This window comes from Rhineura floridana, chromosome 16 (genome assembly GCF_030035675.1).
Source record: "Rhineura floridana isolate rRhiFlo1 chromosome 16, rRhiFlo1.hap2, whole genome shotgun sequence".
NCBI lineage: Eukaryota > Metazoa > Chordata > Lepidosauria > Squamata > Rhineuridae > Rhineura > Rhineura floridana.
The window spans coordinates 12679018-12784558 of record NC_084495.1 but is presented as its reverse complement, the minus strand read 5'-3'; the positions used below and the strand labels follow the sequence as shown (position 1 = coordinate 12784558).

The following is a 105541-nucleotide window of genomic DNA, read 5'->3' as shown; positions in this document are numbered from 1 at the left end:
GGCTTCTCCTAATAGAATGCATTTTTGTATGTTATTTTCACCCAGATATTCATCTTTATGCACACTTTCCCCTTTTATATGCATTTCTGTAAACATTGGTTGGAGAACTGCACTGAAAATTTGGATAACTCTGAATTTCAAACGATTCCTGCCTTTTGGTTCCCATACTGTTTTCGAAAGGGCAAATATAATATATTAAGCTTTAAATGCAAACTGAATCCATTTTCTCCCCCATCTCTACTCTTGAGGTATGTTATTCACTTGTTTCCTCCTAAAACTCATTTCTTTTCCAAAGTGCTGAGCACACAGTGGTGCATATCTGGCATTCCAAGCAGATTCAGTCTAGACAAGAATGCAACAGAGCAGCCATTTAGAAATCCAGTTAGAGTGCGCAAGAGAAATGTCAAAGCATTCAGAATTGAGGAAGTCAGCCAAAATGTATGATATCATCAAAAGCGCACACAATGACTGAACAAAAGGGGTTTTAACATTATTTTGTAAATCAGGGATGGCGGACCTTCAAGCGTGCAGGACCTATGTTGAGGTGTGTGTGGTTTTTGGAGGACCCTGAGGTCCACCAGCTGGAGCCAAGTGCAAAACAGTAGCTGAGGGATCATCCAGACTGTGGCTATTTCCAGGTGAAATTCAAGCACATCTCGGCAAATTAAGGCGGCGCGTTTCATAGAATCATAGAGTTGGAAGGGGCCTCTAAGGCCATTGAGCCCAACCCCCTGCTCAATGCAGTTTGGGAAGTTGTGTTCAACTAACCCGCTGTTTCCCCTAAAAGATTGGGGTTTTTTGCGATAAGGAAAGCAATGGGGACATGCACTGGAAAGTGTGGGATAACCCTTGCTTTGATGCAGCGTCATCTAACCTCCCCACAAACAAATCAGAATGAATGCTTATGAAGTAGCCTTTGTATTATTTCTCTGCAAACAAATCAAAACTATTGCTCGAAAAATATCATTTGGAAGCACCCTTAGAAAGAGAGATGGACATACACTGTGAATAATGGAAGAGGGCGTCTCTGGACATAGGAAGCTTTCTTATACTGATTCAGGCCATTGGTCCATCTGTCTTGGTATTGTCTACACTGACTAGCAGCAGCTCTCCAGGATTTCAGAGAAAAGTCTTGCCCAGCTCAACCTGAAGATGCCAGGGATTGAACCTGGGACCTTCTGTATGCAAAGCAGGTGCTCTCGACTGGGCCTTAGATCTTCTCCAATATTACACAAGACAAAACGAATTCCCCAAAGGAACATCAAAAGCAGCACCAATTTGCTGTGAAACTTTCCGTGCAGACATCAGTCCATCCACAGCAGTGTCTCGCCTGTGAGCCTAGCACGATTAAGGCAAACAAGTGGCCATGGTCTACATTTGCAAGACAGCCAGAATAGCATAGATGAGGAATGGGGAGACTCAGGTTCAAACCCCCACTCAACCATCAAGCTGGGTGACCTTGGGTCAGTTACATAGGCTGCTTTCACACTGCACTTTATTGCATTTTTCCAACGATTTCTTACCTGGTAATTTGCACATTATATTTGACCTTTCACACAACATAAAAGCTAGTTCTGGAAATCTAGTGGAATATTGGAGAGGTTTAGTGCTACTTTTTGTGATAAATTATACCAGAAATAATCCGTTTGCAAGCCTGGGAACACAGAAGATTGCAAGAGATTTGTGCTAACTGCCACCGCTCACGTGACAGGCATCCCAGCATTCCCACCCTTTAGCTGCACAGCAATTTTTTTGCCAGATGAAAATTGTACTTATATTCCTGCATAGGCACAGGTAACACCATTCCCTTCCTCCTATTCCCACACACACACCCTGTGTCCAGACACTTCAAGCAGTGAAATATGGGGGAACAACAGTGCGCACATGTATAATGGATGAGGAACGAAAACAAGGCATTGTTTGTTGCAGCCGTGTGAAAGACAGCTGCACAAAATGCTGGCCCAAAAAGCCACGGTTCCTTAATGCAACAGGTAGTGTAGTATGAAAGGAATTTTAGAAATCAGGACAGAAGCACTACCATTTTAATCTGTTAAACTAATGAAATAAGCCCCATGTCTGAATGCAGCGATATCTGAGTCTCAGCCCAACCTGAAGGGCCACAGCTTAGTGGTAGCGCATCTGCTTTGCGTACAGAAGGCCCCAGAATCAATTCCGGGCATATCCAAGCCCCTTGTCTGAAACTCTGCCAGTCAGTGTAGATAATACTGAGCTAGATGGGCCCCGTGGTCTTACTTCCTGACAAGGCAGCTTCATGTGTAGGAGCAACTGCAGGGGAAGGGCTGTAGCTCTGGGCTGGGAGAGAACCCTGTCTGAAACCCCAAAGACTTGCTGCCAGTCAGTGTAGACATTACTGAGTTAGATGGACCAATGGTCTGACTTGGCATATGGCAGCTTCCTGTGTTCCTTTGTAACCTACCTTGCAGGGTTGTTGTGAGGACAGAATCGGGAAGGGGACCATCATGTCTGTAGGTTTGAACTTTGTGGAGGAAAGGTGAGATATAAATATAATGAAGGACTCTTTCCTGGTGGCTTTCATGAAGGTATGTGTGAAATCCAGGAGAGCCACTGCTAGTCAGTGTAGCGAGACCATACTGAGCCGCATGGTGCAGTGGTCTGTCTCCACATAAGGCAAATGTCATGTTCCTATGAATTAAAAGCAAAACAATATCAGATATAACAATTATGACAAATTACACCCAAGTGTTAGTAACTGGTTACCACCACTGGTCACACTGGAGGGGAGGAATATTGGGGTGAAAGAAACACAGAAGAGCTAAAGAGCATTTGGGGTGAGGAGTCTGCAAAAAGTGTATTTCCTTCAAATAAGCACCAGGGTGCAGCAATGAGGACAGTTCCTCGGATTCTTTGGAGGAAAAGTGTGCTTTCAATGTATTCAGTGCTACTCCTGTTCAGAGTAGACACATTGAAGTTAATATACATAACTAAGGACCATTCGTTTCATGGGTCTACTCTGAGTAGGACCTAGCTGCATGCAACCCATGGTGCGTAAGCAGCAAAAGTGAGCCAATTGTTGGCTTGTGTGCGTTCCCCCTCCGATGCCACCAATGCCTCTTCCCCCAATGAGAATCCCCCCCTTTTTGCGGTTTTATAAACTGCTTCAACAGACCAAAAGTTAAGGAAGTGGGGTGCACCATACAATGCAAGAAGACAAACTGCAAAAGATTATAAACTCAGGAAACGAAAAGCATTGTAGGCAACTGAGTCCTACTCAAAGTAGACCTACTGAAATGAATGAACACCCTGTCTTTCCCCAGAGACTTTGAAGAGTTGCTGCCCAAATAGATAATACTGGGCTAAAAGAAATGTATGGGCTCTATTCAACTAAGTCCTGCTCAGAGTAGACCCACGGAAATGAATGAACCAAAGTTAGTCATGCCCATTGACTTCAACGGGTCCGCTCTCTGAGTAGGACTAGCATTGAATGCCACCCAGTGCGATCTAAATCTCACAAGAAGAAATCCATCCCAACAGGGAAAGCGGGCGCCATCCCCTCGCACCTCTCTGGCCCTCGACCTCCCGTTCGTCCTGTGCAGGCAGGACCACTTCTCCGGGTTTTTTTTCTTGCCCCGACTGTTGCACAGGTCGGTCGCAACAACTCCAGCCCTCCCTGGCGGGAGTGTCCGCGGTGTCGTCCAGTCCAGGTTTTTCCGCCTGTTGCTCGCTCCTTGGGACCGACACACACACAGAGCTCGGGAAGGGGGGGGGCTGCTAGGATCCAGGCCGGGTTTTGACGCCTGTGCAGCCGGGCGGCACTCGGTTTGGTCTGCTGGAAGAAGCCGCGAGAGCAAGAACCGCCTGGAGGGCGAGCGACGACGCGGAAGGAGGCTGGCCACCGACGGGAAGCGCTGGGGGCTCTGCAGCGCCTGGCCCGCAGGGAGAGCGCTGCCTCCGCTTCAGTCAACCGACCAGACTGCCTGCCTGGCCACGGTGAGGTCTGGCCGGCGGCAGCAGTCAGGTAAGGGAGCTGCGAAGGGGAGCCCTCAGCTCAGCCTGGCATGGGCAAGCAGCCGTCCCCGGAACTTGCCAGGCAAGTTTGTGGCCAGCTGGCGTAGCCAACTGGGGTGCCACCGCCGCCGCCTGCCTGCCTCTTTCTTTCTTGGTCATCTGCCCTACTTTGCAGAGGGCAGCCCTTTGTCTGAACGGCAGACTGCTCCGAATCCGGGTTGAAGCCCGAGGGAGGTTCCGGACTAAGTGGCTTCCAGACGATCCTTTTGTTGATCCTGATTTCTTTGCGGGGGATCCAAGCAAACGTGCTTCCGCGCGCGCACACCCCAGACGCCTTTATCCGTGCATTTCCCCGTCACTTTCCTTCTGGCAACAATACTGAGGGGGGTGGGTTCGTTGCGCAAGAGCTCCAAATCCACTCGAATTAGAAAACCTGGGTTTTTGCACAGGTGAGATTGGATCCAAGCCGAAAGCAGCGACAGCCCGGAAGCAGGCAAAGCTCAAGGGGGCTTCCAGGCAGAGGCGTCCTAGGCTGGTCCCAGAAGACCTGTTGGCTGAGCATTCATTCCGATTTGTTTGCATACAGTTTGCAGGGCTGTTTCTTCGAGCTTTCACTTGGATTTCTTTGCAGGGAAGTTAGAGGACGCTTCCTCAAGAAATTGTGGCCCTAACTCTTCCCAGTGTATTTTCCCATCACTTCCCTTATAGTGAAAAGTCTGATTTTTGAGAAGCAGGCATATTGTAAAGAGTTGTCTAGATATCGCAAGCAGGCTCCGCCATGTGCGGAGTCAGAGCAATGGTCAATCTAGCTCAGTATTGTCTCCACTGGCTGGCAGTGGCTCTCAGTGGTTGAGGCAGTAGGTCTTTCCAGGCCCTACCTGGAGACGCCAGGCATTGAACCGGGGACCTTCTGCATGCCAAGCGGCCGCTCTGCCACTGAGATAGGGCCCTTCCCCAACAGGTGTTTAAGTTGTTTCTTCACTGGATTTTTCACAGAAAGAGTATATTTGGATTTAATGGGGTTGGTGGAATATGTCTTGGTATTTTCATGCCAACGGTGTTAAGTAGATGCTTCAAAAAAAAATTGCATGCATGAGGAGCATCCTTCCCACAATAACCACCCATTTGGAACCACCCCAGAAGAAAAACCCAAAGAAAAGAGAGGAGGCAGGGGACTTGAAGTTGCCCATCAACTGTGAGCACCTGCACAGCAGACAGAAACAGAGGTACCCAGGATCACCTGGACATAGTCTTCCCAACTACGCCGAGATCTAGTATATTTCAATTTAAAATTAGTATATTACCATGTTATTTATTTATTCATTTCAAGCATTTTTATCCCACTCTTCAGCCAAAAAGCAAAAGGCTCCCAGAGCAATTTACGCATATCAGTAATAAGACCCTCCCTGCTCCCAAGCTTACACTCTGAAATATACACAACCCAAGGAAAAGGGATTGGGAAGGAGGAGGGGAAAAAGAAAACACAGGCACAGGTTCTTAGTTAGAAATATGTCTTTAGTTTTTTATGCAAATTGTTGTCCTCTTTTGCCCTTTTTTGGGGGGGTGAGGCATTTCCCTTTTTTTGGCAATGCCTAATTTTTGGCAAAGCTGGTATAGCACAGTGGGGAGGAGAGCCTGGCTGGGGGTCCAGAGTCTGTGAGTTCAAATCCCCGCTCGTGTCTCCTGGGTGTCGAGGGCCAGGTAAAGATCACCCCCACAGTGAGTGGCTCGGGTGATGTGCCCTGCCACCTGTGCAGCTGTGGGCAAGCTGCATAGTCCCAAGGAGCCCAGTTGCCCCCCAGCTGACAGTTGCAGACAAGGAAGGGGCTGGCTTGTGCAGCTGTGGCAAGCTGAGCAGGCCCTAGCCAGCTGGGGGGGACTAGCCTCAGAGGGAGGCAATGGGAAACCCCCTCTGAATACTGCTGACCATGAAAACCCCTTTCATAGGGTCGCCATAAGTCGGGATCGACTTGAAGGCAGTCCATTTCCATTTTCAATTTTTGGCAATGCCTGACTGGTGACCTTTCTTTCTTTCTTTGATTGCTTTGCATGCCTCACATGTCTCTGACTCGGGGGACTCAGACATTTCCTGGGTTCAGACAGATGCGCAGTCAGCATGGGGAGATGTCTTGTGTGTGCAATTGTTGCACCTTACAGCTTTGTCTGAAGGGAAGACTATCTGGTGTGCTTTACATATAGGCCCCAAACCATCTGACTCTGCTTTTGAATGTAGCAGACATATGTTTGCAAATGTGCAAGGATCAAACTAGCGCATGTGACATTGCTTGCCTGATTGCAATGGACTGGTCAGTTTTTTTAAAAAAAATTAAAGAATAGCCATGGGATGGGATGTGATTAGGAGCAAGATTGTGAACCACAGGGAGGAATGTTTAATGCTATCCCCTCCAGTCCCGGTTGTGATGAAAATCTCCTCCCAAGCTAAACCCCAGGTAGGAAGCTTCAGTGTGCCTCTGAATTAGGAATGGAGAGTTTTGTCAGTGTTGGTTCTCTGTTTCTCATTTTTCCAATCTTAAATCCAGTTCTCCACATTTCTGCAGCAGTTTGCAATTTTTTTAACAAAAAATCCTCATGAAAATTCTCCAGCATTTTAGTACTGATTTCTCCTAATAAACACATTTTTGTGGGCAGTTTAGACTAATATATGCAGTTTTGCAAGCCGTTTCTCATCATATAACGCATTTTTGTATGCTATTTTCACTCATGTGTTTTTATGGACATGTTTCCGCAGCACATGCATGTTTGTAAACATTGGTCAGCGAACTGCATTGGAAAGTTCTGATAAGTGCACATTTCAAAGGATGGCTGTGTTTCAATTCTCATTGTTTTGGAAAATTCACATTTCATAGATTTGGCTTCAGATGCGAATTGAATCAAATTTCTCACCGTTCTCTACTCTGAGTTCCAGAATCACAAAGGGAGAGAGTGCTGTTGCCCTCATGTCCTGCTTTTGGGTTTCCCATTTGGGCATCTATTTGGCCATTGTGAGAACAAGATGCTGAGTTGGACTGGCCTTTGTTCTGATCTAGCAGGGCTCTTCTTTTGTCCTCATGTTCTTCCATCATGGAGGTGCAGTCCCTGGGGGGAGCTGGGATTGGACTAGGGCTGTAAATCCTCTAGTTGTCTTCTGCAAAGCATTTCCATCAGCCACACCTGGAGGGGGAATGGATTGATCTGTCGATCAGTTTTGAAATTTCTTTGAAGCTGAATTTTTTTTAAAAAAAACACAGCATGCTCAAGCTGCTCCCACCAGGTTTTACAGTAAAAAGGGTCAGGGTTTGACTAGCGTCGTGTGCCCCTGTTTTCTGAAAAAGAGATGGAACAAGCAGATGATTGTGTGTGTTTCTACCCTAGTTCTCGGGGCCAAATCAGAGACCGGAGGCAGAAGAGTAGTGAATACACTTTCCTGCCTTGCGTTTTTTCAAGTTTAAAAGCGGTGGGGGGGGAACAATTTGAATAACAGGCATGGCACTAAGGGAGGGAGGGTGAGCCCCATACCTGTTACCCTGTAGCCATGTCCCTAAATGATATGTTGACCAGTGCAGACATTTTGGTTTGAATATCAAGCAAGCCTATTTTCTCCTCCTGCTCCCCCCCCCACACACGTTGCTTAACGTTCTTCTTGATGCTTACTGTTTTGTGGCATTTTGGCTGATCATAACAAAGGGATTTTGGAATTTTTCAAAATAAAACTGGCTACTATTATTATTGTTATGTTATTGTGTTATTGTTATGTTATTGTTATATTGATATGTTATTATGTTATTGGTATTATGTTACTTTATGGGTTTATGTAGTAAACAAAAATATTAAAAATGTGCATCACTACAAATGATCACACTAAATATCCTCCCAAGTACACATAATAATTTAATATTATCACCTTAGCTAAAAAACCTTTTCATCTAGCTGGAAACATTTGCTGAAACAAAAATATATTTAATTGTTTCTGGAAAGTACAGATAGTGAGCACCTGTCATAAGAACATAAGAACATAAGAAGAGCCTGCTGGATCAGGCCAGTGGCCCATCTAGTCCAGCATCCTGTTCTCACAGTGGCCAACCAGGGGCCTGGGGGAAGCCCGCAAGCAGGACCCGAGTGCAAGAACACTCTCCCCTCCTGAGGCTTCCCGCAACTGGTTTTCAGAAGCATGCTGCCTCTGACTAGGGTGGCAGAGCACAGCCATCATGGCTAGTAGCCATTGATAGCCCTGTCCTCCATGAATTTGTCTAATCTTCTTTTAAAGCCGTCCAAGCTGGTGGCCATTACTGCATCTTGTGGGAGCAAATTCCATAGTTTAACTATGCGCTGAGTAAAGAAGTACTTCCTTGTGTCTGTCCTGAATCTTCCAACATTCAGCTTCTTTGAATGTCCACGAGTTCTAGCATTATGAGAGAGGGAGAAGAACTTTTCTCTATCCACTTTCTCAATGCCATGCATAATTTTATACACTTCTATCATGTCTCCTCTGACCCGCCTTTTCTCTAAACTAAAAAGCCCCAAATGCTGCAACCTTTCCTCGTAAGGGAGTCGCTCCATCCCCTTGATCATTCTGGTTGCCCTCTTCTGAACCTTTTCCAACTCTATAATATCCTTTTTGAGATGAGGCGACCAGAACTGTACACAGTATTCCAAATGCGGCCGCACCATAGATTTATACAATGGCATTATGATATCGGCTGTTTTATTTTCAATACCTTTCCTAATTATCGCTAGCATGGAATTTGCCTTTTTCACAGCTGCCGCACACTGGGTCGACATTTTCATCGTGCTGTCCACTACAACCCCGAGGTCTCTCTCCTGGTCGGTCACCGCCAGTTCAGACCCCATGAGCGTATATGTGAAATTATGATTTTTTGCTCCAATATGCATAATTTTACACTTGTTTATATTGAATTGCATTTGCCATTTTTCTGCCCATTCACTCAGTTTGGAGTGTCTTATCTGAATAGGAATACTGTTCCATAGAACAGGGGTAGCCTTGTTTTTAATGTTCGTTTTTATTGGCATTTTTAATGAATATTTTAGATTGTCATTTGTAAAGTTCTTGGAGGTGCTTTTTTTTATCAAGTGAGCGGTATACAAATTTTGTTGAGAAAATAAACAACAAACAAGTTTACATAAGAGAATTCACGACAACAAGGCATAACAAAATTTAAATGTCATATAAACAATAGGCTAATGAGAACATCTCATATTAAAATCTCATATACAATCTCATGTACAAGCAACATTTCATACAATATGATTAATCGATGGATAATTTGTAATCTTGTATTTAAATAAACAATAACACAAGATTATGAATTATCCGTGGATTGTTTAATTTTATTGTATGAGATGTTGCTTATACATGAGATTGTATATGAGATATTAATTTGAGATGTTCTTATTAGCCTATTATATATAAATATATACCGCTTTTTGGCCCAGAGGCCTCCAAAGTGGCAAACAGTATATTAGCACTAAAGAAATTTACAATGAAAGTACAGTAAATACCATCAAAGAATTTAAAATAGCAAAATCACAAAATACTCATCAATCACACTGGATATGTGTTAGGAACACCGGTTAACCCTTTAGCAAAGAAACAGGAAAACCATCTATCAAGCCACCCCTGTCTCTTGTCTAACAATAAAAATACAGGAACATCATCCAGATAATAGCAAAACAAATCCATCTCCAAAATTAAATTGTGTGCCCAGCAACAGCCCCTAAATCATAATGTCCCACCCCAGTGGTCCCACTTCATTGTTTGACTCTTATGGCTTCCTGTAGTTACTATAGGGATGGAAAGATATTTCAATTTCAGTTCTCTCAGGTTCTCATCTTTCCAACCTTAAATCCAGTTCTCTACATTTCTGCAGCAATCTGCAATTTTTTAAAAAAAATATCCTCATGAAAATTCTCCATTTAGTGTGAATTTCTCCTAAAAAACACATTTTTGCAGGCAGTTGTGACAAAGGTTCACATTTTTTCAAGCCGTTTCTCATTGTATAATGCATTTTTGCACGTTATTTTTACTCATATATTTATTTTATACACACTTTCCTCTAATATGTTTTTGTTAATATTGTGTAATTGGAGAACTGCATCACAAAATTCTAATAAATGCAAATTTCTAAGCATGGCCGTGTTTCAGTTCTCATATTGTTTCAGAAAGTGCAGATTTGATACATTCTGCTTGAAATGCAAACTGAATCGAAAATCTCATCCATCCCTAGGTTACTGGAGAGGAACTTTGTTCACATATGTAGGGCTGACCTTGCCATTAGGCAAAGTGAGGCGGCAGCTTCTGGGTGTCGTGAAAAGGCAGCAAACGCTCATGTATTTTCCCCCCCCTATTTTTACTGCTGGAGAAGGGGAGAAGCACTGGTAGGATTTTCTGCTTCAGGTGCCAACGTAACTTAGCTAGCCAGCCCAGTGCTAGAACATTTGCTTTACTTTGCAACTTAGATGGCTTTAAAATGGGTTTAGACAAATTCATAGAGGATATCAGTGGCTACTAACACTGATGACTGTGTTGTACCTCCATTGCTGGAGGCAGTGAGCCTCTGAATACCAGTCACTGGAAACCAGGGCTGTGGAGTCGGTACACCAAACCTTCGACTCCGACTCCTCTATTTTTCTACTCTCCAACTCCACCCAAAATTGCTTCCAACTCCACAGCCCTGGAAAGGGCTGTAAATGTCTTTTTAAATTGGAAGCTCTCATAGGAGCATTTTTATCTCTGCCTGAATATGCACTGATCTTGGCATCGCAGCATTTGTCTTCATCTGGGTCCTGTGTCATACACTGACACACAAAATGTTTTCCGTCTTGAGTTATAGTGAAATGCTCAACTACAGCTGACTTCATGGGAAGCTTCTTTGACATTTTGAATTTATATTTTAAAAAATTTGTCAATCAAAATTTATTTTGAAGTCAGAGTCGGTACATTTCTACCGACACCGACTCCACCCAAAATTGCTTCCGACTCCACGACTCAGACTCCACAGCCCTGCTGGAAACCACAGGAGGGGAGAGTGCTCTTGCACTCAGGTTTGCTTGCAGGCTTCCCATGGGCATCTGGCTGGCCACTGTGAGAACAGGATGGTGGACTAGATGGGCCACTGGCCTGATCCAGCAAGGCTCTTCTTAGGTTCTTATGTGTGAATAAGGTCCCAGGTTCACTCCCTGTCATCTCCAGGTAGAGCTGGTAAAGAGTCGTGCCTGAAACCCCTGGAGAGCTCTGCCAGTCAGCGCAGAAAATACTGAGCTTGATGGGCCAATGGTATAAGGCAGCTTCCTACATTCCTAGGCACTTTGACTTGGGGAGCTGGGGGTGCCATTTGCAAAATCTCCTGTGCTGGCACTTCTACAAATTATAACTGAATCAAGACCTGGAAGTTAAAATAAGGCTGCAAGCCTAAGCACTCTTACTTAGGACTCACATTGGGCAAATATGTTCAAGGTGGGAGTTTTCATCTGAAATACATAGTTATTTCTCTTCCAGAAATCTAATGTTGCAATGGCCGGGGGAGTAAGGACATAGTTATCGTGCTTTGGGAGAGCTTTAAGACGGGAAAGACCAGACTAGACAAAGCAGCGGAGCTTTCATTCAGAACGAGTATTGGATGCATTCCCAAGCGTTTCTTGAGGGTCTGTTCTGTTCTGTGGAGGCAAGAGGCTTTGCAATGATGGACTTGGTCTGAAGGTACCTAATGCAGCAAGCTTGCCAAAGGTCAGTGTTTTGGGGTCTGGTCAGTGCCTGGATGGGAGACTGCCTAGAACTTCGTGTGTGCTACTTTGAGTTTGTTTCAAGTTACACAAAAGAGTAAAGGCAGCTGTGTTGGCTCATAAGAAAAGTGTGCAAGCTTTGGAGTTCTCCAGAACTCCTTGCTTTGTTTACCATCTATCTTGATGAAGCGTTCTGGAAAACTCAAAAGCTTGCACGCTATTTTGTGACGTGGATTGACCTAATAAAAGTGTTGCCCTAATATGAATTTTGGCATTGATTTACTTTTTTGCCTCAACTTCTTTTCTCTTACCATCACCACATAAATTAGGGGGGGGCAAACATGCTCTGCCTATTGTGACCTCCAGCTCTGCCTACCCCTAGTTTCACCTGCTTGTTGCTGCCCTGTCCCACCAACTTCAGTGGAGAGCCTTCACCACTGCACTCAAGCATAAACATTTCTGGTACAGCTTGATAGCAAAGGATTTCAGATATTGCAAGGAGGACTGTTTGATTTTCCCCCACCCCTTGCTTCTATGAAAGTTGAGCTTCACAATCCAAATAACGGATTCCAAAGATGTGGAAGGCTAACAGTCTTCTTCTCAGGATCTTTCAGTGCCCTTGGAGGGATCTAATGTTTCAACCACTAGGGAACCTGTGGCCCTCCAGATGTTTGTGGACTCCAAGGGCCCACTCCAGACATCCCTTTTAGGGCGCATTCATGATGATCTGTGCTCATGATGCAGTCACAAGTATTGATCCTACTTGCAAAAGTTCTGACATGGTCACACTGCTTCATTTCCAGTCAGTGCATATCCTGTAACTTCATGATAAAATCTCATAATGTTTTTTACCGCAACACGTTCTGGCTTATTTTTATCCCACTTTCATTGCACTATAGCCCCTCCAGATAACAATGATGTGGTGGCATAGAGGCAGCATCACAGAACAAATGAAATCAGAATAAATCCACCACTAATGCACTGTTATTGTGTCAAGAACTTGTTGCCGAATACACCTGCATCAAAACACCAGTCTGAGGGGCCAGTTCCATCAACCCCGGCCAGCGTAGCCAATCATCAGAGATGGCAAATCTAGAAGACCACAGCTTCTTTCTCTGAATGAGGTGACTTTGCAGTTTCAGACTCAGCCTGTATGTGTCTCTCTCTCCCCCCTCAATCCCATTGTTCATTGCAAGGCTCATTTCATGATCCTGCCTTCTTAAGTGTAGGTAACCACGGATATAAAGCATTTTCTCCCCTCCCCTTGAAAATAAAGCCCAGCAAGGACAACATGCTCATTGTGTTGCTGTCGACTCTCACTTTGATTGCATTATAAATCAATAGTGTTATCTGCAACTTGGAAAGATTGTAGCGCAACTGAACCAGCCGCAAATTTCCTTTCCAATAAAGTTTCACGAGTGAATAAAAGCCAATTGTGACCGTTGTCAGCAGCATGCTGCAAATCCACCTTTGGAGTGACATACTGGTCTCCTTGAACTGAAAAAGAAAATCAGAGGTGTTTAGAAGTGATGCCAAATGGAGACATTTGTCTTTCGAATAGCGTGTTGAGATGCTACAGATTGGCTCAGCAGTTTACTGAAGCTGCCATTTGGCAGCTCTCCTGTTGTGTTGACTGATGGGCTGCTGGTGCAATTGAATAATCTGGCCTGTTTCACCCTGAGCAATTGCAGATTCTCCTACACCTGTGCAAGCATTGTGGGCTTTGATTTAATGCTATGCAGATCGCTATTTCAGCACTAGTTACAGCTGCAGTTTGTTCTCTCTTGCTTGCCAAAGGTCAGCTCCTTTGAGCCCATGAGGTGGAGGGGCTGAGCAGCTCAGAGGCGGAGCCAGTGTTGTCACAAACATGCCTCTTCAACCACTTCGAGATGCGGAACTTGCACTTTGAAAGTGCCATATAATGTTCATTACCCATTTGCAAGGAGCTGATCTTTTACTGTGGCAGCACCTATGCGTTGGTACTCCCTGCCTAGTGATATTAAGGATGTGCCCTTGCTACTTTGTTTCAGACACTGGCTGAAAACTGTGTTTATTTCAGCAAGCCTTCCCCAATGTATAATTTAGTCATGTATGTTTGTTTGTTTTAAGTTTGTTGATTTTATCTGTGTTTTATTTATAATTATTTTATTATGTACACTGCTGAGAGTTTTTTCTGATTAAGACCTATCTAAATTTCTGTAAATAAAACAAAACAAATGTGGATTTTCCAGAAAATTTTGAAGTGGAGAAAATTATGGGGCAAGGGGCATTTGCATTGGAAAAATGTACGATGCCCTTAGAGAGTGATCTAAGCCAGCATGTTTATTTTACAATGTGTAGCAACAAAAGCTAAAAACTTTGAAAACTGCCACGCTTGCCTAACACTTATTTACATTTGGCATCTATTTAGGGTTACTAATGAACTTATGAAATGGAAAATTTTCTGCGAAAAATAAAGCTCTGGCGAGCACGTACTTTGCATGTAATGGTTCTCGGGTTCAATCCCCATTATCTCCAGGTGGAGCTGGAAAGTCTTGTGTTAGGTAATTTTAGACTCTGGACTTAATGGTTTTACAGGGGCCATCCTCTTTGATGGCAGTGAGTATTATTTCATGCTCTTCAAAATGTGGTAAGCCACCACTGTTGTGTTTTTTAGGACCCTCTTGGCAGCAATGGAGACTGGTGGCTCTGATGTCAGTGGGGCAGTGCATGCACTCTGGGTTTTAGTTCAAACTTTCAAGGAACAGCTCCTTGAAAATTTAGACTAAAACCCAGAGCAGATTCACTGCCCCACTGACATCGGAGCCAAACCTGTCTCCACTGCTTGGTTGTATTGCTGAGTAAAGCGCTGCGTGTTAATGGCACCAATTTCTGGAGACCGGCTAGCAGTCAATGTAGACGATTGGTTTATAAACCTTGGTTTGTTTCAACTATGGCTTGGCTTTATGTGCAAAGCCAGCAGCCTTCTTTACGCATGTGTTTGTTTAACAACTTCACCCCCCATAATTGTTAAGTTGCAAAGGCATGAGGCCAGAGCATCTGGGGAACAAAACAAACTGTCACGAAACAACCCATGGTTTGTTTGGGCATCTGTGGCACAACTCATGGTTAACTCATTGTGTGTTAAACAAACTGTGGCTTAGTGTTTCCAGGCCAGGATCAGCCAGTGAGCTCCCTGGCCAAGTGTGGATTTGAATTTGGGTCTCCTCAGTCCTAATTCAACACTCTTACCACACTACATTGGCTGTGTTTATGAAATTTACAACTCCCATCCAATGACTTGCAGCTTTAGTCAAATTATGGCCTTATCCTGCCCTGTACCCTTCTGAAAGCAATAGTTAACGAGTCTGGGGCTTCCCTAATTTCCCTGTCATTCGAGCACTGAGAAAGACTATTTAAATATTCCAGGCAGTGCATGTTTTATATGCAAACATCTGTTCAGTGTCACATTGGTGCATTTGTTTGTGATCTAAACAATACAGAAATTACCAGAAGCTACATCCTGTAACCTAGGCTAGTTAAACATACTACACCTATAGAATCAACACTATTCCCAAATATTTAAACTACAGCAGTTAAATATCTTACTGTCCCACTATCGTTATGGACAATGAGTAGCGTTTTGCATTCATTCCATGTAGTAATGGTGAGGAATCTTTTTCACCCCAAGGGCTACAAGATTAAAAAAACCAAACCAGATGGCCAAGGACTTAAGACCTTCCTCTGGAATGTTGATGTGTCATTTTTGAGGGAAGGGAACTAGAGGTGATGGGGTGCAAGAAGGCATTGGGATGCTCAAGTCTCCAGGGCTGTGGAGTCGGTACGCCAAACCTCTGACTCCGACTCCTCTATTTTTCTACTCTCCAACTCCGACTCCACCCAAAATTGCTTCCAACTCCACAGCCCTGGAAAGGGCTGTAAATGTCTTTTTAAATTGGAAGCTCTCATAGGAGCATTTTTATCGCTGCCTGAATATGCGCTGATCTTGGCATCACAGCATTTGTCTTCATCTGGGTCCTGTGTCATACACTGACACACAAAATGTTTTCCGTCTTGAGTTATGGTGAAATGCTCAACTACAGCTGACTTCATGGGAAGCTTCTTTGACATTTTGAATTTATATTTTTAAAAATTTGTCAATCAAAATTTATTTTGAAGTCGGAGTCGGTACATTTCTACCAACTCCGACTCCACCCAACATTGCTTCCGACTCCACGACTCCGACTCCACAGCCCTGCACGTCTCTAACATTTTACAGAAATCCTCTGAGAGGATGCAGGATTAGTCTGTGTACACACTAACCTGTTTGTAACACAAAAATGTAGTTTTTTCTCAACCCAGAATTGTTCATGCTCATCCTCAAATTGCTGCTTTTAATCTAGATTGATTCTACATCCTGCCATCCACAAGAGTGGGTGTGGTTACTTGATGCGCATTTGAAAACCCTCCCCTTGATTAGGTTATTCCTCGCCGCACATGCCCCAGGTAAACAAAAAAGGAAGTGGTAGTTGCGATCTCGGTATGCGCCCACCCGCAATGAGTAATGGGTAGGTGTGGATACCCCACCCTGCCCCCAATTGCCAGGATGCACCTACATCTTTTTTTCAAATGGGCACACAGTGGGGTAAACCAGAGTCAATCTGCATTGAGCTTTTATTTTCAAAATGAAACCCGTTTCTCAAGAAGCGCTTTTCAGGGGCAAAAATATATTCAGTAGATCTAAATTGTGTGTGGACTATGTAGGGGGGGGAAAGGTAGTCTTCATCGATTCTAAAATAAAATGTTGTATGTATGCAGCCTTAGGAGGATGCATGGCTGTGCACTGGTGTCCTTTGCTGCTGTTGCTTATTCTGATATTTTTCGTTTTTGTGGTTTTAGTTTATTATTTTAATGGATATTGTATAACGTATATTGTCCTTATTTTAATTGGGATATTTTTGTAAGCCACCCTGGGGACCACTGGTGAAGGGTGGGCTATAAGCACAAAGAATGAACAAATAAATAAATGCTGCAGAGTTTCAAAACTGCTCTCGCAGCACTAAACCCGGATGTTTCAGGAGGAAAGAAAGGAAAAGAACAAGGAACCTTTTCTTTTTCCCAGTCTCCAGAACCACCACCCGCCCTTCCCTGTGTAGCTATAAAATGCTCAGGTTTGGGTCAGGTTATTTATTTATTTAACATTTATTTATTTATGCATTCATTCATTCAGTTGACAAGATCTATTTATTTCTTTACTAAATGATCAAGGTTGATTTATTTAACAGGATTTATATACCTCTTTTTAAAAATAACAAAAAAGCACCTCTAAGCACTCTACATAAAAGAATATAAGCAACAGTGGCTAATGCCCACTGGGACTGGTAGGGGGAAAGGTAGGGAGCCCAAACAGTAGGTGGAGCCAGTGATATGCGGAGCCAACTAATTCTAGTTTTCCCCAACCATTCCCTGGACTGATGTAAGTCAGAAGGGAAGGCAGGCGGGGGCTGGCTGGAGGCAAGCTGAGTTTGTGGGGCACTGTCCCATTTGCCCTAATGGACGAAAATCTGCTCATTGTGCTACAATCTTCCCGAGTTGCAGGTAACACTCTTAATTTATAATGCAATCAGAAATATTCATAAGAAAACACCAGTTGAAATCAGACATTTAAAAACAAGTAGCCATGACAAAATTATTAAAATCCTTCTACCTCCACCCAGCACAGCAGGGAAAGGCCTTGGAAGAACGATTAAAAAAAAATGTCCTTTCCCCTCACTCCTGAATCTGCCAAGCAAAGTTTCTAGATATTCTAAATGACTATTCCCTAGATCAGTTGGTCATGGAACCGACCAGAGGGACGGCAACCCTGGACTTAATCCTCAGTGGGGACCGGGACCTGGTGCGAGATGTAAGTGTTGTTGAACCGATTGGGAGCAGTGACCACAGTGCTATTAAATTAAACATACATGTAACTGGCCAATTGCCAAGAAAATCCAACACGGTCACATTTGACTTCAAAAGAGGAAACTTCACAAAAATGAGGGGACTGGTAAAAAGAAAGCTGAAAAACAAAGTCCAGAGGGTCACATCACTCGAAAATGCTTGGAAGTTGTTTAAAAACACTATATTAGAAGCTCAACTGGAGTGCATACCGCAGATCAGAAAAGGTACCGCCAGGGCCAAGAAGATGCCAGCATGGTTAACGAGCAAAGTCAAGGAAGCTCTTAGAGGCAAAAAGTCTTCCTTCAGAAAATGGAAGTCTTGTCCGAATGAAGAAAATAAAAAAGAACACAAACTCTGGCAAAAGAAATGCAAGAAGACAATAAGGGATGCTAAAAAAGAATTTGAGGAGCACATTGCTAAGAACATAAAAACCAACAACAAAAAATTCTTTTTTTTTTTTTTCAATAATTTTTATTCAGATTTTCATAAAACATACAAGACGAAATCATAAAACATTCAAAGACAAAAAACAAAATCAAAAATAGTTAAACAAAAAAGAAAAAAAAGAAAAAAAAAAGAAAAAAAAATAAAGAGTAAAATATTGACTTCCCATTTGTCAAAGATCAAATCAGTTATAAGTCTATAATATATAACAATCCTGTCTCTTAAGTCATATTATAAAATCACTTTCCTCCAGTAGTTATCTTACTTAATCATCAAATCTCATAAACATTACTTTATTCTTTCCACAAAAAGTCAAAGAGAGGTTTCAATTCTTTAAGAAATATATCTATCAATTTTTTTTTTCCAGATAAGCATATCGATTAATCCATCTCATTACTAATTATGATAATCTTATTGTCATAACCATAGTCAAAATAAACATTTCAATTAATCCATCACATCAGAATCTGTTAGGTTCAGTAATTTCAGTAGCCATTGTTCTATTATCCCTATTAGTTCCATTTTCCATCTTCCATCTTCAGTAGTCTTGTTAAGTCCAGTAATTTCAGTATCCAATCTTCCATTATCAGTATTCCATAATAATCTTGCTGTCAAAGCCATAGTCATATAGTAAGAGTCTGATGGGAATTACCTCTATCCCAAATATTTTCTTGCCATCCATTCTGAATAGGTTGCTGAAATACTGCTGTAAAATCATATCTCTGTTCTTTTTTTCAAAATACACTGGGTCATCTCTTGAAAGTTTTTCCATTGTCACATGGCTGCAATTAATTCCATAGATTTTCTCTATATTGGGCTCCATCACATCATTCCAGTCCAGAAGATTATCCATGCCATTGATAACTTTATCTCTAGAATCTTCATTAATTTCTTCAGAGATAACATTGAGTTCCAAACAATAGATTTTATTTCTAAAGTCCATAGACTCCAAATCTTGTTCCTGTTCCACGTTTGTTCCAATCTCCGGGATCTCCTCTCTCACAGGGACCCCTGTTCCAGTCTCCAGGGTCTCCTCTCTCACAGGGACCCCTGTTCCAGTCTCCAGGGTCTCCTCTCTCACAAGGACCCCTATGTCTTTAATCTCCTGTGTCTCCAAACAATAGATTTTGTTTCTAAAGTCCATAGACTCCAAATCTTTTTCCTGTTCCACGTTTGTTCCAATCTCCGGGGTCTCCTCTCTCACAGGGACCCCTTCCAGGGTCACCTCTCTCACAGGGACCCCTATATCTTTAATCTCCTGCTTCATTTTACTCAATTCAATTTTCAGCTCCTTACAACCCTGTCGCAGGTTTTGTTTCGTTATCTCAATCTCATCCATTATTTTCTGAAACATAGTTATTTCCAGATTCTCAGCCACTTTCTTAATTGCCATTTTAAAAGAAAAATATAGGAAAACCACTTCTTATTTCAGCAACAATTGGGTTAATACTCCAAACTTGGTGACATCACAGTATAAACAGAGCAGACAGCCTTATCTCTCCATGCTTAAGTAAACAAAATGCAGTTCCCAGGATCGAAACAATTAATGGCGGTCGTCAGGAAACAGATTCGTCAAAATAAAATAGACCAAAAAGAGAGTAGTCTCAGACAATATAATATTCTTCAAAATAAAAATCTGGAATAGAAATCCCTCTTCTGTGTATATCTTTAGAATGCAAATCCAGGACAGCTTTTTGCAACAAAAACAGAGATAAGCTATTAATTAGTGAGTAGCAGAGAGAAGTTATGGCTCCCCAGTGAGATGTCAAAAACCGATCAATCTGGCAAATCTCTTTTAAACAGCAACAATTTAAATCAAGTAAAAGAAAAATATAGAAAGAAGGGTGCTTGCCTGTTAGTGCGTTCTCTCTTAGAAGATAAGATGAACGTTCGCTTTATCAGATAGAGCTTGTTGTTGAAAATCCGTCCCACCTTCGTCGGCTGGACCTCGTCCCATAAATTAATGAGATCTGGTCGTCCCAACAAAAATAGGCTTTGAGGTTAATCTCTTCGTTTCTCCCTACCCGGGAGAAGTTTAATCAGTCAAAAAAAAAAAAATCTGACTGATATATCTGAATAAGCTTCTTTTGAGGCAGGAGCCCGTCTCAAAAGCAGGCACAGGCTAAGTCACCCTTCCCGGAAGTGAACAACAAAAAATTCTATAAATACATTCAAAGCAGGAGACCATCTAGGGAGACAATTGGACCCTTGGATGATAAGGGAGTCAAAGGTGTACTAAAGAACGATAAGGAGATTGCAGAGAAGCTAAATGAATTCTTTGCATCTGTCTTCACAGTGGAAGATATAGGGCAGATCCCTGAACCTGAACTAACATTTGCAGGAAGGGATTCTGAGGAACTAAGACAAATAGTGGTAACGAGAGAGGAAGTTCTAAGCTTAATGGACAATATAAAAACTGACAAATCACCGGGCCCGGATGGCATCCACCCGAGAGTTCTCAAAGAACTCAAAGGTGAAATTGCTGATCTGCTAACTAAAATATGTAACTTGTCCCTCGGGTCCTCCTCCGTGCCTGAGGACTGGAAAGTGGCAAATGTAACACCAATCTTCAAAAAGGGATCCAGAGGGGATCCCGGAAATTACAGGCCAGTTAGCTTAACTTCTGTCCCTGGAAAACTGGTAGAAAGTATTATTAAAGCTAGATTAACCAAGCACATAGAAGAACAAGCCTTGCTGAAGCAGAGCCAGCATGGCTTCTGCAAGGGAAAGTCCTGTCTCAGTAACCTATTAGAATTCTTTGAGAGTGTCAACAAGCATATAGATAGAGGTGATCCAGTGGACATAGTGTACTTAGACTTTCAAAAAGCGTTTGACAAGGTACCTCACCAAAGGCTTCTGAGGGAGCTTAGCAGTCATGGAATAAGAGGAGAGGTCCTCTTGTGGATAAGAAATTGGTTAAGAAGCAGAAAGCAGAGAGTAGGAATAAACGGACAGTTCTCCCAATGGAGGGCTGTAGAAAGTGGAGTCCCTCAAGGATCGGTATTGGGACCTGTACTTTTCAACTTGTTCATTAATGACCTAGAATTAGGAGTGAGCAGTGAAGTGGCCAAGTTTGCTGACGACACTAAATTGTTCAGGGTTGTTAAAACAAAAAGGGATTGCGAAGAGCTCCAAAAAGACCTCTCCAAACTGAGTGAATGGGCGGAAAAATGGCAAATGCAATTCAATATAAACAAGTGTAAAATTATGCATATTGGAGCAAAAAATCTTAATTTCACATATACGCTCATGGGGTCTGAACTGGCGGTGACCGACCAGGAGAGAGACCTCGGGGTTGTAGTGGACAACACGATGAAAATGTCGACCCAGTGTGCGGCAGCTGTGAAAAAGGCAAATTCCATGCTAGCAATAATTAGGAAAGGTATTGAAAATAAAACAGCCGATATCATAATGCCGTTGTATAAATCTATGGTGCGGCCGCATTTGGAATACTGTGTACAGTTCTGGTCGCCTCATCTCAAAAAGGATATTATAGAGTTGGAAAAGGTTCAGAAGAGGGCAACCAGAATGATCAAGGGGATGGAGCGACTCCCTTACGAGGAAAGGTTGCAGCATTTGGGGCATTTTAGTTTAGAGAAAAGGCGGGTCAGAGGAGACATGATAGAAGTGTATAAAATTATGCATGGCATTGAGAAAGTGGATAGAGAAAAGTTCTTCTCCCTCTCTCATAATACTAGAACTCATGGACATTCAAAGAAGCTGAATGTTGGAAGATTCAGGACAGACACAAGGAAGTACTTCTTTACTCAGCGCATAGTTAAACTATGGAATTTGCTCCCACAAGATGCAGTAATGGCCACCAGCTTGGACGGCTTTAAAAGAAGATTAGACAAATTCATGGAGGACAGGGCTATCAATGGCTACTAGCCATGATGGCTGTGCTCTGCCACCCTAGTCAGAGGCAGCATGCTTCTGAAAACCAGTTGCCGGAAGCCTCAGGAGGGGAGAGTGTTCTTGCACTCGGGTCCTGCTTGCGGGCTTCCCCCAGGCACCTGGTTGGCCACTGTGAGAACAGGATGCTGGACTAGATGGGCCACTGGCCTGATCCAGCAGGCTCTTCTTATGTTCTTATGTTCTTAAGGGAAGGCCTGAACAAGGACTACAACACTCCTGTTTCGGGCAGAAAGTCTTTTGGGAAATAGGGAATGCACTCCGTAAGAGAAACAGGTACATTCACCTTAGGGAGTAGGGATATACTGCAACATTTTTTTGCAGGTCCCACATGTCGTAGCTGGGGGGGTGGGAAGCCATGACAAGTTGGAGGTAGCAGATGACTTTGCTTGCAAGGGTTCCGTTTTGAGGCTGGCAAACTGAAACAATGAAAGCTTTCAGGGGAGCATTTCTGAAGGGTGAGATTATTTCTGGATATTGACAGAGTCAGGTCTTGACCCTCAGGGGGAAAAACACAGGTGGAATGGGAAGAGAGCTCTGCTCGGTGGCTGTTTTGCGATAAACCACACAGCGCTCTTTGTTTTCCAGTGAGGCTGTTGCCAGCTCAGCAATTCCTTCTTCACAGAGCTGGATTTTTTAGGCATTTCGAGGGCACCTCATGTGTCTTTCCCAGTAAGGGGCCATACTTTTTCACCTTTGGTTGGAGCTGACTTGCACAACTCACTTTTCACAATTTGGCCTGGGATGCAATTTACTAAATGGGTGTTTTTTCAAACTCTGCTGATAATGTTTGCTTCAACATGAAGGCTTTTGGAGGCATGGTGTAAAAGAAAAGTGAACCGCCTATCCTGTAAACTTTCAGGAGTGGGAGAAAATATTCTGAGAGGGAGTGTGGAACTCAGTGCCTACCAGCCACTATTTTTTAAGCATGTTGACTTTGGCCACGTCTGCACTAGACATTTAAAGAGCTACAATTCCCGGAATTGCCCGAGAAGAGTGATTAATTGTGAAGCTCTGGGAACTGTAGTTCTGTGAGGGGAACAGGAGTCTCCTAACAACCCTCAGCACCCTTAGCAAGCTCCAGTTCCCAGGATATTGGGGGGAAAGCCATGACTGGTAAAATGGCATAACAGTGCATTAAATGTATAGTGCAGAAGCTTGTGACTCATGATCTGTTCTGTTTCGCTTGCACCCAACTGCCGCCCTCAGATGCGTTGAAGGACGGCATCCCATCACCAGATCCATCTGCCAGTCCAGTCATTTTCTGTAGATTGGATTGTATCCAACGCGGCAGCTCTGCTGGTGCAACACATGTCCGTCTGTGTAGTAGAACTTCTTTTCCTCTCCTGTCCATTCCAACTCCCCCACCTCACGTGCCCTCAAAATCAACTCCGGGGGGTTGGGGACCCTCCGGAGCATAGTTAGGGGTGTGCAGGTGGGGCAGGAAATGAAAGTCCTCTTGCGCATGGAGGTGGGGGCACCATGTCGTTCTATGCCTCAGGCAGGGAAATGTCTTGGGCCTGCTCTGTTCAAGACACCCAGGCAGATGACAGTTTCCCATGCAGTTGATTTGTGTGCTAAACTGAGAGGGCAAAAAAGCAAGCATAGGAGAGACCTTAATATATCAAGTATCTTTTCTTACCTCTCTCTTTCTCTTTTCAGGTGCATAGCACAACATCTAACTACGCAATTTAGGTTAGGTTAGGTTTACCGGATTTATGTTTCGCTTCCCGCAAGCGATTTAAAGAATAAAATATAAGAATGCACAGTCAAGGTTAAAACATCCTATCATTGACGGTGTCCAAGTGCCTGTGAAAACAAAAAATGTCTTTGCAGTCATGGCTGGTGCCCACTGGAACTGGTAGGGCGGAAGGCAGGGAGCCCAACAGTAGGTGGAGCCAGAGCCAATGGCAGGCGGAGCCAACTCATTGTAGGCTTGCCCCATCCTTCTCTCTGAGGAGTTCCACAAAGGCAGCACTGAGACTAAGGCCACATGGGAAAGGCCATAGCTCAGTGGCAGAACGTCTGCCTTGCACGCAGAAGGTCCAGGTTCAATCCCTGGTAAGGCTGGGAGAGGATCCTGTCTGAAACCCTAGAGAGTCTCTGCCAGTCAGTGTAGACAATACTGGGCTAGATGGACCAATGGTCTGACTCAGGAGAAGGCAGCTTCCTACATTCCTTCCTATCGACATCTTACATTAAAAGCAGTATTATGCCACTTTGAACCGTCATGGCTTCCCCCAAAGAATCCTGGAAAGAGTCGTTTTTTAAGAGTGCTGAGAGTTTTTAGGAGACCCCACCCATTCCCAACACAGAACAACAATTCCCAGAGTTCCCTGGGGAGAGTGAGTGATTGTTAAGATATTCTGAGAATTGCAACTCTGTGAGGGAAGTAGGGATCTCCTAACGTCTCTGAGCACCCTTCACAAATGATAGTTCCCAGGATTCTTTTAGGTGGAAGCCAGGACTGTTAAACTGGTATAATACTGCTTTAAATGTGAAGTGCAGATGTGGCCTGTGCAAGAGAAAGCCAACAGATGGTACCACGCCCTGGACTCGTTGTGCCTTTGCCTAGTGTCAAAGTGGTAACAAAGTTGGCACCAGGTAGGTCTGCCTGGAGAGAGCATTTCATAGACGGGAAGCTATGCCCATTTAGAGAAGCAGCACTCAACTTAGGCCACATTCACACCAGACATTTATTCCACTTTTATTCCAGTTTAAACAGTCATGGCTTCCCCCAAAGAATCATGGGAAGTGTAGTTTGTGAAGGGTGCTGAAAGTTGTTAGGAGACGCCAATTCTCCTCACAGAGCTAGTTTGTCAGGGTGGTTTAACAGCGATTTCCTCTTCCCAGAAAAATCAGACCTGTAGCTCTGTGAGTGGAACATTAGTCTCCTAAAAGCTTTCAGTACCCTTCACAAACTACACTTCCCAGGATTCTTTGAGGGAAGCCATGACTGTCTAAAGTGGAATAAATCTCTGGTGTGAATGTGGCCTTAGGGATCTAAACTGTCCAAGGTGGCTTTTGGTTTTGTGCATGTCAGCAGGGCCAGCCCAAAACATTTCACTGCTTGAGATGGAGCAGCACCAGCATCCCCTTTCCGAGTCAAGGTGCATGTAACCAAAAAGGGCACATTTGCACATATATGAGGGGAATGTAGTACAATTAATATTGGGCTGGGGTTGGGGATTTACAATATTATTAGATATGTGACCTGCAAGTGGACCCTATTACAGTGCTTCTCAGCCATGTGAAATATCAGTCCAGGAGAGAGATGATTGTTTTGTTGCCTCATATGTTAATAGCAGCTTGGGTTATGATTGCCAAAATTTGGGAAAGTGTTATGGTTTCAACAATTGATCAATGGCTGAGGAAGACCAGGGACATTGTGGTAATGAGCAAAATGACCAGTTATAAACAACAAAAGGAGGGATGAATTCAGACAACTAAGACCTTTCAAAAGAACTGAATGCTTATCTATTTTCCATTGGAATCAAAACAAAACTGAAGAAATTATTATTGTGGATATATTAAAAGGTTTTGATGCAGTGTTGTAGATAGCACTAAGTAATATTAAAAAAAAATTAAAGGTGCATAGCGCCCAAGACCAGTCAAATTATTTTGGCACCTGAGGCAGAACATCCCAAAAAGTGTCTCCCTGGCAGTAACAATGTAATAATAATAATAATAATAATAATAATAATAATAATAATAATAATAATAATAATAATTTGTTCCCCTTTCATGATATCCAAAATCAGCTAAATCACTCTACCTATTGTTAGGGCCAGCCTTATGCATATAGAGGGGCACTGATGTGAGCCTGGCAATAATAATACAATAGCAATAATTAATAATAATAATTTCAACACTAAAAGAACCATAAAATTATAATGTTGTTGTTATAGAAGTAGAACTATCACAGAAGTTTCAGGATCTGTTTATGCCCCAGTTTTGCTCAACCCTTCCTGGGAACAGCTCGATGTTTCAGTGCAGAATAGATTGTCCTATGTTTGCAAGTCATTCCATTGTTTTGCCGTTGGTACTGCCTATACCAATGGCAAGCCAAACTGTCAAGTCACACAAGGACACGGGGAGGAAAATAAGGAGCTGCTTAGCAGCGTCCTAGATCAAAATGTATCTCAGCATGGCATGCAAGATTAAAAATGTCTTCTCTTTTGAATAACCATTATTTATGAACTCTGCTACAATGGGCTTTAGAACAAAGGTGGTAGTTACTGGTTTGAAGGTCTATTTAAAGTGAGATGTTAGGGTGGCAAGTTAACTGTGCCAATGTTGTGTTGTGAAGTTTAGCTTGGGGCCTTCTACATGCAAGGCAGATGCTCTGCCGCTGAGCTACAGCCCTCCACTACTTTTTCTGTGCTCCCCACAGGGCAAGATGGTCTTTCAGAAGCTCCTGTGGTGACAGTTGGAGGAGGAAGAGGATGGTAGGAGCTCACCAGGCTGCTTCTCTTTCTTCTCCCCTCGGGCGGGGGATAGTCCCTTAGAAGCCACTGTGGTGGCAGATGAGGGAGGGAGGAGCCACCGATGAGTTGTGGCAGCAGCTCACCAGGCTGTTTCTTCTCCACTCCTCTCAGGGCGCAGCAGCTCACCAGGCTGTTTTCTTTCTTCTCCACTCCCCTCAATGCAACATTTTCCCTTTTGATGTTAGAAAGATGTTAGACTGGCTTGCACACAGGAGAGAGCCTTTTCAGCCATGGCCTCAAGGCTTTGGAATACCCTACCCCAAGAAGCCCGCTCTGCTCCCTCCCTGATTTGGAGACTTCTGAAAAACATCTTGTTCCGGAGAGCCTCAGAGAGGGACTGAAGGTTTAGCCTGAAACTGGTTTTGTTTTTCCCCCTTTCTAGTTTTACCTCTTTAGTCCCCTTTTAGTATCACTCCCCTTGCATTGTTAACTTGTATTTGATGTATTTTTATTTATTTTAAGTTTTTTTGTGTTGTTACATATTGTGTATGATGGCATTGTGAGCCACCCTGAGTGCCCCATTGTGGGATAGAAGTATGTTAAATGAATAAATAAATAAATCCTGCAAATCAGTCCATTTTGCAGCGTGGCAGCAATAGAATGAGCGTATACTAGTTTGGGTTGCTGCCATCTTCTCTACCTGCCCATGCATTCCACCCAGTCATGGCCACTCCAGTATATATGCTTTGATGCAGCCTTTCCCAAACTGGTGAGCTCCAGGTGTTTTGGACTACAATCTTACTGTTTTAAGTTAATTCCATCTTAAAATGCATGGAGATTGCAAGTTCCAGAGCTTTCCACCTGGTGTCAGCATTCATATGGAAGTGGGACAAAGCCAGTATCTGGAAAGAACAAGCACCTTTACCCAGCCAAGCTCCCACCATTACTGCTAGTCTCCGAGACAGAGATCTCCAAGCTTTGCACTTTCGTTAAGAAACAGTAACAGAGGCAAAGATCTGTTTTATGCAATTCAATTGTCCTTTGCCAGTTGATTTTACCCTGTAGGTGCCATTAAATCAACAGCATGTGAACAGGAGATTCCAATGAAAACTTTTATGGCTCCTTTTATTTATTTTTTTCCTGAGGCTACTGGAGGCTCAGAAGCGTGTAGAACAAATATGACCAACGAAATGCACAGGGTGTACAAAAGCGTCTTCTTTGTGGCTGAAGGCACGATACGTACACAAGAGAGGCAAATAGTTGCAAATTCTATTTAATTCTCCCAGCTGGGTACTGTGAGTTTAGCAGCACTGAAAGAAAACAGGAGTGCACATTTCTTAAGGACCAGTTTCTTACAAGCCTGGCCTTTTCAACGTGATGAGTTTTCTTTTGGGGAAAAAATGCACATGGGCCTTTTTTCTTTTTGCATGCACAGTTCAGGCTGTTAACTCCTCCTCACGTTATTCTAATTGCCTGAGGGGAGGAAGAGTAAAGGGGGATTATCGTCACATCCACACTAGGCATTTAAAGTGCTATTTGTACCGGTTTAAACAGTCATGGCTTCCCCCAAAGAATCCTGGAAACTGTAGTTTGTGAAAAATGCTGAGAATTGTTAGGGGACCCCTATTTCCCTCACAGACCTACAGTCCCTGGAGTTCTCTGGAAAGAGGGACTGACTGTGAAACTACTCTGCGAACTGTAGGCTAAAATGTCACTGAATGTGAAAGGAAAGTTGGTGCAGGGTTTTGGAGGGCTCTGAGCAAGAACAGGATTGCTGTGGTGGCAGGGAATCACATCAGATGTCAGGAACTGAGAGTCTAGCCCAGGTGTGGGGATCTTTTAGCCCTACAGATGTTGCTGAACTACAGCTTTCATAATCCTTGGCCATGGCCCATGCTTGCTGGTGCTGATGGGAGTTGTAGTTCAGCAACATCTGGAGAGCCAAAGGTTCCCCACACCTGGCCAATCCCTCTCTTAGAGACAAATCTTAAAACTGTGTTGCTCAGCAAGGCAGCTTTCAAGAGCACCTATTTCTCAAGGTCAAACTAGAGGAGATGCTGAGAGATCTGTGATCAGAATTCCTGTGATTATTTCTTGCCCATCCCCTTTTCATTTTAAAGTAGCACAGAGGGAGGGAAGATGCTTAATCATTTGCTGTTTTCCTGATATTAATGGCCTCCACTTGAAGCTGCTCTTTGCTGCATGGGGAAAATATACCGGTAGCGTGGATCATAAATTCCTGTAATTTAAAACACACACACACATTCTAAGATGGTACCAATCTTAAGTTAAGTTCCTCACATTTCCACATCAGTTTGTGATTTTGTTTTTAAATCCTCATCAGCGTTTTAGTGTGAATTTCTCCTAACTTACACATATTTATATGCAGTTTTGCATAACATACACATTTTTTGCAAAGCAATTTCCCCTAATGTAATACATTTTCCTGTTACTGATATGTGTGTCTTTATGCACAATTTACCCTAGTATATGCATTCAGAGAAGTGTGAATGTTAAAGGATGGCTGTGTTTCAGTCTGTGCATTGTTTCATGCAAATTGGGTAGGTATGCCTTTCAGTGTGAACAGAATTGAATTTTTCCCCTAATCCAGTGGTTCCCAAACCTTTCTCCCCACAGACCCCTTGAATATTAGTGAGGGTACTGGTGGACCACTTAATGATGTTTCTGCCTGTGGTAGCAATTACAATGCTCTGTGGTAGATGCTGTGTGATTTTTAATCATATTCTTATTGCTTCTTTGATTTCTTGTATTGTATTTTATTGTATTTCCGTTTGTATTCCATAGAATTCCACAGAATTCAACTTGTAAGTGTTTTTTCAAAGATATGCTGTGGACCACCTGAATGAATGTCATGGACCACTGGTGGCCAGTGGACCACAGTTTGAGAACTCCCGCCATAATCAATATGTTAGCCCTTTAACTACAAGGCTTTTTTGTTGTAACCCTCAAAGTGAGCAGATGCCCTTTCCATCTGCTTACAGGTTGGAATGATCAAGCTGAAGCAAACAGATCTTTCCTTTACAAAACAAAAAAAAACAGGAACTTTAAGACAGTTTGTGAATCCTGTCTACTTTGTTTTCTTATGCAACTTGCTTAGACTAAGATTCTTGCTGTCACTACGTCTCAGAAAGAGAGAGCGCTTACAGTTAGACACAAACACAGACACTGTGTTGCTTGCTCGAATGTCATGTGCTCAGGCGGAAATAAACATCCTCAGTGTTCACATGCGATCGCCGCATGTCGCCTTTATCTAAAAACATATCTCAGTGCTTGCTTTTTTCCCCCTCTCCTCTTTGCAGGAGTGACGGAACCAGACTGGCAGACTTCTTGGTTAAAGGAGGCAGATGCTGGAACAATGGATCCTTCTGTCCTCTAGTTCTCTCTTGCACCCAACAGTCAGCCCATCTTTTCAGTTAGGTGCTTTGAGAAGTTGTTTCATTTACACTTCCCCCCGTGCATGGACAAAGTGAAAAGGGCCAAACTCAACTGGAAACCGAGACTGTTTTGATTTACTCAGGCATGCCGTGTAGAGGACCAAAGCACAGAAGAACAGATCTGTCCTTTGAAGTGGCCGCCTGGATCCTAGAGGGTCCTCTCCCAAGGCATGCTGGTGTGAAGCGCCCCCTGCGGCTCCCTGTGCATTCTGACTCAAGACTTTAAATAAAATAACCCTTCGGGCTGTCTGTTCAAGGCTTTTCATGGCCTCTTTGCTGCTGTAGCTGCTGCTTCAAAAGTGCTGATGCTCTGATTGGCTGGACAACGCTGAGGGAAAGATGCTAGACCTCAGCTTTCTGACGGAAGACGAGTATGGGAAGCTGATGAAAGTGCTGCAGAGGGATGCAGAGCTCAAGAGAAAGGATGGTGATCGTATCAGGTAGGAAGCCAGGAGGGTCGTAACGTGTCCATAAATTGTGAGAGCTGAGATTTCTTAGCCATAATGTAGGAGTCGCCAACATGTGCCCACGGGTGCAGTGGTACCCTTGTGATCTGTCCATGATACCTGCAAAGCCTTCGAGCCCTCGCACTCACTGCCCCTGTGGTCATGAGGTGGTGAGGGTGGCTACCTTTTTCCCCTTGAAAAGTACATACAGCTGAAGGAGGAACTTGGCAAAATGGCACTCTTTCCCATTTCCTCATTCAGCTCTATGTGCTTTTCAAGGCTCAGATTAATTTGCTGGATCTGACTTTTACCCAGATCCATTGGAAAAAGCAGTGTGTGTGTGCGTGTGCACATACACATTCTTTCTGCGTTGGGGGGGGTTGATCTCGGGGAGAATCCATGGTACTTGCTCAGAAATCCAGCCTAGAAGCTGTGACACCTCTGATGATGGATTTTTCTCTCCCAAATGTGATTGTGGTTGCATACAAGCGCTGTCAGAAAATGAGAAATAATTTCCCTAAATCATGCTGAAGAAGCCTCCCATTTTTTTTTTACAAAAAGTTATGCTGCTTTTTTATGCTGCCCAGCTTTCCAAAGAGCTGGAGGTAGTGTAGATGTCCCTTGCTTCTATCACAACAATCCTGTGCGGCAGGTTGGGCTGAGAAAGAGAGAGAGAACCTAGCCCCAGATCACTCAGTGAACTTAAGTAGGAAGTTGAACCCAGAACATCCCAGCCTTTGTCCAGCCATCTATCCATTATAGGGGTAGGAAAGAGATTTGATTCAGTTTGCATTTCAAGCTGAATCTATCAAATTCACACTTTCCGAAACAATGTAAGAATTGAAACACAGCCATCCTTTGAAATTTGCACTTATCTGAATTTTGCAGTGCAGTTTGCCAGCCAACCAATGTTGACAAAAATGCATATGTAAGGGGAATGTGTGCATAAAAATGACTATGTATAAGAATCTGCTAGCAAAAATGTGTACATTAGTCAAAACTGTACAAAAATGTATTTATTAGGATAAATTCACACTAACATGCTGGAAAAGTTTCATGAGGATTAAAAAAAAAGCAAATTGCTACAGAAGTGTGGAGAGAACTGAATGTAAGACTGGAAAAATGAAAAACTGCAAGAACTGAAATTGTCAGACCTTTCCATCCCTAATCCATTATATCACACTGTGGCCCCATCTTCACTATACATTTAAAGCAACATTACTTCCCCCAAAGAAACATGGGAACTGTAGTTTGCTAGTTTGGTTAAACAATCAACCCCTCTTTCCAGGGGGAAGCTCTATGTGGGTCTCCTAACAGTTCTCAGCACCCTTAACAAACTACAGTTCCCAGGATTCTTTGGAGGAAGCCATGGCTGTTTAAAGTAGTCATTCATTGGCGATCATTCGTGGCTGAGTAAGATTGTCTTCCAAGATAAGGTCTTTAACGGTGGGTCCGTAAGTGACTGTGGAGGCCAATTCTGGATCCACACAGGCTCCCATAGTGAGGACATAGGTTTCCACATGGAAGATGGTCGTGATGAGGATTTGCTTGATGTGCTTTCCACTTAGCTCGTTTGTCCCTTTCTCCCTGTACTCGTGCTTCTTCAAAGTCCATAGCACCTTTGATAATGGCCGACCTCCAATTGGGATGCTCATGGGCTAAGGCTTCCCAGTTCACGATGCTTATGTTACTTTTTTTATATTAGCTTTGAGAACATCTTTAAACATCTTTTGCTGTCCACCAATATTAAAGTAGTATGATACTACTTTAAATGTATAATGCTGATGGGCCCATTTTACCACACTATATAATAGTATGACCTGGTCTAAGGCAGCTCCTGCTGGTGCCTGTGCTTATGGCTGCTGTTTCATGGATTTGTGCTTGTCAGGGATGCAACAGCAGTAGTCTTCCAGATGTTTCTTGGATTCCAACTCCCATCAGCCCCAACCAGCATAGCCAATGGCCAAGGATGATTGAAGTTGTAGTCCAGCAATAGCTAGAGCAGCCTGGCTGGGGCTGATGGGAGTTGTAGTCCAAAACAGCTGGAAGGCTCCAAGCTGGCGAAAGCTTATCTAGTTTGCCAAACGTCCCCTGTTCCTGACACAGATGACACCTCCCCTGTCTGTTTGTTTCTCTTCAAAATTTGAATGCTGCTCTTCTGCTGAAAATCAGCTCCCAGAGGGGCAAACAATCTTGCACTAAAGTCCAATATTTACACGCAGGTATAAAACAATAAAATGCAAAATAGTCAAGGTGCAGTGACACAATAAAAAGTCAGTAAACCAATAAAAGCAACAGAAGTGGGGTGCAAGGGGGAGATCTAATTAAAACCAGCCAACTGTCATGCTGAAAGTCCTGGGCAAATAAAAAATGTTTTCTGTCTGGTGCCAAAAAAAAAGCAAAACAAAACAAAAACATTTGGTGTTAGGCAAGTCTCTCTGTGAAGGATTTTACAGCAGCTGTAGTGCTCAGCTCGTGCTGTGTTGAAAGTTTCTCCTGCGCTTTTTCCCCAGCCGTAGTCCTTCACTTAGGCCACATCCACACCAGACATTTAAAGCAGTTATGATGCCACTTTATCAGTCAAAGAATCCTGGGAGCTGTAGTTTGTTAAGAGCACTGAGAGTTGTTTGGAGATTCCTGTTCCTCTCACAGAGCTACAATTCTCAGAGTTCCCTGAGAGCAGGGATTGACTGTTAAACTGCTCTGGGACTAGTAACTCTGCATAATTGGAGACGGGGTCTGGAATATCCCCCAAAACGCAAAGTCCTCTTGAAGCTATGATCCAGCTGTTCATAGCGACTTGGCCAACTCCATTCTTGGTTTAGACCACAAGATACAATTCCCTGGCAGAAGTTCTCTTCATGTAGAATGAATGGGTGTACAGGAGGGAGGGGAAGTGGCTTCACCCCAACCAGCATCCTTAATTTTTTATTCATTTTGTTTATTGCTTAATTGAAAAATACCTTGAGCGGGTTATGTATGTAAAATGTTGTAAAATATTCATTAAAAATATCAATAAAAGCAGACTTTAAAACCAGTAGATGTAATAAAAGCATCAGAATGTTTTTAAAACAAATATACACAATAAAATTAGATGTCTAGGTAGGCTTGCCTCCACAATAAAACTGGTTTTTAGCAGACATGGAAAACAGTACAATGAAAGCACCTGCCTCGTATCAGTAAGTAGGTGCTGCTATGCTAGGAACGTAGGAAGCTGCCTTATACTAAGTCAGACTGTGGTTTATCTAGCTCAATATTGTCTACACTGACTGGCAGCAGCTCTCTAGGGTTTCTGGCAGGATTCTCTCCCAGCCCTACCTGGGGATGCTGAGGATTGAAACTGGGACCTACTTCATGCAAGGCAGATGCTCTGCCACTGAGCTATGGCCTTTGCCTGTAGAAGATAGATTTCTTGCAAGTGCAAAATGAACACTATGTGGCACTTGTAAAAATGCCAGTTCCGCAGATGGAAGCAGTTGAGTGGGGACGTATGGGATAAGGTGGTCCTTCAAATAAATTGGTCCCAAGCTATGGTAGAGCACCTGCTTTGCACACAGAAGGTCCCAGGATCAATCCTTGGCACTTCAGCTAGGAGGAACTCCTTTCTGAAGCCCTGGAGAGTCTCTGCCAGTCAGTGTAGACAATACTAAGCTAGATGGACCGCTTATAGCAACACTTTGAATTTGGCCCAGTAACAAATCGCCATCTTAGTAAAAATGTTATCATTCAGCCCAAAGACCTGAACATAACTGCAACACATCAGTACAACAATACAAAGTTGAAGGTCCAAGCTCTGCGTCATAACATGAATAGCTTGCAGGAGTTGAAAGAAGCAGGCTTTAATACAGATTAAATCTCTGTACCTCCACAGCAATTTACAGTCCTCTTTTCCCCAGCAAACATGTCTTTGTTTGAATGTCAGAAGAGAGTTGGGATGGAAGGATCTGTTAATCTTGGTTCTCTCAGTTTCTTACTTTTCAAATCTTAAATTCAGTTCTCTACATTTCTGCAGAAAAAATTTTTTCTAAAATTTCTCATGAAAATTCTTCAGCATTTTAGTGTGAATTTCTATGAATAAACACAGTTTTGTTTGCAGTTTTCAGTAGTGTACACATTTTTGCAAGCAATTTCTCATAATGTAATGCATTTGTGTAAGTTATTTTCATGAATTTATTCATTATGTACATTTACCCCAAATATATGCAGTTTTGTAAACATTGGTTGGAGAACTGCATCATAAAATTCAGATAAGCGCGAATTTTGAAAGATGGCTTTGTTTCAGTTCTCATATTGTTTCGGAAAGTGCAAATTTGATAAATTCAGCTTTAAACGCAAATTAAATTGAATTTCTCCCCCATGCCTAGAAGAGATTTTGCACTCATTCAGCTGTGCATGTATAGGAAATTCTTCTGATGATTGGGTATTCTGGCATTGCAGAGTTCCTGAAAGCATGGAGAGGGCCCTGTATTGATAGAAAACTATCAAGATTAAAGATTCTAGAGCTGAAATTTCTCAGAATTCATTTCTGAACAAAATGTTTCTGAATTTTACTTTTCACACATATACACACACACATGAAAAAAGGCCACTATGCAAAATTTTCTCCAAACATTCACCAACAATTTTTTATTTGAAATGAAATGAATCTTTATTGCTCAGAGCCTTAGACTACCACAGTTATGTAAAAGGAAAATACGAAATACGTATTAAAATACATATTTCAACAAAACATAGTTCAACAACATATAGTAAAAGAACAATACATTTTAAATAAAATTTCCTCTCCCAACCGAAAGATACCCTGACCTACCCCATGACTTAGTGTATAAATACTACAGTCATAATAGCGCTGGGCACATCCCACTCACCCCACAAGGTGTTTTTGGTATCTAACTCTTACTTTTCCAGCAGCTAGAGCAAACCAGGGCTGTGGAGTCGGTACGCCAAACCTTCGACTCCGACTCCTCTATTTTTCTACTCTCTGACTCCGACTCCACCCAAAATTGCTTCCAACTCCACAGCCCTGGAAAGGTCTGTAAATGTCTTTTTAAACTGGAAGCCCTCATAGGAGCATTTTTATCGCTGCCTGAATATGCACTGATCTTGGCATCACAGCATTTGTCTTCATCTGGGTCCTGTGTCACACACTGACACACAATATGTTTTCCATCTTGAGTTATGGTGAAATGCTCAACTACAGCTGACTTCATGGGAAGCTTCTTTGACATTTTGAATTTATATCTTAAAAATTTGTCAATCAAACTTTATTTTGAAGCCGGAGTCCACCCAAAATTGCTTCTGACTCCACGACTCCGACTCCACAGCCCTGGAGCAAACTATGCCATCTGAGTTATAAATATATCATTGCCTACTAGCAGAACACATATCTGCTCCAGGGGAGGTCTGTTTCACAAGGAGCGAAGGATGTAGGAAATAAATTTTAACCTTGGGGACTTAGATAGGGGGCAGCTTAGTAAATAATATGTAATGTCCTCAACTTCACCCGATTGACAGATAGAAACTCTTTGTTGCATTGGAATGTTAGAAAACCTCCCATCCAGAAAAGCAAAGAGCATAGTCTGAAGTCATAAAGCTGTGAATGATTTTCTCAGGGGTGCCACTGTTAGAAATGTGAAGTATTGCTCCATGTCAAGTGTTGTTTTATATGGAAAATGGAAATGGACTGCCTTCAAGTCAATCCCAACTTATGGTGACCCTATGAACAGGATTTTCATGATAAGCAGTATTCAGAGGTGGTTTTACCATTGCCTTCCTCTGAGATTGAGAGGCAGTGATTGGCCCAAGGTCACCCAGTGAGCTTCCTGGCTGTGTGGGGATTCGAACCCTAGTCTCCCAGGTCATAGTGTGGATACCAAATAGAATATGACTTTTGGGTAACTAAATAGAAGTCCCACTGTTTAGAATAAAGATGGATTATTTCTTTGAACAGCTGTTTAACTCTAGCAGAAGAGAAGGTAGGTAAAACTTCCGTGTTGATCCCATAAGCAGACAGAGTAGATTTAACAGAATTTACCCAGGAGCTTTGGGCTGGAGTTTGCAGTTGTTCTAGAAAGCATTTCTTTGGCAGCCACAAATCATTCATACAAGCCAACTTCAGCCAATACAAGGCAAGTGAAGCATGAGCACAACATTCTATTATACAGCAACAAGAGTGGCTGTATACTATAGCCAGCATGGATTTTTCACATTCCACAATGTTAAATTGAAAATACCCCCCATGCCATTCTGATGCTTCCCATAAGTTCATTTCAGAACAAAACGTTACAAAACTGATAGTCCTGAACTTAGAAACGCTTGCTTAACAACCCTCTAAATTTTCATGGTGATACACAAAACAGTCAGAAAGAATCATGAATTCAAAATCTAAAGAGAGAGGGGGGAAAAACCCAGACCCCTTTTGGACCTTTTTCTCTCTGAGTTCTCATAATCCGTTGAAATTCATTAAAAATCAGCCATGTTCACATAGTACCTGTAATCCTGTTACTGACCTTGCCCCATACTCTGACCTTCATCTTCTGCAGTTTAAAAGTTTGAAAAATGCCTGGCTGGTTTTTAATTAATTTAAGAAATGTTGCATTGAACTGAATGATAATGTTGGGCATGCTCAGTAAGAACCAACTGTCAGTTTTCTAAAAGCCAGACTTACAGCTGCTTGGCTTGGCTAATCTTTGACTTTGATTTCACGTGAGACAGTCATAGCTTCCTTCAGAGAATCCTGGGAAGTGTAGTTTGTGAAGGGTGCTTAGAGGAGACTCCTCTTCCCCTGACAGAGCTCCAGTGGCCAAAGTGGTTTAACAGTCAGCTGCTGTGACTGAAGCTCTGTGAGGGGAAAAGGGCATCTCCTAGCAACTCTCAGCACCCTTCACTAACTACACTTCCCAGGATTCTTTGAGAGAAGCCATGACTGCCTAAAGTGAAATAGCAGTCTGGTGTGGATATGGCCAGGGACAGCTTTGGTTTAAATTTGGGTGGGAGGCTACATGTGCCTGCTGTAGAATAAAAAGGTGGGAGAAATGCTGAAAAGCAATGATACTGTTCACAAAGTTTTCCTTTGGGAAAGGAAAGGGGCTTCCCCTCTGCCCAGTGCCCACCCACTCAATCTCCTCTCCTCCCCCTCCTCTTACCCTCCCTGCCCCTCCCCCAGGTCATTGTTGGACTACAACCTGGGAGACCAGGGTTTGAATCCCCACACAGCCATGCAGCTCACTGGGTGACCTTGGGCCAGTCACTGGCTCTCAGCCTCAGAGGAAAGCAATGGTAGAAATGTCCCTCCCTCCCCCCCCCGGTCAGTTTCACCTATCCTAAGCATGATTGCACGGGAGTAAATCCCACTGAACTCAATAAACATGCCAATGGTCAAACCTGTCCTTCTCCCCTCCCTGTCCTTCCTGCTGTCATCCCCCCTCCCCTCTGCCCTTCCAGGAATGCACCAGGGGAGCAGGAGACCTGACCTCCTCTCTGAGAGATTGTACTGCCCTACAAATTTGTCAAAATGCAAACACAATTTGGGTTGGTCTTTCACAGTCCAATCCACTTCCTGCGTAGCTTGGATGAATTTGGTAATGTGAGCCTCAGAGAGGAGGTCAGGTCTCCTGCTCCCCTGGTGCATTCACTATAGCTGCCCAATTTCCTTGCTTTTTAAAATTTTATAGAAATATCTGTTGGCTATAGGTACATTCTTAAACCGCAATGTTTTTTGCCTATTAGTGAATAGAATATAGCCCTGTTTCTGCCCTCAAAAGAAATGCAGGTGTACTTTGAGGGACAGTTAACAGGGATCTCATGAAGGAATTCTGCACTATGTCGAGAGAAGAGACATCTGTATACCCCCAGAGCTCTGCACCGTACAGCAGTTGTGGGACTATCTTCTTCCAAAATGCCTCAACTGCAGGTACAACCAAGCTCCCTCCTTGGAACTTAGAGAAACGCATAAAAGATTGTGTAGAATGGGAGGATTTCAACTTAACTGTATCCAGATGTGACTTCCATGAAAGTTCGGCATTAAACCCAAGTATCTGCAATTATGTTGTTGTTCAATGGGTTTATCATCCAACTTCCAAACATGAGTTTTTTTCTTCCTCACCAAAACCACCACTTTTGTTTTGGCATGATTGATAAATAGATGCTCCTTTGAACAAAATGTACTCAGACTTCTTTGCATCCCAATTAATGTAGTGGAAATCACAGCTATGTCATCGGCATACAAGAGGACAGAGAGCTTGGCATCTAAAACGGAAACTGGAAAATATTCTGAACTACTCAAATCACGAACAAATGCCATTGATATAAAAATTAAAAAGGAAGGGAGCCAAGAGGCATCCCTGGCGTACTCTTCTGCTGGTTGGTATATTTTCTGATAGTAATCTATTTGCCCCAAGCCTTACCCTGAGAGAAGTATTAGAGTGCTACATTTATATTAAATACAATAACCGTCTGTCAATACTGGTGCCAGATAGCTTTTGCCACAACCAGCCTCTGGCAATAAGATCAAAGGCAGAAGTAAAATTCATAAAGGCAACAAAAAGCTCTTTTCTGCCACCTTGGGAGTATTTCCAAATCAGGTGATGAAGAATAAAGCACTAATCTATTGTGGACTTTCCCTTTATAAACCCTGCCTGCTCTTTGGCAATGACCGAGTTCTCAGCAGCCCAAGATTCCAATTTGCATAGCAAGTATTTAGAATACAATTTAGCAACAACACTGAGCAAGCTAATCGGTCTAAAAAATTTTGGATCCGCCTTAGAACCTCTTGTATGAATGGGCACAACTATACTTATTCCCCAACCCTGAGGTGTTTTCCCATAGGTGAACATTTTAGCAAAAACCACCAGGCAGGATTTGATCTAAACAATTCTGCAGGAAGCATATCCTCTCCTGCAGCTTTTTTTTGCAGGCAGAGAGTTAATCAAATTATATATTTCGTCAGAGGTTACAGGGTCCCATTCAGGGCAGGAGGAGAGCAGTAAAGAGCCTATATTTTGGGGAATATCTGAAGTTAGCCTGGTGATAGACTGACTAAAAAGGGACGAAAAATATATGTACCATTGTGATGAAGTAATTTGATTATCAATGGAGCCCGCTTTTGTCACCAAGGTCCAAATCTAGCTGAGTTTTTTTTCAAGGTTGCCAAACCTAACTCCATCCTCAACTGGCGTATGTGCTTATCCTTTTTAAAATGCAGCAAATTTTTATACTCTCTACGGAGAGGTATGTAGGAGTTGAAAATTTCTAAAGAGTCCACTTTCTTTAATTTCCTTGTAACTCTTGATAAGATATCTTTGTGAGCCACACACTGCTCATCAAACCAACCTTGATTTGGCTGTCTAACTGACTGGGAGCTAACCACAAGAGGCATGGTTTCTTTCACTATTTTATTAAAACTTTTCCCAGGGCTCTGAGGAGGACAAAAGTCGATCCGTTAAAATTAATATCCTAGGTGATGTTAAAAATAGATTTATTCCTTCTTGAACCTTCCCATTCCAGCGAATCTTTTTGTCACCTTGAACTGTCAGGTTCTCTGGAAGGACTGGAATGGAGAAAAGAGATGGAATTGGCATATGGTCACTCTCTGGCAAGAACTTAAAAGGTCTCAAAGTAAGAAACAAGTGGTTGAGAAAGGATCATAAAATCTATAACGCTCTTACCCCTTGATCCAATATACGTATATAACTCCGATTCTGGGCTTCTATCTGTCCTATTACATATATATAAATGGAACTTGAAGACAAGAGCAAAAAGAGATTGGCCAGCTGTGTTGATAGCTAGGTCTTTTGAGTTCTTAATAGGAAAAGGAGTCAGATCTTCCAGTGTCAGCCCCAGTTTCTCCCCTATTTTAAATTTATTTGGTCCTATCTTGGCATCCATGTCGCCTGACGTTAAAATGAAAGGATCGAGATTTGACTGATATAAAGAGGAAAGAACCTGATCTAGATCATTCCAAACTGAAATACCCTAATACTTTGAATACTGAGGAGGACAAGACACATTTATCAGGAAAACTTTTAAATCTGAAGGCCAGACAATTTGGATACTTAAGATATTACTACTAGAACCCAGATCAATCTGTGTGATATTTGGATTATAATCGACTGAAATTATAGTTGCCAGACCACCTCCAGACTGTCCTCTCCTGTCTGATTTTATTGCTGGGAGGGTGTAAACAGCATGCCCAGGGAGAGAGGAAAAGGTTGTTGAAGCAACCCAAGTTTCTTGAATAAAAAGAAATTGAAATTGGGCACAAAAGTCTTTGACGTTTTAATCGGCTAGTTTAGAGAGCCATTCTGCTACATTCCATGACAGGACCTTAATAGGTATGACACTATTGGAATGTGGAACAGTGGATAGGCAACCCTGGCCTTCCTCTTTAACTGGGCCACAAAAAGATCTGGGAACCAAAGTTCCTTGATAACAAATTCTTTTGCCCTTGTTTCTGTGATTCCCATAATTTAAAGGGCCCCAATCATGTGGAAATAGGAGGTGTTCACCTGAAGGGTCTAGTTCTGTCAGAAGTTCCTCTGCAACTATACAATTTGAGGCCACGTGTGCTTCTGACTGGGGAGTAACCTTATCCCTCAAGGCTGGTACAGAAGGTGAGGGTAATAAACTGATTTCTGCTGTGACGTTTTGAACCTTGTTTTGAAAGTAGCCCAGCTGGATTAAATCCAGTTCTTTTACACAAGAGGAAATTGGGGGATCCAAAAGGTGTAAGGAGGGGAATGACTCAAAGGATTTCTCCTGAATAGATGATGTAATTACTGAGTGTTTGTTGACAATGTTTTCCTTAGAAGGATTAGAAGTAAAAGGTCTCCGATGGTCTTTTAGATTTGGGATTAGAATGTTAGTAGATTCTGGGTGCAGGTCCTGACAAGTATCGTTATAGACTAACCTATTTAACAGTTTTTGTAGCCTAGCAATAATAAACTGTTGCTTCTCAACTGGAAGTGAATAAAATGTAGTAATTAGTGCTTCTTCTTCTGGTATTGAGGTCAGAACTTGTTCAGAGGAAGAGTGTTTTCCACTCCTCACTGGGGAGCAGTCTCTCTCATTTAGGTTTCTTGGCTGGGATTCTTCTACTATCACAGGCAAAAAGTCATTACAAGGGGGTTTGCTAGCTTTAGATTTCATATGATGGATAGAGGTTAGGCCCATAGTTGTTACAACGTCATCTCCACTTCTCAGATCTATAAATATGTTTTTATTTTGATTGATTGATTGATTGATTGTTTGATTGTGGTGGCTTCCTCTTCCACGCACACTCCAGTGATCTGGAACCATGCCAAGTCCAGGGCATTGTGGAGGATGCAGAATGGTGAAATGGTGGCCAAACACCCAACACAGTCACTGAGGTCCCAGGGCGGGTTACATACAGCTCAGTACAACATGTAATAAGCCATGGTAAACTGTGCAGGGCATGAACATGACTGGACTATAAATGTAAACCAAATTAACAGCAGTCACAAAGAGCAACGGCATTGCACGGCACTGCAAAAAGAAGATGAACCTTATGAAAAAAAGGAAAGCTATACTAATGCCACTGCTAATGATGAGCCCCACCCCTGAAAAATAGTTGTAGAATGTATCTTCACACACCCCCCACCACTTCCGTTTCTCTGCCCACAGACCAGGTCACAGCATTTGTTCATGCACTCAAGGAGCCAATCGCCAGGATCTCTAGCAAAAATTCTTTTCTACTACCTGATCCTTTTGTAACTGGAGATACTAAGGATTGAATTTAGGACCTTCTGCATAATAAAAAGAAACTTGTGCCCTGACCACTAAGCCACAGTCCTGCCAACAATTTAAAAAGAGCAGGAGGGAAGAGGGGAAAAGCAAGTTCAAGCACACAGTCTTAAATTTGCAGCCGATGTCAGTTGATGGAGAGCAGTCACCCATGCGCTCGCACTAGATCCAGTGGCAGAGCGTTGGATGTTAGGAGAAATCTGTTGACAGTAGGAGCAGTTTAACAATAGAACGGGTGGTGGTGTCTCTCTCTTGCTAGAGATCTTCAAGCAATGGCTAGACAGCCATCTGCTGAGGATGCGATGGCTCGGGGTTAAACAGGGAGTGGGACTTCATAGCCTATGATGCCCCCCTCCAGCTCTTTGATTCCATGACTTGAGTCTATGAACTCAATTAATGAGCATTCAGAGTCAATGCTTCTGTTCTGTGACTCTGTTAAAGCACATTCAGCCACATTTGGGCATGATTGTTCACATTCTGTTACGTGTAAAATATAAACTGGAATATGTGTGTGCCTCTTGTCTATTGCATAAGTGCATGACTCTGGCGTTTGTTTGCCTTTCATTTCTCCGTAGGCGATTGCAAGGCTCTCTGAAAGATGAGAAGAAGAAGAAATTTGTGACCGGCGAATGGTTCCATGAGGTGAAGGCCCAGCGCTTCCAAGAGACATTAGAAGGGACAGATCTGCTTCGAGCGTCAATTAAAAAGAAAAAGAGCAGCTCTGACTGTAAGTAAGCAGTCTTAAGCCAAATGCACAGTTCAGACGATCCTCCAAACCATGGTTTGGATGGTCAGAAAGACACCACAGAAGCTCACGGTCTCCCTTTTCACATGTGTCTTCCAGAAACCAACTTCAAACCATGGTTTATCGTTCTTGTTGGGAGGGTGGATACCAACCATAGTTTGCCAATATGGACATCATAGCAAACTATGGTTAGGATAAAGCTTGTTAGGTGTGTTACAGATGGTATGTTACCTGTAAGTCACCTTGGGGTCATTTTCAAGAAAGGCGACTAAGAATCATAGTAACAATAAGGATAATAATATTTTTTTAAATGATAATAGGAAACTACCTTATGCCAAGTCAGATCATTGGTTCATGTAGCTCAGTATTATCTACACTTGACTGGCAGCAGCTCTCCAGGATTTCTGATGGGGAATCTTTCCCAGATGCCACGGGTTGAACCTGGGACCTTATGCATCCATAGTAGATGCTCTGTCGCTGAGCTACAGCCCTTCACTGAATGTGCTGCTAATGATAATAAATAATGTTATTATTGCTATGATGATGATTTATGTATGTGTGTATTTTTATTGCCAAAGAACCTCAACAGAAACAGATGGTTAAAAACACAAATTAAAACGATGTCCTGAATGCAAAATTTGAGGCCTTACACCCTCCAGGTGGCTCTTCTTTCCTACCTTCTAGATAGTGAAACTTATCTACCAACTAGTAAAGTACATCCGCTGAGGAGCTTTGCATGCACTGCACAGGCATAGGAAAGATTTGAGTGAATGGCTATAATTTAGGGGGGAAGGAGGGGAAGTGAGCAGGCGTGAGTGGCTGCACCCCCCACATCTGTTACCACCATATTGCCAACCTGTGCAGCGCGCCATTCTCAGATTGCACAATTTTGCTTCATTTGCACTTCTAGAAAAACTGACTCCCCTTCCAGCCTCTTGGGTAAGGTTTTGCTTTGTTTTGTTTGCAGTTCAACTGGCAGGCCCCAAAAGTCGGAAAGGGTCTAGTATGTACAGTGTCGAGGTAGAAGCAACTACAGCTGCTTCTACAACCCCTTCTAGCTAAAATTCCTTCTAGTTAAAATTCCTACAGATCTTCTTTCATTCTCACCATCTGGCCATGCTTCACCAGATCTACGGGTTTTTGTGGGGGATTTGGAATTTAGTCGCTTGTATTTTCCTGTCTTTTAGTGGAGGAGTGGGGACATAGAGGAGCACAGCTCCAGGACTTATTTCAGAGCAGGTGCAATGACATCATCTGCCAGAGCACCAGGGTAATTGATAGACTATTCCTACTCTGGCAAGGGAATAAGGAGATAACGAGGCTTTCAAGTTTGTATGTGACAGATTAGCACAGAGAAAGTCAGAGTGAGAAAAACAATCACGCAGTGGCTGAATTTTTGTATGCATAATAGAAGAAAAAGTGCCTTGAATAAAATAGTAATGGAATGATAATGACATCATGGGAAAGCATGCAGAAAAACAAAAATGAACAGCAGCTATAGTGCTACAAATGGTAGGTCTGGAAAGGCCCAGTGACTGGCCTAAATGAGCTTCATGGCTTGGTGGAGATTTGAACCCGGGTCTCCTACGTTCCAGTCTAACACTGTAACCACTGCAGCAAGCTGGTTCTCCTGATAGCAAAAGAAATACAAACGAGCATTGTACTCATCAGTGGTGTGACTGGACCCTTGCCTTTTTTCCCAGCCAAAATATGGTTATCGCCTTGTGCTTTGCTTAAAAATGCACAGCACTTTATGAAACAGAACAAATTTGGCCTGGCGGTGCTTTTGAGAGGTGGCTTGATACGGTTGGGCTTGCATCCCAATCCTGCCAGCCTGAATTTGGCACCTTGAGATCAGGGTATTCTGGTGAGTAATAATAACCCTGTGGGGTGATTCACAAGATCACAGAGGCAGTCCACGTAAGCCTTGGCCAAAATGTTACAGGACTGCTGAGCAGCATTGCTCAGCCTCCAGGCTAATGCTTTTTCTTTTTGAAGAGGTAGGAAAAACTGAAGAATCTGAAAAAAGTCAGGTGCTGAGTTCAGTTGATTTCAAGGAACTAGAGACCTAGAGAGCCAGGATGGTTTAGTGGTTAAGGTGTTGGACTACGACCTGGGAGACCAGGGTTCGAATCCGCACACAGCCATGAAGCTCACTGGGTGACCTCAGGCATGTCGCTGCCTCTCAGCCTCAGAGGGAGGCAATGGGAAACCCCCTCTGAATCCCGCTTACCATGAAAAGCCTATTCATGGGGTCGCCATAAGTCGGGATCGACTTGAAGGCAGTCCATTTCCAGAAACCTGCTAAGTAGTAATTATGAGGGTGGGGTGGGGGTGGGAGGAATATCAGGCTTAGGGGCTGAACGTGGTCCTCGAGGCCTCTCTATCTGGCCCTCAGGTCTTTCCCCAGGCTACACCCTTCACTGGCTTGCTTCACACCCCAGTGGTTATGCCTGGCCAGCATGGTCCTTCAACTCTGACCATGCCTCTTGCCTGCCTGCATGGAGGATAGAGGGGTGTGTAGAAAATTGCCTATTGTACAAAGATAAAATTGACATTTATTGCTCCGTCCACTTTTGCCTCTGGCTTCACCCACCACTAGCATGTGGCCCCCAAAAGGTTGCCCAGAAGGGAGTGCGGCCCTCAGGCTGAAAAAGGTTCCCCTGGTTTAGGGGCTACCACTTTTTATCCCATTCTCCCATAGCATCTGTTGTTCTCTGATTAAATGCACATGCATGGACTTCTGTTTGTCAGTATCTGCCTTTTCCATTTTCCCAAGGAGGAAATTTATTTTATTCTTACCCCACCTTTCCCCTAGGAACTCCGTTATTAGAGCATTTGCTTTGCATGCAGAAGGTCCCAGGGTCAATCCCTGGCATCTTCTCCTCCCTGGCAATAAAAATACAGTGATAATAATTTTTTTAAAACTAACCATTTGTTGTCCTTTCATGATGCTTGAAATCATATCAAAAATAATAATCATAATGGGCTGTATACAATATTAGTTCTACTTAGAGTAGAGCCATTGAAATTAATGGGCATGGCCTACTTAGGTCTGTTTATTCTGTGGGTCTGCTCTGAGTAGGATTTAGTTGGTTACACCCCAAAAATAATAGCAAACAACTAAGAACAAGCACAAAACAGAAGGGAAAAAAAAACAATTGAAAAGCTAGAGAAAAACCATCAATAGGGCTAAAAAAGAAGGTCTGGGAAAATAAAAAGATCTTTTAAGTGGTGCCAAAGGCCACCAAAATATACCAGCAGGCTTTTCTGGGGAAACCATTCCATCATTAGGGTACCACCATCAAAAAGGCCCCTCTTCCTGGTAACCCTGGGTGGGCCACAGAAGGCCCTCAGCACAATGTATCCTATCCTGTGCATAGAAAATGTTGGGAGAGGTATTCTAATTTAGCCTTCACCCTAATATGCTAGATTTCAATGTGCAGGGGGTTTTGAATGATTTTTTTTTAAAGCTTGTATAGAGGAACATTCTGTCAAATGAACCTTTTTCATACTGAGCCAGATCGTTGGGTGATATGTAACGTTAGTCCTACTCAGAGAGTAGACCCATTGAAGTCAATGGGCATGTCTAACTTAGGTTCATTCATTTCAGTGGGTCTATTCTGAGCAGGACTTAGTTGAATACAACCCATGTTTTCTTGTATTCATTTTGGCAGCAACTGTTCAAAGTTTCTGGATAGAGATGGGGGGGTGTTCTAGCCATTACCTGATATCAGGGGTGATGCTACGGACTTAAAAGATGTGAGGCACAGAGCCATGACACAAACTTGCACAATATTTGCACAGGCTGCTGCTTCCACTGCCCCACTGACATGGAAATAACAGCCACTACTGATGTATACATGCAAATGTAGACCAACTCCTGGGAGTGGGGGGGAAACATATTTTGGCTCTTGCTGTCAGGGTTGCCAACAGGATTTTCTGGACATACACTTTATGGAAATTGGGCCCTCCACCCTACTCGCAATCTAGTGGCAAGAACAACTGCTTATCATAGAAGTATAAGAGTTGGAAGGGGCCTATAAGGCCATCAAGTCCAACCCCTGCTTAATGCAGGAATCCAAATTAAAGCATACCCGACAGGTGGCTGTCTAGCTTACGTACATATTAAAACTGAAAGGAGTCCTGTCCAACATCTCACAGGACTATCTGTCTCTCTCTTACACAAGCACACATACACACTACAGCTGCACTATATATTTAAAGCAGTCTCATGCCACTTTAAACAGCTGTGGCTTCCACCAAAGGATCCTGGGAGCTGTAGTTCGTGAAGGGTGCTAAGAGCTGTTGGGAAGACCCCCTATTCCCTTCACAGAGCTACAGTTCCCAGAGTTCCAGGGAAGAGGGATTGATTCTTAAACCACTGTGGGAATTGTCACTCTATGCGGGGAAACTTTGTTAACCCTAACAAAGGAATGGGTGAGAAATTTAATTCAGTTCCCATTTCAAGCCGACTCTTATCAAATTCGCACTTTCCGTAACAATATGAGAACTGAAACACAGCTGTCCTTTGAAATTTGCACTGATTTGAATTTTGTGATGCAGGTCTCCAACCAAACAATGTTTTAAAAAAGGTATACGTTAGGGGAAAGTATGAATAAAAATGAATCTGTGAGTGAAAATATCATACAAAAATGCATTATATGATGTGAAATTGCTTACAAAAATGAGTACATTAGTCAAACTGCCTACTAAAACTTTTTTACTAGGAGAAATTCACACTAAAATACTGGAGAATTTTCATGAGGATTTTTTAGTTAAAAATTCGCAAATTGCTGCAGAAATGTGGAGAACTGAATTTAAGATGAAAAAATGAGAAACTGAGAGGACGGAAACTGACAGATCTTTACATCATCCTAATCTCAACACACGGGCAAGTTGATGTGGGAACAGGCATTCCTTCAGTTATTCAGGTCCCAAGCCATGTAAAGGTCAGCATCCCAACCTTGTTGTGCTCAGAAATTGACTGGTCATCTGTGCGAAACTCGTCATTCAGACATTTACCGACATGTGAAATGAAGTCATCCTCAACCTGTCTTCATTTAAATAGGTCAGCAGAAAGGAATGTTACTTTCATGAAGATCAGGAGCACTTTCTTTGCCAGATCACTGATAACAGCCCAAAGGTCACTTGAAAGTATTTTACTGTCAAACTGAGCTACGGCAAACATTACATTTTAATCCCCGGGCCAGTGCAATGGCATAAACAAGCTAGCAGTCACGGGAAAAGGCTAGGCAACGACAAGATGGGATTGTAAGCCAGTTTACAAGTTTATAGATTTTTTAAAAGAAACCTGGTTGGTGCAACACTCTAAGCCAAACTTTGGGTTACCAAGCCCATGCAAGCCCATGGGCTCCTAGAGAGAAGCTCACAGCCACACTGATCCTCCCTCCTCCTTTTTGCTGCCATATTGCACTGGGCTAAGCCAAGCTTTACCTTAGCTTGTCATCCAAACAGGACTCATGGTGAAGCTCTTGCCTCACTATCCACAAACTGTGACCAAGAACAAACTTTGGATTGTTCCACCCATGTATAAAAATAACATGAGTCATAGATTAAAATAATCCACGCTAGTTTAACTGGGAGCTCCTCCCTGGGAGCCCACACACTTGGGCAGTCCCGGCTGGGGCAGGACGTGTCGGCAGGGCCAGCTCACGACATTTTGCTGCCCAAGGCAAAGCACAAGATGGTGGCCCCTCCCATTCCATGTAGAAAAGGTGTCCAGGCTGCTGGTTGAATCCTACTTCATCATTGGCAATGGGACTGTGTGTCCCCCCCATGCCTGAGGAACACAGGCTTGATTAGGGGTTTCAGGGCAGACCACGTAGAACACCGGCTTTATCCTCTAGTATTTTATTTATGTATTTATTTATTTATTTATTTATATTAATTAAATTTATATCCCCTCCTTCCACCCAGTGGGAGCCCACCTTATACCCCACCTTTCTTTCATCAAGGAACCCAAGACAGCATACAGGTGGTTCTCAGATGGTTTCCCTTCTGAGCGCTGACCCAGACCCAAACCTGCTTAGCTTCAGCTAGGCGATGGCCTCATGTGCCTTCAGACCATACTCTGGGACCATCGCTGTTCCATGACCCCCCAAATACACTGCCCAAGGTAGTGGTTCCCAAATGTTTTTCCCCACGGACCACTTGAAAATTGCTGAGGGTCTTGGCAGACCACTTAATGATTTGTCTGTCTGCTGTAACACTTCGTAATGCACGGTGCTAGCTGCTCTGGGATTTTTAATTCCATTTTTATTGCTTCTTTTATTTCTTATATTTTATTGTATTACAATTTGCATTCCATAGAACTCAAATTGTAGTGCAAGAAAATATAAGCGATAAAAATACAATTAAAATTTGATCTGAATATTTAATGTGGACACGCTGCAGATGAACTGAATGAAGCTTGTGGACCACTGGTGGTCCACTGACCAGTTTGGAAACTCTGGTACAAGACAACCGCCTCACCCTGTCTTCTGGAGTCATTTGTCTGCAGTTTGGCAGATTTCTTAGTCAGGGGCACCTCTTGTGTGTCTGCACATTTTGGACCAATTGCCCACAAAGGACCAGGAGAGATTAAGTGGCTTGCATCCAGCTGAGTTATACTCAGAGTAGAGCCATTCAAGTTAATGAGCCTAAGTGAGTCATATCCATTATCTTCAATGGATACTGTGAATAGGACTAGCATTGGATGCAGCCCAGTAATTACTTTTTTATTCTTAGACTGCCCTTCTAAGAAAACTGCTGCAGCTGCCCTTCTGATATTTCACAGGATTCATGCCCTCATAGGGGGTAAATTTGCCTGCAAATTTCATCTAATTCTGTCCCCCCAAAAAAGTTGTAGATGTTTCATTTTTTAAAAATAATAAAACTTTAGAGGTGCCAACCACAACAGCTCCTGGACTTATTTGTCTGTAATTTGGCATGCTTTATCTACTCTAGAGGGGCTAATATGCCTACCAATTTCATCCACTTCTGTCAAAAGGCATAGACATTTTTAAATTCCCAATAGTGAATTTTTTTTTGGAGGGGGGAATGAAGCAGACTCTGATGGACCCCAGTCCTTATTGCACAACCTATGAAGCATCTCAGACCAAGATAGGCTATTTTGTTAGCTATGCTTTAACTTGGATTCCTGCATTGAGCATAGGCCCCTTTCAACTCTACTCTTCTGTGATTCTGTGATTTTCCAAAGCACAAAAACGGGGTCCAAACCAAATCTTGTGATCAGTGCACACCCGTAGGTTTTGCTTATTATGTATCAACTTTCAATCGGTGGCATACTTTTGGAATTGGAACTCTTTCACAGAGTATAGCAAAAAATAATAAATACAACATGAATTATTTGGAGTGATATATCTGTGAAGCTCTGCTGTTCACCAGGCCTCTGTTTCAACAAGATAGTAAACTGCTGAAGAGGTTATAATTTTCAAAGAGCCGGACCTTTAACACAACCAACTACTAAGCAAGTTGAACTGGTTGGACAACTGTGAACCAGAGTGTCATTTGTCATTTAATTCTAGCTGTCCTCCTTCTAAGCCATTGTTTTTAAGGCAAGCTTAATATACTGAAAGCACCTTCTTTAAAGAAACAAAGAAACAAATCTAATGGAAATGCATTTAAATACAAAACCTACCAAAAAAGGAAACTCTGCTCATCTCCAACCAGATTTGCTTTAAAGTTAAGTTCTTCCAATGTTGCAGATCAGGTGAGTTGAAGGCATTTTAATTTTGAAATGTCCCTGAGGGGGAAAGTTACAGTAAAGGTTAAATATTATGCAATGCAAGGTTAGCAGCACCCTTTTGATTGGCATGGTGTGTAAATAAGTCAAGGTGTGTTATGTACAGACCAGGACAGGACTTTGTGATTGACTTTATTATTATTTATTACCATTATTATTAGAATCACTCAGGACCACCCATGTGTCTTAAAAAGGATGCAGAATAAATATTATTATCATCATGATCATCAGTGTGCTGGTTTTGACCTATAAAGCTCTTTATGGCTCAGAACCCCAGTATCTTCTAGAATGCCTCTCCCAATATGAACCTACCCTGGACCCTTAGATCTTCTTCTGAGGCCCTTCTCCACCCCCACCCCCCGGGAGGCTCAGAGTGTGGTGAGAAGGGAGAGGGCCTTTTCAGTTGTGGCTCCCCATCTGTGGAATATACTCCCCAGTGAGGTCCACCTGGTACCTTCATTGACATCATTTCAGTGCCAGGTAAAGACTTACCTTTTCCCCCAGGCATTTGATAGACTGAGATGATGTTGTCTGTTATTAGTATGCTGCCATAGCTTCCTGTAGCTATATGGGGGTGTTGTTGTTTTACTGTCTTGTTTTTATGGCATTATACATTTCTTTTTGTTTTTAACAAAGTCGTAAGTTGCTTGGAGACCTTCAGGTATCAAGCGACCAACAGCTCTATATTATTGTTGTTGTTGTTGTTGTTGGCAAGTCAAGTTTGGCTATTTGGGATCATAGAATCAGAGAACAGTAGAGTTGGAAGGGGCCTATAGGCCATTGAGTCCAACCCCCTGCTCAGTGCAGGAATCCAAGTTAAAGCATTTCCCACAGGTGGCTGTCTGATCTCTTAACAAGTAAGACATAACTGACCTCAGTAAAGTGCTTTTGCTGAAGAACATAGCAAGTGCATTGCAGGATCAGACCCTACCTACCCCGGAAGTTTTTAGAGCTTCGATTAGCAGGCATTAAGTAGTTGACCAAAAAAGTGGCCAGAGGTCTACTGCAGTGTGCCTTCTGCTCACTTTCTGATATCAGTGGTGGACTCAAGGCTGGACTTTGGGGCAGCTGTTGGTGGTAGGGTTGCCAGGTTCAGGGCCTGAGACTGATCCTGTATCTTTAGGAGAAGAGAAAGTCAGCCAAGTGCAGGTGTTCTTGCAACATTGTAATGGGAAAAACCACAAGGTGGAATTCTCCCTTCCCCTGCACAACTTTTAAAGATACAGAAGACCTCTTCGTTGCCAGGTCCAGCCTCCAAGAAGTCTTCTGTATCTTTAAAAGTTGTGGGGGGGGGGAAGGGAGAATTCCGCCTTGTGGTTTTTCACATTACAGTGTTGCAAGAACACCTGCACTTGGCTGACTTTCTCTTCTCCTAAAGATACAGAATCAGTCTCAAGCCCTGAACCTGGCAACCCACTCAGCCAAATGAACAGGAGGCCCCAAATATAGCAAAACTGGAAGTAAGCAAAATGTTCCACATTTTTCACCCTCCAACCAGGCAAACAAGAGGCATTATCAGAGTTCAAGGGCCCAGTCCATCCAGGCAAAAGCACTCAAGGAGGATGCAAAGGAAGACCATTGAGGGGCATGGCCTGGGGAGACACGGTGTGGCTGAGGAAAGTCCCAAGGGCCAGACAGAGAGGCTTGGAGGGCCACATTCAACCCCTGGGCTTGAGGTTTCACCACCCCTGGTCTACTGCCATAATGTCTAGCTGGCCTTTAACTAGACGGTTTTGCTGCCTACATGCTCTTAAATATTTGTGGGGGCTGCATTGTTTTCCTTTCAGCCCATTAGTATGAGAGAACTGCTTCTGCCCATGCCAGGACAAACAAGAGGGGGATCTCCTTTTATAAGCTCTCTTTGCCTCCTCCTGTTTGCCAAGTTCAGATGACTTTGACTCAAAACAGGAAGTAGCTCCTTTAAAATCCTGGAATGGATTAACATCGTTGACAGCTCCCTGCCACGTCCTGTTTAGTTTTTGAGCTGGATTTGTTAGCTGCCCATCCTGAAGAAGAGGGTGAGGTGCGTCTCCGGTTACGGATGAGCCTGGAAAGGCAGCCTCTTTTCACAGAGCTGATTTTCAGGGGTCATATCCAATCCGTTCCTCACTTTGTTTTTTATCTGTTCATTTTTTTCCCCTCTCCTCCTCCTCATGATGGTGAGAGTGCCGTAAACTACAGACTAAAATAATGAGAAACAACGAAGTTGTGGGCAATAGGTCAGTCAGTGGCTACTAGCTGTGAGGGCAATGCTCTGTCAGAGACAGTGGTCACATCCACACCATACATTTAAAGCACATGGCATCCCCCAGAGATTACTAGGAAGCGTAGTTTGTTAAGGGTGCTGGGAATTAGAGCTCTGTGAGGGGTAAACTACAGTTCCCAGGATTCTTTGGGGGAAGTATGCCATTGATTCTCAGTTGCTGGGAATCACAAGCGGGGAGAGTGCTGTTGCATGTAGGCCTCTGGGCTCATCCAAACGACTGTTTAATCAGCGATATGATCCCTTTGTGTCTTCATTAATTTTCTATGGTCCATACGACGTTGCCCATTTTCGCAGATGTTATAGCATTTAAATCCGCATCTGCAGTATCGCAAAAAAATGCGATTTCCTTTTTTTAAACTGGGAATCACCCGCTTCAACATAATGCTAGGATGCAATTCCCCGGACCTTAGCGATGTAGGCGGTTCATGGGCGGTCCTTGGCCATTTCCCCACACCCCTTCTGTCATTCCTGGCCAATCACTTTTGCGCATGTGCGCAAATGTCCGGGGGAAGAAGGCTGGGAAAAGTGAACCAATCAGGAGCGGAGCTGGGAAAAAGCGAGAAGAAGTACAGGTCCTCCCCGCTGCATGTGCAGGTGCAAAAAAAGTGTTTTTATATCAGCAAAGAGCGAACAAACAGGCTAGTGGGGACTGTCGGATGACAAAGCGCATATGGAAAACATGGATTATCAAGGTCAGTTTGGACGAGCCCTCTGTCTGACCACTGTGAGAATAGGATGCTGGACTAGATGGGCCCTTGGCCTGATCCAGCCACCAGGCTCTTCTTCTTAACATTCACAGTAGCCAAAATATTGAGGTGGTCTCAAAAGCCTGATTCAAAAGGAAACATTTTAACTGCCCTCCTGAACACAAGCCGTGAAGGAACCATATGAATCTCCCATGAGAGGCAGTTCCAGAGGTTGGGGTAGGGGTACACCACAGAAAAGCCCATCACTTCCAATGTCACTATATGCTTTCCTGAAACAACAGAAAGGCCCATTTGATCAGGAATCCTTGAAAAGCAAGGTTCCTGAGCATGAAAAGAGATCCCTCTGGATGTACAGCTGTGTACACAGATAGGTCTAGTCTCTCAATGAGTACCAATAGGTTGGAAGAGAGAGACCGCTGCCGTGATGCCACTCTACCCACACACACACACACACACACACGTTCATTGAATGCGCAAAGAATATTTGCCAGGAGCTCGTCTGTCCTCAGTTCCCCACCCCTAAAACAGGCATAGCAATTGCCTTGCGATCTCATGGGGATGTTACAAGGAGAAAGAAACATTGCCATGCACTTTGCGTATTCAAATTGCGTATTATATGCTTATAATCATTTGAAATATTTCCTCACCCAAACCAATTTGCCACTTTGAAAGGGAAAGTGTTACCAGGGTGGTAGTGTGTGTGCTTTCATTGATTTACTTGCTTACAGTTTTTAAGGCTTCATGATTCTTTGGGGAAAGCCATGTGCTTTAAATGCTTTTTAAATATGTGTAGAGACACTTTTGCTGTTGTGCGTCTCCACCTCCCTTTTTTGAAAACGGGGACAAACAGCGCTGGTCAAACTCCACCCCTTTTTACTCTAGAACCCTGGTCGGATCAACTTGAGTACATTTTTTTTTATTCAGCTTCAGGCAGATTTCACAACTGATTGGTAGATCAACCCATTTGACTTCCAGGTGTGGCCAAATGGAAACACTTTGCTGCAGAGACAGTGATTGGCCCAACACTTTGCTGTGGGCGGTCCTGAAAGGTCTGAAGTCAACAGCGGGGAAGGGAGGTGTGGCCGGCAGAGGCAGAGTTGCTTCAAAACGCAGCTAGAAAAACCATTCTGGCTGCTTTTCAAGCGACTGGTGTGCCCACAGCCTATATGGTGTGTGTGCAGCCCAAATAAACATTTCCCCTGCACTGTCTCTGGCTGCCCACGCTTTCTAATCAGAGAAAGCACCATGGGAGGAGTTACCTCATTGTATTGTCCCCTGGACCATCATTGAAGTGCTGGCACCCAGGAAGGCTGCAGGAGGCAGAACACCGGTGAGAAGATTTGTAGAATGAAACGGGACATTCACAAACATCTCAAAACCACCTCAAAAGTAAGGTATTCATGACACAGACCTTGCAACTCCAACCATGAGAATTTCACCAGCGTTACTTCCCCCGTTTCATTGTTTTCAAATGCAATTTCCATTCTCATTAATTGATGGAGAATGGTCCAAACAAAAAAGCTGGAGAAATTTCCACTGTGGAACTAGTTTTAGCCTTGTATTTATCATACAGTAAGCAATTTCTTGTGCAAATCAACAACTAGAAACCACAACAGCCATCAGCATTTTTTTAAAAAATTCATCCAACATTGCTGACTCTTTTTAACAGGTGAGAACAATGAGCATGCCCCAGCCCGTCTGGAAGACAGAAAAGCATCATTACCGTCAGAAGCAACAGTCTCGTGCTCCCCTAAATCAGAAGAAGAAAGGTAATTATTAACAGAGGAGAACAACAGACGTGGAATGCATTTGCAAATGGAAAAGGTCTAGGTCAAAGAATTGATGTGGTATCGCTTATTGAGATTCTTATTTGTGCCGTCCCATCTGTCCCAGGACATTTGACTGACTAAGGCCCCAGCTACACTATATTTAAAGCACCGTTACACCACTTCAAACAGTCATGACTTCACCCCAAGAATCTTAGGAGCTGTAGTTTGTTAAGGGTGCTGAGAGTTGTTAGGAGGCCCCTCTTCCCCTCACAGAGCTACAGTACCCAGAGTTCCCTGGGGGAAAGGATTGATTGTTAAACTACTCTGGGTTTCACTGTAGGTCTGTGAGGGGAAAAGGGGTCTCCTAACCACTCTTTGCACCCTTAAGAAAGTACAGCTCCCAAGGTTTTTTGGGGGAATCCATTGACTGTTTAAAGTGACAGAACACCTTGTTAAATATAAGATGCAGATGTGAGCTGACAAGCAAAAGACAGGTCTCTGCCTCAAGGAGCTTGCAGTACAAATTTAGACTGTGGCAGTGTGGTGAAGTGGAAGACCACACAGAAAGATTTAAAAACAACCAGGAAATGTATGCTGGTCAGTGAGGTTATACATACTTAGGTTTGAAGGAGAGAGAGAAGTGATATCTCTGAGAAGTTCTGGAACGGAGACAGCATGAATGGGAATGTTAAGAGGTGGGGCTAGCATTCATGCTCCCTCCTCACTTTTAGCTCTCACCAGAGGTCCCAAACACTGAAATCCAGAGGCCAGCACAGTGGCCAACCAGATGCCCATGGGAAGCCCACAAGCAGGACCTGAGCGCAAGAGCACTGTCCCCTCCTGTGGTTTCAGCAACTGGTATTCAGAAGCATCCTGCATCCAACTGTGCTTTTCCTGGCTGTTCCCAATGAGATTGTTCAAAATGCCTCCTTAATCCATGCTCCGAAATTAGGTTTGAAGCTTGCAGATTGTGTATGCTCCTGCTTGCAGGCTTCTCCATAGGCATCTGGTTGGCCACTGTCAAAACACAATACTGAACAAGGAAGACCTTTTGCCTGCACCAAGCTACAGGGCTCCTCTTACGTTCTGAAGACAACTACCCAATTAAAGTCAATGGGGGGAGGCGGAGAATAGTCATGGCTGCTTTCAGCTGTTTAAAAGCTACTAGTAAGCCATAAAAGGAATCTTCTGTTGATTGCTTCCCAATGTTGTTGACTCCAAATGAAATGATTCTGTGCAAGAGACCAAAACATTAATCATTAAGCAGGAAGCAACAGCTGAGATGCTGAAACAGTTGGATGCCTTTTTGCCAAATTATTTGCTTAAGGCCCCATCGGCACTACGCATTTAAAGCAGTATCATGCCACGTTGAACAGTCATGGCATCTCACAAAGCATCCTGGGAAATGTAGTTTGTGGAGGGTCCTGAGAGTTGTTAGGAGACCCCTATTTCCCTCACAGTGCTCCATTTCTCAGAGTGGTTTTAACAATCAGTCCCTCTTCCCAAGGAACTCTGGGAATTGTCACTCTGTGAGGGGAATAGGGAGATCTTCCTAACAACTCTCAGCACCCTTAACAATCCCCAGGATTTCTTGGGGGGAAGCCTTGACTGTTAAAGTGGCATAATACTGCTTTAAATGCAGAGCTTGGAAAAGTTACTTTTTTTGAATTACAACTCCCATCAGCCCAATCCAGTGGCCATGCTGGCTGGGCTGATGGGAGTTGTAGTTCAAAAAAGTAACTTTTCCAAGCTCTGTTTAAATGTATAGTGCAAATGGGGCCTAAGACTGTAACCACCTCCCTTTTGCCAATTAGCTCCATTCTGAAAATAAAAGGGAGCATTTTGCAATTCATTAGACTGATGGAGAGACTTTTCGGGCCAGTCCTGGTCTGACTATGGCTGGCCTCAACCATCTAACCCAGACTGTTCCTCACAGAGGAGTGGGCTCCTCTCCAACTGGACACTGCTGAGCTAGAAAGACCCATTGCCTAACCCAGAATAAGGCAACTTCCTACGTTCCTGCAGCCCTGTGGCCTCTGGGTGGGTGAATTCTTGTAAGGAGGATGTATATTTCCTAGCTCCCAGTGCTGGCCGGCACATGAGAGGGATGTTCCCTCTTACAGGTTGGTTGTGGTCCCATCATTACACCAAGATCCTGGTTATTCCCTCTGCTCAGTATCTTTTGTCCCATTCACTGTTAGCCACAAAAATGCCCTCCAGGGCCAGCACCAGGCATGACTGGGCCCCTGGACACCAGCCTGCCCGGGCCTGTGGTGCTGTTCACCCTAACACCCCATCCCGATACAGGCAGCACTGGGCTTATATTGGCCCGTCCACCTTACCTACATCTGGTGTCAGTTTGCACACCTCGCGTGCTGTGCGCCCATGCCTACCATCACCCAAGATGGCAGCAGGGGCATCAACCCCTTAGAGATGTCCCCGCTGCCATCTTGGGTGATAGCAGGCATGCATGCACTAACATAGCAGATAGGTGAAGGAGATGGGCTTATTTAAACCTGTGCCGCCTGTATTGGGGGTGTGTGCCTGGGACCTTCCACTCCACAATCTGCAGCAGTGTTGGGTCACACGGTGTGCCCAGGGGCCCTCAGCCAGGACTCAACCTGGCCGCGCATTGGCACCAGACCTGATGCCCTCCTCCATTTTTGCCACCTGCAAATGGGTTGGTGAAAGACAAGAAGCAAAGCCTTTCTACCCCAGCTCTATGAAAAACACCTGTTGTTGGGCTCCAAGCCTTCCGCTCCATCAGTTCCAGTCAGCACCGGTCACCACCGTGTTTGAGATACATGTATTTTAGGACCCACCCTAAATTGTTTAAACTGATTTTAATCTTACATGTTTACGTTGTTGTAAGCAGCCCTGGGATCTTACGGCAGAGGGGAGGTAAGAAATCCAATAAATCATCATTATCATCATCATCTCAGGATCTGTGCCTTTCTGATAAAGCACCGTGCTGTCTCTGCAGATGGCATGAACCTGCTCTGGATTCTGCAAAAGGACACAGATCCAAGCCGAAGCCAAGACTGAGGGTGTCTACCTTCCCATCCTCTGCAGAAAAGGTAGTCTGTCCAGGGAAAGTGGGGTTGACATTGACTGGCAGCGGTGGATCCAGGACAGACAAACGGAAGTCCTCCTTCACATAAAGGATATGGAACATATGGAATCTGCTACTGCAAGTTGTGGTGATGGCCAGCACCTTTGGTGGAGGTGGGGACAGTGGACACATGTGGCTCTGATGTCAGTGGGGCAGTAAATCAAATCACCTTTCAAGGAGCTGTCCAAGGTGCTGAAAGTTCAGACTAAAACCCAGAGTGAATACATTGCCCCGCTGACATTGGAGCCACCAGTCTCCACTGGGGGGCAGGGAATAGTCAAATTTGTGGAGGACAGGTGTCCTGTTCTGATTCCGAGGAGGAGCCCATGAGGAACAGTGGGGCAAGACATTAAAGAGAGCTCTTACTGAGCAATCTCCCGTGGCAATGTCTGGGGCCAGAGTAGGGATGGGGGAGAAATCCAATTCAGTTCACATTTAAAGGCAAATCTTCCTAAGTTGCACTTTCCAAAACAATACGAGAACCGAAACATAGGCGTCCTTCTAAATTCACAGTTTTCCCGAATTTTGCAATGCAATTCCCCAGCCACGTAATCTGTGAAAAATGCATATACTGGGGTAGAATGTGCGTAAAGATGCATATATTGGTGAAAACAACAAGCAAACATGCATTATATTAGGGGGAATTAGTTTGCAAAAATGTATGTATTAGGCAAAATACACATGCAAAAATGGGTATATTAGGAGAAAATTGCACTAAAGTGCTGGCGAATTTTCATCCTCCTCCTTTATTTGTATGCCGCCTTTCTACAGTAATCCTCGCTCAAGGTGGCTCACAGCATGAAAAACGTTTCACAATTCAATCTGTCACAAAACAAAATTCAAATAGTCAAACAATAAGTTAAAGAAAACATCTCTTTTAAGAAAAATACAAGAAAAACTGAAACAAGACTCGTATCATTCATAATAAGCTCCAACAATGGAATACAAAAACATAATCCCAATAACAGCAAAAATAACTGACCTCCAGAATTAACTTTTGGCCCAAACACAAGCCCCTAAACTATACCCCACAGTCAAAATTGTCTCTGGCATCTTCAGATAGTAGCAGCTTTTCTAGCTGCCACCAGTCAGGGCCCCACACTCCCAGGCCTGCTGGAAAGAGGCCAGCATGCAAAATTGTCATGAGGAAGGACTTTAAAAAGAAAATCACAAACCAGTGTGGAAATGTAGAGAAATGAATTTCAGACTGAAAAAATTAGAACCGGAGAGAAACGAAGATTGACAGATTCACCCATCCCTAAGCCAGGCTGAAGCCTTTTTTCACTTTTTCACCCTTGAAAAGTGGAAGGCCTTAAAAGGGCAGGCCTCTGGCCTGGAGACCTGCAGTCTGTCGCCTCTCCAGGAGCTCATGCCAGGCAAGCTGACTGTGTCAGTGCACCAGCTCTGAGGATTAGGCTGAGAGCTTTCTGGTCCTGGGATCAGGCCCTGCCACCCCTAATCCAGGCCTCAGGCCGTGGGGTCTCTCGCACCTCAGTCTGGAAGGTTTCTGGCATCTGAGGCTCACGGTTTCTAGTTCAGTGGTAGCAGAACCAGTGGGCATGTTCCCACCCCCCTTCCACTCATTCAGTATGAATGAGGATGGAAGATCTGAAGAGGCCTTTCTACTTCCCTGCCTTCCATCTTCCCCCATCCAAAATTTAAGAACCGTGCTTGGAACTTGGCAGCCATATTGAAACCTAACAAAGCAACACCCTTTACATTTTTGCGAAGAAATCAAGCTGTTTTTTCCCCCCGTCAGAGATCGAGTCTAGAAGATGTCTCTCCAGCAGACAGCGGCGTTGGCATAAGTCCATTCCTGGTTACAAGAAGCAACTCACAAGGGTATGGAAAAGGTATGCTTCACTTGTGGAAGTGGCCTCTTAGCCAACCTGTTCTTCCACATGAATGCCTTCCCGTGGAAGAACTCACAAAACGAACGCTGTGGGTGCAGACTGAGGGATATATCTAATGTGAACCCGACTCAGAGTAGACCCATTGAAAGTGATGGCCGTGACTGACTTAGGCTCATTAGTTTCAAAGGGTCTACTCTGAGTACAACTTAATTGGAGACAATCCTGTATGCACCCTCCTGTTTGGCCAAGCACACCCAGTTTCTTTGTGAGTTCTGTTTCACTGGATCAGCTCCTCACACCACGAACAGACGAGCCGGACTTTAAAATACGTGGCCATTTCATAGTGTTCCTCGATACAAGCGTGCATTTTCTTTCTGTCCCATTTCCAACATGGATAAAACTGGATCTGCAGGTTTTCAGCACACTTCAAGCCGAATCAAGGAAATTCTGATTTCTCCTCCCGGAAGGGAGACAAAAGGCTCCATTCAGATGTAACGATGTTGGTCTCATAAATCCTGATTTATCAGACCATGAACAAGCGTTACACCTGCATACGCCCTCCTTTCTGTTGCGTATCGTAATAGAACACTTCTGGGATTTGTTAAACCACAGCTTCCTGTTGCATCCACCCTGGGAAACTGTGGTTCGATCTCTTGACTACTAGCCATAATATGAAACAAGTGTTTGTTTGTTTGTTTAGTTACTTACATAAAAATTATCAAGCTGTTCAGCAAAAAAAGAAAAGGGCTCCCAAAGTGCTTACAGATCACTACAGGAATACCCCGATTTACGTACCTTCGTTTAACGGACCCTCGCGATAACGGACATGCTCCATACGCCACCATACCCCGCTTAACGTACGCGCGCTTCGCAATTATGGGCACTTAATGGCATGATGCCACTGCCATCTAGTGGCGATTGCAGTGCAGTACATGCATAGATAATTGCTTCACTTTAAGTACATTTTCACTTTACATACACGCTCCGGTCCCATTGCGTATGTTAATGCGGGGTATTCCTGTACAAAAAAAAGACAGCTCTTACCTTTGGCTTACAATCCAAAAAGACACAACACAAAAGGAAAATGGATTGGGAGGAGAGAAGAAATAGGCAAACTCCGTTACAAGTTCTTAGTCACAAGTTCTTCCAATGACCAGCTGGGGTGGAAAAGTTCAAGAAGAAGAGGAGCCAAATGGTGCTTTTCTCTCATCTGTGCCTATGGAGTGGCCCTTCATCCCATTTCTTCCAGCTCTGCTACAGCTTCATGATGACAGATTACAGTTGCTGGAGGGAGGATCCCAACTTCTCAGCAGAGATGATGGTGGCCCTGAATCTCTTCCCTCCTCTATTACAGCCTCTGATCCTCGCAGTTTGTAGTTGGAAATTAAACCACAGTTTCCCCATCTGGATGAAATGGGAAACTGTGTTTTAACAAACCCCAGAAGTGTTATATTATGGTCCAGGGCAGATGGGAGTGGGAAGTATGTTGGCACAACACACATTCTTGGTATAATATACCGTAAATGATTTGTTAGACTGAGATCGCTGCATCTGAAGAGGACCAAATCTGATTCCCCAGATGTGTGTACAGTTGTCGCACATGCCTGTTGGCTAGCACTTGTGACAACTTCTGGCCCCAATCCAGAAGAAGTTTTTAAAAAATTCTTTTTCAAGTAAGGTGAACTACTATTACCTACGTGCATGCATAGATTGTTATTTAATTAATTTATTATTACATTTATATCCCACCTTTCCTCCAAGGAGCTCAAGGTGGTGTAGCAACATTCTCAGAGTGGTTTAACAGCCACTCCCTCCTCCCGGGGAACTCTGGCAATTGTAGCTTTGTGAGAGGGAGTAAGGGTCTCTTCAGGATCCTTCACAAACTACACGTCCCAGGATTCTTTGGGGAAAACCCGGATGATTTAAAGTGGGAGAAGAGTGCTTTGAATGTATTATGCAGACGGGGCCTGAGCCTCCTTTTTGTAGGCCAGCTGGGTTAGAAAAGAGGGCAGTACAGCCTAAATATATATATTGTTTGGAGGTACATTTGCAGGTGAGAATCAGCACGTGAAGGAAGGGTGAAACACTCTCATCTTCCCAGTCCATGTCCCATCCCTGCATTGACATTCCAAGGAAAACGTGGGGTCAGGCAGTAGCTGTGCATGTGTGGTGGGACAGAGCCCCCTTCCCAACACTGGGGTCATGGCTGCTTACCTGGACAAAGTGGGGCAGCAGGAGTGCTGGGATCCCACAAATACAACAGGCTAAGTACAGGGATTGGCAGGGCTGGCTCTTCTGGTGCACCCCCGCAGCCCCAGTATCACCCCCATGGCCCCAATGTCACTCCCACTCCAGGCCCATCCAGGTAAGCAATAGTAATGCTGGTGCTAGAAGGGCAGAGCTGAGACCTGCCCTCCCGACCATACATGCTTTGTATTGTGTAGTTACACTCTATGGCCGGGGCAGAACTTACTGCTTTCTCCAGAGCAAAACAAGAAAAAAGAACCATAGGATAGCACAGAATGGGGCTGTCCACGTATCTGAGCTGGATGGTATGCACCTTTTTATAATGTAATCTGCTGTCCATATTAGACAAAGGATACTGTATTTTCCGAATAGGTTTTTCCCAACTTGGTGCCATCCAGATGAACTACAGCTACCATCATGTGTGATGATTGGCCATGCTTGTTGGGGCTGATGGGAGCTGTATGCCAAGACATCTGGAGGGCACCAGGTTGGGGAAGGCTATATTAAACAATTTTGGAATGCCTTGGAAATTGCAAAGCATGTGAGCAGCATTCAGTCAACAGGCACTGGAGATTCTGGTTTCGTTGCAGGTCATGACATACCCTCAGCAATATCTGCAAAGCTTTCCGAAAGGGATCTTGATTTTCCTTACTCAACCGGCGGGGATATTCCCGATACTGCAACAGAAAACCGTGCGATTTCAGTAGTTACGCAGGAAGAATCCAGCACTTCCAGCAAGATACTGGTGAAGAGGGCGTCTAGCAAAGGGTTGTTTTGCCCCAACACAGTTGTAGGGAATGGAGCTGAGAAACCAGAGTTTGGCCTGGCAAAAAAGGAATCACTGAAGAGCTCAAAACTGCCAACTCTAGAATGGGAAAATGGTCGTTCTGTAAAACAAGGAGCCAATTACACTATCTCATCTAGCAGCAACAAAGACGAGGACGTTGTCCTAGACCGGGAACATTTCAAGAACTTGAAGAGTTTTTGGGAGAAGGGAGGTGAGCCTGCCTTGGCTAATGATGTATCTGAAATCTTGATAGAAAAGGCCAACACCACAGACGTCGGCCTAAGGCCATCAAGATTGAACCGGTCTCTCTCAACCCAGTCCAATAACAGCCAAAATGGCGATGGCAAGTCCGCTGCTAATATACATCCCAAAGCCAGAATCCCCTACAGAAAACCAGCCACCTTGTCTTCCAGCGAAGATGAGCCTACTTACACAGTGCCACCAAGGAAAGGATCAGGATCGTCTATCCCCAGGTCCACATACGGCAGAAGCAAAGGGGGAACAGCTAACAGAAATAGCCTAAGTGATGGAAATGGGAAGCAGTCTCCAGTGGTGGAGGAGGAGGAGAAGGTGCAGCGTTGCACCAGGAGATCAAAATTGCCAGTTCGAGTGCCTTCAGTCAAAATAGAGGCACCAACTAAAGAGCAGGCTGGCATCACTTTTGAGCCGGAGACACCCGCTGACGAGTTTGTCATGGCCGAAGAAAGCAAACGCAAGATGAATTCATTGGCAGGTAGGGTTCAGATATTGATAGAGTCCGTACCTTCAGAGGACATTGATAAACTTGCTAGTGCTGTGGAAGGAAGTTCTGACTTGGGCTCTCGGGACAACCTAGAAACTGAAAAGATGTTGCTTAAGGATGAACCTTGTAGTCTTGCAAAGGACCCGCTGCAAAACGAAGCTGTTGACCAAAGAGGAGTCGCTCAAGAAATGGATTCTTCTACACTTTCAGGTACTGATGCTTTGTTAGCTAAGCATGATCTTGTGTTGGTCAGTACTAGGGATGTGCTAGAATTCTGCCCAATTCAGATTTGGTACTGAATTTGCTTATTCTCTATAGTTGCGGATCAAATTTTTATGTAGCGATTTTCCACAGCTGTTTTCAAAAACTGGTGTTTTTTATAAAAAAAAATCTGCCTCTAAAATATTGATATTAAGAACAGTCGTTTTATTGATGTTTCATTTATCGATATTTCCTTTAAAATTGCTGATATTAATATTTTTGAGGGGGGGAAACAGATTGGTAAAAGCAGCAAATTCTCTCGCTACAGAAGCAAGAAAGGAAATAAAAAAGATTGTTTTCGTGTTGACTACCAAAAATAGCCAATGGCAGCAGATCCATTCAAAACAGCATAAAAACCTTCCAAACAGTAGAGTTGGATAAGTCTAGTGAGTATATAAGTCAGACTAGAGAAATCCAGTTCACATTTAAAGGCAAACAAATCTACCTAATTTGCACTTCCCAAAACAATACATGAACTCCGCCATCTTCCAAAATTCACACTTCTCCAAATTTGGCAAGTAATGTGTTCAAACATGCATATACTAGAGGAAAGTGTGCGTTACTATGCATATTTTAGTGACGAAAGCATTAAAAATGCATTAGGGGAAATTGCTTGCAAAAATGTGTGTGTTTTTGCTTGGGCTGGGAATATCCCCATGCAGGACCGGCACCAGGCATGACTGGGACCTTGGGCACCAGCGTGCCCCAGGCCTGTGGCACCATAGCCCAACCCCCCCCTACAGGCAGCACGGGGCTAATAAGCCCACCTCCGTGCTCGCTGTGCAAGCATGCCAGCCATCAACCAAAATGGTGGCAGGGCATCAGCCCCTTAGGGACAGCTCTGCTTCCAACTTGGTTGATGACAGGCATGCGCATGCAACGCGCACATCATTCACAGGGATGGGAGAGGCAGCTGAAGCAGGCAGGCAGGCTTGTTGAAGCCCACACTGACTGTATTGGGAGGGTTCCTTGGAGCTCCCTCTCCACGATCCGTGGCAGAGTTGGGAGCTGATGTTGGTGTAGATCATGAAACGGGAGTGCTACCCTCTCACCCTAAGGAGGGGCCCCTCTGGGCCACAGACCCTCGGCCAAGGCCCAACCTGTCTGCCCTCTGTGTCTGAAACCCTAGAGACCAGCTGCCAGTCAGGGTGGACAATTCTGAGATAGATAGGCTCTGGAAAAGACAGCTTCCTCTGTTCCAAAAGATCCCTTCCATGCACCCTCCTGCTTGCCCAAGCACACCCTGTTTCTTTTTGTGTTCTGTTTTGCTGGATCAGCTCTTCACACAACTGAACAAATGAGCCAGGCTTTAAAATCCACCGACCCCCCCCCGCCACCTTTCAGAAATGTGATTTGTGGTTGGAGAGGGAGCGAGGGAGAGCTGTTGGAGTAGAATATGTAAGCCAGAAAAACACCCAGCTGTGTACACAAGCTCCTGGACCACAAGCTATAATCTCTAGATCAAATAAAGAAAGAGAAGAGGGTTAAAATCCTCAGGGGGCAGAGGAAGCTGCCCTGTTCAAAGTGTGGTTACAATCATGCCAGTGTCTTTCATTGTCTAATACTGGCCTGTTTATTTTCAATGTATTCCAGAGGGAAACAGGCATCATGCTCCTGTTGCCAAGAAGTTAATTCGCGCCAACGGCTACAGCTTTGCAAAGAGCATGGTGAACCTTTACACGACCACAGAAAGTAAGTGGCAGCCTGCTTCAAGCCATTGGTTTGGCTTTTTCTAATAATGTGAGCTGACAAAGGTTACCACTCACTGATCTGAACCTCCCCAGTTCTAGATGGGGGGGGGGGTGCTTGAAAAACCTCCTGGGTTTTGCTGTCTGCTGAAGAGTTAAGGAAACGGAATGGGGTGGAAGTTGCAGCCATCTAGAAGGCCTTTCAGGACAGTTGCGCACACACACCTTGTTTGTGCAAAACAATACAGGAGCTGGTAAAAGTGTGGTGCAGTGTGGTGAGTCACAATTTATCCAAATCATAGCAGCTAACCACAATGGCTATGCTTTGCCTCCACAGTCAAAGGCAGTTTGCTTCTGAATACCAGTTGTTCGAAGCCGCGGGACGGGAGAGTGCTCATGCACTCAGGTCCTGCTTGCGGGCTTCCCATAGGCGTTTTGTTGGCCACTGTAAGAACACGAGGCTGGACTAGATGGGCCACTGGCCTGATCCAGCAGCCTTTTCTTATGTTCTTATGTTTAGTGAGGGGTGGGTGACAGGCATGTTAGCCCACATGGACACATCCTCATCCCTGCAGGAAGGAGCGTCAGACCTTTGTTCATTGAACACAAAGATCTAAAGCAGGGATGGAGGACTGGACCTGGCTAGCAGGCCAGATTCTTCCCTCTTGTCGGGTCTTGCAAACCACTGCAACCAACACTTTGCAGGGGCCAGCGATTCAGCTGATTGTTGGGGCTTGCAAAGCTCTGTGCGTGGGTGTCAATAATCCTTTCAGCCCACACCTGTCTTCATTATTATTCAGTATTATTCTCATACTGTTTTTTACTGTATTATAGTATTTTATCTCATTGTGTTTTAACTGTTTTGTACGTCGCCTAGAGTGGCCTTTGGCCAGATAGGCGACACAGAAATTAAATTTATTATTATTATTATTATTATTATCATCTGGCCCACAGCAGGTGTCATATATAATGACGGCAGGTGGGCGTGGCTTGACTAAAATGGCTGCACCGGCCAAATTGGGGGGGGGGGGGCTCAGTGGACATGATCAAGCCCGTGGGGCAAAGGTTCATCAAACTGATGCAAGAATGTGGAGAACTGAATTCAAGAGTGGGAAAACGAGAAACTGAGAGAAGCTGAACTTGACAGATCTGCCCATGTGGAAGTATGCGGGGTTACTTTTACTTGCCACATTTTCTGTGGAACAAGAAAATCCAGATGAAATATACAGCCTGGCATTTTGATGACATGTGGACAGTGTGGAAAATGTCTGCGCATGAGCAGCACCAATTCCACAGTAGTCTCCTACCTAATTATTTACACAATTTGTTTACCCTTGTCCCTTGCACCGGTTTTGGCTCACTAGTAATTTTGATTTCAACCGCTAGAGGGAGCTGAATCCATCTATAAAGATAGTAAGCAGACATTCATTTCTTTCTTCCTTGTTTACATGTTTTGGTAACAGCTGTGCCTTTGTCAGGGCTATTGCTATTCAAGAAAGAAAATGAAGACATAGGTTTTAAAAAATTATGTGCGCGATCTTACACATTTGAAAAAGCCATTCGACTTGCTGCAGTCCCTTTATCCTGTGGCCAAGACTGATAATGAATCTGGCTTTTATTCAGTTTTGTGGCTTCAAGGCATGGGATGGGATACAGTCTTCTTGTTAATTTGTTTACTTTCCTTGTTTCTAGCCTACACTAAGCCCCAGATGTTAAGCCATCAGTATCTTGAGCCCGAGAGAGCCAAAGACCTTAGCAAATCCATCCCTCTCCTCCTCTCTGAGGTAAGACTATGTGGGTCGCCTAAGATTGTGTCTGTTAAGTGCCAGTTACGCCACATCTGCACCTTACAGTTAAAGCAGTATCATACCACTTTAACAGCTGTGGCTTCCCCCAAAGAATCCTGGGAACTGTCATTTGTTAAAGGTGCTAAGAGTTGTTAGGAGATCCCCATTCCCTTCACAGAGCTACAGGTCCTAGATTCAGTGGCAGCTGGTAGCTCCATGTCAGTGGGGCAGTGGAATCTGCTCTGGGGTTTTGTCTGAACTTTCAAAGAACTGTCCAAGGTGCTTTTGAATCCACTCCGAGTTTTAGTCCAAACGTTAAAGGAGCTGTCCAAGGTGCTTCAGATAACTCTGAGCGAGCAACTTGCTGAGACAAGAGTTGAGAGCAGACAGAGGCCTTTTAAGCCTTTTGTCACCAAATTACCTCCCTGCCTTCAAGGAGAACTTCAGAGCCTTAAAGGGTCAACCCCCTGGCCTGAAGGGGGGCACGTCTCCTCCACTTCGTAGCCTCCCTCCTAATACACTCCCTGCGCCACTGGACTGGTGAAGTGTGGTGGGAGGCATCTGGTTCCTATCCTTGATCTGGCTCCTTGGCTGGTGCATTTGCAGCCTCTGAGTCTCGATTGCTGGTGGATTCAGGGGTCACGTCATGTCCACCATAAATTTATCTGTTCTGTATGTGATTGAGCATTATAATACATGTACCAGGAAAACAGGCAAAAACCCTTTCTTCTGCCATACGAGGCCACACTGTGATTGCCATCATGTGTCTGTCTGCTTTGCTTTTGATCAGATTTGCATAACGGTATAGCCAAATGTATCTTCTGCTTCTTATGGGAGAGTTCCCTACAGGTTGCCAGCCAGCCATACCCTCCTGCAGGATACTCCATTCCATCCTCCTTGCCTTCCCACCCCTGCCCTCATTTTCCGTTTTTCTTGCCCAACCAACACTCATCAATCATTCTATAGTTCCTAAGCATGCTCAGTATTTGGGGAGGGGGCTTGCATTTATTTGTTTGTTTATTAAAAACCTTTTGCACTCATGCACCCCCAGAACAAGCGTAGACCTCCCTCTCTTTTCTCAGTAGCCTTGCTTTGACTCAAGTTTCTGTCATCGCTCACCACCTGGCTTTGCTGTTAGAGAGAAAGTGATGGACAGGTCTCGGTTCATTGGACAATGTTTATGGTTCTTATAAAGGGAAAGTGGTTTGGGAAATGCAGGCATTCACTGCTAAGAACAGCTAAATGCTGCCCTGCCTGTCCCCCCCACCCCAGCTGAGAGCAGGAAATATAGATTGGTCTTGGCATTCTTGCACCTCTTATAGCTGGGAAATGCAGTTGTTTCCAGGGCATGCAAGCCACTTGATTTCAGGGAATCATAGAATAGTAGAGTTGGAAGGGGCCTATAAGGCCATCAAGTCCACCCCCCTGCGCAATGCAGGAATCCAAATCAAAGCATTCCCAACAGATGGCTATAATGACATCTATAATCCCTTTCCTGGTTTCCTCTTTTTTTTCTTTTTTTTAATTATTATTATAGTTTATTTCTATCCCACCTTTTGGCCAAAAGGCCCTCAAGGCGGCTTACAAAAAATAAACACAAATATAGAAATACATCAATAAAAACAATACAATTTACAAAAATGTCTGGCTTTCTGGCTCTTTTCTATGGCTATAGAGCATAAGTTTTGCTTTTCATATTCATTCATTCTATATCCCACTCTTTCTTCAAGGAACTTGAGGTGGTGCATAAGGCTCTTCCCCCTTCCCTATTTTGTCCTCACAACAGTCCTGTGAAATAGGGTAGGCTAAGGAACCTCAGGCCCAGAGACCTGAATGCAGCCCTCCAGTTTTCTCTGCCTGGTCCTTGGGACTCTGCCCAGGCCACAACTCTCACCAGCCTGCTCTGCCCCCTCCTTGAGTGCTTTTGCCCGGCTGGAGTCTTACTTTGTTTATAAAAGTATTTATATACCGCATGTTACAGTCTGTCTCGGGGCACTGTGCAAGTTAAAATGATAAAACAGTAACTTCGCAATACTACAAATAAAATACAGCTGATAACCAAAAGAGCACCATTAATTCCTTCCTGACATGAAACTCCAAAAAGGGCTTGAGCTCACAGGTACATTTTAACAAGCATCTAAATATCATCAGCGTTGGCGATGGTTGGAGCTCCAAGGGGAGGTGATTGCATAGGAAGGGGGCTGCCACAGACAAGGCCCTCCCTTTGGTTGCCGCTAATCGAGATTGTGACGCAATGAAGAGGGCCTCAGTTGGGGATTGTGACTTCCCCAAAGAGGGCAGGGGAGAAAGAGGCACTCTTGCAGGCATCCTGGTCCCAGGGTGTTCAGGGCTTTATAACTTAAAACCTGTTGAGTGTGTTCAAGTCAAGTTCGTTCAAATGATCCTCTGCAATTTTTTTGTCTAGCATTCGGAATGTTATAAGCTGCTGTGTGGAAGTATAAAATATACTTAAGATTAAGGAAGCATCAAAACACACACACAGTGGAAAGTGAATAGTTTGATTTATGTTTCCCAACAATTACGACCAATAAGCTGAAAGGCCCACTTGAAGAGTCTAAAGAGTAAAAAAAAAAAAAAGAGTAAAAGAATGAACTTGAAGATGAACTAGAAATCGTTTAAAGTTCTACCCAAAACTAACTTAATTCACGTGTAGTTCACCCGGCAGTTATGGGAATTGAGCTACTTTCAGTTGTAGTTCAGAGATTTTTGAAGTAATTGTGTGAACTTGGTTAAGCCAAGCTAGTTCATTCCAAGCACTATATCTTTTTTTAAAAAAAATCACCTGAATTTTACACCAACGACCAAAAACAAGTATCCTCAAATGTAATAGTACAAATCAGGAATTCAAGAAACATACTCGTCAGCAGTCACACTCTCCTTGCACCCATCACATCCCTCCATCCACTTAATCCCCAATGTAGCAAAACACTCAACCCAATAATTAATACCCCTCTTGGTTTGATTTGCAGACGGAATCGGACACAGCTTCAGAAATCAGCTTCCAGTTCAGCAGGCACAAGAAAACACCCAGCATGGGGAGCCACTCCTCCGACATGGCCTCCGTCTCCTCGGTAAGGACCTAATGTGTGCCTCCTCGCACATGGGTTTTAGGGTGTGGCATAGTGATTAGAGTATTGGACTAGGACCTCGGAGACCAGGGTTCAAATCATCGCTCGACCATGAAGTTTGCTGCATGACCTTGGGCCAATTGCAATTTCTCAGCCTAACCTACCTCGCAGGATTGTTGTAAGGATAAAAGGGAGAGGGGGAGAACTATATACTCCACCTTGAACTTCTTGGAGGAAAGGCAGGAAATAAGTGTAATAAATAAATAAATATCAGACGTACCTAGGGTTGTTTCTCTCCCCTCCCACCCCCTCTCCAAAACTGCTACTTCCGCTCACTTGCCTATTCTGTGTCCAGCTTCCTCCATCTGTCAGCTTCAGTTAGATAAAAACAGGTGGAACCTTCTTGGCTTCTCAAGTCACTTCAATCTGACAGAGCTGAAAAGAAAAATGCAGACACTTTTTGGCCACATCATAGGGTGGCACTGTAGAGATCAGGACCCCAGTATCTCTACCCAGGAGGCACAAGGCATGGGGCATAACTAGGATCCCTGTTCCAGGAGAGATGGACGCACACATACATGTAAGTTACAAATTGGGAATATAACTTTATTGTGTATAGCCAAAGGCCTTAACAATATAAACAAAAAATTATTAAACCTTTCTCATACAACATTCTCATTAAAATATAAAATATAGGCAAGTTACAGGTTCTTTTAGTGGCTTACTAGCGCCATCTAGTCAGAAGGATGTAAACTGTTAGGAAGCTGCCTTATGCCAGGTCAGACTCTACATCCTCCTAGGCCAATACTGTCTACTCTGATTGGCAGCAGCTATCTGGGATCTCAAGCAAAGAGCTTGCCTTTCTTATCACCTTGCTACCTGTTCCTTTTAAATGGAGATGCCAGGCACTGGACCTGAGAACCAATGTGGTGTAGTGGTTAGAGTGCTAGACAAGGGTTGAAATCTCCGCTTAGCCTTGAAGCCCTCACTAGGTGACCTTCGGTCAATCACCGCTTCTCAGCGTAACCTTCCTCCCAGGATTGTTGTCAGGATAAAATGTGGGGGGGGGTGAAGAATCATGCATGCCACATTTGTTTTCTTGCTGCCCTTTGCCATAAGGTCCCAGGGCAGTTTACACTTATAAAACAAACGAAACAGTTATAATCATAAAACCAGAAAAAAGTGTAAAAACAATTAGTAACAATTCCATATATAAAAGCAATGCAAGTATTTAAAAACTATTCCACATATAAAAATAGTTCCAGTGCAGATGCAGACTGGGATGCAGATCTCCACTTTAAAAGGGCCTGTTGAAAGAGGAACACCCTTTGAGGAAAAGTGGGATATCGACCATAATAAATAACCCCTTTCGCAGGAAGGCGTGTGCTGTGGTCCAATACCCAAGTACAACCATTTTCATTCTGTCTGGAATGCCACCCAAGAAGTATAACTTGTTAACTCTATGGAAATAATGCTTCTCTTCTCTCTGAAGCATGGGCAAAAAATCGTGGAAATTTACACGGAGCCTGGGGAAGTGCCATAGCTCAGTGGCAGAGCATCTGCTTTGCATGCAGAAGGTTCCAGGTTCAATCCCAGCATCTCCAGGTAGGGCTGGGAGAGAGACCCCTGCCTGAAGCCCTGGAGAACCTCTTTCAGCCCTACGCCAGATAAAGCAATGGTCTTACTCAGTGTAATGCAATGTCCCTTGTTTCTTTGTTGGATCGCCTCCCCTCTCCATGGAGGAGAAGCAGCAGTCATGAGCCCACAGACCTCCTTACTGAGAATGTCCCTCTTGCACCCTGGACAGGTGAGCGGCAGCGTCCTGAGTGTGTACAGCGGTGATTTCGGAAGCGTTGACGCTCAGGGACTCGTTCAGTTTGCCCTGGATTATGATGAGAAAAATCGGGAATTCCAAATTTTTGTCTCCCAGTGCAAGGACCTGGCTGTTGTGGATGAGAAAAAAGGACGGACGGACCCGTAAGTGGAGATGAAAATGTCGTAGCTATGATGCTAGCAAGATCTGTGCAAAGCAAACATTTGATGGCCAATGCTGGGGCATCTGGGACCTGGTTCTAAAATCCTGAACTCTGAAATTGGGGACAAAATTAGGGCTCACTACCAATTAACTGTAAGAATCTTAGGACTGGATTGGATGATATCTCTCCCTGATCAGTTCCATATGCATGGGAGGGGACAAGAGCACATTTGCTGTCCTTAATTACCGTATATACCATATACGTGCAAGGATGTCTGACAGTGCAGGACAATAACATTCAAATATTGCCTGCCCAAGTGAAATCCAACACATGCAGGCACAGTCTCCACGGCCAGTTACCAGATATTATCTGGGAAATTGGCGTACATGTGTTGGATTTTACGCACGTAGGTTGTCTTTGAGAGAGTTACAGCCATGTGTAGATATCCCAGGGCATTGGAGGTGCACATAGGGCACAAGTGTGCTTTATAGTTCCATGTTCTTTGGCCGTGGGTTCTCAGATGTTGTTGGACCACAACTCCCATCATCCTCAGCCAGCTTAGCCTATGATAGGAGCTGTGGTCCAACAATATCTGAAGACCCAAGGTCAAAGAACACTGCAAGTCTAGCTCCTCTACATGCCTGTGGACTGGATTGAGGAGAGCGATCATCCAGTCCAGCCTTTCGCTGACTCATTACTTCATCAAATCTGCATAACGTTGCATATGAAACGTACTTTGTTTTTGAGGTGAAGCATGCATGCATTCTCTCCTAAGGGACAACTCTCTTTCCTCCCATACAAAGGAGGAAATGTCCTTTGTAAGAGCTCTTACTGACTGCAGCTTCTATAAGCACTTGCATTTCTAAGAAAAATAAAGTGTAAATCTGCTGTCTAATAAATTGGGAGCGCCTCAGTGAAAATATTTTAGGGCTCCAGCTTCCTCCATACAACCTGTTTCTTCAGTGTTCATTCTGATTCATTTGCACAAATAATAATAATAATATTTAATTTGTTTGTCGCCTATCTGGCAAATGGCCACTCTAGGCGACGTACATTAAAATGAGATAAAATACAACAATAACAATGCAGTCATATTAATAACAGTAAATAAAAATGTAGGACAGTCATCAATACATATAAAAACAATTATATTAACAGCGTACGATGACAAGATCAAGGAGATTTACCCTTCCCAAGGACCTCAAAGGCCTGTTGGAATAGCCAGGTCTTCAGGGCCTTGCGGAATACCTCTAGGGAGGGGGCATGTCGAAGGTCACATGGGAGGGAGTTCCAGAGATTGGGGCCACCACAGAAAAGGCTCTCTCCCTAGTACCCACCAACCTAACTATTTTGGTTGGCGGGATTGAGAGAAGGCCTTGTGTGGCTGATCTAGTTGGGCGGCATAGTTGGTGGCGGTGGAGGCGCTCTTTCAGGTAAGCTGGACCGAAACCGTACAGGGTTTTAAAGGTTAAAACCAACACCAAAGCTTAACATGGTGGTTGTGTCTGGGCTTTTTTGAGCTTCCGTCCTGATTTGCTTGCGGGGTTCACCATTCCTCCATCCCACACTTTTCGGTGCATGCTTCTGTCACTTTCCTCCCTGCAAAATGTCCATAAAAAAAAAAAAGATAGGTTTGTTGCTTTAGGGCAACAGAACTCTTTAAACCATTTTAATTGTGCAAACCTATATATCTAGGATGTGCTTGTATCCCTTCTGCAAAATAGCAATCATCTGGGGGCACCCCAAATTGACGACTCTCACTAATTCATCAACTAAATGTTGCTGCACTGGGGAGGGGGAAGTGGAATTATACAAATGCGATAGATGTGCTTCTACTACACCATTTATTTATGTTGGTTTTGCTTTTCAAAATTTTAATTTTAAATTTGTTTCTGTAAGGTGAGATTCATTGAAGGTGGTGGTGGTGGACATAGAGCAGGCAGCCTGTAATTTGCCTGTAAGAGCAACAGTGGCAGCTAGTGGCTCCATGTCAGTGGGGCAGTGAAATCCACTCCAGATTTTAGTCCAAACTTTCAGGGAACTGTTCGAGGTGGTTTAGCAACATGATATGGCTTGAGGCTACTAGCAAAATCAGATAGCTGTGCTAAAGAAAGAATCCCTCACCCTGTTCTGATACTAATCACAATTTCCTTGGCTGAGCGTATGCTCAGAGGCACCCTGTTCCTTCTTTCTTATTGCATGTCTGCTCAGCTGAGTCACTCCTTTGCATCTGGGTGGTGGATCTTTGCATACTATTTATTTATTAAACAAAATGTGTGTACTACTTAATTGTAAATAAAACCTCTAAGTGGTTTACCAAGAATATAACATATCCATTAAAATTTTCAATAAAAATAAAAGTTAAATACAAGTTTTTTAAAAATCAAAATATTGATAAAATAAACAGTTAAAATATATAGTATCAACTGAAATTACAGGTTAGCATTCATGTCAACTTCTGCATGTCTGGATAAGCTCACCTAAACAGAAAGTTTTTTAGCGTGCATTGAAAAGAATACAGTGAAAGCGCCTGCCTGATGTCAATCGGCAAGGAGTTCCAAAGAGTAGGTGGTGCCACACTAAACGAACAATTTCTTACAAGTGCAGAACAAGTATTACAGAGCACCTGTAACAGTGTGCGTTCTACAGATCAACGTGTTCAAGTGGGCACATATGGGGCAAGGCGGTCTCGCAAGGAAACTGGTCCCAAGCTGTTAAGGGCTTTATATACCAATAGTGACACCTTGAACTTGGTCGGATAACAGATCAGCAACCAATGCTATATGCTGACAGGACCTCACTGCAGCATTGTGCACTAACTGCAGTTTCCGCACCAAGCTCAAGAGAAGCCCCACATAGAACACATTGCTGTAATCCAGCCTTGAAGTCTATGATAATGAGATCACCATCAAATCCCAGGTATGTAACCTAATGTCTGAGCACCTGAGCTTAGCCTGCAGTTCCCATCTTGGAGCTGAATGTATATGTAGACCTCATAAGCAGAAAAAAAGAATTATTTCTACTTTTTATTTCAATTTTTTTCCACGTCCACACCTCCTACTTTGTGTAATATCTTACCTGATGAAGAGTTCTGAAGAACTGGAAAGCTTGCAACATTTTTGAAACTTTTTGATTGGTCCTAATTAGGAATGGTGTAGAATGTTTGCAAAATCAAATTTGATATCGAATTCTGGGATAATCCACAAATTCATCTCATCGTTGAACAGACTCCCACTCTGTGTGTGTTCACGGCTGTTAACGACACTGTATTTTTTTTAAAAAAAAATCTACGGTGAGAATTACGTAATTATTTACACAATTATTTTTGTAATCTGCTGCTGCTGTATGCGTTATACAGGCATACCCCACTTAACGTCGCTTCACTTTAAGTCGCCTCGCTATAACGGACATGCTCCATACTCCACCATACCCCATTTTAACGTACGCGCGCTTCGCAATAACGGACACTTAATGGCATGACGCCGCTGCCATCTAGTGGTGATTGCCATGCAGTACATGCATAGATAATTGCTTCACTTTAAGTACATTTTCACTTTACATACACGCTCCGGTCCCATTGTGTATGTTAAAGCGGGGTATGCCTGTATAAATATACAGCAGCATAAGGAACAGCAGAGACAATTACATAATTTTTGGGCGGAAATAACGGGGAAAAGGGAGAACTGGGAATCGCGATAACTAGCGGAACACAGTTTATAGCGAATAGGAACTGGCAGCCCATTTGATGAATAGAAAAATGGAACAGAATTAGATAGTGAATCCCACGCCAGTGGCCCATCCCGTCCAGGATCCTGTACTCATAGTGGCCAGCCAGATGCCCATGGGAAGCCTGAAAGCAGGACCTGAGCGCAAGAGCATCTCCCCTCCTGCCTCCAGTTGCCCCTGCAATTGACATTCAGAGGCGTTGGAGTGAGAACATGGTCCTTGTGACTAGAAGACTTGATAGCCTTTCCTCCATGAATTTGTCTAATCCTCTTATAAAGCCATCCAACTTGATGGTCATGGCTGCCTCTTGTGGGAGCAGATTCCCTTGAAAGTAGATCCTGCTCCTACAGACTTTTATCCACATTTGTCCCCAGGTCCGCCAAATGAATTATAACTCTGGCCACAGCAGGGACAGGTCCATTGGGGCAAATAAGGCTGTGCCCCACCAACCTCAATGTCTGCCTTCTTACTGGCCCAGGGGGTGGTATTGCCTGTCAGCGACGCCCTTCCCTGGCTCTCCCTGTCAGGTTCCTACCTGCTCGTGGCTACTGCCTTTCACTAGGCACCACCAGGGACTCCACCAGTCCGGACTGTCCTTTTTTATGGTTTCTCTGTCCGCTCTAGCACAGATCTCAATAGATCCCCCTGCTAGGCAGCACCACCAGTCACGTTCTACAACCAATGTTCCCAGAGACCTTGCCTGAGTCTCTCTATCCGGTTACATTTGTGACTGCGTGCCTATGCAGTTCCCAACCCCCTTGTATCAATGCAGATAACTCATAACTCGGGGTTACTCTGGATACTTATAATGTTATCTTCTCCTCTTCACCGCTGCCACCATTTGTTACTGTTTCCCTTCAGCCTTGGTTATTACCTTACCCTCCCTTCTGGTCTGTGAAACCCCAGCCAAGGATCAGGCCTTCGGTAAACCAAAATAGTATTTATTAAGTAACATTAATAACAAGATAACTTTGATAATGATCTACAAGCTTATGGTTTCATCTATTATTGTGATATTTGACTTATTACTAATCCGAACTCCACCTCCCTCTTTCTCCACACTCTCCTGACATACACCAACTCACACCCACCTCCAAACTCCACCAAAACAACCCACTCACATCCACCCAGATTCAACTGTCATCCTTCCATTTATACTCTCAGCCATCCAAACACTCAGCCAATCATCCAGCATTCTACTGCTCATTTACTCCCCCCTCCTCTTTCATTCCACTTACCATGTATCTTCTATACAAACAGCACTTACCATATTTACATTAATACAGGAACATCACAGCGTCCTCCTCCTTCGTCTCAGTGTTGCCCTTGGAGAACACATGTGACGCCCTTCCCTGGCTCTCCCTGTCAGGTTCCTACCTGCGCGTGGCTACTGCCTGTCACTAGGCACCACCAGGGACTCCACCAGTCCGGACTGTCCTTTTTTATTGTTTCTCTCCCCACTCTAGCACAGATCTCAACAGATCCCCCTGCTAGGCAACCACCAGTCACGTCCTAATACTAGTATTCCCAGAGACTCTGAATACTGGTATTGCTATTCTCTTCACCGCTGCCACCATTTGTTACAGTTTCCCTTCAGCCTTGGTCATTACCTTACCCTCCCTTCTGGTCCCAGCCAAGGATCAGGTCTTTGGTAAACCAAATTAAGTATTTATTAAAGATAACAAAGCTAACAAGATTAACAAGATTTCTCCTCAGCAGGGAGGAGGAGGAGGAGGAGGAGAATGGGGGCCAAACTAGAATTAGTTGGCTCTGCCTGTTGTTGGCTCTGGCTCCACCTAATGCTTGGATCCATTGCCTTCCACCCCACCAGTTCCAATGGCCACCAGCAACCACTGTCTGCAGAAACGCCATGTTGACAACGCAGCTGAGCGTAGGGGCACACTTACCGTTGTGCCAGCTCCAGTGCATCTCCAGCTCTCGTTCCTGAAAACGGGGGCACACAATGCTAGTCAAACTCCGCTCCTTTTTTACTCTAAAACCTGGTCAGATCAGCTTGTGCATTTTGTTTTGTTTTTTAAATTGACCTTCAGGAAGATTTTGCAACTGATTGGTAGAGCAACCGGTTTGCCTTCCAGATGTGGCCAACGGAAACGCTTTGCTGCAAGCCGAGGCAGAGATAGTGATTGGCCGAACGCTTTGCTGTGGGCGGTCCTGAAGGGTCTGAAGTCAGCAGCGGGGAAGGGAGGTGTGACCAGCAGAGGGCAGAGTCGTTTCAAAACCAGCCAGAAAAACCATTCTGGCTGCTTTTGAAGCAACTAGTGTGCCCACAGCCTGACTCTCAGGCTCCAGCTTGTGTCGAATGCTAACTCAGCAGCAGCATTTTTTTGCAGGTACGTCAAAACCTACCTGCTTCCAGACAAAGCGCGGATGGGAAAGAGGAAAACATCTGTGAAGAAGAGAACAGTGAGCCCTATTTTCAACGAGGTGCTGCGGGTAAGGATGAAAGGATTTGAGGGAGGAGAAGGCGAGGAATCCAAAATATAATTCTGGAGCGAGTATTTCCCAGGCTGCCATCATACTAGATCTCTAGGTCCCCAGTGGGATTGATTGGCAGTCAATTCAGGACAGACAGAAGAAAGGTCTTATCCACACACAGGGATGGAGGAGAAATTGATTCCCATCTCTGGTTTTTATGGTATTTATGGTATTCACTTCCACTCAATATGATGATGGCCACTGCTTCACATGGCTTTTAAAAGGGGACGAGACAAATTCATGATGTAAGGGATGCCTACCAGTGGCCGTCTGTCATGATGGCTATATGGAATCCCCATCTTCAGAGGCAAAGTACCTCTGAATACCAGTTGGTGGGTGGCCAAGAACAGTAAAGAGCTCTTGCCTTCATGCTCTGCTTCTGGCTTCCCAATAACCACCTGGTCTGCTCTTCTTAGAGTGAACATGTCAGTCCCTCTAATACTGAACCCAGTTGGTGAGTGCTAACAGGACTCGAGCAACAAGGGGGCCACTGAGAAATGAAAAAGAGGAGTCAACATCCTTAGTGGAACCCCAAGGTTTGCACCACATAACGTCTTTTAAAAATAAATAAATCCTAAGAGAGCAACCCCCCCGATAACATACAATAATCAGATAGGTAGGTAGGTAGGTAGGTAGGTAGGTATTTATTTATGATAGACATTTATTTGTAAATATAAATTATGATAGATATGTATCTATCTAAGATTTTCATAGAAAAATAACAATAAACAAAACAATGTAAAGAAAGAGATTTAGTTGATCAGGTACAACACATTTATTCCATTTACAAAGCATTTAGAAGCCACTACAATTGTGCCAATGCACCTTTCCAAAACACTGGCCATTGAGGACTGAGCATGCTTAAGAGCTATGGAATGTTAGTGTCAGCCGGAAAAGAACATTGGGGAGGGGGTATAGAATGGAATATCCTAGAGGAGGGCATGGCTGGCAAGGAGCTAGGAGGTGATGATACACTGCAATATTTAGTTGCAGATCCTATTTGTTGTTTTACAAAATGACCTTGTAGCAGCATGGATTACACACGGCTACATAAATAAAGACCCCTGGCTATAATTTAGAAAAGTGTGCTCCTCTTCTAATTTATTATGAGCAAAAGCTATGTTAGCTTCAGGTTAATGTGATACAATGATCCTTTTAAAACATGTTGAGAGATGTATTATACTTCTTCTATGAACCGGTCACTATTGGTCTTCCATCCAAGGGGTTAACCAGCTCTGTGCCAGTCCAGAGATTAACCAGCTCTGTGCCACTTAATTTCATCAGCAATGCAGCATCAGGAACACACATGCCCAGACCCATCCACTCAGCACTACGAGATATGACCCTTAGGAGAAAAGAAATAAAAGCAATGTGTATAAAATGACAAAAGTCCCTTTTCCCTTCCTCACAGTACAAAATAGAGAAAATGGTTCTGCTGATTCAAAAACTAAACCTGTCCCTTTGGCACAACGACCCTTTGGGGAGGAACAGTTTCCTGGGTGAGATGGAAATAGACCTTGCTGGTTGGGACTGGCAGAACAATAAGCTGAACTGGTACATGCTCAAGCCGCGGGTAAGTGCAGTTCAGTACATACCCTGCTGCAGATGGATTTTCATATAGGGGAGAAATGCTTAATTACACACACATTTGCATGTTTCTTTTTTAAAAAAAATATTCTCGGTCATGTATATTTTTTCCTGCATTTCTGGAAGCCTCTCCTCAGTGCATCAGGCTTTCTAATCCTGAGATCATGACACTTGTTGCCAGTTGAATCATCCTAATGAAGCATCAGTTGCTTCCCCAAAACCTCATTCTGCCCTTAGGAGAGGGAGAGAGAATTCTGTCAGAAATAGAAATTGCCGCTGTTCATGTATTCGTCCCGGCTCTGGAAGAGAAATCAATCCAGTGAATATTATTGATATTCACTCAGAATTCATTTGCATTTTTTTAAAAAAAGAAAGCCTGCAACTGATACCTAGTTACATTTCCTTTACATTGAAATGGTGTTGAAAAAGTAATAATAAATAATTACGTAATTACGTTAAATAGCACATAGTGAAACAAATAACGCGTTTTGGCGGAAACTGAACTGCAGCAGAATGGAAACAAAACTGATTGTGACTAAGGCTGCATGCACGCTCCTTCACGTTCTGGGTGTGGTTTGAAATGAATCTGCACCCAGCTGTACACATCTTTATTGTTTGATTGGAATACACCCAGCCCCACTGATGATGATGTCAGACCTTTAGAACCGCCCACAGCAAAGCGTTTCCATTGGACACGCCTTGGAGTCGTAACGGTTGGCTAAACAGTTTTGAAGTCGGTATGAAGCTGGCTTGAAGGGGAAATGCATCCAGTCTCAAAAATCCAAGATTTTGAGTAAAAAGAGGTAGAATTTGACTGACATCATGTGTCCCCGGATTCTCAGCACAGAGGTGGTGATGCACTGAACTAGTATGACTGCAAGGGTGTCCATAGCCAAAGACAGGTTGCAACAGAAATCACTGCCTTCTTACATCAATTCTACAGGCCTAAATAGCCATGTCCACCTGCCCTACACCTGACATCATATATGACAACAGATGAGAGGCAGTTAAATACATGGCAGGGCTAAAGAGGGCTTGTAGGCACTGCTAGTCAGAAGATCGGCAGCACCTGCAAAGCTGATCAGCTGATAGTCACAGCTTTCAAAGCACCGCACGTGGAGCCATGCAAATACCAGACAATCAGCAATCAAACTTGTCACCCGTCAGTCTTGGCCCATGGTGGGTGGAGGAGATGAAGATCTGGCCCACCAGCCAGATCCAGTTCTTCACCCCTCGTCTAGGACTAAATGCAAAAGGGAATGTTTTATGATTGCAGAGGGCCTTTAGGAGGTGTGAGTGGCTCAGAGTTGGCACAGACTGGAACAAGCGATGCCCCTAGATTTCTAGTACACCCTGAAATAGGCAGCTGTTCGCATTTTTGAAAAGCGATGAGTTGGATCCAAAGATGCCTTTCTGCTCACAGAAGGAATCTTCCACTCCTGGAAAGACTCCCTCCATCCCTCCATGAGCAAACGAGCATCTTTGGCTCCAATCGTATCTATTTATGTCAAGGGCACAGCAGCAGAGCATCTGCTCTGCATGCAGAAGGTCCCAAGTTCACTCCCCATCATCTAGACAGGGCTGGAAAGATTCCCTGTGTTGGAAACCCTGGAGAGCTGCTGCCAATCAGTGCAGACAGTACTGAGCTAAATGGACCAATGGCCTGACTCAGTATAAGGCAGCTTGCTACATAGGGAAAGAGGTGGGTGCTTGTTGTTTTTACTGCTGCACTTTGGATTCACTTTCTCATTTGTATTTGAAGATTCTTTCATGGGGAGGAAAACCTGCTTGGATAGGAGGATAAATTCAAAGAAAGGAAAGGAATAATCAGCCTTCCCTTCTTCTACACATGCATACATGCACACACACATATATACACACTGTTTCCATGCTTTCTCCCTCTCTGGTGACACTACAACTTGAGGACATGCAATGAAGCCGAATGTTGGAGGATTCAGGAGAGACAAAAGAAAGGCCTTCTTCCCGCAGCGCATACTTAAACTATGGAACTCACTCCCACAGGAGGCAGTGATGGACACCAACTTTGGGTGCCTTTAAAAGAGGATTAGAGAAATTCATGGGGGATAAGGCTATCAGTAGCTAGCCGTGACAGCTATGCTCTGACCCCAAGATCGAAGGCATCATGCTTCTGAAAACAAGTTGCTGGAAACCGCAAGAGGGGAGAGTGCTGTTTGTGCTCAGGTCCTGCTTGTGGGATTCCCAGAGGCATCTAGCTGGCCACTGTGAGAACAGAATGCTTGACTAGATGGGCCACTGGCCTAATCCAGAAGGGCTTTTCTTGTGTTCCACTCCTGAACCCAGCCTGACAAGGCTGCTTTTCATTTAAAAACAAGAAGAGCAACTCCAGCTGTCATGGAGAAGAGATCAGCAATGCCCCTCACATCTGGTTTGCCTGGAGGCAATTTTGCCCATATTGATGGTGAAAAGTTTGATGAATGTCAAATATAGGTAGGGATGGGTGAGAGTTTCGATTGAGTTCACATTTCAAGCTGAATTTAGCGGATTCGCACTTTACGAAACAACGTGGGAATTGAAACACAGCCATCCTTCAAAATTCACACTTATTCACATTTTGCAAAATTTTGCAGTTCTCCAACCAAATAAAGTGTACAAAAATGTATATGTAAGGAGAAAGGGTGCATAAAAACGAATATATGAATGAAAACAACATGAGAAAATGTATTATATGACAAGAAATGGCTTGCAAAAATATGTACATGAGTCAAAACTGCCTACAAAAAATGTGTCTATTAGGAGAAATTCAAACTAAAATGCTGAAGAATTTTCATGTGGATTTGTTTTTTTAAAAATTCACAAATTGCTGCAGAAATGTGGAGAACTGAATTTAAGACTGGGAAAACGGAGATAATCGAAATTGACGGATCATTCCATGCCTAAACATAGGATTGGTTTGGCTCACTCTGCAGCACTAGATCTGATCATCAGCTGGTCTGAAATCCTTTGCTGTGGTTTCATGCACATTATGCTTCTCACAGGCCTTTTTCCCTTTCAGAGCCTCTCGGCCATCAATTATGTCGATAACCGGGGAGTGATGAACCTGTCCATCAAGTATGTCCCACCAGGGAGTCTAGGTAAAAACACACAGTGCAGATTTTTAAAAACTTTGCCATGTTAATAATGGGTTGGACACCTTGCAACCCCTGTGCTCATTATTATATATTATTGGGAATCAGAATGGACTTTTCCCCAGACTCCATATATAATACTACATTTCCGTTTTTTGTGTGTGTGCCATCCAAGGTTGCCTCCAGACTGTCAGTGTTTTACCTAAGGGGTTCAAGCTTACGTCAGAAATTTAGGTTTGCGCAGTAAAAATGGATTAAAGGCCCCAGGTGCAACAAATCCACTTTTTTAAAAAAGATTATTTGCAGGGGGAAATTACAAGGAAAGTGGCTTGGAAATATACAGAAAAGTGTGTGGGATAAACTCATGATTAATGGGAAGGTGTATAGACACCATGCCAGCAAATCAGGATGACTATGCATTGTCGTGTGACTCCCCCACAAACAAATCAGAAGAAATGATCGGTAAAGACCAGACATTGTCTAATGTCTGCATAAGCTTTATGTAAGAATATCAGGATAAATGCTCAACAAGAGGTCATCTGGAGGAGCCCCACGTTTGCCATAGGAAACATCTTTCCTCTTCAACATACGGGGGAAAGCCGTGTCTCAGTGGTGGGGCATGTGCTTTGCATGGAGAGGGTCCTAGGTGCAGTCCCCAGCATCTTCCTGTCTGAAACCCTAGAGAGTCGCTGCCAGTCAGTGTAGACAGTACTGAGCTAGATGAACCAATGGTCAGACTCGGTATAAGGTAGCTTCCCATGCAGGGCCAGCTCTACCGTTAGGCAGAGGGAGATGAACCCCTTAAGTGGCTGAGGCTAGTAGAGGCAGTCCTGTGGCTGTTTCTCCTGAACACCCGACCCCAACTGTACACCTCAGTTGGAAGACAGAGCTAGCTGTGTGTGTGTGTCTTGCGGCCTCGAACAGGAGTTCCCAAACTGTGGTCCATGAGCTTCATTCAGGCAGTCTGCCGCATGCCCACATTAAGTATTTGCATTGATTTTTAATTGTATCACTGTTGCTTCTTTTGTTTCTTGTATTGTATTTTACTTATTTAAAATTTGCATTCCACAGAATTCAAAATGTAGTGTGATGAAATACAATAGAAGAAATAAAAGAAGCAATAAAGATGCCACTAAAAATTATACAGCATCTAGCACAGAAAAAAAATCATTCAGTGGTCTGCCAAGACCATCAGCAATTTTCAAGTGGTCCGTGGGGAGAAAAGTTTGGGAACCGCTGGCCTAGAAGTAGCCTCCTACCCGTTGGTGTGATGGTGGACACTGTCCTCTCATGTGAGCATTGAAATAAGATTCCCCTGCACATCCAGGCAGCTCCTATACTTGGAAAGGTGGGGTGCCATCTTGTCCTATGCCTCATGCAGCAAAATGTCTTGGGCCAACCATCTTCCTAATGATAAGGGTGAGAGGGCTCAGGTAGAGAGGATTCGGCTTCAGTGCCAGTGACCAGATTAGCAAAGTCTGCTGAGTTATAGGCCATGTCAGCACCGTACATTGCAAGCACTATTATATCACATGGCTTCTGCAAAGAATCCTGGGAACTGTCATTTATTAAGGGTGCTAAGAGTTGTTAGGAGACCCCTGGGAAGACAAATTGATTATTAAACCACTCTGTGATTTGTCGCTCCATGAGGGGGAATTGGGGTCTCCTAATGACTCTCAGCACCCTTCACAAACTACAGTTCCCAGGATTCTTTGGGGAAGTCCTGGCTGTAAAAAGTGCTGTCGCAGTGCTCTAAATGTATAGCGTGGATGCGTCCATAGGAATGGCCAGGAGACAGTGTTAGGGTGGGAGACAGTGACTGGCCAAAGTCACCCTACGAGCCTCATGACTGAGTGGGGATTTGCACTTGCTTGTCCTTAGTCAAAGGAACATCAGAAGATGCCTTATGCTGAGTCAGACCATTGGTTCATGTAGCTCAGTATTGCCAACACTGACTGGCAGTGGCTCTCCAGGGTTTCATACAGGGGCCTCTCTCCTAGCCCTACCTGGATATGCTGGGGATTGACCCTGGGACCTTCTGCAGGCAAGGCAATTGCTCTGTCACTGAGCTACGACCCTTTCAGGATTGCATCTCCAAAGATGAAGAATTACATTTTTTGTTGGTGTTCTTACTTTGCTTCTTTTCTGTGTTACTACTGTTTCTATAGTGAATCTAACCCAGAAAATTATATCTCTCTCATTATTCATTGTAGAAATCTGTGTCAAATTTATTTTTATTAATTTCAAAGCCTTTTTATTCGTCAGTGTCATAAGATGTGAAGACAGCCTTTTGTGTTTCAAACTGGAGGTCATGTTCTATTTCTGTTTGGGTGCATTAACAGTTGAATCTGAAACTGCAGCTTTGATATAAAATTAAACTGATTACAGTATGTTGCTACTTAAGCAATGAATCTAGCTGTTGGAAAAAACAAACTTAACCGCAAGATGCATGTTTTTAGCCTGCTATGCTTAAACCACTCCACTCAAGGAAGGGTGGGCATGGTCAATTAAAAGCATAGAGCACACCTAGAAATTTGCTAGAATATATTTCAATTTTCACTGTTTTATCTTGTGCAAACTGAGACACTCCTCATGTCCATTGGAAACTATTCTGCAGTATAGTCAGTGCCATTATTCCATAATTGTTTTTGGAGGTTTTTTTAGTGTAAATTATGCAAAGTGTTGCTGTACTTCAGATATTCACAGAAACAGAAGCAAAAGAAAATGATTTACTATAGAAAACTTCACTAAAGTTGCAAAGTAAATCAAACATATTTAAAGTAACTATCTGAACTATATCAACTGTTTTAATATTGTTGCTTCCTCCCTGCTAAAACAAGATCAGTACAGCACAAGTCTTCCTTCTGTTCTTTGGGCTGATTGCAGGTGTTGCCACCACTCACCATGTGCTCAGAGGCACATGTTACCAAATTCTTCCAAGCTACACAGGAAGTAGATTGGACTGTGAAAGACCAACCCAAATTGTGTTTGCATTTTGACAAATTTGTAGGACAGTACAATATGTCAGAGAGGAGGCCAGGTCTCCTGCTCCCCTGGTACATTCACTATAGCTGCCCAATTTCCCTGCTTTTTAAAGTTTGATAGAAATATCTGTTGGCTATAAGTATGTTCTTAAACTGCAAGGATTTTTTTGTCTATTACTGAATAGTATAATAGTTATCACCATAAAACATAATTAAAACAAATATCTTCATCACATAACATATGTCATCATATGTGGAGAATGGAGTGATGGAAAACGTCAACTTAGCAAAAGACCATACATGTTTTGACCTGTATCAGGTCTTCTTCAGTGGTTACTATTGAAACATTTGTGCTGTATAATAATGGGCTCCTTGTAGGTCCTACTTGTAGTTACTATAACCTATAGATAAAATGGAAAGTAAGTATGTAGCATTTTACACTTCCAAATATCTATTAAAAAGGGGGGGTCTTTTGCTAAGTTGCCTTTAACCAGGTTTCTGTATTAAGAGTTTTTTGTGAAGTTGGTATGTTAACCTATGTACACAAGAGACTGGATGTTATGCAAACCTTCCATCTTCACATATGATGACGTATGTTACGTTATGAAGATATTTGTTTGAATTATGTTTTTGGTGGTAACTGTTCAATAGCACAATTATAAAACTATTAAAGTATATAAATTTATATATATATATATATTAATGCGTGAGTTAGTATAATACTTTACCCAATTTTTTTATTTCAATTTTTGTAAAGGTCGGGTTTGGATCCTTTGGTGGTACGTCCTCCTAGCTACAGCCTGTTACCTAGGCTCTGTCCTCTGCTGAGCTTAGTGCTGTGGCCACTCCACCATATTTCTGTATAGACCTGTTTTATTAAAATAAAATTATTTATTTATTGTATTTATATACCGCACCATAGCCGAAGCTCTCTGGGCGGTTTACAGTAACTGAAAACATTAAAACAAATACAATTTAAAACACATCTTTTTAAAAACAATTTAAAACACAATTTAAAAATTTAAAACAATATAAAACTATTTTTTAAAATACATTACATTACATTTTGAAAAGTAACACTTGCAAACTTATTAATTAACCATTTCAATTATTCTTTATGGCAGGTCGGAAGACTCCTCCCTCTGGGGAGGTCCATATCTGGGTAAAAGACACTAAAGACCTCCCACAGTTACGTCCTTCTGGAGTGGACTCCTTTGTGAAATGGTATGTGTGTCATTTGTGATCACATTCCTCCCCCCCCCGCGCGCATTTATTTGTAATTGACATAATAAGTTCCTGTTCTGGCCAGACACCTCTGTAACCTCAGTCAAGGATTAGCTCTATTAAGAACATGCAGGCCTTTAACTTGGGAGGAATGTTTAAACTCTGTATGGAGGGCTTGACTTTAAGGGCTGGGGCAGCCTTGTGGCTAAGTGTGGTGGCTGGTGCCCATTGGGACTGATAGGGTAGAAGGCTAGGAGCCCAACAGTAGGTGGCGCTAGAGCAAATGATAGGTAGAGCCAACTAATTCTAGTTTTGCCCCCCAACCCTGTTGGGTTCTACAAGTGGGCAACACAGAGACTGAGGAGGAGGAGGTTGACAGGCAGTGCCACCCCCTGGGCTGGTTTTAAGTAAGAAGGCAGGCAGGTGGGAGCTAAGCTGAGGGCAGACTGAGGTTGGTGGGGCAGAGCCCCATTTGCCCAAATAGACCAGCTTCTGCTGCATAAAACTGTGAATTGGAGATCCATGGTTCAAAGCTGCCCTTACCTGTGGATTCACAAGGTGGCCTCAGTAACACCGCTTCTCTCTCTCTGTCTCTCCCCCTCTCTCCCCCCCTCCTCCCCCCCACCTCAGTAGTCTCCTCCCCAGCTGCATTATGGGGGGATATTAATACTGACTTCTGTTGCAGGGTTGTTGTAAGGATTACAACTAGATCAGGCAAGCAGCAGCCTTTGACCTAATTTCACATGGCCCTAATTTCATGGCAGATGGAAGAGAGCCCAGAGGGAGGGGAGAGGGAGAAACTGGCGGAGTGTGTGAGTCAAAACAAATGGAGCGATGGAATTGGGGGTGGGGAAGCCCTCTACAAGCATAAAATGTAAGAACCTAAGAAGAGCCCTGCTGGATCAGGCCGGCGGCCCATCTAGTCCAGCATCCTGTTCTCACAGTGGCCAGTCAAGTGCCCAAGAGAAGCCCACAAGCAGGACTTGAGGGCAAGAGCACTCTCCTCTCCTGTGGTTTCCAGCAATTGGTATTTAGGAGCATACTGCCTCTGATTATGGAGGCAGAGCATAGCCATCATGGCTAGCAGCCACTGAGAGCCTTATGCTCCATGAATTTGTCTAATCCTCTTTTAAAGTTGGTGGCCATCACTGAAGACCATGTCTTAGCATAGGGAGGAAGGGCCATAGCTCAGTGCTAAAGCAGCTGCCTTGTCTGCAGAAGGTCCCAGGTTCAATCCCCAGCATATCCAGGTAGGGCTAGGAGACAGGCCCCTGTTTGAAACCCTGGACAGCCACTGCCAGTCAGTGTTGGCAATACTGAGCTACATGAACCAATGGTCTGACTCAGCATAAGGCAGCTTCTGATGTTCCTTTGACTAAGGACAAGCGAGTTCAAATCCCCACTCAGCCATGAGGCTCATAGGGTGACCTTGGCCAGTCACTGTCTCCCAGCCTAACACTGTCTCCTGGCCATGCCTATGGCCACATCCACACTATACATTTAGAGCACTGCGACAGCACTTTAACAGCCAGGGCCCCAAAGAATCCTGGGAACTGTAGTTTGTGAAGGGTGCTGAGAGTCATTAGGAGACCCCGATTCCCCGTCACGGAGCGACAGTTCTCAGTTTCTTGGGAAGAGGGGTTGATTGTTAAACCACTCTGGGAATTGTACCCATGACTGTTTAAAGTGGTATAATGCTGCTTTAAATGTATAGTGCAGATGGGGGTCAAAGAGAGAAAAGTAGTGGCCCTACTCGCTCTTGGCTCTGGTTCCGCCCACGTTTGGCTCTGGTCCCACACACCACCGGCACGTGGACTCCAATAGATTACTACCCCAAGGACATAGAGCCCTCCACTGGAAAAAAAAAAAAGGTTCCTTAACCCTAAACTAGATAATGCAGACAATGTGCTTTGAACTCTTGAAAGCATTACTCCAGTGTTTAAGTATTATGCAACAGCAGTGCATGGACTGGGGGTGGGGGCAGTAGGGATGTGCTAGAATTTTGCCCAATTCAGATTTGCTACTGGATTTTTCATTAATTTGTTCATTCTCAATCGCTGAGGATCAGATTTTAATGTAGCGAATTTCCACAGCTGTTTTTGAAAATGGACTTTAAAAAAAATCTGCCCCTAAAACATCAGTTATATGATCGATAATTTATCAATATTTTTTTTAAATATTTCCTTCAAAATATCGATATTCCCTTTTAAAATAGTGATATTAATATTGGTATTTTTTCCGAGTGGGGAAAAAAACCAGATCGGTACAAGTGGCGGCTAGCGGATACGGAACAAACTCGAATCGATGCTAGCCTGTTAGGTCGACAGAATGCTTTCAAAGTGGCCCCGGCCAACAGATCCCATCCCTAGGGGGCAGAGTGACAGCAGCTTCCTCCCCACAGCAGTGGCACTGCCACTTGCCACGGCGGGATGAGATTTGTGGAGTTCCATCTTGGCCACCCAGAGCTCCTCCAGCCTTGCTGCCTCTTCGTCCTGTTCCATCCCTCCTCACACCCCAGTGCTGGAATTATTGGTGTAATGCAGGAGGTGGGGAACCATAAAAAGCTGTTTGCATTCTATGTGACATGAAATGCTGCTTCTTTTTAAGCTACGTTCTCCCAGACACCAGCAAGAAGAGTTATCAAAAAACCCGAATTGTCAAGAGAGATTCAAACCCCATCTTCAACCACACCATCGTGTATGACGGGTTTCACACGGAAGATCTGAAAGATGCTTGTGTGGAGCTGACCGTCTGGGATCATGAGAAACTCACCAATCACTTCCTCGGCGGGATCCGGCTGGGACTTGGGACAGGTAAATGAGTCATCCATTCGCGCCCGTTAATTTTTCATTTATGGAAACGTGGAACACGGCCTGCGGTCCAGCAAATGTACAAGGAGCTGGCATCAAAATGTTAGCTCTGGGCTGTATTTAAAAAAGAAAGGGAAGAGGAGGGTTTTCTTCAAAATAGGGGCTTGGTTTGTTTATTTATTTATTTGTTGTTGTTGTTATTAGAGAGCCAGCGTGGTGTAGTGGTTAAGGTGCTGGACTACAACATGGGAGACCAGGGTTCAAATCCCCACCCAGCCATGAAGCTCACTGGGTGACCTTGGGCCAGTCACTGCCTCTCAGCCTCAGAGGAAGGCAATGGTAAAGCCTTTCTGAATATACCGCTTACCATGAAAGCCCTATTCATAGGGTCGCCGTAAGTCGGAATCGACTTGAAGGCAGTCCATTTCCATTTTTTCCCATTATTTTTGTTGTTGTTGTTATTCCTACTAGTATAGTAGTAATAGCAACAGTAATAGTAGTAGAAGTACTGCTGTGTTTTTGTTGTTATTTTAGGACTCTGGTTATTTTCAAACGGGTGTAATTTGCAACCAAGCAATTGTCAACAGGATTTTCTTTTGTTTTTGTTTTTGTTTTTGTTTTGCTTACCAAATGTTCCCTGGAAAGCGTAACTCAGGATTGAATGGGGATGGGGGCAGGATGCAGGCTGGCATTTTGATGCCATCAATGTCGTATGGATTCTACAAAAAAAAAAAACCTCTGCATGAGCAGCACCCATCCCATAATAACCCCCGGCCCAGCAGCTCCCTCTTGTCTAAATTTTTTTGTTTCTCTTAACTCACTCAGAGGGCTTTTTTGTGTGTTCTTGGGCAATAGATGCATCTTGTACATAAATAAGTGAGCACGAATATGAAAATTAAAAGTGGTTTGGTCTACAGAACCCCCTTGCACAGGCGTTGTCTTTGCACAACGCTTTGAAAGGGGCTTGTGAAGGTCCAACAGTCAGCTGATTAAGGACAAAAAAGCATCAGAAGAGCCTAGCTGCTGGATCAGGCCAGTGGCCCATCTAGTCCAGCATCCTGTTCCCACAGTGGCCAAACAAGATGCCCATGGAAAGCATGCAAGGAGGACCAGATTGCTGGATCTTCAGAAGCTGCTTGCAAACCACTGTCTTATCCAGCGCTTCGCAAGCACCACCAGTCAGCTGATCAATCAGCAAATCCCGTTTCAGCCAAGCCAGGTTTGTACCTGTTGGTGTGGCTTGGCTGATACAGCCTCGCAGGCCAAATGGATGTAATTGGGCCCGTGAGCCGGAGGTTCCCCGTGCCTGGTTTTAGACCCCAAATAGTTGGTGCTAGTGTCCAGGTTTGACATAGAGTGTAATTGTTCTTTAGGTGTATAACAATCCTGCTGTTCATTTTCCTGCTGTGAAGAGAGTAGCAATGCTCTGCGCTGGTCCCTCAGAAAAGGAACCCTTGAGAATAGGACAATCCCTTCCCACAGTTGTTTCTCCAGTGACTCACCACACCTTCTTGTTTTTTTAAAGGCTCTAGTTATGGCATTGCTGTTGACTGGATGGATTCCACGCAAGAGGAGGTGGCCTTTTGGCAGGAAATGATGGCAACGGCAAATGAATGGATTGAAGGATCACTGCCTTTGCGCTCCTTGGCTGGAAAAAGGAAGCTTAAGTGAAACTTTGGGCATCCAGTGAAGCTTTTGAGATGAAATTTCAGGTACAGGTGTCAGATGGGGAGGACTTTTGACTGTTGTTGAGCATTGGGCTATTTAGATCATGCCGGCAACATACTTCAAAGAAGCTAAGGATTATTTCCTATCCCGAGAGAGGACTGAAAAGGCATCATGCAAATATCACACCTCAACTTAGCTGAAAAGCATCAAAGATGTACTGTTTACCTCTGCGACATTATGTACTACAACTTAGATTTTGTTTTAATTAGATATTGGATATGTACCCAGAAGGCAGGGAAGAAGAGATGTAAATGTTTTATTGAATTTTTTAAAAATTTGTTCTATTTCTATTTCCAGGATGGGTTTTTGTTTGTTTTTCTGCACAGAGGAAGTTGTAATAAAATGGTGGTCTAGCACAACACACCATTCAGTGAGCACAATGTCACAAAATCCAAACAACTGTGAAGCACGCAGCCTGATATAAATAAAACATGAAAACTCTGAACTAGGAACTATATGATAGGAGTTGATTTAAGCTGAGCCAGATGAGTGATCCAGCTAGCCAGCACTCTCTGTCTCGAGAATGGGCCAAAAATAGGTGATAGTCTACGAGTAGACTCTTGGCAGTGGTTTCTGAAAGCCCACCTAGTGCATGCTGGCTGCTAAGATTCTTACAAAGGATATTGGCACCTCTTTTGTTCTTAATAAAGAGTGAATACTTAAGATCGCTTTTATGGCCTGGGCTAAACTATGGACAAAACCATAGTTTAGAGTTATGAGGTGAGACTCAAAAGTCTGTGTGGTCTCTCTTTACCTCCCCATCCCTCCTTTGATGCAGGCACGAGGACTTTTTGCTTCGGTTTTAGATTAACCACAAGTTGCCATGGTAATTTGAACCCAACCAACTGTGGTTATTGTTAATGATGGCTTGTTCAAATTAGCCACTTTAAAACTGTTGTTAAGATTAACCATAGTTTAGGGTTCGGCTTTAATGCTAAACTATGGTTAATCTACAACAGAAATTTCCGTTGACTCCTCATGACTCCATCAGAGGGGAGGGGTACCATGTGAAGCCAAGGCTCACTGCAGCTCTTGCTCATAAATGCTAAACCATGATTTAGCATAATGTGTGGACCAGGCCAATATGTATTCTACACACACATGCGTGCACATACACAAGCACACATGGTTGTGTGGCACTTTAAAGACTAACAAACCTATTGTGGCACATGCTCATGGATTTAAGTCCACGCATTGATGCATGTGTCTGCAATCCTGAAAGCTGCTGCTAGTCAGTGTAGACAATACTGAGTTAGATGGATCGACAGTCTGACTCCATATAAGGCAGTGATCTGCGTTCCAACTCCCCATCGGGGACATCACAACTTCTGCCCAACCTCACAAGCACCTTCCACAAAGCAATCCACTGGCATTGGAGAAAGGGCCGGAGCTCAGAGGCAGAGCATCTGCTTTGCATGCAGAAGGACCCAGGTTCAATCCCCAGCATCACCAGGCAGGGCTGGGAATGACCCCTGCCAGAAGCCCTGGAGAGCCACTGCCAGTCAGTGTAGACAATACTGAGCTAGATGGACCACCAGTCGGTCTCGGTATAAGGAGAAAGTTCACGTCAATAGTTCAGAGTATTGCAAAATGCCATTTCTTGAAGGCGTAGTGGCTAAGCGACAAATCAGGAAGTCCCCAGTTCAAAACTCCCCTCTGCCATAAATTCACTTGGTGGTGGCCACTGTCTTTCAGCCTCAATTCCCCTCTCCTGTCTGTCACATGGGGGATAATAAGGCTGATTCATCCTATGGGGCTGTTGTAAGGATTACTGCTGAATAATGCGTGCGAAGCACTTTGATTGCTTGAAAACACTCTACAGTATTCTTAATGTAAGATGCTTAGGAAATATTTGTTATCCTTATAATAATAATAATAAGTGTCAACGACAACAATGCCTCCTCATCTTAAATGTCAAAGTCTGGATCATTTTTGTCCCAGAATAAAGTGGAGGGACCATTTGTGCATTCCATTTTAAGAACATAAGAGCCCAGTTGGATCAGGCCAGTGGCCCATCTAGTCCACCATCCTGTTCTCACAGTGGCCAACCAGATGCCCACAAGAGCATTTTGTTAGCCAGCAGTTTGTTCATTTCAATGAAGCCCCAGTTAAAAATAAGATTCTCTGTGTGAACTAGTGTACTGCAGTAATGAATACTGCCTATTGTAGCTGACTCAGATAATGTGCATTCTGGGCCAAATTCAAGGTGTTAACATTAGTGTAAAAGCCCTAAATGATCTAGGTTCCCAATATCTGAAAGACCACCTCCTTCCTGCGGATCCCCTCAGGTGTTAAGATCAGCAGAGGGGACCCTCTTGGTAGTTCCATCATCCTCGAAAGTGCAGGGAATGGCGGCCCAGGAGAAGGCTTTCTCTGGGTCATCCCATAACCTGTGGAATTCCCTCCCCACAGGGCTGCATCATCATTGTCAAATGCTGAAGATGCACCCTAGCCTTTGACAGTTCAGGTATTTTGTTTTGTGGGACCCATCTCTTTTGCTGAATTTATATTGTTCTGTTCTGGTTGGAACTGGCTATACTTGTTTTTTATAATTGTAACTGGTTTGGCTTGTACCTAACAAAGTCCTTCCATTAGCTCAAGGACTTCTTGTGCAACAGAACTGCCCCTCCCTCTCCTCTTCCTCCATGCCCATGCATCCCCGCCCCAGAAATCTGCTCCAGATGGTTGGGGGACAGATTTGGGGGGGGGTGATGACCCTGTAAATGTTACACAGTAATTATGGTGTCGGTTTTGTAGGGTAAATGTGGTAAGTAGAGTGAGTGAGGGGGGAGTACATGTGTTGGAATGTGGAGGAATGCTGAGTTATGATTGGCTGAGCATCTGGGTGGTTGAAGGTGTAAAAGAGAATGACAGTTGTTGGGGGGGGATGGTTGGTTCTGGGTTTTGGAGGGGTGGATTTGTGTTTAGGCGGAGTGAGGCAGGTTTTGGGACTAAGAGATGTAAAGAGAAAACTATTATATGTAACCATGTGCATGTTGACTGAACTTAAAGTAATCTTGTTTATTCCTTGTGTTATTAAAAAATAGTTTTGGTTTAACAACATGCCTAATCCGTGGCTGGGATATTACAGACCTGAAGGGTGGGCAGAGCAAATACCAAAGCTGGGAACAGTGTCAATGGTGGCAGCGGTGAAGGGATAGTGTAACCGCAGCAGGTATCCAAAGCAACCCAAGACTGTCATCTTTAAAGGCAGAAAGATACAGGGGGGTTGTGGCCTGTAAGTGCACCCAGACTCTACGTAGCAATCTGAGGAGGAGACTAAGGCACAGTCTCAGGGCAGTATTGCGTTACCGAGTGTCAGGTGGTGGCGCCTAGTAGTGGGATTGTGAGAGACCTGTGCTGGGGCCAGTGTGAGAGATCCATTACGAGACCAGACCCAGAGTAGGGGTCTGATGGGGCTCTGCACAGGGAGGAGAGGGAAAGGAAGTTTCATTGTGCAAGCGGAAGTCCTTGCATTAGCAGGACGACTTGGTTGACTACAAGCCTTTAATCTGTTTTTATAACTGTACATAACATTGTTGTAACCTGCCCTGGGCCTTATGGTGGTAAGAAATCTTATAAATAAAAATAAAATGAATAAATATACTTTATTGCCACACCTTGTCTGTTTCACTTTTAACAGTGGGAAATGCTTGATAAGCCAAAATAGGTAGGTGAAGTCTTACAGGTGGGTCTGGGAGGCCGGCAACAAATGTCCATGTGCCACACATTTGATGATACGGCTGTACAATGTCTGTGAACTGCACCTGTAAGGCAGAAGCATCTCTTATGGTTAAAACTCTGAGGAGCTGCTGTTGCAAGGTGACATCTGACAAAGGAAATGTGTTGCAGTTCAATTGATTTAATGTTTTCATCACCGTGCTAACCCAAATCCACCACTGTTGCATGGCATCTCAAAGGCTTGTTGTTGTAGTTTTGTCCTCAGCCAGGAGATGGCTAGAATCTCCAACTGCCCATTTAAAGGATGTGAAAGACATTTCCCTTTTATGGATGCTTGCAGAGGTTAACATTAAAAGAGGAATTGTGACAGATATTTCTCCCAACAGGTAAACCTAGGGAAACATGCACGTATCAACAATTCAAAGTTGATTCTGGACCAAGAAATCCATAAGTCAAAGGGCATTTCCAGATGACCTGTTTATTGAGCATCCTGACTTGTCTGCAGGGAGTTGAGACTATGTTGGCTATTTAATGAGGATTTATTCTAATTTGTTTGCAGGGAGGTCAGATGACTTATCAAAGCAAGTGTTATCCCACACTTTCCAGGGCATTTTCCCATCACTTCCCTTATTGCCAAAAACCCACACAAAAAATCCATTGTTTTGAAGATGCTGCTTTGTTGCCCAAGACCTCCCAATAAACTATAATTGTGCAACATGAATTAACCGGTATGTGATTGAATCCCACCCCAAAATAGTGACAATCTGGAAGTATCCAAAGACTGGCATCAACAATTCAAAGGCTGATTCTGTGGCTGGTCTCCATCTTCCTTCTCACCCCACACCATGTTTCAGATGCATTATTCTTTTATTTTTTGAAAGTTGCAAGTACATTTATTCATTTCAGTATTCATTCATTTCCTATATTTTTTTTAATGAAGCACAATTACTTCATAAAGAGTTGCAAAACTGCAGGAAGAGATGGGTTGCTGATGGCACCAATACCAACCAATCAGCACTGTGTACAACATGCTTCTGCTGTAAACTCAAAACTATTTTTCCCTGAGCTCACGTTTGCAGAGAAAATCATTTCTTTTGAGCAAAATGCAGCAAGTGAACTTCTAAAGTGTCCCTGTCCCTCTCTCAGTGTGATGTCTGGATGCCCTCGATGTCTCATAGATTGCACAGAAATTACACCATAGATATTGCCATAAATCACATGGCAATGGGAAGCTTTATGGAGCCAATAGTCCAACAGAAGCCGGTTGTCCTCAGAGAAGCAGCTTCCCTGTCTTAAGGTGACATAGCTTAACTTCACTGTGACAATTTGTGAACAGAACTAGACCCCAAGTGCCTGGCTTCCTACTAACTGGCTGTCCCTCTTTCAGATTATAAACTACATTATATATTATAAACTATACAGTATACTTATCAATGCCACACAGCAGATCTGTCTATACAAGGGTTGTTTACCATGGCAGCTGGTGACTCCCATGTCAGTGGGGCAGTAGAATCCACTCCGGGTTTTAGTCTGAACTTTGAAAGCCCCTTGGACAGCTCTTTGAAAGTTCAGACTAAAGCCTGGAATGGAGTGCCCCACTAAAATGGGAGCCACCAACCACCACTGGCTGCTTATAAAGATGTATAACTAAGAGTTCCTAGAGGCTATAGGACCTCAGTCAGGTTCCTCATCATGGCTTTTATTGACCAGTGTGGTCATTTTCATAAAATGCCAAGGATCAGCTTTCATGGCTGCTTCCTTCTTAATCATATTTGTAGCACCTGAGGGGAAAATAGAAGCAGAGGGAGAAGCTGGACCCACAGTTTCTAAGTGCTCAGAAAATGGGAAGGTAACAGAGGTATTAGAGAGGTAAATAAACATGAATGATTTTTTAAATCAGAAAGAACCAAGGATGAAGGGGAAGATTCTATAAATGACTAACAAACTTACAAGATGACCCTGGAACACCTATGAGGAAACGGCAGACAGACTTATGCATAGATGTGCATAGATGGGTGTGAAATAAAATGCCACCCAAATTAAGAGCAGCGGATTTGAAGGAAAACGTCTAAAAAATCCAGTACCAATGATACTTGCCCCCACACAAACATAATCAAATATATGGAACAGATCAAAATAAATGCTGGAGATGAAGAACCGCAAGGGTGGACTTTCTATATTCTGGAGGTATACAAAAATTGTGTTTTGTAGCACAATAACACCATAGGATGTGCACTGCCTTAGACCCCAACATTTTGCTTTTCGCTAATTTAAAGCATCAAGTGCAGTCAGTAGACGTTATCTACCTCTTTTATTGCGTTTATATCCCGCCTTTCCTCTAAGGAGCGCAAGGTGTTGTACATGGTTCTCCTTCCTCTCCATTTTATCCTCACAACAACCCTGTGAAGTAAGTTAAGCTGAGAGGTGGTGATTGGCCCAAGGTCACCCAGTGAGCTTCATGGCCAAGCAAGGATTTGAACTCTGGTCTCTCAGGTCCTAGTTCAACACTCTAACCACTGTACCACACTGGCTCTTGACTTGGAAGTACTACTCATCAGTGAACAGCCACTAAGATGGAAGAAAAGTCCCCCAAAAGTATTAGAACGGTTTGAAAAAAATCTGGAACATTTTTCCAGTACTAGAACCATTAATAATGATGAAACTAACATACTACAGAAGGGCAAGAAATGGACAATCAAATTAATGCTTGGAACAACATACATGGTTCTCTCTGCTCTCCCGTTAACACTCACAACAACCCTGCAAAGATATGTTAGGCTGAGAGAGAGCAGGTAGCCCAACCTCACCCAAGGAGCTCTGAGGCCCAGTGGAGATACGAACCTGGGTCTCCCCAGTCCTGATCCAGTACTCTAGCCCAGGATCGTAGGAGAGTTGGAAGGGGCCTATAAGGCCATCAAGTCCAGCCCTCTGCTCAGTGCAGGAATCCAACTTAAAGGACACCTGACAGGTAGCTGCCCAGCTGCCTCTTGAATGCCTGTAGTGTTGAAGAGCCCACCACCTCCCAAGGTAATTGGTTCCATTGTCATACTGCTCTAACTGTCAGGAAGTTTTTCCTGAAGTTCAGCTGAAATCTGGCTTCCTGTAACTTGAAGATGTTACTCCGTGTCCTGGAATTGCCAATGTGGTGCGCTTCAAATAAATATTGGACTACAACTCCCATTGACCCCGACCATTGGCCATGCTGGCTGGGGCTGATGGGAGTTGCATTTGGAGGGCACCATGTTGGGCTCTCTCTGCTGTAACCACTACACCACATTGAGGCACTTCCACCAGAAGGAACTGGGAATGCAAAAGCAAGGGTCGTATTCCTGGAGCCATGTTCAGTTTCCAGGTTTGAAACGGGCAATTTTACTTAAGCCAAGAAGAGGGCTTGGATGAAGGGCAGATAAACTGGGTCACACCTGGGGATTTGATTCAATGTCACAGCCAGGTATCCAGAGCCTTCAAGGACAGATGCCGTCTTTGCAGCCGCTTAGAGCTTCATTCAGTCTCTGTCAAGCGTTTTCCTACTGTAGATTGTATCCAGGGAATAGAGAATGCATAATTTATCCCCTTATGAGGTGGTTTCCTGGTCAGTCCTAATTAACCCTTTTGAATATCTTCCTTGGGGGGGGTTCATAAATTTATTCCCAAAGAGGTGGCAATATATCTGAACGCTGTGATACATCTGAGACTTGCAATGGCTTCCGACCTTCTTGACTTTAATAATGAATCATTGGTTCTACCGAAGGGGCTGAGCAGGAGGACTTTATTCGGGACGTGGTTTCTTTTATGAGATCCCAATATTTGTGAGGGCTTTGTTTAATAATAAAGTGACTGGCGTTTCCCCCCCCCCAAAAGTCTGAAGTGCTTGCCTGGGTTCTGTGTCCACCTCCCAGACTCCCTGAGCCGTGGCCACATCTTTGGTTCACGATGAAACAAACAGGATTCAAAATAAAACAAAGAAAGAACAAGGCAGGGATGGCCACCACCTTGGATGACTTTGAAGGAGAATTAGACAGATTCATGCAGGATAAGACTATCAACGGCTACCAGCCACAATGGCTATGCCCTCCCCTCCACTGTCAAGGCAGGATGCACTGAATACCAGTTGCTGAGGAATCATAAATATGGAGAGTATTGCTGTACTCAGGACCAGGGAGAGCGCCATGGGGGGGGACAAGCATCCTCCCCCAAACAAGGTGCTTCCCCACACATACCTAGTATATTTTGCTCAACTAGAAGTATACTTTGCCCCTTCTCCCCCACTACTGTTTGTGGGCTTTCCGTTGGAGCATCTGGTTGGCCACTGTGAGAACAGGATGCTGGACTACATGGGCTACTTTTGGCTTGACCCAGCAGGCTCTTCCTGTGCTCTTTATGTATGCTTCCAAATCCCAGTTGCTCGAAACTGCAGGAAGGGAGACCTGCTTTTGCACTCAGGTCCTGCTTATGGGCTTCCCAAGGGCATCTGTTAGCCACGGTGAGAACAGCACTGTGGACCGGTATAATATTCCTCTCTGAATGGCCAATCAACGCCCGGCTTGATGGCCTTATAGGCCCCTTCCAACTCTACTATTCTATTATTCATCCCCAGGCACCTTTGTTGGTTTCAGCCTGTGCTTTGCTCTCCCTGACTCCTAATTCTCTAGAGCTGGTCTGTCAGCATATTGCTTTCATTCCATTTTGAAGAGATCGCCTTCTTTGCTGGGAGCTTTTCGTTCGGGTTTTTTCGTTTTTTCTTTCAAGCAGCCCTTGGTTTCTAAGCAATGCGGTAGCAGCCGAGCCAACAGGCTGCGCCTCTCTTCTGGGCAATACAGTACGCCGCTGATGCCAGTGATGACTCAGAATGTTTGGTGCTGATGCTGCTGCCATTTCATCAGTCCTGCGATCTCGCCTGCATCTCTCTCCTTCCGCGCATCTCCATCTTCGAAGCCGCGCTGGTCATCGGGGGGGGGGGCGCCAAGAGGAAAGCGGCCGCTCTCTTTTCTCCTGCAGGCAAACTAAACCGGCCTGGTGCTAACCAGACGCCGTTGAGAGGCACCCTGCTCTTTTCTTCCGTCTGTTGCCATCATTCTCTGGACAGGTAGCTCTGCCTGGCTGGGTCCATCGCTCTGCCTGGAGGGGCTGGGAGCATTGGACCTGCCTTCGGTTGAGGATGGATCCTGCTTTCAGGACAACATTCAGAAGAGCATTCCTCTCCCAGCTGTCCAAGCACCAGCTGCTGCCAGGCGGATTAGTTGGGGGGCACTGAGGCAGCCGGAAGGACTCAGAGCCGATTTCTCACCCTGATTTTGGGCCTGGCTTTAACACAACAAAACAGACCAAGCAAAGCCCACGGCCTGAGGAAGAGGCGAGGAGGGGAGGGCTGCATTATAGCCTTGTCTCTGTGGTCGCAAAGGACAAGCCCCCTCCCGCCTGAGCAAAACCCAAAGAGCGGGCCTCGCAGCAGAGCGGAGCGACAGGCTGGTGGAGAAAAGGGGGGCAAAGGGGATGCGGTTTTCCTGGCTTGCTTGGAAAGAAAGGTGCTCTTTGGGGTAAGGGGCCGCGGAAGGGGTTTAGCGGAGGATTCTCAGACGCTCGGACCTTTCCGTCCATCTTCAGTGAGGGGGCAGTTGTGGGGGGGGGGGTGCAGTGTGAATAGAAGTGAGGCAGCAACAGCCTGGAAAACCTTCTCCCGGGGCCCTGATCCGGCGGCTGCGACGCACGAGGGCCTGCACCACCTCCCCCTCCTCTGCCCCCTCTAAAGAAGACCCCCTGCGGCAAGGATCGCGTCGCTTTCCCTCTTCCGTCCTCGCTCGTTATCCCTCCCAGGTGAAGAGAACAAGGAGCTGCAAAGGGGGAGCGAAGAGGAGCGCCGCCCAGTGGCCGGTGCGGGCGCAGCGGCGAGTTCCCCGACGGGCCCTCGCTCTCCAACGCGGCGCCCTCCTCTGCGGGGTGGTCCCAGCCGGCTTGCGGGGCGCCGGGATCGCGGCCTCGAGGTAGCAAGGCATGGGCGGCTTGCAATAGGCTCCCTCCGCCGCCCCCGCGCCAGGCTCGTGCGCCCCGATAGGAGGCGCCGCGCTTTCGGCACCCGCGGGATCTCTCCGGGGGCGAAGACGCGGCGGCGGCAGGAGGAACCCACAGGCAGGCGCCGGCTCCCGCCAGGGAGAGGTGAACCATGGAGGCCATTTGGCTCTACCAGTTCCGCCTGATCGTCATCGGGGACTCCACGGTGGGCAAATCCTGCCTCATCCGCCGCTTCACCGAAGGGCGCTTCGCTCAAATCTCCGACCCCACCGTGGGGGTGGATTTCTTCTCCCGCTTGGTGGAGATCGAGCCGGGCAAAAGGATCAAGCTGCAGATCTGGGACACCGCCGGGCAGGAAAGGTTCAGGTGAGGAGGGGCGGGAGGCACTGTGGGGGCCGCGAGGCGGCGGCTACGGGTGCAAGGAAGGTGACTGGCAGGTCGACGCCGGCGGCCTGTTGTTTCCGGCGGCGTCGCCGCCACCACCGTTGCGCGCCTGCAGAACAGCCTCCATTGTGCAGGACGGCGGCAGGCCCGGGCCGGCGGGGTTGCTTTGTCATGGCTGAGCTGGAGAAGCCAGAGGGGGAGGGGGAAAGAGACCCTTGGCGGGGTCGAGGGGGGATCTGGCAGCGGGGCCCGCAGCCTCGCCCCTTGCCTGCCCTCCGGACACCCAGCAGCTGGGAATTGGTCCTTGACAAGAGCTAGGAGCGCAACAGAGGTTGCTGAGGGGTGAGGGAGAGGGTGGGGGTTGGGTCGGCCCGGTCCCCTCCCCTCCCCTCACAGGAACAGCAGAAGCTGCCTTATCAGTCAGGCCATTGGCCCATTTGGCTCAGTATTGCCTACCCTGACTGGCAGCTGCTGTCCAGGGTTTCAGGCCAGAGTCTCTCCCAGCCCTCGCTGGAGAGGTACAAGGGTTCGAGGCCTGGAGACTTCCTGCATGCTGTACCCCGGCGCTGCAGCCCTGCCCTTCCGCGTGCCTGAGGCCTGGCTGCCCATTATGGGCTGGTTCCTGCCCAGGTTTTGGAGTGGATTTCTTCTGGCAGACCTCCCCAGAATACAGAGTCCTAGGCCACAAGGCAACCCACGCCTTGTCCTGCAGGAAAGCGACGCTGGAGAGAAACCCATTTCGCTGAGTCTGGTCTCCCTGCCCCACCTGTCCAAGTAAAGTCTTGGCAAAGAACAGAGGCGACAGCTGCAGATCTCATCTGTAGGCTTTGCATGTGTCTTTGCATGAGAAATGGCCTCCTCTGGATGGCTTCTCAGGTGATACCTCCTTCGAGAGGACTGTACCTCACTCCCCTAAGAACATCTGGGTTGGTTCTTAATGTACCCCAGGTGTGGGGAACCTTTGGCCCTCCAGCTGCTGCTGATCTAAAACTCCCACCAGCCCCAGCAAGCATGACCAATGGCCGGGGGGATGTGAGTTGTAGTAGACCCATTACAAACAATGGACATGACTAACATAGGTCTAGTAATTTCAGTGGGTCTACCCTGAATAGAAACAAGTTGGCTATAACCATTGGCCAACACATTTCCAAACTTTTCTCTGCAACCAACCCTGAGAACTAGAAATGTTATGTTTTGTTTCTGGATGATGAACCTCAGGGCTATGAGAAGACAAGAGAGCCAACTGGTTGGAGAGAGCAACATGTGATCTGCAAAGTGAATGTTGCTCGGTCAGCAGATGCCTGCACTATCCCATTTCCTGCTACATGACTGATAAATGCGCTTAAGATGAGCGAAACAAGCCTCTCACTACAATAACATTTTTTTCTCTATAGAAAATTCTGGGGGTTAATTCTGACCCTGCACAAAGAAAAGAAGAAATTTGTGCACCATCTCATTTTTCACCCCCCTTAAAGAAGCCTGGCTGTGGATGTATAATTGCTTCTGTACGCATGATGACTCAATTCTCTCATGTGAAAAAAGGCTCATTATTTATTTACATTTATATTCCCCATTTCCTCCAAAGAGCTCAAGGCAGCGTACATGGATTTCTCCTCTCCTACCATTTTATCCTCACAATAACCCTGTAAGGCAGGCCAGGCTGAGAGAATGAGTAGCCCAAGGTCACACAATGAGTTTCTTGGCTGAGTGGGGCTCAGTGTGACATTGTAGTGCTCATAAAACAAATATAGCATGTGACTTGGTCACCCTGCCACATAAATATGATAATGAGCCACAGTTGCTTGTGATGGGAATGCCGCCCCCAGATGTGTGTGCTCGCTTTCCCTTCTGGCATGGCCTGAAGAGGAATTTAGAACTTTTCTTTCCGTTCTTGATTAAACACAGCTTGCAGTGTGGTCCGCATCCATCTATCGCTTGTTTGAAACAAGCCAGGTTCTAATCATATTATTATTATTTAAGATATAACAAAACAAGCAAAACAGTGGGGTGCAAAAACAGGAAAATTAAAATATTTTGACTGCATATTGAGATTCTGCAAAAGTATATATTTAAAAAAAAAAAACATTTTTCCTGCACCTAGATGCAAAAAGAAAAAAGATATAGTACCAAAAAAAATTTCACCTTTACAAAATCCATATATAGTAGGAAGCCTTGGGAACTTTTATATTGCTATCTGCCTCATTAGTGTAGGAAATAAAACTCCACCATTCTGCTACAAATGTGTCCTTTTGTTTTCTGTTTTTTGCAATCTTTTATCTTTTGTGTAAGTTTTTCTGTTAATGCTAACTGCCAAATGTTTTTGTACCAGAAGAGGATGGAGAAGCCCTTCAAGTCCTTCCAAAATTGAGCAATGACAGCCCAGGCTGCCATTAGTATAAAACTAATTCAACTGCTTATCCTTTAGGGCCAAAGTTTCATTTAGAAACAAATTTAGTAGTGCCAGGAGTTCCATATATTTTTTTATTTCTAACCATGGTTTATGATGCTGGCTTGTTTCAACAAACTGTTCTTAAGATTAACCACAGTTTAGAGTTCAGACGTAATGCTAAACTGCAGTCAAATCAAATCCAGGATTCTAAATTGCACAGGGAGACTCTACCCATAGAGAAGGCTCTCCACTGCAAACATTGACCATGGCAACAGTGGGGCAGGAGGAGCAGAATGATCGGGGGGGGAGGTCAGGGCTAAACACACGGCCCAGAGGCCCCTTTCAAGTCTCTTGCCTTCTACACATGAGTTACACTTCTTGAAGAAGGATGCAATCAACTCACACTTCATGAGAATGATTTTGTTTGACGAGTGATTCTGTTATAAGATTATATTATATAGATAGTTGCCATTTAGAAATCACTGAAGGGTTGAATTCATTTTTCAAATGAAGCCAAGAAGTCCCATTCTTT

The 105541-nt window shown here is 44.3% G+C and overlaps 2 protein-coding genes across 3 annotated transcripts in view; both read left to right on the top strand.

Moving 5' to 3' along the window:
* Positions 1 to 3645: 3645 nt before the first annotated feature.
* Positions 3646 to 96135, top strand: LOC133371321 (synaptotagmin-like protein 2). 2 transcript variants are annotated; one of them, XM_061598616.1, is made up of 18 exons: positions 3646 to 3997; positions 11501 to 11728; positions 29747 to 30321; positions 42663 to 42814; positions 55243 to 55342; positions 58326 to 58419; positions 60214 to 60307; positions 63145 to 64293; positions 65938 to 66036; positions 67725 to 67816; positions 70810 to 70911; positions 72716 to 72885; positions 78962 to 79064; positions 80518 to 80679; positions 83728 to 83806; positions 87909 to 88008; positions 90616 to 90821; positions 92344 to 96135. In XM_061598616.1, the coding sequence occupies exons 3-18, from the start codon at positions 30221 to 30223 to the stop codon at positions 92487 to 92489; spliced, it is 2949 nt and encodes a 982-aa protein (XP_061454600.1). In that variant the 5' UTR covers positions 3646 to 3997; positions 11501 to 11728; positions 29747 to 30220; the 3' UTR covers positions 92490 to 96135. The 2 variants fall into 2 exon arrangements, with proteins under 2 accessions (XP_061454600.1, XP_061454599.1); XM_061598615.1 differs by lacking the exon at positions 11501 to 11728.
* Positions 96136 to 102000: 5865 nt separating this feature from the next.
* The window catches only part of RAB39B (RAB39B, member RAS oncogene family), an 11443-nt gene continuing 7902 nt past the window's right edge, over positions 102001 to 105541 (top strand). The window contains exon 1 of the mRNA XM_061598385.1: positions 102001 to 102602. Within this exon, the coding sequence (XP_061454369.1) occupies positions 102388 to 102602 (215 nt within the window). The 5' untranslated portion in view covers positions 102001 to 102387. The remainder of the gene's footprint in view (positions 102603 to 105541) is intronic.

What these genes read in the sequence shown, in the direction of transcription:
- LOC133371321 (XM_061598615.1), top strand. Translation starts at nt 30,221, where the DNA reads ATGCTAGACCTCAGCTTTCTGACGGAAGACGAGTATGGGAAGCTGATG. An exon ending in AAAAAAGGACGGACGGACCC is followed by an intron (nt 72,886 to 78,961) that starts GTAAGTGGAGAT and finishes ATTTTTTTGCAG; the next exon opens with GTACGTCAAAACCTACCTGC. An exon ending in GTGGACTCCTTTGTGAAATG is followed by an intron (nt 88,009 to 90,615) that starts GTATGTGTGTCA and finishes CTTCTTTTTAAG; the next exon opens with CTACGTTCTCCCAGACACCA.